General features: G+C 45.5%; 4 protein-coding genes across 6 annotated transcripts in view; all 4 read left to right on the top strand.

Moving 5' to 3' along the window:
- Positions 1–10519: 10519 nt before the first annotated feature.
- On the top strand, positions 10520–32129 carry NIPAL3 (NIPA like domain containing 3). The gene is made up of 11 exons (XM_056847034.1): positions 10520–10618; positions 14923–14991; positions 15082–15253; positions 17531–17590; positions 18625–18770; positions 20273–20369; positions 23490–23625; positions 25301–25389; positions 26948–27011; positions 29903–29997; positions 31930–32129. The coding sequence occupies exons 1-11, from the start codon at positions 10520–10522 to the stop codon at positions 32127–32129; spliced, it is 1227 nt and encodes a 408-aa protein (XP_056703012.1).
- An 11328-nt stretch (positions 32130–43457) lies between these two features.
- RCAN3 (RCAN family member 3) lies at positions 43458–67284 on the top strand. 2 transcript variants are annotated; one of them, XM_056846889.1, is made up of 5 exons: positions 43458–43500; positions 54311–54563; positions 63455–63628; positions 65143–65314; positions 67069–67284. In XM_056846889.1, exons 2-5 carry the CDS (start codon positions 54369–54371, stop codon positions 67275–67277), a joined length of 750 nt encoding a protein of 249 aa, XP_056702867.1. In that variant the 5' UTR covers positions 43458–43500; positions 54311–54368; the 3' UTR covers positions 67278–67284. The 2 variants fall into 2 exon arrangements, with proteins under 2 accessions (XP_056702867.1, XP_056702868.1); XM_056846890.1 differs by having other exon boundaries at positions 43488–43504.
- A 31560-nt stretch (positions 67285–98844) lies between these two features.
- NCMAP (non-compact myelin associated protein) lies at positions 98845–101679 on the top strand. Its single transcript, XM_056847561.1, has 3 exons — positions 98845–98932; positions 100195–100279; positions 101512–101679. Exons 1-3 carry the CDS (start codon positions 98848–98850, stop codon positions 101657–101659), a joined length of 318 nt encoding a protein of 105 aa, XP_056703539.1. The 5' UTR covers positions 98845–98847; the 3' UTR covers positions 101660–101679.
- Positions 101680–107638: 5959 nt separating this feature from the next.
- The window catches only part of SRRM1 (serine and arginine repetitive matrix 1), a 29428-nt gene continuing 24066 nt past the window's right edge, over positions 107639–113000 (top strand). For both annotated transcript variants that reach the window (XM_056845762.1, XM_056845761.1), the window contains exons 1-2: positions 107639–107711; positions 112823–112912. In XM_056845762.1, coding sequence (XP_056701740.1) covers positions 107691–107711; positions 112823–112912 — 111 coding nt within the window. In that variant the 5' untranslated portion in view covers positions 107639–107690. The remainder of the gene's footprint in view (positions 107712–112822; positions 112913–113000) is intronic.

The following is a 113000-nucleotide window of genomic DNA, read 5'->3' as shown; positions in this document are numbered from 1 at the left end:
CTACTGATATCCCGGTTCACCACATCATGGAAGGTAGCAATAAAATGATTACTCGAGGAGGGTATGAATTTTGATTTAGGTTTGAATTTATTCACCATTTCTTCACTTGCACTATTGCCAAATTTCTCTTTCAATTTCAGGAGTCGAATGAATCTAAAAACATCAATTTTTGTTTGTAATGAAGAATATAGAGGGGTGGGTACAAAGCCCAAACCCCTTTGTAACACCTGATTCTCCTGGACTGTAAGTGTATAATGAGAGAGATTAACCACTATCTCATTGTTCTTTCCCCTCTGCGTCTCCGAAAAGGGCGGGAGGTACCCCGTCCCCTTACATATCTGGAACGTAAATTATAGTCCCTATCGGAGGCGCGACTAGACAGGCTAGATGATTCACTATCATAGTCCCATGCTCTATTCCTATTAGTGGTTCTAGCATTGGTGGTGACCGGTTGCCCCGAATACCATGGGTAAACAACATCTTGACTATAATCATTAGAGTCCCTTTCATATTTCTTAGTCTTATATAATTTGATGTTATCTTGGTATGCTTTAAGTTCTGACTCGAGTTGTTTCATTTTATTATCAAAAGTAGAAGAAGAAAAGGAAGGTTTAAGTTCATCCTTTAACTTATCTATGTCCCCCTTAATGGTATCAACTTCATGATTAGCTTGTTCTATGATCAAAGTCATCAAATCATAAGCGCACTTATTCAAAATGGCAACCCATCTGTCCTTAAACAACACATTTTCCTTAAACAAGGTCGGAGCTTTTTGGAGGCGTAAGCCTCTAGGTATCATCCTGTTCTTTACATATTGTGCTAATGAAGAGGCATGCATCGCATATTTGATTTGTTTCTTAGACATGTTGGTTAACTTAGTAAAATCTGGAGCCGGTTCTGTATCAGACAAAGTAAATGGTAAGGCAAGGTCAAGAATTTTGTCTCGCTCCTCCGTAGAGAATGCAAATGATTCCTTCCATTTAGCCATGCTAACAGAGATTATTGTAGCAAACAAACGTTAGCGTGCTGTATAGTTACTTGAGCAAACCCAAACCAGCAACGTGTTGCAAAAACAATGAATAATTCAAAATTAAATACTTGTAATAGTGTTATTCAAACTATCATATACACTATATACAGTGAACTTGGTTTACAAACTGAACTGTATATACCAAAGAACACAAAATTAAACTACAGAACATAGGTGCAATGTCCATTTTTTGCAGTCCTTTTAGCTGTATAGAACGTCTTGTCATTCAAGAGGTAAGAAGGTCAGTTCTTCATTTAAACAGAAGCCCGGTTGTCTTTCTGTTTCGGTAGTGGCCGCTGAGGAAGGCTTTTTTGTTAAGCCGAAACAGAAAGACAACCGGGCTTCTGTTTAAATGAAGAACTGACCTTCTTACCTCTTGAATGACAAGACGTTCTATACAGCTAAAAGGACTGCAAAAAATGGACATTGCACCTATGTTCTGTAGTTTAATTTTGTGTTCTTTGGTATATACAGTTCAGTTTGTAAACCAAGTTCACTGTATATAGTGTATATGATAGTTTGAATAACACTATTACAAGTATTTAATTTTGAATTATTCATTGTTTTTGCAACACGTTGCTGGTTTGGGTTTGCTCAAGTAACTATACAGCACGCTAACGTTTGTTTGCTACAGTACCTGGAGGTTGGCAACCCTAGGCCAGTCACTTCCCCTTTCAGCCTGATCTATCTCACAAGATTGTTGTGAGGATACAAATGGGGAAGGGAAAACAACGTAGCTGCTCTGAACTCTCTGGAGAAAGAGCAGTATAAAAATGTGCTAGGAAGGTAGAAATATCTTAACATGGCCTAAGTCTGCAGTACTCTCTCTTTCAAAGGGAACCAAGTTAGGAAGCAGGCCCTGGAACCATTGCTCACTTGCTCATAACAGTGGGAACCATAACCGTATCATTTATTTTTTTAAGTTGCAGCCTGCATTTTGATTTCACTCCGGGAGCTCAGATCGCACTGGCAGGGAGGATCAATGCTGGCACAAGTATTTCGCTGCCTGAGGCAGAGCACCAAATGCCCTCCACACCCCCAATCTGTGCTGCTCACTGCTCCGCCCCCCCACGCATTTGGACACCATACGCATGCGCACTCTTACTGCCTCTACTTCTGCCTCCAGGAACAGCCACCTCTCCCTGCCTGCTGTCCCCCAGCCAGCTTTAAAAACAGTGTAGCTCTTCACATGAAGCTGCCATACTGAGTTAGATCAATTCTATTAGCAGCAGCTATCAGGGTCTTTCCTGTCCCTCCTACCTGACAGCACATACTTTGCTGCAGTTTTTAACAGCAGGGAGCCAGGAATGAAACACGGGACGTTCCAACTGCAAAGTGTTGGCTGGGCTACTGAGCTGGGGCCTCTTTCCAATCCAGCTGCCAGTGATGCAGTTAGGTAATTTTAGACCCTTAAACTTAACAGTTTGATGTCCACCCCATGTGTTTATAGATCACAATGGGTAGCCATGTTTGACTTTCTGTAGCAGTAGAAGTCCTTTTATGCATGGCTGTTTCCCTCGTGGTCACTCATAGGGTTGCCAACCTCCAGGTACTAGCTATTTCATCTGATCTCCAGCCGATAGAGATCAGTCCACCTGAAGAAAATGGCTGCTTTGGCAATTGGACTCTATGGCACTGAAGTCCCTCCCCTCCCCAAACCCCACCCTCCTCAGGCTCTGCCCCCAAAACCTCCCCCCGATTGCAAAGAGCGACCTAGAGTTATCAGGTCCCTCTCCGCCAGATGAAATAGCAGGAGCTCTCCAGCTAGTACCTGAGGTTTGCAACCCTACAGTCACACACACACACACCCATGACTTCAGGTCTTTGTGTGTTTTGTGTTTTGCCTGCGTTTTCAAATTTGAAATAAAATACTGCAAAATATGGGTCCTGCAAAATACGGGCAAAACGCAGGGAAATGCAGAGAGAGAGCAAGACGACCTGCGACGGTTGGAAACGGCATGCATAATCAAAACTAAGGCCCGAAGTCGTCAGAGGGGTGACCGCAAGGAAATCTGCCATGCATAAACGGCTGAAAAGAGCAAGAGCCCAGTAGCACCTTAAAGACTAACAAAATTTCTGGCAGGGCATGAGCTTTTGTGAGTCACAGCTCACTTCTCCAGATACCATGTGTTTATGTATTTATTTATGTATAACATATATATGCTGCCTCTTCAGAGAGCAGTTCTTCCAAAACAAAACATGATAAAATAATCCAGCTAATAAAAACCCAGAAGCATAACAGCAGCATAATAATCCAGAGTATAAAATGTTTGGCAGCATAAACCATCTTCATAACAGTCTTTAATGTGAAGCTACAGTCTACTGGGGAAGGTACTGGCAAACCACCCCGCAAACAAAGTCTACCTAGAAAACGTCGGGATGTGATGTCACCCCATGGGTCAGGAATGATCCGGTGCTTGCACAGGGGACCTTTACCTTTTTACAGTCTACTGTAGTAAAATCTTTTTTGGGGGGGGAGGGGGGACGTCCAGGACCTGCCCGTGATAATCAGGAATTGGAACCATTCTACATCAGCCACTGGGACCCTCCCTCAGTAGTCAGTCTTTCTCCCTCCTCTACCACCTGAGTCACCTTTAGATCCCCAAAACATCATTTCTGATCATGTTCCAGGTCACAGGTGGTCCCATAATGGGTAGAGTTGCCAACCTCCAGGTACTAGCTGGAGATCTCCTGCTGTTACAACTGTTCTCCAGCTGATCGAGATCAGTTCCCCTGGAGAAAATGGTTGCTCTGGCAATTGGACTTTATCGCAGCGGTTCCCAAACTTTTTGAGTCATGGAGCACTTTTCAGGAGAGAAATTCGTCATGGAGCACTAATTTTCACCTAGCATCTATATACTAAACAGAACGTATTTCTCTTTCCAATCTCTTTGCGGAGCACTAGGTGATGTTTCGCGGACCACCAAGTGCTCCGTGGAGCACAATTTGGGAACTGCTGCTCTATTGCACTGAAGTTCCTCCCTTTTCCTAACCCTGCCCTCCTCAGGCTCCCCCCTAAAAACCTCCCGCCGGTGGCAAAGAGGGACCTGAAAACCCTAATGATGGGAAACTGTTCATTTCAGTGGTTCGCAAGTGCTTCTAAGACAGTTGGTATTTCCTGCAACTCTTGGGATTTTGTTCACAATCGAGATCTGTTTTCGGCCGTTGCCAGGCAAAAAACTTTTTTGGGAGTGGGGGGAATGCTGCCTGGCAGTATGCAAACTGACTCAATGGGGAGCTGCAAGTCTAACCGGTCTTTTTAGTTCATAGACCTCCCTCAAAACTTCAGGGTCAGTTCCCAAAGCTTCTTTCTGTGGTTTGCTTCTGGAGCTAGACCTCATTGCGAAGGCTTGGGGTGGCAACGCAGTATCTACGTGGGCTGGCTTATTTTTGGAAGCACGGTATCCAGCTACTTTGCGCTCCCTCTTACCTGGCTTTCAGGGGCTGCCTTCGAAGAGAATCCTGAGCAACATTGCATGCTGTTGCCTAGGCAACTAGGGACAAGAGCATCCTCCAATCATTTTGCTCCTCAGGTCTGATAGCTTAGAAGTAGCCCAATCACAAGGAGGCTTTCTGAAGCAGCCTTTTCTTCCAGAGGCCGGCTGGAAATGGAACTTGACGGCATCCCAGCAAATTCAGCTGCGTGCTCCTTGGCAAAAAGGCCCCCTCTGGGTTAAGCATCTTTTTTTAAAGGTGACTTTCAGGACGGGATTAGCAAACTTTACCATGAAACAAAAAACATTCTTTTCTCATCGGTATCCGCAAAACTCTCCTCCAACAACACATTTCAAAGGAATCTACTTTTCTTCATGGTCCAACTTTCACACCCGCACATAGTAATAGGGAAAGTGCCGTCAAGTCACAGATGTTGGCAAGCTCATACGGTTTTCAAGGAAAGAGAATGAGCAGAGGTGGTTTGCCATTGCCTGCCTCTGCATAGCAACCTTGGACTTCCTTGGTGGTCTCCCATCCAAGTACTAACCTGGGCTGACTCTGCTTAGTTACCACAAGCAGGCTAGCCATAGGCCATCCAAGCCAGGGCAGGCCCCATGATTACCCTGCAGGAAAGTAATACACAAATAAAGATGAATTTCAATTTGTGGCCCTCTCAGTTACAATGTGTGCGCGTGTGTGATTATTTTGCAAAAGATTATCATTATTGAGTACAATATTTTGTATAAAAAGAGTATCTATCTATCTATCTACCTACTACCTACCTACCTACCTACCTATCTTTTGCTTTTAAAGATATGGGGTACCAAAAAAAGGGGGGAATCCACCCTACCCAACGATACTCCAAAAGGAAAAATAAATGTTATTACATTCTTTCTTCGACAATATTTATTACAATATTTATTACATTTATTACAATATTTATTACATTCTGTTTGCATTCTTAGCTTATACCAGTATGCTTTTACTTTAAAAAAAACAGTATCGATTTGTTAGAAGCGGATCTCTTCCTGTTCGTACCCTTCAGCACCCTTGCACGGGTCTGCCAAGCTTTGCCACCAACCAGTAGTTTATATTGTCTTTCGCCAGGGCGACCAATCGCCTTTGCGAGCCACTTTCCCGGGGCGTGACTGGCAGCTTCCAGGTCAAATCGGAGCGCTTGTTTTGGACGCGCAAACCCGAGATCTGGGTTGGACCCGATCTTCACCCGAGGAAGGCGTTCAAAGGGATTTTTTTTTCCCCCTCCCGTGGTGCATAAATTTTATTTTACTTCCTGGCTGGAAAAAGCGGCGGCATCCTTCAGTGGGGAAGAGAAAAAGCAGGTGAGCGTTTGGGTTACATAGCAAGAAATGAGCATGCTTTCGCGTCTGAGCTGATTTCCGGGTTTGCAGTTTTTGCTTTGATCTTGAAGGTATGTTTTTGTCGTTCTGTAGTTGAGACGCTACAGTTTGGGGGAGGGCGTGCCTTTTTATTTCTTTGCATGTAAATTGAAGCTGTTGATTAAACGGGGGGGGGGGTGTTAAATGTGGACTTAAACGTAGCCAGAAAGTAAGAACTTTTGTTGTTGTTGTTGCAAAGCTTCTGTCCCCAATTCGTCCTTTTTTTAAAATTGGAATTTACATACCCAGGATAATTCGCAGTGGGTAGCCGTGTTAGTCTGTCTGCAGTAGTAGAAAAGGGCAAGAGTCCAGTAGCACCTTAAAGACTAACAAGAATATTTTCTGGTAGGGTATGAGCTTTCGTGAGCTGTGGCTTAAAGACTAACAAAAGACTAACCTTAAAGACTAACAAAAATATTTTCTGGTAGGGTATGAGCTTTCGTGAGCTTTGGCTTAAAGACTAACGAAAGACTAACCTTAAAGACTAACAAAAATATTTTCTGGTAGGTATGAGCTTTCGTGAGCTGTGGCCCAGGATGTTCATGTCAGGGTGCAGCCCAGAGAGGTAGCCCCGGCTCCGCTCTCGGCAGGCTTATGTTGAAATGAAATGTCGTGGATCTTTAAAGTGCCGCAAGATTCTTGTTTGTTTTTGCTGCTGCAGACTTAACTCAGCTACCCTTCTTTGGAATTATGAACGAATTTAGGCTGGCAGAATTCTCGGGTGCTGGAAGTGAGCCTAGAAGCTAGAATGACTAAACTGAGGCTATCATCTTTTGGTCACATTATGAGAAGGCAAGAGTCACTGGAAAAGACAGTCATGCTAGGAAAAGTTGAGGGCAGCAGGAAAAGAGGAAGACCCAACAAGAGATGGATCGGCTCAATAAAGGAAGCCACAGCCCTCAATTTGCGAGATCTGAGCAAGGCTGTCAAAGATAGGACATTTTGGAGAACTTTCATTCATAGGGTCGCCATGAGTCGGAAGCGACTTGACGGCACTTAACACACACACACAAGTGCTTTTCCGGTAGACCAGGAAGGGTACCAGAAATGAAGCTACCTGTTCAGTACTGCAGAGAAAAATCCTATGAAATAATGTGGTATAGTGGTTAAAGTGTTGGTCTAGGATCTGGGAAACCCAGGTTTGAACCCCCACTCTGCCATGGAAGCTTGCTGGGTGACCTTGGGCCAGTCACACGCTCTTAGCCTATCTCAGAGGGTTGTTAGGATAAAAGAAACAAAGGAGGGGAGAATGATGGGTGCCAGTTGATGAGGAATGTGGAGTATAAATATGTAAATAAAAAGCCCTGACCTTGATAGCCCAGGCTAGCCTGATCTCATCAGATATTGGAAGTTTCCTGCCCTCCTCTAAGTGGCAGCCTTTCAAATACATACCTTTCAAATACTTAAAAGAGCGCTATCATGTCCCCCCTCAACCTCCTCTTCTCCAGACTGAACATTCCCAACTCCCTCAGCCTTTCCTCGCAGGGCTTGGTCTCCCAGCCCCTGATCATCCCCGTTGCTCTCCTCTGCTCCTGCTCCATTCTGTCCACATCCTTTTTGAAGTGAGGGCTCCAGAACTGCACACAATACTCCAGGTGCGGCCTAACCAATGCAGTGTACAGCGGAACTATGGCATCTTGCAATTTGGATGTTATGCCTCTGTTGATACACCCCATGTCCGCATTAGCCTTTTTTGCTGCTGCATCACACTGACTGCTCATATTTAGCTTACAGTCCACCCGTACCCCAAGATCTTGTTCACACACACTGCTACCCAGAAGTGTATCCACCATCCAGTATGCTTGCTTCTCATTTTTGTCAGGCCGATGTAGAACTCTGCACTTATTCTTGTTGAGCTGCAGCTTGTTCACATCTGCCCACTTTTCCAGTGTGTTCAGATCTCGTTGAATTCTATCTCTATTTTCCGGAGTGTTCTCTACTTCTAATTTGGTGTCATCTGCAAATTTAATGAGTAGTCCCTCCGGCCCCTCATCCAGATCAGTTTATAAAAAATATTGAAAAGAGACTACAAAGAGAAAGGTGTGTGTGTGATTTTATCTTTATGAATTGAACACGTGAAGCTGCCTTATACTGAATCAGATGCTTGGTCCATCAGTGTCAGTACTGTCTACTCAGACCGGCAGCGGCTCTCCAGGGTCTTAGGCAGAGGCCTTTCACATCACCTACTTGCCTAGTCCATAAAAGCAGCTTAGAGAAGGGGACACTCTCTCTCTCTCTCTCTCACACACACACACACACACACACACATCCCCTTCCCACACATACCCCTTGCTATAGATAGAGATGAGTGAGCAGGATCAAAGCTTGAAATAATGATAGTTATTTAGCAAATTCCACCTCTCAAGGGGGCACATAACTAAAAATAATAAAACCAAACCAATAAAAACAAGTCAGTAAAAACAAATCACACCAATAAAAGCAAACCAAGCTGATAAAAGCAAGCCAGGGAACAAAAAATTTCTCAGTAAGCAAAAGGCTAGTGATTTCCTTTTAAAAAAATCTGCAAAGGTACCATGAATACCTGCTGAGTTCCCTGCAGCTCTTCGCCCCTAATGGTCCCCGCACTGATGGAAATACAAAAAAGTTGACACCCCCACCCTTTGCCTCTCTCCAGTTCAGAACTCTACCATGCCTCTGAAGTCTACTGCAGATCTGTTTTTAAAACCCTTGAGCCAAGGTCACGTCATATAACCTGCAAAAATGTCACTCTCACTGGGGTCATCATGTGGGGATCTCATCTCAGCACAATGGTCCTTCCAGGCCCTTTATAAACCCCACAAGTCTACAAAGCAGGTACAGCTAGGAGGTTCGCTCCTTGCATTACCAATCAGGCCAGATCAAAGCATCGTTGTTTTCTCTTTCTGTTAATAGCTACTCTTTCATTAAAGATAAAGGTAATCCCTTGTGCAAGCACCAGGTCATTACTGACCCATGGGGTGACATCACATCCCGTTCACACAGCCCTGCCCTCCAAGGCACTGCGCATGGGAAGATTACAACAGAGATTCAGATTGTTGAGGAGCATCAAGATGATCTCCTTGAAGCCGAGATTCCATCTGCTGGTATACCCCCCCCCCCCGAAGAGCCTTGTGCTCTACTGACAACAATTTGCTGGTGGTCCCCGGCCACAAGAGTGTGCAGCTGTCCTCGACTAGAACCAGGGCCTTCTCGGGCCTGGCTCCGTCCTGGTGGAATGCTCTGCCCAGTAATACCAGGGCCCTGCGGGACCTGAAAGAGTTCTGCAGGGCCTGTAAGGCAGAGCTTTTCCACCAGGCCTACGATTGAGGACATATCAGTGCTGGCTTCCCTCCTCCTTCCCCCTCTTCTGAGGTTATTGGAGGGGGGGAGCCATCAGGTACGCCTCGTTCGGCAGTCTTGCTAATATGGCACTGGGCACTGCTATATGGCGACCATCTTTAAACCTTTAATATTTGGGAACCGTACTGTAGTTTTAACTGTTTTTTAAAAAAAATATTATTATACTTGTGTTTTAATGTTGTGACCCGCCCTGAGCCAGCTTTGGCCGGGGAGGGCGGGTAAGAAATGTGAAAAATAAATAAATAAATCTAGGCAAAAGGGTGTTGGATCTGAGAAGTTATAAACGCTTCTCTCTGAGAGGGAGAAAGACACCGTACTTGGACGTTAATTACACTTGCAAATATCATCCACTTGCAGATCTCTCAATTGTAGGCAGAGTGCTTGAGCAGGCAGGGATGGGTCAGACTCAGGCAATTTGAGATTATGCCGATTACCTGGTTTATAACCTGGATTTGGTACAGAAGCCACCATGGCTCTCTGGCTTGATGACCAGGAGAGGGAAAGGGGTGGAGTGCAACCTTGTGAACTCTCATGAACCTTTCACCATGCCAGGGATTGAACCTGGGACCTTCTGCATGCCAAGTAGGTACTCTGCCACTCAGCCACGGCCCCAGTCTTTTCTCCCAGCTTACCCTGTTCCACCTCCTTCTTCCTGACCTGTCTGAGTTGCAACCAGTTTTTGGGCCCTGACTCACAGTTTGAGAACCATTGGCCTAGTGAAATTTGGCTCGTCCTCCAACCAGTCACATAACATCAGCTCTTGGTCACTTCATTCAGATGGACTCTGGTCTGGAGAGCCGGGTATGATTCCCCACTCCTCCACATGAGCGGCAGAGGCTAATCTGGTGAACTGTGTTGGTTTCCCCACTCCTACACATGAAGCCAGCTGGGTGATCTTGGGCTAGTCACAGCTCTCTTAGAGCTCTCTCAGCCCCCCCACCCTCACAGGGTGTCTGTTGTAGGGATGGGAAGGTGATTGTAAGCCGGTTTGAATCTTCCTTAAGTGGTAGAGAAAGTCGGCATAGAAAAACCAACTCTTCTTCATCATCATTATCAGGAAAACAAAAATACCGGGACATCAGCGCTTCTTTCGTGGATGAACTCCTCATGTTTTTATGTTCTGTGTTTGTAGGATGGGGGAATAGGAGAATGACAATGGACACTCAGTCCTGCTGAGCGGTGTTTCTGTAGCTCAGACGGCACAATGGAGAGGTGGACCACGGTGGGCCCCCTTCCCCCCCAGCCTCCTTTTTAAAGCATCACAGCCGTTAACCGAGCAGGCCGGCAAGGTCAAGAGGGAATGTGCGAATGAGTCAGGATGGAAAGAATGAACGGCCCCAGTCTGCAGCTGCGGCACCTTCCGCTTGCGACGACTGCCGGACCCCGGCCGGCCCACGAGGATTCCTTCTCATATAAGGTAAGATTATTTCTCACCCGAAGCTTTTAGCCCGAGTGATACAGGAGGGGGGATTAAATAGTGGAGATTTTTCTCTTTAGGAGTCTGATGGTCCATTATCACACCGGGTGCCTGTTTGTGCAGCTTCCTCACAGCCCTAGTTGGGTCCCTAATTCTGACAGTTGCACCGTCAGGGAAAAGAATTGCTCCAAGGAGACTTGAGCACACATGAAGCTGCCTTATAAGAAGTCATGCCTCATTGGTCTATCAAAGTCATTGTTGTCTATTCAAGGGGTCCCCATCATGGTGCCTGTGGGCACTGTGGCACCCGCTGACACCTTTTCTGGTGACCGCCAAGTGTTTTTAGGAAGTGGCCAGGGACAGGTAGGGCTTTTGCCCAACAAGGCTTCTGATTGTCGAAGGCTTTCACGGTCAGAGTTCATCGGTTCTTGTAGGTTATCCGGGCTGTGTGACCGTGGTCTTGGTATTTTCTTTCCTGACATTTCGCCAGCAGCTGTGGCAGGCATCTTCAGAGGAGTAACACTGAAGATGCCTGCCACAGCTGCTGGCGAAACGTCAGGAAAGAAAATACCAAGACCACGGTCACACAGCCCAGATAACCTACAAGAACCGAAGGCTTCTGATTGATTATTGGAGATTTAACGTTAGCTATGCACTGTACTATGCTACTTTTTTTTACCTGGGTTGGCGCGACCAGATGCGCGTTGCAAGTTCGTACATGGCACTTAATCCCCAGGGGTGCGCGGACCCAGTTTGGGTCGGAACGGCGATGCATGAGAAGAAGGGGCTGTCTCTTCCCCTGACAATGCTGTTTTCCCAATTTGAAATGGCTTTGGGGGAACAGTTTGGCTTATTCAAGGCTCCACGTGTACTAAAGGGGTACACCAAATAGCATCACCCCAGGGCCATTTCAGGTTGGGAAAACAGCACTGGGCAGGGGAAGATGTGTGTCCTTGCGAGCAGTGATCCCAACCCAAATTGAGCCTGTGCATTCCTTGGAATTGAGTTCCCAGCATGTAACACCAGCAACACGTGTGATCATGTGATCCACGGGAGATGCTGGGAAAACGCAGCGCGTGTTTAGGACCTGAGTCACAGCCAACAAGGTCATGCCCACAGGCTTACAAACGAACTAAAACATACCTAATTGTCATCCTGTTCTTTCTCTGAGCAGCTCCAGAGGGCATATGTGGCTCTCCCCTTCCCTGCTTCATCCTCACAACAACCTTGTGAGGCAGGTTAGGCTGAGAGGGAGAGTGTGGCTGGCCCAAAGTCAACTCCTAATCATCCAGGTTGCGGGCCTGACCAGAGGTGACCTTTCTCCATGTGTACCCTCAGAGGCAACTCATCTGTCTGTCTCTCACCATAGAGGTGGTTGGTCATTCTGCAGAGAAGGAAACTGATTTCTAAAAAAATTCTTACCTTCCTGAGGAGAAAATCAGAAAAGTGATTCTGCTGCTTGGAAAGAGGTGTGAGGGAACTTTGACAATCCAGCTGGGGAGAGATAGGGCTGCAGAGAAGAGAGAAAAAGGCTGTATTTGTGCTGTTTCCCTCAAAGATGCTTCATAGCAAGGGGGAGGGCAGGAAAGGGAAGGGGATGAAGGGAGGGTGGTGGTGGCAGCAGACAGGGCAGAAAGCCACCACCACTGTTTCCCCCACTTCCTTGTTCCTCAATAGCCTCTTATCCCCTCACAGTGGTATTTTAAAACTCTCCCTTCTTCCTTTTCCCCCCAAGCCTCAGAATGACCCCACCATTTCTTCTCTGCCAAGGTAATTTTTTTTTCTGGGAGGAGCGACAGCCTCCATGCTGATGGGGGTAGCCAGGTGGACACAGCTCTTCAGAGTTACTTGTATGCGTACGTGTGGGAAATGTCACATCTGGTTAGGCCTGGAGTGGGAATTTGAGCACAGGACTCTCCATTCCAAGTCTGAAACTCTGCCTTTAGCACTGCACTGGTTTTCACACTGGACACAAATGAAGTCAAAAGGAAATGGCAGGGGGAAAAAAGAACTTTAGACTTGGTTTCAAAAAGTCCCATGTCTTTTAGGGAAAAAAGCCCTAGGTAAATTTCAAACTAAGAGTTAGACAGATGCTTGAGGCCATTTTAATTTGTTGTGGATAGTTTTGTGTTTAAATACTGCATCCTTTTATTGGGCTGTGATTCAAACATTGATGCTCTTCTGGTGCCCTTTAAATGAGCACAGGTGTGTCACCTTGACCTGCTTAGTTAAGGTTTAGCTAAAACCTGCAGAACCTGCTAGGTCCCATATTCTTGGAGTCGGAGGAGCACGTGCTGGAACGTCCTTGCCTCCCTTCTCTGGCCTAGTTGATTCTTCCTTGAGCTTTGGACAGGATTGGTTTGAGGACCCTCTTCTACCGTCCTGCTACCCTGTGTTCATGGTTTGAGGGCAGGGCTTTCTACAGGGAGGCATCTCAGAGAAAGGGCAAAGATGGGAGAGGGCCGGTGTCTCAGCTTGATATCTGTAGTGTGGGGATGGTAACCCTGTCCTAGGTTGTAGGGTTATTGAGAGCCAGCATAGTGCCGTGGTTAAGAGGGGTGGTTTGGAGCGGTGGACTCTAATCTAGAGAACCAGGTTTGATTCCCCACTCCTCCACATGAGCGGCGGACGCTGATCTGGTGAACCGGGTTGGTTTTCCCAGTGCTACCCATGAAGCCAGCTGGGCCAGTTCTCTCCTAACTCTCCCAGCCCCACCTCCCTCACAGGGTGTCGGTTGTGGGGAGGGGAAGGGAAGGTGATTGTAATCCGGTTTGAGTCAAGTTGGCATTATAAAAACCAACTCTTCCTCTTTCTCCTCTTCTTCCTGTTCCTCTTCTTTTTCTTCTTCCTCTTCTTTTTCTTCTTCCCTCTTCTTCCTCTTCCTCTTCCTCTTCTTCCTCGATAATGTATGAGAAGCTCATCATACACATACAAGTGCAGCAGTCTGCATCTTTTGCCTTGATTAAGTACCAAGCCATACTTCGTGGTTGCCACTAACCCCTGTTTCCCCCACCCCCAATCCGTTGACATGTTTTGAGATTTTGAGAAGCTGTGACTCTGGCCATTTCTTGAAAAGTTCTGCACAAACAGAAATCGTCCTCCCTCCCCCGCCCATGTCCCAACTAGACAAGATGGCAGGTGGGCTCTGACTGAATCATCTGCTTCAGAATGACCAAAACTAACATCATCTTGGGGTGCAGTATTTGTATTGGGGTCTCAGCAGTGGGGGAACAGGAATTGTTAATTGTTCCACTGTGCTGTTTTCACAATTGAACACATGAAGCTGCCTTATTCTGAATCAGACCCTTGGTCCAGCCACGTCAGTATTGCCTACTCTGACCGGCAGCGACTCTCCAGGGTCTCAGGCAGAGGTCTTTCACATCACCTCCTTGCTTAGTCCCTTTCAACTGGAGATGCCGGGGATTGAACCTGGGACCTTCTGCATGCCAAGCAGAGGCTCTACCACTGAGCCACGGCCCCTCCCCTGGATAAAGGCTGCAGTACGGGAAGGGCTGCAGTCCTTATCCAATGGAGATCCCCACTGCAGCACTATAGTACTGAATCCATTGTGTCTATGAATCCCTTGGTCCATCCACGTCAGTATTGTCTACTCTGACCGGCAGCGGCTCTCCAGGGTCTCAGGCAGAGGTCTTTCACATCACCTACTTGCCTAGTCCCTTTAACTGGAGATGCCGGGGACAACCTGGGACCTTCTGCATGCCAAGCAGAGGCTCTACCACAGAGCCATGGCCCTTCCCCTCAAACAGCACTGGGCAGGGAAAGAAGTCTGTTCTCGCGAGCAGTGGTCCCAACCCAAACTGAGCCTGTGCATTCTCCCCCCCCCTTCTCTTCTTACCTCTTCCCCCTTCCTCTACTATATGCCTCTCTTGAAGAGACCCAACAGATGACCTGTTTGTTTGTTTGTTTTTCCTCTTGGGAGGAAGGGGGAATGATTTCCATAGGGAAAACATCACAGACAGGGAGAGTTATGTTCCTCCTCCTTTACATGCATGCTACGGGCCAAATTGGGGGAAGGAAAGGACAACAGCTGTGGCCATTGGCTGTTTCTGAAAAATCGGAGATCTGGTCATCTTGTTGAGTTGGCCCTCGGGAGAAGGGAACTTTGTACCATCCACTGGTGGGAAAGGATGTTACCTGTGGGGGATGGAGGAGAGGCTGCATTAACCAAATTTATGGATCCTTGAATTCCAAGTATTACATGCATAATGCCAAATATATTTACCCCATAGACACCTGGAAGGGAAAACTGATAGCTGTGTATTTTTTTTTTTTTTTGCTTGCAGGAAAACTTGATTGGTGCACTGCTAGCTATCTTTGGGCATCTCCTCATCAGCATCGCGCTTAACCTCCAGGTGAGCATGAGAAGGATGAAGAACTGGTTCTGTGACCAGCCTTGTCGTGACTGGTGGCTTGACCGTCTTGTTGTTATCTTCCTTTCCTAGAAGTATGGCCACATCCGGCTGGCAGGTAGTAAAGACCACCAAGTCTACTTCAAGACCAAGACATGGTGGTGCGGGCTGTTTCTCCTCTTTCTTGGAGAGCTGGGGGTCTTCTCTGCCTACGCCTTTGCGCCTCTTTCCCTGATTGTGCCGCTCGGTGTCGTGTCAGTTATAGGTAAGACACTCTGTACTGCTTTATTTTATTGATTAGAGCTGTCTTGCAGGGGGAAATGGGGAAGTGGGAGGCCGGCAGTAACAGCTTCTTAGCAGAAAAACTAGTGAAATGCCCAGCAGTGAGTGTGGGTATCAGGGAAGGTATTGGTACAGAGCCCTGACCTGGATGGCCCAGGCTAGCCTGATCTCGTCAGATCTCAGAAGCTAAGCAGGGTCAGCCTTGGTTAGTATTTGGACGGGAGACCACCAAGGAAGTCCAGGGTTGCTATACAGAGGAAGGCACTAGCAAACCACCTCTGTTAGTCTCTTGCCATGAAAACCCAAAAAAACGGGGTCGCCATAAGTCGGCTGCGACTTGACGGCACTTTACATACACACACACACACATACACACACACACACACACACATTGGTACAGAGCTGTGCAGAAACTCCATGGATTATCTCTATCAGTAAGCACAGGGCTGCCGAGGACTCAAAACAGATGATAGGAGGAATGTACATCTCTGGCTGAGTCCATAAAATGTTAGTTGCAGGCTTTTGTGGCCTCAGTTTGCCTTTGAGCCATGCAGAGAGAAGTTTAACCCTTCAACCTCCACTGGGTTTTGGTGTTCAAAACTGGCTCATTTAAAGGGTGGGGGTGGGGAGCCATGTGCTTAAAAATATATTCTTCCTCTTTAAAATGCAGGAAACCCAGTTACGAGTAGTGAAACTGAGTAGAGGTTGAAAGGTTAATCCCACTCTCCTTTCCCTCCATGCACCCCAGGCAAACTGAGGCTGCAGAGCCTGCTGCTGTGTGTGTTGTTTTTAATGCAAGGTATGATCTTAATTTCATCTGTATGAACTCTCTCTGTCAGAGGTGTCTCCCCTCCCACTACAACACCATTGCCAAGTGCTTTACTCTTCCCTGTAAGATGTGAATGGCAACTATTCCCTTATATAGGAGGGAAAAAAAGGTGCCTTCAAGGATACTAGTAAGGTGGGGGCTAAGTTGGCTCCTTCTGTGACCCTCTAAGAAAAGCAGGTTGGAGAGCCCATCTTCAGAGTTAAATAAAGCCGTCTTTTAAGGTGCCACTGGACTCTTGACAAAAATAATTCCAGGTGGAATAATCTGCAAAGTTACTTTCTAGGTTCTGCTTCTTGGTTCTGCTGGAGTCTGAGAGCAGGAGCTGGCTTTTAGAGAGAGGGAGAGATTCTGATAGTGTTTACTGGGATGAAGTATCTCTGCAGTTTCTGCCCACCCCTACACCACCAGTGTGGTGTGGTGGTTTAGAGCGGTGGTTTGGAGCGGTGGACTCTGATCTGGAGAACTGGGTTTGATTCCCCACTCCTCCACATGAGTGGCGGACTCTAATCCGGTGAACAGTGTTGGTTTCCCCATTCCTACACATGAAGCCAGCCGGGTGACCTTGGGCTAGTCACAGCTTTCTTAGAACACTCTCAGCCCCACCTACCTCACAGGGTGTCTGTGGTGGGGAGGGGAAGGGAAGGTGATTGTAAGCCGGTTTGATTCTTCCTTAAGTGGTAAAGAAAGTTAGCATATAAAAACCCACTCTTATTCTTCTTCTTTGAAAGGAAAAGCTCTCCTCTCCTGATTTTGATATATCCCAGGCGAGTGGTAGCTTTCCATAGAGAGAAAGCATGAGATAGTGGTCAGAGTGTCAAATTAGGATGTGGGAGACCCAGGTTCAAATCACCACTTCGCTGTGGAAACTTGCTGGGTGATCTTGGGCCAGTCACGCACACTCAGCCTGCCTTACCTCACAGGGTTGATAAAATGGAGGAGAGGGGAACGATGTAAGGCACTTCAGGTTCTCATTGGTGAGAAATAAAGTAAATAAATAACTTCAGGCAGCTCATTCTGATATTTTCCACATACACCTCACCCCAATTTGCTGCTTCTAGAGCAGGTTCATCTTTTATTTCAAGATGGCGCCAACCTAAAAGAAACTAGTAGCAGAAACTAGTAGAAACTGGGGTGTTCTTCTGGATATCTCAAGCCATCTCCAAATCTGGCCAAGGAGACAGTTGGGGGCAGCTTCCCCAGAGGTAGAGGGTGCAGCACTGGCAGCCTAAGGAGAGAACAGAACAGGGTGGAGTTTGGGAGGCAAAAGCTGGCGCCCCTTGCCCCCTCCCCAAGCCCCTGCCTACAACATGTTGGAAGTGAGGTGGGGAAATTGAAATATTGATGGAGGGGGAGAAACTGGTGCCCCCAGCCCCGATTTCCTTTGGTGACACCCATCTAACAAATCTTAACTTTGTCTTTTTATCCCCTTAGCAAGTGCAATTATAGGAATCATATTCATTAAGGAAAAGTGGAAGCCCAAAGAGTTCTTGAGTAAGTTCCAGATGCATAATTTTATGTTATTGTTGCTGTTTGTTTCTGTGTAAAAAAGGGAAAGGTGGTCCCCTGTGCAAGCACCAGGTCATTCCTGACCCATGGGGTGACGTCACATCCCGATGTTTACTAGGCAGACTATGTTTATGGGGTGGTTTGCCATGGCCTTCCCCAGTCATCTTCCCTTTACCCCCAGCAAGCTGGGTGCTCATCATGATTTATTTATTTGCTTTGTTTTTCTTTGCTTCCTTCATTACCAATCAAACAGAATTGTTTGCTACCATTTCACTCCAGAAATTCCCACTCTCCTTACAAATGGCTGCTTTCCCCAGATTTGTTAGGAATGACCTTGTGAGATCAGGAGTATTTTGTTCTTCTGGACAGGCAAAGACCATAAACATTACTAGCCCTCGAAAAGGATTAGTGTACCTGCCTTTGTGTAATAGTTTCTGGTGCCTTTGGCGGCCTGAAAGAGGGAGGGGGGTTAAGGAGAAAATGTCCCTCCCATTTCCAAAAGCTTCCTTGCCTGGTCGCCTAGAGGCGATCCTTGATCGTCCCAGGGGAACAGGCAAGTGGCAGTTCACAGCCTGGCTTAAAACAGTGTCAGGCAGTTGACAGGCAATGCGTTCATGGAACCTTCCCCCATTGGCCCACCTCGCCTAGAAAAGAAACTTATTGCCCAAGATGCACTCCTGGCACCGAGTTGCCACTGGGAAGGCAGATTGACAGCAATTTACCATAAGAACATAAGAAAGGCTATGATGGATCAGACCAAGGTCTATCAAGTCCAGCAGTCTGTTCACACAGTGGCCAACCAGGTGCCTCTACGAAGCCCACAAACAAAACAACTGTGGCAGCATTATCCTGCCTGTATTCCAAAGCACCTAATATAATAGGCTTGTTCCTCTGATCCTGGAGGGAATAGGTATGCATCATGACTAGTATCCTTGCCTTGCTTTGTAATCATTCTTGTGTGGTTTGTACCTCCTGATTAACCCACTAACACAGCCTTTCCTGTCCTCCTCCTGTCCAAGGACGCTACGTTCTGTCCTTCATAGGCTGTGGCTTGGCCGTTGTCGGGACGTACCTGCTGATAACCTTTGGGCCGAACAGTCATGAGACCATGACGGGAGAGAACATCACAAAGCATTTAGTCAGCTGGCCGTTTCTCTTGTACACGGTAAGGGACACCCCCCTCCTCCTGTTGAAATACGGTAGGGCATCTCTGATAAAATCTTTTTTTAGGGTAGCTCGATGGTTAGGATGTACTTTATGCTCAGAGTACTTTATGCTCAGAGTCCTCTCTGATGGCGGCTTAAGAACATAAGAAAAACCATGCTGGATCAGACCAAGGCCCATCAAGTCCAGCAGTCTGTTCACACAGTGGCCAACCAGGTGCCTCTAGGAAGCCCACAAGCAAGACGACTGCTGCAGCACCATCCTGCCTGTGTTCCAAAGCACCTAGTATAATAAGGATGCTCCTCTGATCCTGGAGAGAATAGGTCTGCATCATGACTAGTAGCCATTTTGACTAGTAGCCATGAATAGCCCTTTCCGCCTTGAACATGTCCACTCCCCTCTTAAAGCCTCCCAAGTTGGCAGCCATCACCACATCCTGGGGCAGGGAGTTCCACCATTTAACTATTTAACTAAGGAGGATGAAAGTGTCACACTCCACAAGGAGAACAATGTGCCTAGTTGGAGAGGGAAGGAGCCAAAAGACGTGGTGCCCAGGACCACTCAAAATCTGGAGCTGACCTTAGTTGCCCACTGCAGAGGATAATTGGCAGTGGTGGATCAGTAGTCTTTCTGAGAAGCCTCTGATCTTTTCACTAAGGAACTCCTGATAAACATCTTTAAAATCCCCAGTATTCTCTGTCACACAATATGAAAACCACTGCCCTATATTATATGATTAAGCTTACCCCTTTCTCGAGCTTGGCATCATCTTAAGGAAGGCCAGGCCCAAGAGGTTTTACTGTACCTTGCACAATCTGTACTTCCAAGATCTCTTGCAGTGTTGCTGAGACTCAACATTTTGCTTCAACTCTTGAATTTCATGCTGCTTAATAGATGCTTTTGAAACATTGCTACCCTTCTGGTTCCTTGCATGATAGGCTGGCCCTAATCTTTGGGCACCTTTGCTTTGATGCACAATGTAAGAGAACAATCTATTCATGAGTCAGGAAGGCAAAGGGAAGGGGACAATCCCATGTTTCTAACCATGGAGGGGCAACCTTCAAGCACCCTTATCAGTTCTGGATTGGTGGTGTGAACCACAGATGCCAACCCTGGGGACAAGAAGGTCATAGGCAAATCATTTGCTTTCATGCACTTACCAAAACTGTCTCTTTCCAGGCCCTGTTGGAAAGGGGCGTCCAATTAGATGAATTTCTTGATCCAATCTAGCTGGGTGACTCTTGTGTTCTTAGTACAGGGAATGGGTACCCCTGGGAAAGAGGTGAATTCCTGCTGGTGGTGGTGATATTAATGTTGGGAGTTTAAAGTCTTGTTCCTTTAGTTATGGGTATAAATACTAGAACATTTTTGTAATGTTGTAAGTTTTCAGGGGGGAAATTCCAATGCTGACGTTCTGGAAACCAAACATGGTCACCTGCAAAACGAAGACTGTTTTAACTTAGTTATAGCCCTGCCTTATTTCTGCTCTCATCTCTTTCTTAGCTGGTGGAGATAATCACCTTCTGCCTACTGCTGTATTTCTACAAGGAGAGGAAAGCAAACTATATAGTTGTGATTCTTCTGTTGGTAGCACTCCTAGGTAAGTTTCACATGTGCGTTTATTTTGCTGTGGCTGCCACCAAGGTTTTCTAACCTTGGCGTGCAACAGAAGGCATGTTTGCATGTTTAGGTCAAACTGTGATCCCCAACATGGCACCCATGTACTCCATGGTGCACACCAATGTGTTTTCTAGTGCCTACATGCTTCTTGTCAATAGCAAACATCAGAACACGATGGGTAGCCGTGTTAGTCTGTCACTAGCAGTAGAAAAGAGCAAGAGTCCAGTAGCATCTTAAAGACTAACAAAATTTCTGGCAGGGTATGAGCTTTCGTGAGCCACAGCACACTTCTTCAGATATGTGGCAGCCATTTTACAGTGGTGCCAGCTACCTGCTCCCAAAATTCCAAGTTTGGGGATTCCCTGAGCTACAAGATCAGGGCCAAACTAGATGTGGCCCGCGGTCGCATGCCTGTTTCCCCTTATTGGATGTTTGTTTTTAAAGAAATAAATAAATAAAAGCTTTGGGAGACTGGAGTTAGATGGGAGAAAGGCAAGGGAGGGAGGGACTGGTTATTTTTTTTGTTCGAAATCCCCTTCTCAGCTTCTGTTTTCCCCCTGGATACTCGTATCTTTCTCCCTGCGGGAGAAAAGTGCCTGAGGAGAATTTTGAAGGGAAAGGATGAAGCACCCTGTTTAAATGTGAAGCTCCCCAGAACTTCCTTTGTTTCTGTTTAAAAAAAAAATAAGGGGAAAGAGATGCAAGTGACTTTGTGCAAAAGTTGGTAATGCCAATTCAGTGCTGCCTGGTTTGGCTTGCGATGGGACGGCCTGCTACAAAGGACTGCTGCCAAAGGGTGCAATATATGGAACCCATGGGACGGCTGGCAATGCTGGCTCCAAACCTGAAGCCTCTGCCTTATCTTTTGCAACAGGAAATCTTGTTCTTATGCCCCCTTTCCTATGATTTATTTATATAGCTTCGTCAATGTTCAGGGTTGTTTTGCAGAAAATTGTAAGAGAGGCTGTGATCTCAGTTCTGCCCCCCAGAGTACACATGGAACACATCAAGCTGCCCTCTACTGAATCAGACCTTTGGTCCATCAAAGTCAGCATTAGCTGTTCAGACCAGCAGCGGCTCTCCAGAGTCTCAGGCAGGGGTCTTTCACATCACCTGCTTGCCTTGTCCCTTTAACTGGGAGGTGCCGGGGATTGAACCTGGGACCCTCTGCATGCCAAGCAGAGGCTCTACCACTGAGCCACGCCCGTTCCCAGTGAGAGCTGATGGAATGTTGGGGGAAGGTTGACAATTAGGATAGTTAGAACAGAGACAGTTTGTTAGAGGAAGATGGGCTTGAGTCTGTGAATGAAAGCGCATGAGTTAAAAGCTGGCTGTAAAAAAGATAGTTTGTAACTGAGAGGATTGGAAGAATGAAGAGAGTTAGGGATAAAAGGTTTAAGCATTGAGAAATATGTCTATGTACCTGTAGCACGCTGGGGAACCAGTGTGGTGTAGCCGTTAAGAGCAGTGGTTTGCAGCGGTGGACTCTGAACTGGAGATCCAAGTTTGATTCCCCACTCCTCCTCATGAGTGGCGGACGCTAATCTGGTGAACTGGATTTGTTTCCCCTCTCCTACACATGAAGCCAGCTGGGTGACCTTGGGCTAGTCACAGCTCCATTAGAGCTCTCTCAGCCTCACCTACCTCACAGGTTGTCTGTTGTAGGAAGGGGAAGGGAAGGTGACTGTAAGCCGGTTTGATTCTTCCTTAAGTGGTACAGCGAGTCGGCATGTACAAACCAACTCTTCTTCTTCTAGCATTCCATGTTGCTTAAAAGTTTTGAAGAAAAGTGAACTCCTAACTTCCATTCATCCCTGCTGACTGAGAATGAATTGTCTCAGGGGAAGAAAGTATACAGACAAACCAATTAGGCCTCAGCCTAGATATATATTTATATAAATGGTGGCACTGTGAATGGGAAGCAGTGTTTAGTTCCCTAACTCAACAGCTATGGGAAATATCTGGGTGAGGGCAGTTGAAAAGGGCCTGGACTGTCCTTTCCACCAGTGTCTTTGGGAAAGATAGTGGGGACCCAGTGTGAAAAATGTCAGGGCTCTTGTGGTATGGTTAAGAGTGGTGGACTCTAATCTGGAGAACCAGGTTTGATTTCCCCACTCCTCCACATGAGCGGCAGACTCTAATCTGGTGAACTGGGTTGGTTTCCTGCTCCTACACATGAAGCCAGCTGGGTGACCTTGGGCTAGTCACAGTTCTCTTAGAGCTCTCTCAGCCTCACCTACCTCACAAGGTGTCTCTTGTGGGGAGAGAAGGGAAGGAGATTGTAAGCCATTTTGATTCTCTTTAAAAGATAGAGAAGGTCGTTATATAAAAACCAACTCTTCTAAAACGAAATAGGGACAAGACAGGTAGTGAACCTATGACTGCCTAACCTACTTGCACCTCTGAGTCTGAGAGAGGTTGTGTTGGGTGGTAGGGCTGGGAGGTCACAGAGGCATTCCAAGGAGCTTCATACTTAAACTGTCAATGGGAGAGCCATCTGCTTCTCATGCAGAAGGTAAAGGATTAGGTAGCAGGTGATGTGAAAGACCTGAGACCATAGAGAGCTTCTGCCTATCAAAAGTAGCAAAGGCTGACTTTGATAGACCAGCTGTGTCTGACTCAGTAGAAGGCAGCTGAGAAGAAACCATGGGCCATATATAGAGTCTCTGCTGTGCACATAGAAGCTCCCAGGTTCAATCTTCAATTTGAAAGGCTCTAATAACTAGTGAGGTGAAGGATTTTCACTTGACATCCCGGACAGCCTAAACAAGAAGAGGTTAGATGGCCATATGTCAGCAATGCTGATTCTATGACCTTAGGCAGATCATGAGAGGGAGGGCATCTTGGCCATCCTTTGGGCATGGAATATGGGTCACTGGGGTGTGTGGGGGGGAGGGAGTTGTGAATTGCCTGCATTGTGCAGGGGGTTGGACTAGATGACCCTGGTAGTCCCTTCCAACTCTATGATTCTATGAAACTGTTCAGGACAGACCTTTAGACCAAGGGCCTGGCTCAAAGTAAGGCAGCTTTGTGTGTTTTTGGGACATCCATTTTGTTTTGTTCTCTAGCACCAGGAGTTTTTGTTTTCAATGTTTTCCAGGGTCCATGACAGCCATTACAGTGAAGGCGGTCGCAGGCATGATTGTGGTCTCCATCCAAGGGAACCTGCAGCTGGGTTATCCTATTTTCTACATCATGGTGGTTTGCATGGTGGCGACAGCCGCCTCCCAGGCGACGTGAGTGGTTTGCAACTTCCTCCCCTCTCTTCATTAAAAAACAACAACGTGGTAGCCTACAATTGGACGGCAATGTAAATATAGTTAAAATGAATTATACATGAAAACAAACGAAACTAAAATCAGCCCTTGGAGAAAAAGAGGAGGTGATTGTGTTGTTGTTGCTGGCTCTGGCTGAAGGGGACCTTGTTTCAGGAGCTATTAAATTGTTTCCTGCTTCAAGGCGTTTTAGGCTTTTTTGAGTGACAACTGCTTCTGCTGACAGTCCAGTGCTGGAGCACAGAAGGATTTACCTGCTGGCTCAGGGTGCAAAGTCCATCTAGTTTGGTGTTCTGGCTCCACTGTTGCCTCACAGCTTGAGGTGACTCACGATGGTTAAAAAAAAGAAAAGATGAAAAGGAGTAATTCATGCCAATAAAAACAAGGACAGTCCAGCCCTTTTAAAAGCACATAAAACAAAAACAGAGCTGTCTAAAATAATATTTATAAAACATTTATCAGGCTAGAAGTAGTCCATAAAACAGCTCAGCAAGATGGAACCCCTTAGATAAGAGCCAAAGGCAAAGGTCCCCTGTGCCAGCACCGGGTCATTCCTGACCCATGGGGTGACGTCACATCCCGACATTTACTAGGCAGACTTTCTTTACGGGGTGGTTTGCCAGTGCCTTTCCCAGTCATCTTCCCTTTACCCCCAGCAAGCTGGGTACTCAAGATAAGAGCCTACTTAAAGAGAAATGCTTTGGCCTGGCACCTAAAAGAAGTAAGGGTTCTGCAGGGGCCCACTTTGGCCAGTGGGATGGTTTAGTATGAGCTCAAGTCAGAGGCAGATTTTGGATGCTCTTGAAGGAATTAGATGGATCCTGTCTGTAGGGTAGAATCCACTGAGAAGTTGTCTTGCTCAGGCCCCTCTGAAGTGAATGGGAACTGGGCAAGGGCCTCTCTGCTGATGGGAAAGCACTAGGGTTGCCAATCACCAGGTACTAGCTGGAGATCTCCTGCTATTACAACTGACCTTCAGCCGATAGAGATCACTTCACCTGGAGAAAATGGCTGCTTTGGCAATTGGACTCTATGGCATTGAAGTCCCTCCCCTCTCTAAACCCCGCCCTCCTCAGGCTTTGCCCCACAAACCTCCCACCAGTGGCAAAGACGGACCTGGCAACCCTAGAAAGCACCCACTGCATGGCCTATCTAGTGGGTGAAACTAATTTTAGTAAGATGGAGTCAAAATGCCCTCTTACTTCAAGAGACGTTCTTCTTTCTCTGATGTCACAAATGAAAAGTCAGGGCCCTGCAACTAAGTGACCCAGCCATAAATGTGCGGGGAGCAGACAGGGCAGGATGTGGGGGGAGCAAAATCCCCCTCCTGTGTGAGTCTTTGCACAGCTGTGGCTCAGTGGTAGAGGATCTGGTTTGCATACAGAAGGTTCAGTCCCAGCCCTTCAGCTAAAAGAACCAAGTAGCAGGTGATGTGAAACACCTCTGCCTGAGAATCTGTTTAGATGCTGCCAGTCTGAGTAGGCAAAACTAACCTTAAGAGATCAATGATGAAATTCAGGACAGGGCAGTTTCATGCCTTCAAATTTGCCAGTAAATGTTGTTATTAACTGATATGTCCCAACAGTTAACTTGTATTGTTGTCTGATTATTTTTCTGTTTTGTTTTTTGACTGTAGGTTTTTAACCCAAGCTTCACAGTTATATGACGCATCCCAGATTGCCAGCATAGGTTACATTTTGTCCACCACGATAGCAATTACTGCAGGTAATATCAATCAGATATATCTAATAAATCTGAAAACTCATTTAAAGAAGCGGAATAAGACAAAATCTTTTATAAGTGTCGAAATCTCAAACAATTACCTTGTGGTATCTTGGCAGCCATTTTGGGTTGCCCAGGCAACTTAAAATGTTTGCCAAGATCTCATGAAAGTATCTCACAAGATTTCAGTCATCATTTATTCCCTTTTGAAAAGGACAAGGAGCATTGGGTAGTCAGGACTGGAAGATGGGGGAGACATGATAGAGGTCTATAAAATTATGCATGGTTTGGAGAGAGTGGTCAGGGAGAAGCTTTTCTCCCTCTCTCATAGTACTAGAACGTGGAGTCATCTGCTGAAGCTAGAGGGAGAGAGATTCAAAACTGATAAAAGGAAGTATTTCTTCACACAACACATAGTTAAACTGTGGAACTCCTTGTCCAAGGATATGGTGATGGCTGCCAACTTGGAAGGCTTTAAGAGGGGAGTTCATGGAGGAGAGGGCTATTCATGGCTACTAGTAAAAATGGATGCTAGTCCTTATGCATGCCTATTCTCTCCAGGATCAGGGGAGCATGCCTATTGTATTAGGTGCTGTGGAACACAGGCAGGGTAATGATGCTGCAGTCATCTTGTTTGTGGGCTTCCTAGAAGCACCGGGTTGGCCACTGTGACTGCTGGACTTGATGGGCCTTGGTCTGATCCAGCATGGCTTTTCTTATGTTCTTATGAGGGGGGAACTGTGAGGGGAGGAAGCAGAGCCAGAACGTGGGGAGGAATGGAAAATGGACCAAAAGGAGGAGGGCAGGATGGGGAGAATGAGATTCCCTTCCTCTGTAAGAAAATGATTAACAGAGGAGTTCACCAGAGTGTGGAGTAGTGGCTAGAGTGTTGGAAGTAGGATCTGGGAGAACCAGATTCCAATCCCCACCATGCTACGGAAGCTTGCTGTGTGAGCTAGGGCCAGTTGCTCCCGCGCAGTCTAACCTACCTCACAAGGCTGTTGGTTGTGAAGCTAAAATGGAGAAGGAGAGAACAGATGTGTAAATCCCTGTGGGTCCCCACTTGGAAAAAAAACAGGGAATAATTAAATTGAAAATGTGGGGACAACTGCTACGTAGAAGCCCCGTTGCACTGAACCGGCAGGCAGAACAGCAACAGGGAAATTGCATGAGCCCACCCTTTCATGCACAGCGAGAAGGGAATTGGAGGGGGAGGGGCCATAGTCACCATCTCCAAGACGAACGCCATTCATGCACCAATCAAGACTGAAATCTTCATTCTCTCGTAGTACTGCTATCAATTTCCATGTACCAGGAAAACCATTCAGTGCGCAAATTCCAGGTGGTTTACATTGACAAATGCCCTTCATTAATACATGCACAGCATTAAAGCATAGAGCTTTGTAATGCTGATGATCATTCAGACAATCAGGCACTTTAGTGCTTTGATAACATGTTCTCTTTCATGCATTTTTTTGCAACATCAGACAGAAAGCCATAAGAGTGAACTTATGCCTATTAAATGTTCTGTTTCATCTTTTTTTTCCTCCCTCTGGGTTAGGTGCAATCTTTTACTTGGACTTCACTGGGGAGGATGTCCTAAATATATGTTTGTTTGCCTTGGGGTAAGTTTACAGTATTGGGCCAGTGGCTTTGGAACTGTTCATCCCCACAGAAGATCCCAGGTATCCAAATTCATAGCAGATGAAAGTCTTTGCAGCTTTTTTAATGTAAAAACTTTATAACCCACACTGTTAACACATGAGCTCTTTGCCTTCCTACCGTAATCCGTAGAACACACAAACACACACACACAAACCAACTGTAAACACCAGCAGTTATCAATCCTACCTTCCCAGAAACTGATCAAAAGGACTGTGAGCGATAAAATCATCCATTGAATCTGCAGCCATCAGTAAAATCATGAATTGGTTGTAGTTGGTCTCTTAGGAAAAAAACGTGGTGGTTCCATGTTTTTAAATGCCAGAATCTAGTATTTTAGTTCATAGTACGTTCTCTGTTAGGCCTCTGTTCACCAACTTTTTTTTCTTTCTAAAGAAAAACAACAACATGTTTTTGAATATCACTTTAATTGTTAAATTATTAACAGCTTGGGGTCCTATGAGGAAAGCAGATGACACCCTCACCCTCCCTTGAGAAAATCTACCCCTCCAGGCTTCTGTAAGGACTCGATGCCTTGATTTCTCTTCACCTTCTGTTACCTTTACACTTAAAGGGCGCATTCACGCATGCCGAATAATGCACTTTCAATCCACCGTAAATGCACTTTAACGATCATTTGCAAGTAGATTTTGCCGTTTCACACGGTAAAATCCAGCTGCAAAGTGGATTGAAAGTGCATTGAAGGTGCATTATTCAGCACTTGTGAAAGTGCCCAAAGTCACTTGGCCTTCTGTCTCGTCTGGAGCATTTTAAGCCCTTGGTAACCTGTTCCCCCCCCCCCAGCTTTAGTTAATTAACAAGATCCATACTTGCCTGCATAATTGGGAAGTCTCCCCAATAGATCGGGATCCCCACATTGTCTAGAGAAGGGGGGTAATTTGTATATAGTGGTTTCTCTCTGTGTATATGCTAGTTTGAAGATGGGTTTGAATTCCTGCTCAGCCGTGAAAGCTGGATGGGTGATCTTGGGCCAGTCATTCTCTCTCAGCCTAAGCTACCTCACAGGGTTGTTGCGAGGATAAAATAGAGGAGAGGAGAACAATATAAGCCACTTTGGGTCCCTGTTGGGGAGAAAAGCAGGGTTTGAATAAAAATAGGGGAGCAAAAAAACTTGATACTTGAAACAGAATTCAGTGGCTCTATTTTTAAATTTTTAAAAAGCAAGTGTCTGGCCTTTACAATTGCAAAGGTAGTCTTGAAAGCATGTGGGGAATGACCAGGGATATCTCTGGTGCCAGAAGGGGAGCTCAGGAGGCTTTCCTGTGGTCACAGATGGAAGATGCTTCCACTAGAACAGTGTTTCTCAACCTTTTTTGTTCCATTCCCCCCTTTTACCATTATCAGAATATAATTCCCCCCTTCCCAAGATAGTCTAACTCAAAAAAACAAACTACAGTTATATAGATTGCAGATAATCTACAGGACATCACACTTTGCTAAATAGTGGTCCCAGTTCTCCCCCGAAACCCTAAAATTCTCCCCCAGGGGGGAATTACCCCCTTGTTGAGAACCCATGCACTAGAAAAACTTGCTCTTGAAGTGAAGCAAAGTTCTTTCATGACATCCACAAAACAATATCCTCCAATTCTTCCCCTTTCATGGTGAGCCCCAATATTTCCCAGTCCTTTGCTCTGATCTTTCTGGAAAGGGTGGAAGCAGAGCAGTTTTGCCCCCATTGCGGGTTGGAAGATGCAGATTTTAAAACCTCCCCACACGTAACCCCTTGTGCCTGCCGTTTCCCTCACCAGCACCACTAGCAGGCTTTCTCCTGCCTTTTCTATAGGTAGTAGGTATATCACTGCAGTATCCTAAGAGCATGGCAATATGGTGGTAGTGGAACATTCTGCCAAATCATGGCCTGCTTATGGCAACCCTTAGGGTTTTCAAGGCAAGAGACTAACAGAGGTGTTTTGCCATTATCTGCCTCTGCATAGCGACCCTGGACTTCCCTGGTGGTCTGCCATCCAAGCACTAACCAGGTCTGACCCTAGGGTTGCCAGGTCCCCCCTCTCCTCCGGCGGGAGGTTTTTTGGGCAGAGCTGGGGCAGGGATCAAGTGTGCGCTGCTGCGCCAACATGATCCTGTCACTTCCGGTTTACACCCGGAAGCGCCACATCACAACAGGCCTTTTGCCGCTCAAATCCTGGATCGCACTGGAGGGACCGTGTGCACACGGCAATCCCCGCTTCCGAGTCGGGCAATGGATTGGCGGCCGATTGCCCACCAGTCCAAGCGACCTGGCCACCCTGGCTGACTCTCCTTAGCTTCTGAGATCCGATGAGGTAAGATCCGGGTCAGGGACAACAAGGTACCCACGACCAATTTTTTTTAAAAGGCCAAAAGCACTTTGGAAGTGGGAGAGGGGTGTGGCCATAGAGAGATATCACGAAGGATGCCTCTGCATTCACAGCAGCAGCGAATATGCAATGGCGAATTGTCCCTGTGTGGAAGCCATCAGAGGCTTCAGTACTTGGCATGACCTTTTGCCTCCGTATGCTTAGTGGAAGCAGAATAATTGTGTGAAATAAGCAAGTTTCAGTCTGTCTTATGCAGGTTGCAGAATCCCCTTGCGGAATTTTTATTTCTCCCCCTCCCCCTTCATCACAGAGAACAGGCAGCTGTTATAAAGTGGAATGTTGCTCTGTCTTAACCACATTGTGAAAGAAAACTTACAGTTTTGTGTATGGACATGGACAAGTTGAAAGGAAAGAAACATGAGAACCAGCAACTTCCTCCATGACGTAAAGCTGAGCTTGTATTATGACTCTCCCTCTGTGTTCACTTTGCTGAACTATTTTTGCCACCACCCTCTATTTCTCTCTCTTTTTTTCAGGTGTCTCATTGCATTTTTAGGGGTCTTCTTAATCACTAGAAACAAGAGGAAATCTATCCTTTTTGAACCGTACATCTCTATGGATGCCATGCCAGGTAATGCTTAAAGATCCATCCTATTGTGGGCATATTAAAACTGGCAAGATACTATAAATGTTGGTCATCCCTTCCCTTCCCCAGGTATCCTTAATTCTCTGCTAGTAAAAGGTCCATCAAAGGTAATGAGCTGGTAAAGGGAAAAGGTCATTGCCATAGGTGGAACCAGGAATGGGGCTAGGCTTGGAGGGGTTCCCAATTCTGCCTAGACAAATGCTGGGAGATTCTGAGTGTGGTATCTAGAGATGGTAGAGTTTGGGGGAGGGTGTGGTATCACTTCTGGGGTGATGCTTTAGGAATTAGTCTTTACCATAGAGATACAGGGTATGTGACCATTTTTTTTCTCCTGCTCCTCAGTTTCTCTTCCCAATCTTGATGCCTGTATGTTGGGGGTGGGGACAGAAACATGTAACTTCTTTTTCTCCCCAACTCTGGATCTGTTTTTAGAAGGAACAGGTTATTTTGTACTGTGGACCTTCCCAGGTGAATGGGTGGGAGAAGGTCGGGAAGGAAGGAGTCATGGTATTCAGCAGTCTATATAGCAGTGGTTCCCAAACTTTTCAGGCCACTGCCCCCTTGGTTCCACAAACCCAACCCCAGCGCCCCCTACCCTATTGAACAACACAGTTGAAGGGCCCCATCTCTAGCACCCCCTGCTGCCCCCTTGTCTCTCAGTGCCCCCCCAGGTAATCCCACTGCCCCCCAGGGGGTGGTACTGCCCACTTTGGGAACCACTGCGTAGCCTGAACTTTTGGGTCTGATAAAAAAATGTAAATAACTGTGTAAATAACTCTAGTGAACACAACAGGATCTACGTTTATGTATTAAATATAAAATCAGGACACTCGGCTTCAGAAGGAACTGGTCTTTAATCGTTGCTTCCTGTTTCCGGGTTGTCCTGGGAACTGTGGTTCTGTGAAGAGAGCTAATTCCTTAACCCTTCACCACCATACAGTTCCAAGGATTCTTTTTAGGGAGACATTTTTTGTTAAAACTGTATAAAGCCAACATGCGGTTGAGGGGAAGCTAGAGCCCAAATGGTACAACGCTTAGTCATTTCCCTGCTAAGTTGTATGACTATGGAACCGAAACTGAATTCTGACAAGGAGGTGACGTTGGATGGGAAAGCAGAAGTTCTGCATAATATTGACTTGCTGACTCTAGAGGAGGATCAGATGTCATTAGCTAATCCAATGCGGCGTCAGGGTGGAGCGTTTTTTAGTTAACGTTGTGGACAGGAAAATAGGATGGAGAAGTTGCGAAAGAGTGCCTTCTTTCATATTTGATCTTGTTTGTAAATGTCTCTCAGCCTTTCAGAAAGCATGTAAAAGCTGTGTTGTTTGAGAAATCCTTTTGTGGAAAGTTTGAATTTTGACCATTCTCTGAATGCAGTATTTTTCAAGTAATCTCTGCTGACCAGTGGAATATATGAAAGATAACTCTTAATGTACCATATGAAAAGAAGTCCAGTAGCGTCTTAAAGACTAACAAAATTTCTGGCAAGGTATGAGCTTTCGTGAGCAACCGCTCACTTCTTCAGATACAGCTAGAATGACATTCTAGCTGTATCTGAAGAAGTGAGCAGTGGCTCACGAAAGCTCAGACCCTGCCAGAAATTTAGTTAGTCTTTAAGGTGCTACTGGACTCCTTTTCTACTCCTAGTGACAGACTTAACACGGCTACCCATCATGACCTTGTACCATATGAGTTTGTTTTATGGGTTGCAAGCTGCCCTGAGTGATGTGAACGGTCAGAGTAGAGGGTTTTTTTTTGCTGTTGAAACACAAGTAGTGGAACTGTGGGCTACTGGAATTTGTAGATACTGAAAAGGTATTTCTTCCCAGCGGAGGAGACCCTCGCCTATGGCAAATCAGTGGTTTCTCCCCCCGCCCTTGCTACTCATTAGTGGCTTTGTTCTTTCCCCATTTTCAGGCATGCAAAACTTGCATGACAACGGAACAGCAGTTCAACCTGACCTCAAAGCTTCCTTTTCTTATGGTGCCCTGGAGAGCAACGGCGCCATCTCCGAAATCTATTCTCCCGCTACGTTACCAATCGTTCAAGAAGAGCATGGTTCCAGAGGAGCACCTGTCCCTCCTTACCGGATCACGGAGCACAACAAAGGAGAGTGAATGCTCTCAAAAGGACTGGTGTAAACCTGCAGTGTGTGTGTGTATTTAATTTATCTCTTTCTTTTTTGCTCTACTGGAAAAACAAAAATCAGCTGAACTGTGGTTTCATTACGTTTAACTTAATTAAGTTTAACTTTCAAGAATGAGTTGTGTTAATTAAGGTTTCCCTGTTGTTGCAGACTCAAGCATTACTCTCTAAGCTACGCTATAGTCCTCCTTTGGAGGATGTGAGCTGCTAAATGAAACAAAAGGCAATATGGTGACTAATATTGATGGTCAAACTATGGGCAGAAATGCTGAGTTTGGGCTGTATGTTACCTTGAACATACTCACACTGTGTAAACTAATATTTCGTGTTTGTGTATCCCTCCCCATTGGGCACAGACTCTTTAATGTGAAAGAGATCTTCACGTGTGAATTCTTGTGTAACAGTCCAGCTTATGTGATCCACCATATAGAAAACCTGTCGGGCAGAGAGGCTTGAAGATGTGAAATCGGAAGGTTTTTTTGCAAAGTTTCCCCTTCAGCACTGATCTAGTCTCCTACCATTTCTATTGCAGTGAAAGTCAACCAAATAGTTTGCATAACTCCTAAAACTACACACACCCCAACGTGGACTGGGAGTTCAGTAGATCCTACCTCCTGAAGTGAATGGAAGAACCATGGTTATAAGACAGACTTGTGAAGAGAGGGTCCAACACTTTTAAAGGCACATACTGGGTCAGTTAGCTATTAGAAAACCCAGATATTTAAAATCCACACAAATTTTTAACAGTATTTGTAATTGTTTAATATTTGCATCTAAACCATCTGTGCTTTCCGTATTGGCTACACTACAATACCCCTAATATTAAGATTTTTCCCTAGATTGCTAACTGATTTCCACTAGGGTGTGTGTGTGTGTGTGTGTGTGAGAGAGAGAGAGAGAGAGATACCGGGGTGAGGGGGGAACAGACATGTGTACATGGACCACTTCTTCTAATTAATTTGCAGTAAGTCTTGGAGGATTCACTCACCTAGAAGTACATTGCTGTAGAACAGGTATGCCCTGCAGAGGTCCTTAGGTATTATTCCACCTGCCTTCTTCTTTGGGTAGGCTGTTCCTCTGTTTTATCACATGAGGACATTGCCTCCCAAATGCTTCCCCCCCCCCCGCTATAGCTATATATACCTGCAGTAAATAGGTGTCACTGACTCCCCTTTGGTCTATTACCTTTCCTAATGCCTGAGATCTGCTGAAATCGGTATTCTTGCCGTGGGAATTCATCCAGGGGATAAACTGAAGCTGCTTCTAAGTATACATATTTAAGATTGCTCTGAATGTCTTGGGCATGGGCATTGAACACTCCTCTACATTCCCAAAACTTTAGGAGCACTGGTTGTTTTTACTATTGTCTTTTATATAGGTGGTCTGCTTGGAAGCAAAACTGGTTGTTGCTTATTGTGTGTGTGTGCGTGTGTAAACCTCTGCACAGTTGCTTTAACTACTGAAGGGATGGGTGGGTCGGATTTTTATACATTTTATGCATTTGCAACAACACGTTATGTCCTTTTTAGCAAGGTGACATCATTATTAGACTAATACTGCAGGGTCATGAGTGTTACTAGGCACATGGTGAACTCTGACCTAGCACCATTGACCTGGGGAACCCCACCCTACCCCGAAATTTCATTTAGCTCATTTCTGAACTATGCAAAATGAGCTCTTTAAAGAGTAATATAGCCAAGGAGCTGAGAGCGCGTGGGGAGGAACAGGCCTTTGAATCTCCTTGTTGCTATTATTAATTCAGGAAGCTGTCTTTCTGTCAGTATGAATGTGCTGAAGGCCTCGGCTGTTTATAACCACAAAACGGCATGTGTTTTAAACTGCCTCATCCAACCGCGGAATATTGTGTCTCAGTGATTCATCTGTGTCTTTGTTTTGGGCTGAAGTCCCAAGCGGCCGTTTGCGCTAATGGATTGCACTTTTGCGTTATTTATTTTTGACGGTTTCTTACGTGGTATTTATAAAACGGGAACAATTCAGTTGCGTGTCGTTTGCACTTTTTGTTTGTTTGAGCTGTGGGTGGAAAGAGGGTTTGCAATTGCAGGGTTTCCCCCCACCCACCCACCCCGCAATGTTTGTGTGGTGTTCAGCTGTCTGGCCTTTGTAATCTTCCACTCCCCCTATTATGGGCCTTTCAGGCATACACCCTGCCATTTCAGAATGGGAAGAAGCAAAATAATGTCTGGCAGTCGTGTTGTTGGTTTCTACTACGGAAGGGCCCTGTGGGAAGAGCAACATGTCTCTAGATGATTTTTAAAAGCCCCCTAAAACTTCCTCACAATGATGGCTAAAGTTTGAAAATAACTTTGTGGCAAGATCCTTTTTTTAAAAACAGATAATGAGAGTAAAAAAATAATTTTTTGGAGCCCTGAGAGCTGAAGGGAACTTTCTAAAGTTGCTGCATTAACATTTCTTTTTAAAGTTTGTTGAATTCCTTTTCCAATTTGTAGCAGATACAAACACTGTTTTCCACAGTGCAAAGAGACACCTCGTGCTTTTTGCCAAGAAGGCTTTATTACCTGTTTGTGGCCGATTCCAGGGCATTTCATCGTTTCCAGGATTGCCTTAGCATGTATTCATGTGTATGCAGCAAACACCTTTATTCAGGAAGCCAACATACAAGTTGTCCCCTGCCCTTTGCCACCAACACTCAGTGGGGAGGGGTGCACACAGCAGAAGGTGTGGGCCTTCAGGATTCTTGGGGAAAGATGACATTGGTTGCTTCTGCAATGACTTTTAACTGCATGGTCCCCCACAAACTGCAGCCGTTTGGTTTGGTTTGGTTTGGTTTTGGTTTTGCTTCCGCACGTCATCGTCACATCATCATCCACTTTCCAGGTTTTTCTCAAACCCGTTTTGGTACGATCTTTTCCAGAAAGATCATACTCAGAGTATGCTTGGTTACTGGGTGGGTAGGGTGGTGCAAGCTTCCACGCCCAGCACCATTTGGCCCTCGCTTGCTACAAGTGGGCTCTTTACACTTTCTTCTTTTTCTTTAAGTTAGTACTAGATATATTGCTCTAGTGTTATTTTTAAGCTGGCAGAAACCACTATGGCAGGAATGTGTGTGTGGGTGTGGAGAATATCCCTGTGTGGAGCCTATGCTGAGAGCACAATGGGGAATCTCCCCCATGTGGAAGCAACCGTTCTAGGAAGGGTGTGGGATCCTAGGACTCCGAGATGATCCAAATGAACAGCCCTGTAGTTCTTACAGCGCATTCCTGAGTTGCTGGTGTGCAGGGACGGCGGGGAAGAGGCGCAGCCGCGCGCCTCCTAACCAGTTCCCCACACACCGCCAGGACAAAAAAAGCCTTTTAAAGGCTTTTTTGGTTTCGGTGGGGCTAAGCACCATTGAAAACAGTGAGGTTGCGCCTGCTAAAAAGCAGGCGCAGCAACACCATCCTGGCTGCCAGCGTCCGGGGCCGAAAGGGCATAGGGAGCTGCCTAACACCCTCCGGAACGCCTCCCAGGATGCTGGCGTGGGGAAGGCCCCACCGGCATCCCAGGGTGGTGAGGCCGACCGGCATCCGTCCCTCCACGCTGGTGTTGGGGCCACTAACGCCAGCGTAATTGGCCTGGGTGCTGGTGCGGGAGACCCGGGCGCCTGCGCGGCCCCTTCCTGGCCTCCTAAGGGCTTTCGCCCTGGAGGCTCAGGAATGCGCTGTTAAAATATGCCTAGCCTACAAAAGCTTGCATCATTGTACCGGTAAGTCAGTTATCCTTTCCCCACCCACCCACTTATTTTTTGCTTGTTTTTTGCAACAGAGGCAACACTGGAATTTGTAGTACCTAGACGCCATAGCTGTTCTGAGCATCTTTTTGGTGTGGTAAGCATGGCAGGGATGGATGCTGTTTCCCTCACCTTGGCTTTTGCTCGGTCCAAACATTTTTCTTCCCTGACCCCATAGTATGTAAAAGGTAAGGGGGACAGGGAAGACAGGCTGCCAGGTCTCTCCTTGGGGACAGCTCAAAGAGGCCATAGTAGACATGAACTAGGAGATCCATGAGCAGAATTGCTCATGGATTTCTATCTGATCAAAATAGCTGTGAGGGTTGGGTTTCTTCACTATTCTACTCCTGTACTGGTTTTCTGATTTAATCACCCCTGGGTCAGGGAAACGTATAATATTTCTGAGCATCTGTGAAGAATAGTGGCACTTCTCTGTCCACCTTATTTAATCTGTAGCATGTGCCTACCTAGAAGTAGCTTGGAACAGGAAAAAGAAGCAAGGCCCTTTTGATCAGGGCAGGAACACGTCTGATCTCTGGATGGTTCGAAAACTGTCTTTAAGTCTCGTCTAGGAACAGGGCTGACAATGTCAATTTTATTTGCAGGATCATGGCCTCATTGAATAACTCCCACTGTTAGTTAGTTTGGATGCTGGTTGACTGTACTGTCTGAAAGCTTTCATGTTAGTGTGTGTTAATAAACTGAGTTTTATGGTACACCCAACAAAGGTCGATGGTGTCCTTGTTCTTTGAAACTCTCACTCATAAAGCTTGGATATAAATGGAAAGAAATTAAATGATAAAGGCAAGTAAAAGGTCAAGGCAGCCCCCTGTGCAAGCGTCAGGTCATTCCTGACCCATGGGGTCATGTCACATTCTGACATTTACTAGGCAGACTATGTTTACGGGGTGGTTTGCCAATGCCTTCCCCAGTCATCTACACTTTACCCCCAGCAATCTGGGTACTCATTTTACTGACCTTGGAAGGATGGAAGGCTGAGTCGACCTTGAGCTGGCTACCTGAAACTGACTTCTGTCAAGATTGAACTCAGTCCATGAGCAGAGCTTGGACTGCAGTACTGCAGCTTACCACTCTGCGCCATGGGGCTCCTTAAAGGCAAGTAGGGCTGGAGAACTTAGTTGAAATTAAGTGATGACTTGTGCCAGGTAGCACATGGGAAGGCATCTTGAGAGGTGTGTGGCATGCAGAACTGTGACACTGGTCATCAGATTTTGTAGCAAAGAAATGGCAGATTGGAAAGAACCTTAATGTTTCCTTCACCTGCCTATTAGTCATGGCAATGGCCCTATCAGGCTTTTTTTTTTTTTTTTGCTCCTGCCTACTCCAAAAATCTGAGAGCAGAAATAAGCCCTGCTGGGGAGGGGAGGTAGGTATGACACGGGTGGGATTTGCAAGGATAGCAGGCATGAAAAGAGCTAAGCACTATCTTATCTTGCCAATACACCTCAAAATGAATGTGGGGGGCAGCATGTGTAATATTGGCCAAGGCATGTTTGGAATGCACAGTTGTTGAAGCAATGTATCAGTTCACTCATAAAGGGAATGGAAAAGACAATTCCACTATGAAACAAAAGAAAAGGCCTGCATAAGCCAATAGGAAATGGAAGTGGATCCAAAGGCTTGAAATGTGCATGATACGATATCTTCATTTGAGTGTACGCTTTTTATTGTGCAGTCCCAAGAAGAATTGCAGTCTTCTAAAGCCGTTGACTTCAATGGGCTCAGAAGGGTGTAACTCAGGTAAGGAATTCTAACAAGACTTACAACTAATATGTCTGTGAAATGCGTTTGATTGTAGGCTTGGCATGCTGCAGCAAAACTTGGCTAAGCATTTGCCAGCGTAAACACTGGCCATATGGATTTTATTCCAGATATGTAAACAGAAGCTGACCTGGAGGGGAAAAAATTAATTTGTTTTATATTTGGGTACTAAATACCCGGGGAAGGGAGCACTAGAAGCCATCTGCTGTCATACTAAGGGGGCACATAGTCAATGGTAACAGAAAGATGATATAGAACTTTTTGCACATTTGAACTAGTCCATATGTATGTTTTAGGCAATGCTACTGACTGAAAAAGAGCATGTAATTTGAAAGCTGCTTATGTTAAATGGCTTCCTGGGTTTTTAACTAGGTGCCGTTTTCACCATTTGTAATAACTATTGACTTACACCACTTTCCTGCATATATTATATGATTTTATGCATCTGCCTCCAAGCTGAAAACAAGAACCTTTCAGGAGAGCTAGATTCGAGCCCAGTAGCACCTTAGAGACCAACAAGATTTGAGGCGTGTAAGCTTTCAAGAGTCAGAGCTCCCTTCATCAGAAACCCTTTCGGTAGTCTTTAAATTGGGACTATTTAGAGCTGCTTTAAGTTCAAAAAGGCCACATGAATACATGAACACGTGAAGCTGCCTTCTACTGAATCAGGCCCTTGGCCTATCATTGTCTACTCAGACCGGCAGTGGCTCTCCAGGGTCTCAGGCAAGGGGTCTTTCACATCACCTTCTTGCCTAGTTCCTTTAACTGGAGATGTCGGGGATTGAACTTGGGACCTTCTGCATGCCAAGCAGATGCTCTACCACTGAGCCACAGCCCCTTCCCTTGTGGGTCTGCTGCCTGGGGGGGGGGTCTGCTTCCCTAGAGGGTTACTGGTGACCCAGATGCCATAATCTATCCTCCAAAACTACCATTTTGTCCTGGGGAACTGATCACTGTAGTCTGGAGATCAGTTATAATTCTGGGAGAACTCCAGGCCCCACCTGGAGGTTGGCAACCCTATATCAGTAGATTATGCCTACTACTGGAGTTTATAAGCACAGCTTGCTGTGGATTTAAATCTGTTGTGACCATGCACGCACTGTAAGGAGAGTAGCATGCTCTAGAATACCTGTCTCCAGTTATTCATCCAGCCTTGCCTACCTCACAGGGGGTCTGTTGTGGGGTGGGGAAGGGAAGGTGATTGTAAGCTGGTTTGATTCTTCCTTAAGTGGTAGAGCAGGGTGCGGAACCTTTTTTCCACCAAGGGCCATTTGGATATTTATAACATCATTCGCGGGCCATACAAAATTATCAACTTAAAAATTAGCCGACCAAGCAGGCAGCAGCCCCAGTTGACCGCCCCCCAGCATGGGCAAGCAGGCAGGCATCCAACCAGTGGTGCACTTGCCCACCTGGTGGCACAGGATGGTCTGTTGCACCAGCTGGGTGTAGCCGTCTAGCTGCACGCCGGAGTTGCTCCTGCTCTGCATGGTTGGTGCCGGATTCTACAGCTGGCTCCTGCTACCTCCCTGCCCCCTTTAACCCCTCCATTGTTGCCACTTCTGCCCCCAGCCCTCTTGTAGTACAGAAGGAATACATTTCTCCATGGCCTGGGTGGGAAAGAGTTAACACAGTTTCTTGGGTGGTCCTAGCAGCTCCATAGCTAACAACTCTTCTGCAAGGGGGAAAGAAGGTTCCTTTTCTTGGCAAAACAAACTCACATCCGCCTTGAACAGAGGCTATTCCTGTCCGCGGGAGGGGGCAGATCGCCAGTCTTAGATCCTTCTGAGCTAGAGATCTGCCAGGACCCACGAAGGGCCAGACCAAATGAGTTCGCGGGCCTTAAACAGCCCCTGGGCCTGACGTTCCCCACCCCTGTGGTAGAGAAAGTCGGCATATAAAAACCAACTCTTCTTCTCTGTCAGCTGGGCCATAGCTGGAGTTTTAGAAGGTACCTCGTAGAGTGGCCCTGACCTGGATGGCCCAGGCTAGTCTGATCTCGTCAGATCTCAGAAGGATTGAAGTGTCCCCAATAAAGGTCTTTTACCTGTGGCATTATAAACTGCCCCTGTGTACATAAACAGGTGCAGGAATCCTCCTTTTAGTCGTGACACCCGTGTAGATAAACGCGTGTCAAGAATCGCCCCCCCCCTTCTCTTTTCATCTTCCTTTCCATTCACTTAGTCTGCATAAAGCATGCACACATTCCTCTAACTGCAACGAGTAGCAGCTGCCGGCATTTCCTCTGCTCCACTTTTGTTAGCTTGTTATCTAAAAGGGACTCCGATGTTCCCGGCGAGGGGACTCTCTGTTCGGACCTAACGCATGCGCAATTAGAGAATCGCTCGCTGCCAAAGTTGCTGATTTCAATAGCCAAGAATGACACCATGGGAAAATTAGAAATGTATCTTTATTGAAGACAATTGTTAGAAGTGTATAAAAGTTGATCAATGCTGAACTGCAGTGTGATTCTTCCTCTTGGTTTTGGCTGGAGAAACTTGATCCCAGCTTGTACTGTTAAACTGGTACCATTAAACAGCATAAGCTGTAAAAGTAATTCCTGATCTCCAGTGCGTTATCCTTGATCAGATCTTCCTGGGGTAACATTTTAGGCACAACAGGATCAACCCTGGTTAGTATTTGGATGGTAGACCACCAAGGAATACCAGGGTTGCTGTGCAGAGGAAGGCACTGGCAAACCACCTCAGTCTCTTGCCGTGAAAACCCCAAAAGGGGTCGCCATAAGTTGGCTGCGACTTGAAGGCACTTTACACACACACACACACACACACACACACACACACGTAGGGTGCTGGGTTGAGGAGGTACAAAAGATGGCAGATGGTGGTGAACAGGATATCAGCAAAGGTCTCAGTGCAGTATATCCCCCACAACAAGTAGAGGGCAATGAGGCACTGCAGAGGACTGGGCAAGAGGTTGGCCTGCTGAAGGAGCATCAAGACAGACCCCATGCACGTACAAACCTATTTCTGATTTCCCACGGCTTGTTGAAAAGCTCCGGTGTACTCTCTAACACTTCCACCACCACCCCTTCTTTCAACTAATCTGCTAATCTGGTGTAATCCACCTTGAGTCTCAGTGAGAAAGGTGGACTATAAATAACGTAAGTACATGGAATAAAAACACTTTTTAAAAACTGAGTGTGTGCTAGAGGGGACATTTTGAGGGGTACAGGAGCCACCTTCGTATGTGGAGAGGTGTTCCCTTAACTTTCTCTGCACTGAGGAGAAAGGTGAATTGTCCCTGGGAAAACTAAAAAATAAACCCCCATGCAGAGTTTTGAGAATACAGATCGGGGAAATGTGTGTGTGTGTTAAGTACTGTCAAGTCGCTTCCAACTCATGGCAACCCAATGAATCGATGTCCTCCAAAACGTCCTATCTTTAACAGCCTTGCTCAGGTCTTGCAAATTGAGGGCTGTGGCTTCCTTTACAGAGTCAATCCATCTCTTGTTGAGTCTTCCTCTTTTCCTGCTGCCCTCCACTTTTCCTAGCTTGATTGTCTTTTCCAAAGACTTGTCTTGTGCACATACTCAGGTCTAAATAGAGAAAGCGCTTTTTCCCCCCTAGTGACTCTTGCCTTCTCATAATGTGACCAAAATACAACAGCCTCAGTTTAGTCATTCTAGCGTCTAGGGTCAGTTCAGGCTTGATTTGATCTATAACCCCACCGATTTGTTTTTTTTTTTTTTTGCCAGTCCACGGTATCCATAACACTCTCCTCCAACACATTTCAAAGGAATCCACTTTCTTCCTTGAAGATAATTCACAGTGGGTAGCCGTGTTAGTCTGTCTGCAGTAGTAGAAAAAAGCAGGAGTCCAGTAGCACCTTAAAGACTAACAAAAATATTTTCTGGCAGGGTATGAGCTTTGAGTATCTGAAGAAGTGAGCTGTGGCTCACGAAAGCTCATACCCTGCCAGAAAATATTCTTGTCAGTCTTTAAGGTGCTACTGGACCCTTGCCCTTTTCTACTAAAGTGAGCTGAAGAAGTGAGCTGTGGCTCACGAAAGCTCATACCCTGCCAGAAAATATTTTTGTTAGTCTTTAAGGTGCTACTGGACTCTTGCCCTTTTCTAGTAAAGTGAGCTGAAGAAGTGAGCTGTGGCTCACGAAAGCTCATACCCTGCCAGAAAATATTTTTGTTAGTCTTTAAGGTGCTACTGGACTCTTGCCCTTTTCTACTAAAGTGAGCTGAAGAAGTGAGCTGTGGCTCATGAAAGCTCACACCCTGCCAGAAAATATTTTTGTTAGTTTTAAGGTGCTACTGGACTCTGGCTCTTTTCTACTAAAGTGAGCTGAAGAAGTGAGCTGTGGCTCACGAAAGCTCATACCCTGCCAGAAAATATTTTTGTTAGTCTTTAAGGTGCTACTGGACTCTTGCCCTTTTCTACTAAAGTGAGCTGAAGAAGTGAGCTGTGGCTCATGAAAGCTCACACCCTGCCAGAAAATATTTTTGTTAGTTTTAAGGTGCTACTGGACTCTGGCTCTTTTCTACTAAAGTGAGCTGAAGAAGTGAGCTGTGGCTCATGAAAGCTCACACCCTGCCAGAAAATATTTTTGTTAGTTTTAAGGTGCTACTGGACTCTGGCTCTTTTCTACTACTTTCTACCTGTCCACTTTCTTCATTGTCCAGCTTTCACACCCCTACATAGTAATAGGGAATACAACGGCATGGATTAACTTGATTTTGGCGGCCAGTGGCACATCCCTACACTTCATCATCTTTTCTAGCTCCTTCATGTGCATCTAGAGAGCAGCAAATCCAAGGCAAAACCTCCCATGCATCAATGGCAGGGATTTCAGAGGACGCCTCTCATTCAAGCAAAACTGCCCACTCTCATTCAACCCTCTTCAAAAGGAACCCAGAATACGCCAGAGAAAGGGGGGGGGGAAGGAGGCCGCCTTCCCCACCACGTGACCGAGCCCACCAATCGCCAGCGCGCCTCGCTATAAACACCCCGGAGAGGACTGCTTTAGTAAATCAAAAAGACAATGAAGAATATGTAAGAGAATGGGAGGCGTGGATAACATATTGCGAAAACGAATTAAATATGGGAAATGTTAAATGCTATGGCTTAATCCAATTCAATTGATTAATGTGGAAAGGATGAAGTATTTAATAATTAAAGTATATAGAATGATAATATGTAATTTACAGAAATGATACAATGAATTATAATGAATTAGAAAACAAATACAGAGGGGATTATATAGCTATTAATTTGATAGAGGAGGGGGGAAGTCAGAAAAAGTTAATACTGATCAGGCTGATTAGTCTGAAATTGTTTTGTTTTATGTAACTCTGCCGGTGACAATATTGAAACTGTATGTGACTTAATAAGAAAATAAAATTAAAAAAAAACCAAACACCCCGGAGAGGGGAGGCGCCCTTCCCACCCTCTTGTCCCCACCTCCTCCATCCGGGTCACTCCTTCCTAGCGGCGCCGAGGGAAGAAGCCGAAGAATGAGATGTACACAGAGGGGGGGGGGGCAGGCACGCGCATGCGCACGCGAGCCTTTTCCGAGGAAACGCGCGCACGGGTTGCGGGGGGGGGCGGGGCGTCGTCGAAACCGTCGCTCCGTCAAGCGGCGGAAGGGGGGAGGGGTTTCTTGAGGCGTGTCGCTCCGCAGGCTCCTTGGGAGGCGGCCTCAGCATCGTCGTCCGTAGCGGTCCCCCCCCCCCGGCGCTCTGGTAGGCTCCGGTCCCACCCCCCTCCCCTTAATTCTGCATCGACGAGATCAGTTTGGGAGGGGAACGGAAGACGGCTCTGGTTGGGAGGAGAAGGACGCGGTGAGTGAGCGAAGGGCCCGTTTCGTTGTCCTCCCCTCCCCCCCCCCCCCGGTTTGTGCCACCCCCTTGTCCTTTCCTGCCCTCGGACTCCCCTTTCGTTCCATCGCAGTCCCCCCCCAATTTCCTCCCCCCTCCGTTTCCTTTATCTTTTATAAGCTTTCCTTCCTTGCCCCCCCTTTCACCTCCCTCTCTATTCTTAACCTGTTGCCTTCTTTTTACCCCCCCACCTTTGACTAAAATATGTCCCCCCCCTCTTCTCCCCCCCCCAATTGATTGACCGTGTTACTATGGCACAAGACTGTTACAGCCGCTTCTCGTCTACTGTCACTTAAAGGTCTTTCGGAGACGGCAGCAGAGATGTTGGGAAGGTTTTTCAGTTCGTTCGCATCCGCTGCTGTGCAAATGGAACCTCCATGGGCAGGGGCAGTGTATCTCTGAAGGCTGGGTGCTGGGGATGTTTTGTTTATTTGTAAAGGTAAAGGTCCCCTGTGCAAGCACCGGGTCATTCCTGACCCATGGGGAGACGTCACATCCCGACGTTTTCTAGGCAGACTTTGCTTGCAGGGTGGTTTGCCAGTGCCTTCCCCACTCATCTTCCCTTTACCCCCAGCAAGCTGGGGACTCATTTGACCGACCTCAGAAGGATGGAAGGCTGAGTCGACGTTGAGCCGGCTACCTGAAACCGACTTCCGTTGGGATCCAACTCAGGTCGTGAGCAGAGCTTTTGACTGCAGTACTGCAGCTTAACACTCTGCGCCACGGGGCTCCTTGTTTATTTGTACCCCATATTTATTTATACCCACTGGGGACTCAGCCTTCCATCCTTCCGAGGTGAGTAAAACAAGTACCCAGCTTGCTGGGGGTAAAGGGAAGATGACTGGGGAAGGTGCTGGCAAACCACCCCTAAACAGAGTCTGCCTAGCAAACGTCGGGATGTGATATCACCCCATGGGTCAGGAATGACCCGGTGCTTGCACGGGGGACTAGCTTTACTTTTTAATGGGGACCCAAAGCTGCCGATGTCAGTTTTTCCATTCCCTGTTTTATCCTTGCAATAACCCTGTTTGATGAATTGGGCTGAGAGAGACTAGCCCAAGATCACTCAGCGACCTGTCATGACAGGCGGGGATTAGAACCTGGGTCTCCCAGGTTCTTCTCCAGCATTGTAATTGCGAGACCACATTGGCTTTCCATACCAGTGGGAGGTAGATCATTAGCCCATATATGAAGGACAAAGGATGGCCATCTGCTTTCATGCTCTGCTTAGGAGTTTCTCAGAGGGGTGGGACTGCGGCTGGCCTCTTTCCGCGCAGAAGGACCAAGGGTTAATTTCTGGCATTAGCAGTTAAAAGGGTCAGGTAGCAGGTGATGTGAAAGGCCTCTGCCTGGGACCCTGGAGCGCTGCTGCCAGCCAGAGCAGCCCATACTTGACATTGATGGAAAAATAGCCAGGCTCAGTCTAAGGCAGCTTCATATGTGCAAGGCCATCTGGTTGGCTGCTGTTGCCAATAAGCAATTGTCTTATATTGAGTGTATCTAGCTCAGCCTTATTTAGAAGAGGAGTTGGTTTTTATATGCCGACTTTCTCTGCCACTTAAGGGAAAATCAAACCGGCTTACAATCACCTTCCCCTCCCCACCACAGACACCCTGTGAGGTAGGTGGGACTGAGAGAGCTCTAAGAGAGCTGTGACTAGCCCAAGGTCACCCAAGGCTTCATGTGTAGGAGTGAGGAATCAAACCCTGTTCTCCAGATCAGACTCCACTGCTCTTAACCACTATACCAAGCTGGCTCTGTTTGGCAGCAACAGTTGAGGGACCCAGGATGGTGTAGCGGTTAGAGTGTTGGACTAGATTTTGGAAGACCCAGGTTCAAATCCCCGCTCTGTTGTGGCAGCTTGCTGGCTGACCTTGAGTCAAACGCTTTCAGCCTAACCTACCTCACAGGGTTGTTGTGAGGCTAAAATGGAGGAGAGTAGAAAGATGTAAGCCACTTTGGGTCTCTGTTGGGGAGAAAGGTGGAATATAAACTAAGTAATTAAATAAATACACTCTCCAGGATCAAAAACAAGGATAGTTTTCCCCACTACCTTCTACATTCTGGGGATTGCTTGTGAGACTTACTGCATATAAAGCGACTGTTCTACCATTGAGCCACTGACTGTCCCTCTCTTTCAAAAATGATATCTATCCATCTGTCTGTCTTGTGTGCAGATATTTTTATTAACCCTTTATCCTCTTCCTTTTCAAGAATCCGTTGTCCCACCCTTCCAGCTTCTCTTCTTGCTCTCTCCCTGGAAGAGACACTCTATCTTCAACTCGCCCTTTTGTAGATCCTTCCTTTTGTATCATTTCCCAATATTGCTGTTATCTGTGTGAATCTCTTCCCCACACACACACCATATCAAATCCCATTATTGTTCCATTGAGCCATTGCAAGGCAGCTTGTTCCCCCTCCCTCCAATTAGGGTTAGTTAGTTTCCCCTACAGTTCCAGGACCTCTTATTACCTTCCCTGGATTCTCCTCCTTCCCCCATCCCTGCAAGGGTTTATTGCCTTCACCCATTCTCCTTTTACTGGCCTTGCAATGCTCTGCTGCTTACTTTTTGATTCTTAAAATAACGTGTTGGCAATCCCTCCCACTTCTCTGTCTCCAAGACTTACTTCTGCTTCCTTCCATGCCTTTCCCCCAGTTTATCCTCTATGTTGTGTGCATCTCCTATGCTTTTTTCCTCGGCCCTTAAATCAGCTTACTTACCTGTTTGCATGCCTCACCTTTTCTCTGTAGCATTCTTATTCCCTTACATTTATATCCTTCTTATTACTTCTTTCTAAACTGGTTATTTGCTGATCCAGTCTTTTCTTCATATTATTCACCTGATTTTCAGAAGACTCTAATTTCTTCCAAATGGACCCCCCCCCCATGTGTATATGTCATTCTTGGGCCTATGATTTACTGCTGCTAACTCCTCACCTAAGTTGCTTTTTGATTTAATTCCTCTAAGGATCTATTGTCCTTTCTTCCCCCGTATAGGATGAGAAAACATACTCATACAAAGAGGATGGCGAGGGGATAAGGGGATAGGACTTCTTGCATTGGGGAAGAAGGGAGGAATAATTGTCCCCTCAGGCTGCATATATAATTACTTCATTGATTTGGGGAGTAGGGGGAGGATTCTCACCTTGCCCAAGTATGTCATGCACATATAAATACTATCAGAGGAGGGTGCCGATTTGTTTTCTGTTGCCTCAGAAGGTCGGACCTGAACGAACTGGTTGATTAAATCAAAAGAGTTTCCGTCTAGACATTAGGAAGAATTTTCTAACAGAGTGGTTCCTCAGTGGAACAGGCTTCCTCTGGAGGTGGTAAGCTCTCCTTCCCTGGAGGTTTTTAAGCAGAGGCTAGATGGCCATCTGTCAGCAATGCTGATTTTATGACCATAGGCAGATCATGAGAGGGAGGGCATCTTGGCCATCTTCTGGGAAATGGAGGAGAGGTCACTGGGGGTATGGGGGGGAGGTAGTTGTGAATTTCCTGCATTGTGCAGGGGGTTGGACTAGATGACCTTGGTGGTCCCTTCCGACTCTGTGATTCTATGAGAGTGATAACAGGCATTTACAAAGCTGCTGTTTCATCCCAGGTGTCTTCCTTCAGGATGTAGTGCTTACCTTAGAGTGGAAAATGGAATACAATGTTTAACAAGCTATCTATCTGTATTTATGTATCAAAGTATCTGTGATTGCAATTGAGTAAATTTCCACCAGTGCCATAGCAATTAACTTTGGAGATCTCTGTCATACGTCAGTTTACAAATCTGGCCTCCTACAATCATGAATGTTCGGGATTTGAGACAAATTCCGGTAGATTAAATTTGCAAACCTCTTCTGTTAGTAATTGTTTGCATTTCCTCCGCATGCCCCTCATTTATTTCCTCCTTGAGTTCTCATGTCTTTGGGGTCAAATAGCTTTTACCCCTAGTAAAGCAAACAAGGACCTCTACTGTAGGAAGGTATTTGACATTGCCAAACGTACTGTCATGATTCATTTGACAGTAATAGATTCTATTCAATTAATCTTCCACAGCAGCTTATTTTGTGTCCTCCGTCAAATTGTTAAAAAAAATACACTACTTCAAGCACTCAGTATTAGACTGTGCATGATTTGGGTATTTAAGCTTAATCTCTGTTTTCTGATATTTTAGTTGATCCTAATAAAAAGGTATTACAGTACTGTGTTGGGATGTTTTTTCCCCATGGGTCTTCACAGCTACCTACAATGATGGTTCTTTTTCCATATGATTTAAAACGTAGCCTGTACACTTTTGCCTCAGACATTCTGAAGGGGTTGTTGCTTATTTGGGTAACTATTGATTTTAAAAGATAGTTAAACAAGCAAATCAAGCCCTGCTGTATAAGCCAATAACTGCAGGAGCCTGTTTTTTAGGTTACCAGGGAGCATACTAAAGATAATTTCGGGAACATTGTGTTTTTGAAATATGTGTTCACTCACACTGCCTCTGTGTGTGTGTGTGTGCGTGTGTATAAAGTGCTGTCCAGTTGAAGTCGACTTATGGCAACCCAGTGGGGTTTTCAAGGAAAGAGACTATCGGAGGTGGTTTGCCATTGTCTATTTCTGCATCATGACCCTGGTATTTCCTGGTGGTCTCCCATCGAATTACTGACCTGGGCTGATGCTGCTTAGCTTCTGAGATCTGAGGAGATCAGGCTAGCCTGGGCCATCCAGGTCAGGGTTCACACTGGCTGTACCCATGCATATAGTCTTAACAGTCCATACTGATTTCTTTAAAATTAACTAGCTACTGAAGAACTTGTAACCATTGGGAAAGGCACTCTTTTTCTTTTGTGGTTTTGAGCCCCAAATCATCTAAGTTCAAGCAATTTCATTTCAAAAAAAATTTATGTGTATAATTTATCCATTGAGGCAATTTCCCCACTATTTTGTAATCTGTCTTGAATGTTAGGCACTTCTTTCAGTTTCCAGTTCCTTGCTGCAAAATTGTTATGGGCAATCACGTAAATTCATCATCAAATGTCAGTCTCATGACCCAGTTGACCCAGTCTATTTTCTTATAACCTGACAAAGTGACTAAGGGATTATGAGCCAGTTTGTATCTTGTTATGGGTATAGTGGTTTCTCTTGAAAAAACATGCAGTTGTGAATCTACTGTTCTGGTTTGTAGATGGAAAAAATTGAAACAGAGGTCATTTGAGGTTCCCTACGTCATTTCAGTTCACCAGTCTACAAAGCTGGGAGCCAGTGTTCTGTGCTAAAACTGTTGAGGTAGAGCCTCCTTTTTGTGGGATAGCACAAAATATTTTACTGCATCTTATATTTCTTAGAAGGTCAGCATTTTCCATCTGTTAAGAGATTTGTTCCCCTAGGAATCTTGCGGGGCGGTCATTGATTGTAAAGCAGGAAAGACTGGTAAAGAAAACGACTCTGTCCTTTAATCATAGTGCTGATCCTCTAAGCAAATCAGTTTCTCTGGGTGTTCCCCCTTCTGCATTGTGCTCCCTTCCCTACTGTAAATTTTTTTTTTTTTTTAAAGGCAAAGCTATATTTAGGGACTCATTTAAATTGAGAATTTTAGAACAATCAGATCCCCTCCCTTTCTTTATTCATCTGAAATAACATGTTGCTAATCAGGCTATTCTGATTAATGGTCAAGGGAGAAGAATGCTTTTGTGCAAACTTCTTGTTTCTGATCTACAGTAATTGTAAATTCCTTCTTGCTTTGCCACTCCTTTTGCTTGCTGAAATTCTTGGGACTCTATTAAACCATGAAGTCTGTAGTCTCGTTTTGGGTTCATCTTAACAAATTGAGTATTCAGACCTTAATGGCTTGAGGAACAGCAATCTTCTATTTTCATTTTTGAACCATTTTAATCTATGTTTATGCATAGGATTGGGTTGTCCTGATCCTTTCTCTCCCCAACACCATGTACTGACAACAAACATACTCTTCTGCGTTCTTGCATATTTAAATGTATACCTTGCTTTTCCTACATGCAGTTTACATGCAAGGTTTACATCAACACAATTCAGTGGGATATAAAGTTGCCCTGGGCTCATGCTGGTTCTAGCAGGAGGCCTCTCACAGGGCCACATAGGCTGGGACAACCAGCATTGTGCAGGGGGTTGAACTAGATGACCCTGGTGGTCCCTTCCAACTCTATGATTCTATGAAAGGACTTTAGGTCCCACCAAACTAACGTACCTTTGGGAAAACCCATTCTTAAGTTGCATGCAAAAGGGGGAGAGACAGGTGCTCAGCCACAGGTCTTGTTCATTTGTCTCAGGGCCTCTAAGCACAAGCCAAGCTGTACTCTCTAATGGGCAGGGCAGAAGGAACTGCACCAGATTAAAAAGAGAAGATCAGGAAAAAGTGTGTGTGTGTGGGGGGGGAAGCCATGTTTGTGTTGAAAGGGGTTAACAAGGTTGCGGGTGTCATGTGTCAACAGCTGTGTATGCTTGTATGCACACATGCATGTACGTATGAGAGATGGGAAAATATCTTTAGCTTTAAGTACCGCACTTGAGAGCCAGCATGGTGTAGTGGTTAAGAGTGGTGGTTTGGAGCAGTCGACTCTGATCTGGAGAACTGGGTTTGATTCCCCACTCCTCCACATGAGTGGCGGAGGCTAATCTGTGAACTTGATTTGTTTCCCAACTCCTACACATGAAGCCAGCTGGGTGACCTCAGGCTAGTCACAGCTCTCTTAGAGCTCTCTCAGCCCCACCTACCTCACAGGGTGTCTGCTGTGGGGAAGGGAAGGTGATTATAAGCTGGTTTGATTCTTCCTTCAGTGGCAGAGAAAGTCGGCATATAGAAACCAACTCTTCTTCTTCCTGTGCTGAAGTGAGGAACTGAACAAAATTATTAACTTGTGTATGTGTTCTCTGGGATAGTTATCTTTAGGCTTAATTTTGAAGCCATAGGGAACATATGCTGGCTGCTGTAACTTGTGAGGATTTAGCTATCTATTGACTGTGCATGCTGTAAAAGAAGATAAATATATTTATGTATGACACTGATTCCTTGGAAATCTGAATTTGCAGAATGTTACTGAAAGTTATTTAACAGGGCTTCTGTAAATGTCTTTTATTGTGCAGATAATACCCAACTCCATTGTAAAGGATTTTCTTTACTGAACAGGCAAATCACGTGTTACAGCAGTGAATATTATCATCTTCTGGCAGCTTCAAATCTTTTAGTTTAGTATTAAAACTTTTGTATATCCATATTCACATTTTAAGGGCCAAATAGTGTTTAAATAGCAAGTGAATGAAAATTTTATTGGATATAGCCATTGGCCATCACAATTTGCTAAAACAAATACAAATACAATAGATTAGCAAGTACGGTAAAATATTAAATAATGAGATATACTAAAACATTTCAATTTAAAAGAAAAATAGCTGCTTATTCCGATACCCTGTTAGACCTTATTTTCTTTGCTGCAAGAGCAAACAAAGAGACTCTATATGATGCTTATGCATCAACATCTGATAACAGAAATATAATTTTCTCTACATCCAAAAGTGTATTAATACCGGATAATATTTCTGCCAAGAATTTAGCCCTGGGGCTTGTATACAATGGGCAAAATAGGATGTAATGAGTCAAGTCCTCCAGAGTTGAGGATCCACAAATACAAACACGTTGATCCCTTGGTGTTAGAGAGTAACGCCCCGCCAACATAGCTGTTGGCATAGATTGGAAGCGTAATGAAAATAGCAAGTGTATTAATAAAAGAAATGGGTTTATTTGAGATATTTTGTGCTACCTCGCTATTGAAGTGCACAAGATCCTTCATAAAATAAAAGCAATCTCACATCCTGAAAAGGATGGGCTTCCATCAAGCCCTAAAATATGACGACAAATTCCACAATTAATAATAAATATACAAGAGTAGCTGAAGCAGCCATAATTAATGTAGTCCAATGGCAGGCAACAAAAGGGGGAGAACAGACCAAACAGCAGTCAATAAAACCAGCTTGGTCTAGGGCCAGAAATGGATTATGACAGTGCCAAAGGCAGGAAGAGGGGGAAATAATTCCGAAGTCAAGGGGCAACTACTGAAAAGGCTCTGTTGTCCATCCCAGGCCACTCAGCTCAGAAGGTGGGGGTAGGGGAGAAAATGACATGAAGAAGAGCTTGAGATGAAGAGTGCAGTGTTGAGGCAGGTTGTGTCGTCCTTTAACTACCCAGGTTCTAGGCCTTGTAGGGCTTTTATAGGCTAAAACTAGCACCTTGGATTGGGACTGATAGTGAACAGTTAGTCAATGAAGATCTTTCAATACAGAAATAATGTGCAGCTTGTAGTCCACACCAGATAGCAGTCCTGCTGCTGCGTTCTGGGCTATTTGAAGGTTCCATAGCTTTGGCAGACCTACGTAGATCATATTACAGTAATAAGCCTCTTGATGTCAAGAGCAGGGATCAAAGCATAGTTAACTTGTGGAACTCCCTGTCCCAGGATGTGGTGATGGCTGCCAGCTTGGAAGGCTTTAAGAGGGAAGTGGGCATGTTCATGGCTACTAGTAAAAATGGATACTAGTCATGATGTATACCTATTCTCTCCAGGATCAGCGGAGCAGGCCTATTCTATTAGATGTGGAACACAGGCAGGACAATGCTGCTGCAGTCGTCTTGTTTGTGGGCTTCCTAGAGGCACCTGGTTGGTCACTGTGTGAACAGACTGCTGGACTTGATGGGCCTTGGTCTGTTCAGCATGGCCTTTCTTATGTTCTTATTGTGGCTAGGTCACAGTTATCATGGCTCCTGATAGCCAGGAGATGCCATCTTGAATCTCACTAGGACATCTGTAGTTCTTGCACATGATCTTATACTTTTATGCCCTCCAGTACCTGAGCTCTGCAGTGTGTTGAGTTCTCAGATTGTCTTCTACCTGCCAGTCAAACAGTATGGTCATCTGCTTGCCATCTCATATGGATATTTTGCCTGGTTCTGGACTGTGTATTCAGCTCTGTACGTTTACTTACAGAATGGCATGGTGTTTAGACTGGTGGCCCGGGACCTGGCGGGCTAAACCTTGGGGCAATTGCTCTGTCAGCTTAACCTACCTTACAGAGTTCTTAAGAAAAATGGAAAAGGGACACCCATATACTTTGCCCTGAGCTTCTTAGAGGAAGGTTGGATAAAAATGTGCTACACAGACACACACCATTTACGCACAGGAGGTTTTGCCTTGGATTTGTCGCTCTCTAGATGCACATTTTTCCCCATCCGAATTCTCAAAACTCTGCATAGGAAGCTTATTTTTGAGTTCTGAGAAGTCAGATGGGAAAAATGTGCATCAAAAGAGTGGCAAATCCAAGGCAAAACCTCCCGTGCATAAATGGCCACAGTAAGCCTTTCTTGACCTGGATGGCCCAGGCTAGCCTGATCTCGTCAGATCTCAGAAGCTAAGCAGGGTCAGCCCTGGTTAGTATTTGGATGGGAGACCACCAAGGAAGTCCAGGGTTGCTGTGCAGAGGAAGGCACTGGCAAACCACCTCTGTTCGTCTCTTGCCATGAAAACCCCAAAAGGGGTCACCATAAGTCGGCTGCGACTTGAAGGCACTTTACACACACACACACAAGCCCTTCTATTCAGTATAACTTCAGCCTTGGCCCTTGGTGAGTGAATATTGCTTATTTAGCATGTGTACAGAGAGAGAGAGAGCCAGGCCCAAAGGTAGCAGATACAATTCTCCATTGCAAAGAGTTTGTGGGCTGTGTGCCAGTCACTTTGGATTATTCTTCCCCCAGATTGTATAAAGGCTTTATTTAGTTGTAAATGATTATTTAACTGCTATATCAACCACTTGAATGCTTTGGTCATCAGGAAATACACGCATTTCGAAATGCAGAAGTTTATTTAAAATCAGTGATTGAAATTGCTCCTTTTCAGATAAAATTATTATACTTTAAAACAGCCCACCGTGCAGAAAAGGGAAGTGTTCTTCTTTCTTATGCCTTTTTATGAGCCTGTGATCAAGACATAATTGATGTCAGATTTTCTGCCTTGACAAGGTATGTCAGAATGGTCCTTGTTCTGCTCTTAGGCCACATCTGAGATTTTGTCTATGAATACTCCTGGAAAATAATGGCATGTCAAAATCCCCCATCCTAAAAGCAGCAAGCAGCCATGAATACCAGTTAGGTGTTTACATGCTTTACCTCCACCTCTGACCCTTGTGAAATTCTTTCCTCCTTGCCATGGTCTTAGAGAAGAATATTTTCTGCTGTTATATTTAATGTGTATTGTTTCTCCTTGTTACTTGTTTCTGAATCTAGGTGTATCACTCCTGTGCTCCTAGATTTGTTCTCTGTCTCCTCTATATGAGCTCTTCTATCCATTGTGGTTGAGGAGGCTGTTGTGAGTGCTAACATTAGCAGGGGCAAAGTTCAGTCCTTACAGTAGTGGGTTAGGTTCTGTAATGCTCCCTTCCTGTTGCTCCTTTCATTTTTGGAGAGTTTCCAAACGAGATCACTGCATAAGTGTTTTAAACAGAATTTATTTATTTCCCCAGTTCATAAGCCACATTCTGGCTCTTAACAATAAAATATTGATTGACTTATGATGATTAACATTCATAGCTGAACAGGTGATTTCTCACATTTGATATCTTGAACTAAGAATGTCCCTGTAGTGCTGGTGAAAGGCAATTCACACAGGTGTTTATTTCTTGCTCACAATGAATAATCTTTAAAAACAGATGTTATGAGAAAATTTTGGTAAATCAACTTCTCAACATACTTTTTTCTTTCCTTCTCTTCTAGAAAAGGTGTTGTCACAAACCTTGGAATACAGAGAAAGGAAAGTTGATTTGACTGGGCAATGATCAGAGAGACAATGAAGGCCTGGAGTGACAGTCAGTTGGACCTTTACAACAGTGACCTAGAAGAAGAGGAAGAGATGATTTTTGGAGAAAATGAAGACGACTTGGAAGAGATGATGGACTTAAGCGACCTGCCTACCTCACTCTTTGCTTGTAGTGTTCATGAAGCAGTATTTGAAGTTCAAGAAGAAAAGGTAAGGAGATATGCAAGGAAATAAAGGGGATATGTTGATTGATAAATGTAGCTGTGAAAATCAAGAATGTTACTGTGGCTTAAAGTGTTGAACGACCTTGTTTGCAATATAAAACAAAAGTTCACTGGTATCTTAAAGACTAACCATGTTGATTTCAATATGAGCTTTCATGAGTCAGAGCTCATTCCAGTTTTGGGTGCTCACTGGCCTTTTGTTTTATTTTGCTATAGCAGACTAACACAGCTGTGTGTTTGTGTGTGTGTGTGTATATATAAGAAAGGCCCTGCTGGATCAGACCAAGGCCCATCAAGTCCAGCAGTCTGTTCACACAGTGACCAATCAGGTGCCTCTAGGAAGCCACAAACAAGACGAGTGGGTGTGTGTGTGAAATACTGTCAAGTCGCTTCCTACTCATGGCGACCCTATGAATCAAAGTCCTCCAAAATGTCCTATCTTTGACAGCCTTGCTCAGATCTTGCAAACTGAGGGCCGTGGCTTCCTTTATTGAGTCAATCCATCTCTTGTTGGGTCTTCCTCTTTTCCTGCAATTCTTTGCAATGCCTAACAGTGATACCCTGTTGAGTCAATGTTAGTCCCAATACCGATGTAAAGATGGCTAGGCTCGAACTCCACACAGTACTCGGATTTAAACATCTCTGTTCATTGAGAATGTCCTTCTCTGGCTCACTGTAGGTGCTTAAAGCTTGCAGTTTGGGTAGCAAATGCTGAAGCTTCACATAAACAACTAGTCTTTCCCTCCGGTGAGAGAAAGTGGTGAAGTCGAGAGCGTCTGGCAAGTAAAATTGTATTCTGTCCCCCGTCTTGTTTCCCATGTTCTTTTCATTCCAGCAGAGGACATAAAGTACCACTATTACTTCTCATTGTCATGACAATCACATCAAGCGAGGTAGATCATGCGTAGGTAGGCATGTTTCCATGACAGCTATATGTGAGGCTGGATGTGTTTTCTAAAGGAACTTGGATTCCATTTTTTATAATATATATTTGCTGGCAAAACATGTATTTTATCTTCTGCTTGTATCAAGTGCTGTGTGAAACATGAGCCTTTTAGTAAGCATTGTGTGATTCCCCCGCTCCTTCACTTGCCTCCCACAATCGGTAATTCATGTTGCTTTGAATTCCACCAATGTGGTGGGCACTGCTGATAATGCCCGATAATCCTTTAACCAAACAGGAAGTCCCCAAAATATATTGGACTAAAAACAGATACCATTCAGAGATTGTTCAAAGACTGAAATATAATCTAGAATGATACAATTCAAAAATATTATTCAAGTGATTCTTTTACAGTTACTATTAGATGAGTTAGCATGACATTTGAGTATTAAATTCGTACCAGTCTTTCACATTTCTGCAATATGTCAGGTGGTGTTCAGCCATTTTTTAACTGGGTATGCTATTAAACTTTTAGTGTTTGGGTAAAATAGCTGCTACTGATGAATTCACGAATGACAGATTTCTCCTTCTGTCTTTATGTAACTATACCTGTAGTTCTGCAGTTTGATTTCATGTAGAACTGCCTCTAATGATTTCAAATATCACATTTAAAACAATACAAGGAACAGTTCTGTGCCTCACCACCCCATATAAGAAGAGAAGCATGATCAATGAGGGGAAAATAAAGAGAGTTTACAGTGGTAGGGAAGAGATCTTACTTTGGGTGTTGAAGGTTTTCAGTTGTTAGGTATTGGGGTAGAAGTTAAAAGGGGGATTTATTGTGCTTCCTATTTAGATGAGAAAGCATGAACAGAGAGCAGGGATTTCTCTGGAGTGTGAGATGCAAGACCAAAAGAGGTGGTCTTTGACATTGCTGTAGTGGATTGGATGCGTATGATTCAGTGGAATTATGTTTTGCTTCCACATGGAGGTTTTGCTCCAATTATGGTATTCAAACTGAAGCAAGGGATTTTTTGGGGGGTGGGGTCCTTTTGAACACATGAAACTGCCTTGTATTAAATCAGACTCTTGGTCCATCAAAGTCAGTATTGTCTACTCGGTAACAGCTCTCCCGGGTCTCAGGCAGGGGTCTTTCACATCACCTCCTTGCCTAGTCCCTTTAACTGGAGATGCCGGGGATTGAACTTGGTACCTTCTGCATGCCAAGCAGATGCTCTACCACTGAGCCACAGCCCATCCATTGTTCAGGTATTCCCTTGCTTCCTTCTGTTCTTTTTCAAAGCTTGGCTTGATAGGATCTTTTGGGGAAAGATCACAGAATGTGTCTGCATGCCACATTTTTGCAGGTCCGTGGGGAAACTGCTGTCTGGACGCTCCATTGCTGCTGCAAATGAGAGCTCCATGGAGAATTGTCACTGTGTGGCAGTAATCTCAGTTGGGATCAGGGGAAAAGGCTTTTAGGACTGATTAGATCAGACTTGGAGTTCTGTCTGGTCTTCCCCATCCCTTTAAATTTGTATTAATAGCATCTCCACCCCTCCACACAGACACAATGGATTCAGTACTATAGCGCTGCAGTGGGGATCTCCATTGGATAAGGACCGCAGCCCTTCCCGTACTGCAGTCTTTATCCAGGGGAGGGGCCGTGGCTCAGTGGTAGAGCATCTGCTTGGCATGCAGAAGGTCCCAGGTTCAATCCCTGGCATCTCCAGTTGAAAGGGACTAAGCAAGGAGGTGATGTGAAAGACCCCTGCCTGAGACCTTGGAGAGCTGCCGCCAGTCTGAGTAGACAACACTGACTTTGATTCAGTATAAGGCAGCTTCATGTGTTCAGTTTGTGTTCTTTCTAATACACCTTTTGATACTAAAAATTTTGAGGGCTGCAATACCAGACATCCGGAGTCTTGCCTTCAAACCAAGAGGTTTGGGAAAGGGGGAGTATATGGGTTGAGTGCTGTAACCCTTGCTTTCCTACATTTTGTATATGTGTTGGTTGTGTAGGATAAAAATCCCATCAAGCAAATCTGTTTTCCCAGTATCGAATCTAGGTTGCACCTCCACCACCTGTGAAAAGTATGCTCGTAAATCTACATTTCCCGCTTCCTTTAAGCAAACATGAATTAAAATTCTAAACAAAATATTCCATCTGTGTGTAGGTCTGTCTTGCCAGCTCCACTCTTGCATTCTTTTAAAGTAGCCATTCTTTTAAGCCTGAAGTTTATGAGTTGTATAGCTGAGGTATGTTGGCCTGATCCAGTATGAAAATACTTCTTCTTATTTGACCTTCCTTCTGCAGGGAGCTCATTTTGCTTTCTAGTCAAGTCCTGTGTAGATGTTTCTGGCTCACCGCATGAAAAGACAGTGGCAGGAAATCATCTTGGGATGTTTCACTGTAAAATACCTGGTCTGATTATTTTGGTTTTATTTCCTCTAATCCTTATTATCTCATTTCAGTTAATTGCCTAATGTGTTATCTGATAAGCCTGACTTATTCATTCGGCTGCTTGCAAGTGCTGGTATCCTGGTGTTCTGGAAAACATGGTGACTTAACAGAATCATCATGCCTCTCCTAAGCAAGGTCACCTCAAGTTAATTTGACCAGCGACAGTGTAATACTGTGTGCAGCTTTCTTTTCCTCTAGTTGCAAGCATTTCTCTCAAATTGCAATTCCTAGTTCTTTTACCCTGACCTTGGTGGGGGGGCTGCTTTTGTGTTAGAGTACTAAGGCATAAAAGGGGTTAATAGAAAGAGAATATGCTTTATTTTTGGCAGCAAGTAGCCCCAGGCATCCACCAGTTAGAGCTCACTTGCCTCAGCGGTTGCAGCAAGGGCATGTATGATAGGTGTGGGGTTGTTTTTTTTAGATTCCAGGAAAAGAACACTAAAAAAAAAATTAGAGGAGACAGTAGGAGAAAGTCAAACTGCCATTTTATCCCTGTCCTTTTAGTTGTTTGTTTGCAACTCGGCGTAGTGTGTTCTTTTCGGTTTTTTGTTTCGTCCCTGTTGCAAAACCTGCATAGTGAATGCGCCATGCAGGGCTGGCAGCATGCTGCTGCGAATCAGATATGCATATAATTTTTAAAGCAGCTTACTTAATAGCCTTTGGCTAGATGAGGGGGGATTATGTAATGACACTCCCATTGCTACTGGAAGGTGGAAAGGAAATGACACAAGTAAATTTGGGGAGGGCAAACACTCTTTCAACACTTTCCTTTAAAAGGTTCGCTTTCCAGTGAAGATAAATTAGCCAGATCCCTGTATTTACAGTGCATTTTTCCATTGAGGTGTGTTGCAGACGCTGGAGGTGGCACTTCACTAAACAGGCAGTTTTGCTTAAGTCTTGCATAATTGAACACATGACGCTGCCTTATACTGAATCAGACCCTCGGTCCATCAAAGTCAGTATTTTCTACTCAGACCAGCAGCGGCTCTCCAGGATTTCAGGCATAGGCCTCTCACATCACCTCCTTGCCTAGTCCCTTTAACTGGAGATGCCGGGGATTGAACCTGGCATCTTCTGCATGCCAAGGAGATGCTCTACCACTGTTGCTTGTTCTAAAAGCAATTAGAAGAACCAAATGATTTCCCTAGGTCACAAAACTACGCATGCCAGTAACTTTCTGGACTGAATTAAATTTCATTGGCTTTAAGGGGGCTTTCTCGTGGTAAGAGTTATCTGTTTTGTTTTAGTTAGTCAATCAGTCATGCTTATTGTGCATGGCCATAGGCCTTTACAATCAAGACAATATTGCAACAACTTAAAAATATATATAAAACCATTAACAGTCGTAAGATTAAAACACACCAGTTTGGCTCCTTTCCTCATTCGATGGCTTTCTTTGCCCTTATATTCCTTGCCGCAAGGCCATAAAGTACCATTTTCTGGGAAACAAAAGGGTCAGTATTGGAAAGCAAGAAAATTAGTTTATCGGCATCAGATAATAAGTGGAAAGTGGAAAGAATATTTGCCAGGAACTTATTCCGAGGCTCGATATAGAGAGGGCAGGCCAGGATATAACGGGGTTGATCTTCCACTGAGCTACTGCATATACAAATACGTGGAGCCCAGGGTTTTTTCAAAAAACGACCGGCAAGAAGCTCTGTGTTTTGTTTTTGTTATTTTGTGCTTTCCCCTGTATCCTGTTTTGACGACTGTCCAAATGCATATTGGGTCATTTGTAATATAGCAGTGACTTCTTCTACGCTGGAATATCACCAAATCTCAAAGATTAAAGGAGGCTTGATGAGGCTGGATTATGCCTTCCTGGAATAAGCTCCAGCCACCTAATAATACAGCCGCTTAAGCATGTCGCGAAGGGAAGGCTCAGTATGAACATAGTAGTTCATGGCTCAGGGAGGGGCTGTGGCTCAGTTTGCAGAGCATCTGCTTGGTGTGCAAAAGTTCCCAGGTTCAGCCTCTGGTATCTCCAGTTAAAGGGAGTAGGCAAGGAGGTGATGTGAAAGACCCCTGCCTGAGTCCCTGGAGAGCCGCTGTCGGTCTGAGTAGACAATACTGACTTTGATGGACCAAGGGTCTGATTCAGTAGGAGGCAGCTTCACGTATTCAACTCACCAGTATTCCATGTCTCCAAAGTAAGGAGCTAAAGTTTGCCTCAGAGGAAGAGGATGCATGGCTGTAATTATTTTTGCTCTTCTTGAGCAGGGTCATAGCGATCCTGAGGCTCCAGGCAAAACTTGAGGATGGAACCTCGGAGACTGGGGGCAGGGCAGGGTGCATCCCCTCTGCTGTACAGCTGCCTGCTGAGTGAAGTGACTCCAGATGTGGACTTGTGGGTGGCAGCTTCAGGGCAGCAGTTGTCAATCAGCTGTCGGGGTGTGGGTGGGAATCCCAGTGCTCTACAGTTGAACGTGCTGCTTGAGTCTCACATGAAGCTGCCCTACACTGAATCAGACCCTTGGTCCATCAAAGTCAGTATTGTCCACTTAGACCGGCAGCGGCTCTCCAGGGTCTCAGGCAGAGGCCTTTCACATCACCTACTTGCCTAGCCCCTTTAACTGGAGATATTGGGATTGAACCTAGGACCTTCTGCATGCCAAGCAGATGCTCTACCACTCAGCTATGGCCCCTCAGTGTCAGGTAGCATGATCAGCTGTAGGGGAGTATGGGGCCTGGAGTTGCCATGGGTTCAGCAGGGCCGCTGGCAGGAGGGCAGTCAGGGGCCCCTCGGCATGGGACCTGTTGCAGCTGCCCTATACTGGAGGTCAAGCTGAATGTTACATGTGGTATATTTTACATGGGAGTTCTGGGATTGGATCAGAAATGCCTACCTCTGCAGATCGTGGCCTGTTAGTGGAAGCTGTTAGTGGAAAATTGTGGAACAGAGAGTGTCTACATTCAGGCAAGGATTGTGTGGCCTATAAATTCCTGACTTTTACAAGGCTTGGAAGCAAGTGGCTGTGACTCCTTCCACCACTGTATAGAATCATAGAGTTGGAAGAAATCACCAGGGTCATCTATTCCAACCCCCTGCACAATGCAGAAAACTCACAACTACCTTCCCCACACACCCCCAGTGACCCCTACTCCATGCCCAGAAGATGGCCAAGATGCCCTCCCTCCCATGAACTTCCCAAGGTAATAGAATAAGTATTGCTGACTGGTGGCCATCTAATCTCTTCTTAAAAACCTGCAGGGAAGGAGCACTTACCACCTCCTGAGGAAGCCTGTTCCACTGAGGAACTGCTCCAACTGTTAGAAATTTCTTACTAATGTCAAGACGGAAACTCTTTTGATTTAATTTCAACCCGTTGGTTCTGGTCCGACTGTAGGAGGATCCTAGATTACAACCAAAAGTTAAGATGCTGCTTACAGACAAGCTTTCGTGACTTCACGGAATATTTGTCTGGTCAGCATCCCAGCTCTGTCGGGATGCATATCGAGCACGATGGTGGCATCTGCCTTACAGAAAAACAGGAAGGCAGGGGCATAGGAGAAGCAGCACACTGAGATTTGGCAGAACAGCTTGCTGATCAAATGAGGTAATATGACTCTGAATGCAGATTTTCCCCTCACACCTTAGACGCCTGGTTTCAGATCCCTTCTGAGCCGTGTCGTCTGTGGATTAACGTGGAAGTAGGGATGTAAATTTCTTGTAATACAGCAGCTCTTAGAACTACTTTTAAAAATAGCATCTAAACAGTGACAGTAGGTAATTCTTTAGCCCACAGTTTCCCAAACTTTTTGAATCATGGAGGACATTTCAGGAGAGAAATTAGTCACGGAGCACTAATTTTCACCTAGTACCTATATACTAAACCGAATGATAGTAGTATTTTTCTTTCCAATCTCTTCATGGAGCACTAGGAGATGTTTCGGGAAGCACCAAGTGCTCCTTGGAGCACAGTTTGGGAACCTCTGCTTGAGCCTAAAATATTGGTAGCTGCCAGTAGAGGGCACTTGCTGTACATTTCCCTTGAAAGTGAACAAGTTGAAACTGAACCTAGACAAGATGGAAGAGAAGCTGGTTAGGTAGGGAGAGTTCTTGAAGGACATTGTGTCTCCCACTTTGTTTTGATGGGGTTCAGCTGACTCTGTTAGGAGCCTAGGGGGTTATACTTGGTCCAGCATTGTGGCTGAAAGAAGCACATCAATGCAGCAGCAAAAAAAAAATGCTTTCTTCCAGAAGATGGCCCCTCATCGTTCTTCACGTGCTTGATTTGGCCACCTGGATCTACCCCACAGAAACATCAAGACTGGACTACAGTAGGTAAAGGTGTGAGCACTGGGTCATTCCTGACCCATGGGGTGACGTCACATCCTGACGTTTACTAGGCAGACTATGTTTAGGGGGTGGTTTTCCAGTGCCTTCCCCAGTCATCTTCTCTTTATCCCTAGCAAGCTGGGGACTCGTTTTACTGACCTCGGAAGGATGGAAGGCTGAGTCAACCTTGAGCCAGCTACCTGAATCCGACTTCCGTCGGGATCGAACTCACATCGTGAGCAGAGCTTTTGACTGTGGTACTGCAGCTTACCACTCTGCGCCACGGGGCTCCTTACTACTACAGTAGTACACTCTAAATAGGTCTCCCCGCGAAGTCCACTCAGAATCTCCAGTTGTTGCAGAAAGCCACAGCTCTATCCAAGCCCCATCGTATAGTTTATTGGATCTCCCAGCCTGTTGAGCGCATTGACTTACCCTGTGTTAGCCACCTGGAGACTTACAGTGCATTCCTGAGAGGAATGCCTGTGTCAGTCTTTAGGGGCAACACGGCTGTGCTGCCTCCAAAGGAGGTTTCAGCCCGCCAAAACCTCCTCACAGTGAGAAAAATCCATGCAACCTTTCATAGGGTTGCACAGGAGTTACGCCACCTGAAAGGTGGCATATCTCGCCCCAAAAAAGAGGGGGTGCTCCCGGCCCAAAAGACCTTTGCAGGCTGCCTAACGGTGGCTCCTCCCCCACCCTGGCACCAGAACGCCCCCCGGGATGCCGGAACACCCCAGGAACACCTCCCGGGACACCAGCACGGGCTTTGACAGCGTTGGGACGCAGCTGGAAAGCCCCGTTGGCGTCCTGGGGTGGTGCTGCCATGGCAGTGCCTGGTGTCCGGGGCTTCCCACTGGCATTCGGGCCGCTAATGCCGGCGTAAGTAGCCCGGATGCCGGTGCTGGGACTTCAGACACCGGTGCAGCACCTTCCTGGCCTCCTGACTTTTGCCCTTAGAGCTCAGGAATGCGCTGTTAGTGAGAAAGGCAGACTATAAAGACTGTAAAAAATAATAATAATGATAATAATACCCGGCGTGCCCCACTTATGTATATCTGCATAGACTTCAAGAATAAATGAGTGTTCACATTTATTCGAGGCTGTTGCCTTTGTCTCTTTCTGCTGATGCTCAGTACAATTGCCGGGTAGGGGCTCTACGAAAAGACAGTGTGAGCACCGATAGCCAGGAGTAGTGAGATTTGAAAAAGCTTAACAGGGGAAAAAAAGTGCTCTCTCTTTTACCCTTAGGAAAGATTCGAAGCGCTTTTCTCCGTCTACGATGATCACGTTACATTCCAGCTTTTTAAAAGCTTTAGAAGAGTAAGGATAAACTTTAGCAATCCGGAAGCGGCAGCGAGGGCACGGATAGAACTGCACGAGACTGACATCGGTGGGAAAAAGCTGAAGCTGTATTTTGCTCAGGTACGTTGACCTCTTCCTTTCTCCCCTTGATACGATCCTGGAGCCGGCAGGCCGTGTTAGAATATTTGCCCATCTTTCTTCCTGCTTATGAATTCTGCCAATATTTTATATTCATATAAATATTGGCAGTACTTACATAATGGACCCTGTGAATTACTTAATGCTTGGTGTTTTTTTTAAGCTATGGAAAGAAAAGGTGCTAATCTGTCAACGTTTCTTTTGCTAATTGAAAAAAAAATCTGTAAAAGAAATTAAAATATCTTTTCCTTCAGTAGCAATGCTGACCTGCAATGGCAAACTCTGCCTGTCTGGCAGTTTTCTGAGGACCAGAGAGACTTTTCTTACAGGTTGCGTGAATCCCGCTTTCGTTAAATTGCAAAAATGAATGTAGGATTGCTACACATAGCTTGTGAATCCTTTAGAACAACCCACCCTAGGACAGTTGGGGATAGAAAACTTTCCTGGTAGAAGGCTGCGTATACAGAGCCTACATGTTCTTTGTAGAAGTCTTATGATAGTGTAACACAATAAATGTAGTTGAAGTTGTGTATATTTCATGGTTTTTTTTAAGTGGCCAAATAATCAAAACTGCACCAAAGAGAGATTAACCGTGACAGACATACATTATGCAAATGTGTTTAATTTCTTAAGTTTGCCTAATTCTGCATTTTTTAAAAACTTATTTGGAATAATTTTAGTCTAGTTTTGTTAGCTGTAGGTTTTTGTTCCTCCTGATGGAAGGGCACTGAGGTCATATTCCTCTGTCATTGAATTCAGTCTTCTCCCAAAGAGTCTCTGCTTTCCGATCTTTGTACGCTTTACCACATTCTGTGCTTTTTCTCCTCTCCTGTAAATTATGGCCCTAGGTCATGTGAAACTGTCTCTCATTTGTCCCTCAAGGTGATATGGGGGTTATTGTGGACCAGGATTAGGGAAATTTGAATTTGAACTGTAGTGTGCCACAAAGTTTATTGTGTGACCTTGGGGTAATTGCTGTCTCTCAGGCTGACCTACTTCACGAGGGGTTTTTTGTGAGAATAAAACGGGGAGGGGGAAGCATGTATGCTACACTGAGCTTCTTGGAGGAAGGGCAGAATGAACATTTATTGAATAAAAATAAATTGTTGCTTAGCCATTGCCCCAAGACTACTTGCTGAATTATATATCCACACCTGTAAAATGAAAATAAATGACCACAAGTGACTCCATAGGGTTTCTGGAAGAGTGAACCCGGATATGAATTGAAAACTGTTCTGCACTCAAAATAGTTTTTGGTCAGGGGTTCAGGGCCAAGTACATCATCATTGTTTAACTATAAGAAGTGAAGGGGAAGTAGCTGTGCATATCCACTTGCCTTTTCCAGTCACTGAAACTAGTGTTGGAGCAGGGCAGGATGAGATGCTAGATTAACAAAACTTCACTAAGGGGGAATATTTTTCTTGCGGCTCAGAAGAGAGATCTGAAAAGTATAGTCGTGCATTATCGCTACAGCTGTGTTTGCTTCTTTTTTTCAGGCCCAGATGCCCAGCGAAGCGGGAGACAAATCTTACCTCTTGCCCCCGCAGCCTGACAAGCAGTTTCTGATTTCACCGCCTGCCTCTCCACCTGTAGGATGGAAACAGAGTGAAGACGCCACACCTATGATAAACTATGACTTGCTCTGCGCTGTTTCAAAATTGGGCCCTGGTATGGAATGTTTTCCAGCTTTCTCTCTCAGTTTGTTTAGCAGAAGTGATCGAGCAGGGCTTGTCAGTACCACAGGCAGGCAGCCAAGAGAATAAGTAAGAGTTGTTCCTGGGTAGGGAAACGTCACGGGTTCTCTTCTGTCTCCCTCCCCACCGTCACATCAGGGTGGGCAGGATTTGCTTTCCAAACTGTGATAAAGGCTATATGTAGAATGGATAACAAGAAAGCTCATGTTTTTCAAATTGGAATAGATTATACAGATTTGTACTTGGGCTTGCACGAATGGAAGAGATTTCCTCCTATCCCAAAACTTGCAAGTTTCTATGCGTGTGTGTGTCTGTGAAACTCAAGATTGGAGGGGTATGTAGTATATGTGTTCGTGTGTGTGTGGGGGGACACTTAGGGCGAAAACGCATGGTCGCTTTAGCCTCCTTTATTCCCTGTTTCAGCAGGATCGAAAGCACCTTCAGTGAAACGCATGCGTTTGATCCTGGCTGAAACAGGGAATAAAGGAAGCTAAAGCGACCATGCGTTTTCGCCCTTACTTTCGCAAAGAAACTCTGAGGGCAGTGTGGTAGCAGTCTGGAAGGTAGCTGCCTACAAATAATGTTTCACTTTCTCCCAATCCTGCCGCCTCTGATTCCTCATTCCTCCCACCTGCTGTGTACCCCAGTGAACATGTCCTCACATTTTCTTTTGCAAACTTAATTGGCTAGAAACACTTTTGCCAGTTCCCCACTGGCCATCTGATTCTCCCCAGGAAGCCATATTGTGATCCAGATGGCATCATACTACCGACTACTTGGGTTACGCTCGCAGCATACTTCTGAAACGTCTATTCTGGAAATTACTGCATGTAATGATGGCAGATTCCTGAGCGTAGCACTACTGGATTCTTTAGGACAGTGGTTCCCAACCTTTTTGAGTCATGGAGCACTTTTCAGGAGAGAAATTTGTCATATGGAGCAGTAATTTTCACCTAGCGCCTATAGGGCCAATATGATGGGCGACAGACAGCAAACTTTGAGTTTGGCACAATGAATGCTGACTAGCCCTTTATAGTCACTGCTTCACAGCACACTGCAGGAGCTAAATAATTTCTACTCCATACTTACCTACACACAGTTCATGGCCGCAAAAATTCTCCATTTTGTGATCTTGTCACGTTTATTTTGTTTATTTTTCTTTCCAGTCTCTTCATGGAGCGCTAGGAGATGTTTCGCGGAGCACCAAGAGCTCCGTGGAGCAGTTTGGGAACCGCTGCTTTAGGAGATATCTTTTGTTAAACTTACAATAGGGTTCATCCAGGGGTATGTAGACATCTTGGGTATATTTAGGGTGCATCTTGCTGTGAGAGGTAACTAGCCAGTAGTACGGATTCCTTAAGTATAGCTGGTGTTAAGATTGAAATTACTTTGGGATGGAGAGACTCTGCCACTCTTGTTGGAAAACGTCCTTTCTAGGACTTGCATATATTCTGAGGTACTCTGAACTTTCTTTGGTATATTTTGGACAATGCTGCTGCAGTTGTCTTGTTTGGAGGCTTCCTAGAGGCACCTGGTTGGCCACTGTGTGAACAGACTGCTGGACTTGATGGGCCTTGGTCTGATCCGGCATGGCCTTTCTTACGTCCTTATCATTTTCAAAAAACACATCAGAACAAATAACCACTATTTAAGAAAACCATTATGCTTTTGATATTATGCTGTTCACTCTGCTGGTGTTGTAACGTTGTGACTTTTTTCTGCCTCCAGGGGAGAAGTACGAGCTTCACGCAGGAACAGAGTCCACCCCGAGCGTGGTCGTCCACGTGTGCGAAAGCGAAACGGAAGAAGAGGACGAAATTAAAAACCCCAAACAGAAGATTGTGCAGACGAAGCGCCCCGACCCGCCACCCACGTTGCTGAGCGAAACAAAAACTTTTGAATGTCCACTGGAGGTAGGGGGTGGGATGCACTTTTGATCTGAGGTGATCTAGCGGTAACGATGGATGGAGGGATCAAATTTGTGTCACTGCGGGATGTTTAGCAGCCACAGACGTGTTGTCGTCTCGCATCAAAAAGACTTTAGATGCCAACGTCCTGAAGAGCACTTTAAGGTTTTAACTCCTAAGATGTAGCAAATCCTTTGGGGTTTTGAGTCCTAGCACACTAGACTAGGAGGATGCCATTTTGGAATGCGCATGTGTGTTGCCATTTTCTTGGTGTGTAAAAAGGCCGAAAGGAACTCAGATGCTGCCATCTTTGTACTGGTTGCCACATGGTTTTGTACGCAGGTCTCTCGTGTATATTTTTGTGTGCATTATCCAGTTATAACACGATGTTCGAAGTAATATATTGATGAAGCATTATGTACAATGTACATTGTTATCAAGTAGAGAAATCTCAAAATGGTTTGGGGTGGTAGAAGCACATTTCCAAACAGGTCTGTTCCGTGCTTTTATTTTTCCTTAAAAATGCCATAGTTTTGTGTGTGTGTGTGTTGAATTTCAAAGTACTTTTGTGAATTAATGTGAGGCGATGGACACAAGTGAGACTAACAAGCCTGTCTTTGTTGCTCACTGGGAAAAACTGAAATGCAAGCAGGGAACCTGCAGATTATAGGCCAACTCCCTCTTTTGTGTTTGGTTCCGAACGTTCCTTAGGACATGGCTTTTCCAAACGGAGTATATTTGTTTTTTGTACGCCAGCAGCAGGAACCAAGGCAGTGTCACGGGGCCTCCCTGTCTTTACAGCTTCTGGCACCCTCTTGTAGCACAATGTCACCACCTGCCTCTCACTTGCCTGCACAGCCGCAGTGTGCCGGAGTAATTAGTATGGCCACAACCCCACACAGGGCTGGAAAAATATTTCAGATGCATTTGAATGTATTAATGCTTCTTGCAAGAGCGTAAAGACTTTCTCCAGATCTAATCAGCTTAAGTTGCAGGGGAATCGTTTTTGACAAGCAGGAGACCAACAAGGACTTCTGAGAGGGGGGGCAGTGCATAGTCCCCTTTTTGCTGGTGGATAGAGGTCCAAGAACAACACTAGTGGTTGCTAAGTATCTCTCCACCATATTTTCTTTAAAGAAATAAAGGCTTCCCATTTACTGCTCAAGACCTTTGGGTCATGGAAGCTTGAAAAGGAAAAGGGGGGCAGTGCATTTTCCCCTCCCCCAATATTTCTTCTTTCCCTTCCCCTGGCTATCCTCATATTTTCACGTTTCCCTGCTTCCAATCTTGCCTTCTCACCTACCAGCCAACCTACCCTTTATCGGCTACCCATCTTCAGTTATGTTTATTGTTTGTTTATTTATTTGTACCCCACCTTTCTCCACCTTGGGGGCCCAAGGCGGCTTACATCATTCTCCGCGTCTCCATTTTATCCTCACGGCAACCCTGTGAGGTGAGTTAGTCTGAGAACGTGTAACTGGGCCAAGGTCGCCCTGCCAGCTTCCATGGCAGAGTGGCGATTTGAACCTGGGTCTCCCAAGCTCCTTGTCTGAAACCACAACACCACAGTGGCTCTTGTGGGGTGGCTGCTGTTGAACAGTAGCATGCTGCCAGTCCTAGGTAAGTCGTGCAAGATATGTGGTAGCAAGTCATCCAATGGTTGCTGCTGGTCTTCCCTTAAAGGCGAAATAGCCCTGGAAAGGGCCCTGCTTCCGCCCTTACCTTTTAGTGACAGGAAGCAAGGCTTGAAGGCTGCCAGTGCTATTGTGGTTGTCTAGCAATGGCCACTGAGGGTATTTGTTTCTTTAAAGCTACAGGAGCTCTTTCTTTTGTTGGGGGGCTAGCTCCTCAATGTATTTTTTAAAATTTCAGATTGTTCTGCAAACCGGGGTGTCTTCCAAGTTTGTAAAAAAGTCTGACTCATCTGGAGATTGGAGCCATGAGCAGATTTAGGTATCCACAGATTTGGCCACGTTGAGAATTAGATATATTGATGATGATGATGGAATATTAGGCCGAACTTCCTACCAGTAAGAGCAGTTCAAGAAGGGAAGTAGATGAGCTCTCCCTCTTTGGAGGCTGGCCAAAGCCATGTGTCAAAAAGGTTTTTGCTTTCTGCTTTCAGCGCGGAGTTGGGCTAGATGGCCTGTAAGAGCCCTTCCAGCTCTTGGACAGTACCCCTCTGTGTCCTGTTGGTGTTCTGATTTGCTAAGCTATTGCAGGGGGCCTCCTTCCTCACTCCTCCTTGCGACAACTGGACCATCTTGGAATTCTCAGTTTGCTCCTGCTTGCCTTGCAGTAAGCTCTGGCCAGCAGCAATCTCAAACGTGCCTCTGCTCAGCTTGCCACCTTGTTGCTTGGTCCATTCTTTCCAGCCCATGTCCTCTGTACCTCTTCCTTCCAGAGAGAAAGCGTTTGTCCCAAGGCAGTTTTTTCTATTGCTAGTACAAGAAAGTGTCGACGCCCCAGCTGCCTAGATTTTATACGAGCTAAAGCCAGTAGACTCTGAACAAAGCCTTTCCTTTCCAACCTCGTTCAACAAAATAGCACCTTAAGATTCCAGTTTATGACATTTTTGTAATGCATCCATTCCAACAGCTATTATTTTGCTGTTACAGGATTGGGGGGGCAACATCAGTTGAAGTGCTGGAATATTTTCACAGGTTATTCACAATAACTTTTCACTGTCCCCTGAAGAGAACTATACCATGGGAGAAAGAGATGCCCCCTTCTGACATCTTTCCTCCTTGGCATGTTCTTTGGCCTATGAAGAGAATTCAGCAGAGGCGGGAAATCCTCTCCCCACCCCCCACCGCCACCTCTGCATTTTGCAGACACTTAGCAGCAAGAAATTCTTTGCTTCCAAGGGGCTTCAAAAGCCAACACAACGTGAAATGCTGACCCCTTCCTCTTTGAGGGGGCCATGGCTCAGTGATAGAGCCTCTGCTTTGCATGCAGAAGGTCCCAGGTTCAATCCCCGGCATCTCCAGTTAAAGGGACTAAGCAAGTAGGTGATGTGAAAGACCTCTGCCTGAGACCCTGGAGAGCCGCTGCCGGTCTGAGTAGACAATACTGACTTTGATGGACCAAGGGTCTGATTCAGTGTAGGGCAGCTTCATGTGTTCATGTGTATCTTGTACATCTGGCAAAGAATAGTGTGTTAACCCACAGATAAGGGGCTACTGAGGACAGCCAGACATGTGTTTGTATACAAACTTCAAGCTTTTCTTCTTTGCTTGAAACCAGGATTTAAGAGTGCACCCATTTGTCAGAATACAGTTATTTGAGTGTTGGATCTAGACCAAGTCAATGTTTCAAATCCCCATAAGGCAGAGAATCTGACTGGGTGGCCCTGGGCCAGTTACACTCTTTTTGGCTAACCTGGCTTGTTATGTGGACGAAATGTAATAATACCCTTGTGTGTGGTGTCTTTGAGCTTCTTGGATCCAAATGTAATACATTTATAATGGGAGGGACTAAACACAATTTATTCTAGCAAAGCAACAATCTTCCTCCTGTTGGTTCTTTACAACAGTTAGTATTATAATAAAAAGCTTTTTGGGAGGGATGGAAATGTTTCTCGGAAATGTGACGAAGTTGTATCTTGTACTCTGTTGATATGTTAACAGAAATCCTACAGTTCCACCCTAAATGCTTTTTTCTGTTTTTTTTTTAATTGGAGGACAGTAGAAGTATTCTAAATAAAAACTTAGAGCCCCTACCCCCATTTTATAGCAGAGCATAATCAGACTATTGAATCCATAGCTACCTTTTTCCCCTCTTGATAAAGTAAGTGGGGAGAAGCCATCAAGAAAGGAATTCCTGAATATGAATCATGACCAAAGCCTCAAAATGAGACTTAAATATGCCCCCCCCCCAATATCTCAACTAGGTAGCTAACATTCTCTATAGGTGTCCCAGTGGTCACCTGCCTTGTGATATCTGATCAGGATTGCAGGCAGTGGAGAGACCATCTTATTAATGTCAAAAATTAATTTCTGAAGTACTTGCCAAACTTCTGGGCCACCTGTCTCCCCCTATAGCAATAGAAAAAGCATCCCTCGTGCCAAATCTGTTTGCGTGAAAGGTGCTGCCTCAGTTTCCGGTGGTGGAGAGAGGAAGGAGGGAATAGCAGCTGTGCCAAAGGGGTTGGCCATCACTATTCTTTATAGAACAGGGTCTGGGTTACTGGATTTCCCCCCCCCCCAAAAAAAAGTACTGTCTAAGAGTGGCCCTTCGAGACTAGGTGACCCTCACGAGGACAGAAAGAGAGCTTTATCAATGTTGTAAATAAATCGAATAAACAATGTATGGCCGGGTCAGAACCATAGAGCTTTGAGAGTATTGTGGCATTAGAATGAAACTAGTCAAGGCACAACGATGCATGTAATGGATTGGTTTTACAACTGACAGTCGACATTGTTTTTAAAGAGGACTAATAAAAAAAGCTTTCCCATTTCTGTGCCTTGTTTTCTTTCTCTGAAATAGTAGTGAAGGCAGCTCTATGTGACACGGTTTCAGAATTGCAAGAGAACTCCGTGGTGGGTTGTGCTCAGCAGGAATTAGCTTGTGAGAAGGTGCCATTTAGATTTTTTTTTGTCTCCAGAGTGGGCCTGCTGACCTGTGGGATGTAGCAGGAATGGGCTGGGTTTTGGTTGGGATGAATGCAGGAGCGCTCCTGGCTTCAAAAGATTCTTCCATTCCTATCACCTATAAGGGAGGGAGCAAACCTTATACACACTGAGTTTTTTGGGGAGTGGGGGTGGGTGGGAGGGAAGAATTGCACTGGTCTGCAGGCAATTCACGTTCAAACTTTATACTTCTGTTATAAAGTTGGCTGTATAAACCTGTTTCTAGATTCTCAATAATAATACTATTAATAATAAAAACTGTATTAGCAATGTAAAATTCCCAGGATCCTTGTGGTGTGTGTTTCTCCCTATGAATGCCAATTGCTATCATACAAGGCTTTCTGACCTCCTCCACTTCCATGGAGCTTGTTCTCATTCTTCTTCCTCTTACTTTTTCAAAGCTGTCTCCGTAGAAAAGCCCTGAAGTGTTATATGGGCACTGCTTAATTCCTCCTCACCCCACCTCCCCACCCCACCCCGCCAGCAAGCAGGCGACACGACCTATATATCTTTCGAGCACTGAGGTAAATTTTCCCTCTTGGCACAGATTGGAAAATGACTTTATCTAGTGACACTGGGGTGGGGGTGGGGTTGTATTTACTTGGACAATTAAACGCTTGGAAAGGAGGGGAGGGCGGGAGAATCCAGTGTCCAAAAGCTTTTCAACGTGAACAATCGACGTAGCAAAAAACAAACAAACCCACCTCCGTTAGGAAATAGGAGATCCCCCCTGGATATCTACAGGCTGTAAACTACTCCATCTGTGGACTTTTATTGCCGTTCCAGTGTTCTTGGTTTGTATGTCGAACGGCACTATCTGTCTCCTGTTTATGGAGCAAAGCCGGTTTTCTGGCTTGCGGTTTATATAGCTTGGGACTTCTGGTTCTTGCGGAGTAAAGGAAAAGGAGGCGGCGGGGAAGGAGAGAGCAAAGAAACAGCCCAAAAGCATTGTGGCCAAGGGAATGCCCTAAAGTGGAAATGTACTGTAGCCATCTTCACCAATTTTCTTTATTTGAACAGGAACCTGGAGAAGCAGCGGAGCGGTCAAATTCTCCTTGCCACTTTGCAGATAAAGCCAGCTTACCCAGTGGTTTAGGAGCCCCGTGGCGCAGAGTGTTAAGCTGCAGTACTGCAGTCCAAGCTTTGCTCACGACCTGAGTTCGATCCCGATGGGAGTCAGTTTCAGGTAGCCGGCTCCAGGTTGACTCAGCCTTCCATCCTTCCAAGGTTGGTAAAATGAGTACCCAGCTTGCTGGGGGTAAAGGGAAGACGACTGGGGAAGGCACTGGCAAACCACCCCGTAAACAAAGTCTGCCTAGGAAACGTTGGGATGTGACATCACCCCATGGGTCAGGAATGACCTGGTGCTTGCACAGGGGACCTTTACCTTTTTACCCAGTGGTTACATGCCAACTGTGGTACATTACCGCTTGATAAATGGCAACCTGTATACACTCTTCATACTATCTTTTGGGCTCTTTCTTTGCTCCTTGCAACAAATCTCTTGAGAAAGGGACATGAGGACAGAGCGCTGGATTTGGATAATTCAAGAAGGGGGGGGGCTTTCAGCCTGGGGAGAAATGTATGCAGAATGCATCTGCACATGTGTTTCCTCTTGTTGAATAGGGACATTTTTACTGGTTTTTTCTGTTAACTGCTGTGCCGTTTGGGTTGAGAATTCATGGGCTGGGTCATCATATAAAATAAATTTTTAAAATTGCTTATGCAAATTAAATGGAAAGGTATGCTACATCATTTTCCTGTGTGTCTTTTTTAAAACCAACATTAAGGCAGATAGAAGATTACTTATTACCACTGCATTAAATTCCATTATGCGAAACATACTGTGTGACATTTTTGTTAAAAGTGAAACGCAGCAATAATTTTTCACAAGACAGATGCACTGCTTCTTATTCCCTCCCCCCCTCAAAAAAAACCCCTCATGATTCTTTCTACTTTTCAGCTCTATTTGCCTTGTAAAATAAAGTCAGAGGCATGGGAAGAAGAAGAGTTGGTTTTTATATGCCGACTTTCTCTACCACTTAAGGAAGAATCAAACCAGCTTCCAATCACCTTTCCCTTCCCCTCCCCATAAGAGACACCCTGTGAGGTAGATGGGGCTGAGAGAGCTGTGACTAGCCCAAGGTCACCCAGCTGGTTTCATGTGTAGGAGTGGGGAAACAAATCCAGTTCCCCAGATTAGCCTCCGCCACTCATGTGGAGGAGTGGTGAATCAAACCCAGTTCTCAAGATCAGAGTCCACCACTCCAAACCACTACACCACGCTGGTGTGCTTTAGGCCCAGAGTGGATGTGATTTTGTGGCAGGCAGGTTGTTGTGAATCCGCTCAAAATTCATTAGGGCAAGGTGCTGCACACACACCCCATCCCAAAACTGCCTATTCTGAGCTGTTTTCTATGTTAACTTCCTATAGGGAAGAAAAATCAGCAGTCAGATGTGGGTGGAGGGGAGAGAACAACAACCCCTTGGCATTCTGCCCTAGTGTGCACTAACTCACCACTCCTACTTTGTTGCTAGTTTGCCACTGGACGCAGAAGTATTTTGCTGTTTTTAAGTACCCAGTATCTGAAAGGAAGGCTAGGGTTCCCCCCACCCACCCACCCATATGTGCTGTCAAGAACAAAAGGGAGCTGTCTCATTCGGCGTACAAATTAACAGCTACATACTGTAATTACAACCCCCTCCTCCCCAACCCCCCCCCCCCCACTTCTTTATATATCCTTTTTTAGGGGGGTTGACTTGCCTTCAGAGTCAACCTCCTTCTGCTTCAGTCAATTCCATCCATAGATGAGCGTGATGACAAATGTTCTTGTGCGTCTCCCTGCCACAGCTAAGTGTGTGGTTTGCTTTTGCAAACATTTGTGTTTCATACTGCGGTGTTGTCCTTGCAGGATGCAAATATTAAACCACAGCGCATATATTCTGTTTGAGGTATAATCCCCCAGGCACACCGCCTCTCAAAATCCTTTGGTTAATGATTCTTCTCTAATCCTGTTCTTAGTTTAATGGGCTGGTCTGGCTTCCCACTTCTACAAGCGACTGCATGTTCTATAGTGTTGTTTTTCTTATTACAAAATAAATGACGGGCAGAGAGGATGCTTCAACAGTCACTGTTCAATGATACTGCTAGCTGCTTTGAGCAGATTTCTGGAGAAGCAACTGCGAAACATAAATGAAAAATTCAGTACTTTTCTATAGAATTGTTATTTCATTTACTGCCCAGTTCTAAACAGTTACACCCTTCTATGGCCACTGAACTGAATCGGTTCAGAAGGGTATTAACTCTGCTTAGGATGACACTGTGACCTTTCTCTGACTTAAGCAGACAGCCCATTCCTGAGAGCTGCTGCAGCCGGGGATGGCGTGGCACCGCTACAGCACCTCCAAGGAGGTTTCATGGCCCCCGTGAAGTAAAAATGGGGGGGGGGTATTTCTAAAAACCCAGAAATGGGGGGGGGGAAGTCCCACAGAAAACAGCGATGCTTTAGGGGGCGTTCCCAGGCTAAAAGTGGTTAGGAAGCAGCCTAATGGCAGCTCTGTCCCCCGGAACACCAACATGAGGACTTGCGCTGGGAGGCCACCGCTGGGAGGCCATGCCATTGTCCAAGGGCTGTGCTGCCGCTGCCCCTACACTGGTGTCCGTGCCAGTTTGCATGGCGCAAGTGACACAGACGCCGGCACGGGAGAAACCTCAGGAATGGGCTGTTGGTCTATCAAGGTCAGTGTTGTCTACTCTGACTGGCAGCAGCTCTTCAGGTTCCCCAGCAGAGAGATCTTTGCCATCACTTTCTATCTGATCTTCTGAAGTAGAGATGCTGGGAGTTGAACCTGGGACCTTCTGTGTGCACAACAGGTGTTCTACCACTTAGCCACCGTCCCTCCCCTAATTAGAGACCTACTTTCCAATACAGATGCAGATTCTTGGGCTGAACCGAAACTCTGGTTCCAGATACTTCACCGCTCTGTTTTTAGCACATGGGTGACAGCAGAGGTGGCAAGAAGACACACCCATTTCATTGCGCAACAGTGAAGTACGAGCATTTGCCTTAGCAACCCTATGGCTCCAAAGACATAGCTAGAAATGAGGAAGTGAATTTTATATCTTGCAGAAGGTCTGATTTATGTGCCTTGCATTATCCACAAAGAAAGGTTCTAATTGGACAAAATATAGCCGATGCCATGTAGCTGTGAACTGTGCCCTCAGTCAAACCCCACCCTTTGCCTGTTCAGACCCTGCCTCTACTATTGTGCTTAATTGGGGAGGGTTGCTGGGGTTTTCATCTATGGAAACAGCACCTGCTGATTCATTTATTGGAAATTGTTTATTGAAAACTCATATTCCTATTCCTACTAGTGCTTTAAAGGTAAAGGTCCCCTGTGCAAGCACCGGGTCATTCCTGACCCATGGGGTGACATCACATCCCGACATTTACTAAGCAGACTTTGTTTACGGGGTGGTTTCCCATTGCCTTCCCCAGTCGTCCACACTTTACCCCCAGCAAGCTGGGTACTCATTTTACCGACCTCAGAAGGATGGAAGGCTGAGTCAACCTTGAGCCAGCTATCTGAAACGGACTCCTGTTGGGATCGAACTCAGGTTGTGAGCAGAGCTTTTGACTACAGTACTGCATGGCAAAAGACCCAAAGCATTTCCAAACCCAAAGTGTACCAACCACAGGGGTAGGGGGGTGGCATGAACAGTTATCCCAGTCTAAAGCCCCTGATTTCAACGAGCTTAGACTGGGACAACTCTGTTTAGGATTGGCACCGTCAGATGTACCAGAGTCTACCTGTTGTTTTGGGTTATCCTGCAGGTGCAAGAGGGCCTGCCTTTCCTCAGCATGTTTTGCTAGGGCGAGGTAGTCTCTGCTGATGCAACTGTTCTTCCCACAGGTTGAAAACATCTTACCCACCCCCCACTTGAATATTCTGTTGTTGGTGGTGATGATGATAGGGTTCCATCCCTCGTCAGTTCCAATGACCCCTGAGAACCATCGCTGTACGGCAAAGGGAGGACAGAAGGCCTCCATCACATCATCATCATCATCATCATAGACCTTTAATGGCATAACAGCCTCCATCACATGCTAGTTTGGGTGGGAAAATGATGGCTTGCATTGGAGGGGAGGGGAGCACTCTGAACTTTCTAGAGAGAACTAGAAAGCTTTGGAATCAGTCCCCACAGCAGGGGAATCAATCCCCACACCTGGAGAAAAATGGCCGCTTTGGCAATTGGACTCTATGGCATCAAAGACCCTCCCCTCCCTAAACCCCACCCTCATCAGGCTCCGCCCCGAAAATCTCCCGCCGTTGGTGAAGAGGGACCTGGCAACCCTGGTTGTAATAGCAGATCTCCAGCTATTACCTGGAGATTATACTATAAACAAGAGGTGTACTGAAATAAGGTAATGGAAATCCCTATACAGGAAAATTATTTTTCAGTACACAACCACTAATCACTCTAAATATTCTTTTTCAAACTTCATACATTACACTTCATAGATATCAACGTATGATGAATTATTACAGTAAGACATACCATACTGAATGCATCCATCAGTTCTATGAACTTTGGTTTATGGACACTAACATGTCATGGTCCATCTTATGATTTCAGTATGGTCTGTCTTATTGTAATAATTCATCCTACGTTGATATGTATGAAGTGTCATACAGTTTGGAAAAGAATATGTAGAGTGATTAGTGGTCGTGTACTGAAAAATACTCAATAATAAAAATAAAAAAGTATTACACTTCATACATATCAATGTTGGATGAATTATCACAGTAAGACAGACCATACTGAATGCATCCATCAGTTCTATGAACTTTGGTTTATGGACACTAACATGTTATGGTCCATCTTGTGCATTCAGTATGGTCTGTCTTACTGTAATAATTCATCCTACATCGATATGTATGAAGTGTCATACAGTTTGAAAAAGAATATGTAGAGTGATTAGTGGTTGTGTACTGAAAAATACTCAATAATAAAAATAAATAAAAAAATATTACACTTCATACATATTAATGTAGAATGAATTATTACAGTAAGACAGACCATACTGATTGCATAAGATGGACCATAACATGTTAGTGTCCATAAACCAAAGTTCATATAACTGATGGATGCATTCAGTATGGTCTGTCTTACTGTAATAATTTATCCTACGTTGGTATGTATGAAGGGTCATACAGTTTGAAAAAGAATATGTAGAGTGATTAGTGGTTGTGTACTGAAAAATATTCAATAATAAAAATAAATAAAAAAGTATTACACTTCATACATATCAACGTATGATGAATTATTACAGTAAGACAGACTATACTGAATGCATAAGATGGACCATAACATGTTAGTGTCCATAAACCAAAGTTCATAGAACTGATGGATGCATTCAGTATGGTCTGTCTTCATGTAATAATTCATCCTACATTAATATGTATGAAGTGTAATACTTTTTTATTTATTTTATTATTGAGTATTTTTCAGTACACAACCACTAATCACTCTACATATTCTTTTTCAAACTGTATGACACTTCATACATATCGACGTAGGATGAATTATTACAGTAAGACATACCATACTGAAAGCATAAGATGGACCATGACATGTTAGTGTCCATAAACCAAAGTTCATAGAACTGATGGATGCATTCAGTATGGTCTGTCTTACTGTAATAATTCATCCTACGTTGATATGTATGAAGTGTCATACAGTTTGAAAAAGAATATGTAGAGTGATTAGTGGTTGTGTACTGAAAAATATTCAATAATAAAAATAAATAAAAAAGTATTACACTTCATACATATCGACGTAGGATGAATTATTACAGTAAGACAGACCATACTGAATGCATAAGATGGACCATAACATGTTAGTGTCCATAAACCAAAGTTCATAGAACTGATGGATGCATTCAGTATGGTCTGTCTTCATGTAATAATTCATCCTACATTAATATGTATGAAGTGTAATACTTTTTTATTTATTTTTATTATTGAGTATTTTTCAGTACACAACCACTAATCACTCTACATATTCTTTTTCAAACTGTATGACACTTCATACATATCGACGTAGGATGAATTATTACAGTAAGACAGACCATACTGAATGCATAAGATGGACCATAACATGTTAGTGTCCATAAACCAAAGTTCATAGAACTGATGGATGCATTCAGTATGGTCTGTCTTACTGTAATAATTCATCCTACGTTGATATGTATGAAGTGTCATACAGTTTGAAAAAGAATATTTAGAGTGATTAGTGGTTGTGTACTGGAAAATATTCAATAAAAATAAATAAAAAAGTATTACACTTCATACATATCAACGTAGGACGAATTATTACAGTAAGACAGACCATACTGAATGCATAAGATGGACCATAACATGTTAGTGTCCATAAACCAAAGTTCATAGAACTGATGGATGCATTCAGTATGGTCTGTCTTACTGCGATAATTCATCCGACATTGATATGTATGAAGTGTAATACTTTTTTATTTATTTTTATTATTGAGTATTTTTCAGTACACGACCACTAATCACTCTACATATTCTTTTTCAAACTGTATGACACTTCATACATATCGACGTAGGATGAATTATTACAGTAAGACGTACCATACTGAATGCATAAGATGGACCATAACATGTTAGTGTCCATAAACCAAAGTTCATAGAACTGATGGATGCATTCAGTATGGTCTGTCTTACTGCGATAATTCATCCGACATTGATATGTATGAAGTGTAATACTTTTTTATTTATTTTTATTATTGAGTATTTTTCAGTACACGACCACTAATCACTCTACATATTCTTTTCCAAACTGTATGACATTTCATACATATCAACGTAGGATGAATTATTACAGTAAGACAGACCATACTGAAAGCATAAGATGGACCATGACATGTTAGTGTCCATAAACCAAAGTTCATAGAACTGATGGATGCATTCAGTATGGTCTGTCTTACTGCGATAATTCATCCAACATTGATATGTATGAAGTGTAATACTTATTTATTTATTTTTATTATTGAGTATTTTTCAGTACACGACCACTAATCACTCTACATATTCTTTTCCAAACTGTATGACACTTCATACATATCAACGTAGGATGAATTATTACAGTAAGACAGACCATACTGAAAGCATAAGATGGACCATGACATGTTAGTGTCCATAAACCAAAGTTCATAGAACTGATGGATGCATTCAGTATGGTCTGTCTTACTGTAATAATTTATCCTACTTATGCATCTTATGCATTCAGTATGGTCTGTCTTACTGTGATAATTCATCCAACATTGATATGTATGAAGTGTAATACTTTTTTATTTATTTTTATTATTGAGTATTTTTCAGTACACGACCACTAATCACTCTACATATTCTTTTTCAAACTGTATGACACTTCATACATATCGACGTAGGATGAATTATTACAGTAAGACAGACCATACTGAATGCACAAGATGGACCATAACATGTTAGTGTCCATAAACCAAAGTTCATAGAACTGATGGATGCATTCAGTATGGTCTGTCTTACTGTGATAATTCATCCGACATTGATATGTATGAAGTGTCATACAGTTTGAAAAAGAATATGTAGAGTGATTAGTGGCCGTGTACTGAAAAATAATTGTCCTGCATAGGGATTTCCATTCCCTGGAGGCTGGCCACCCTAGCGGAACGCCACCCTGCAAAGCGTCCAAGGGAGAGGGACCGCCCCCCCCGGCTCCACGCCCCCTGCCGGCCGGGACACCTGCGCGGCGGAGGCCGAGGGAGCGGCAGGCGGCGGGCGGCGCGCTCCTGGGCGAAGGAGGAAGCGGAGGGGAGGGCGTGGAGGAGCAGCAGCAGCAGCAGCAGCAGCAGGAGGCGCGCCCGTCGGAGAGCCCCAGCAGGTGGGTGTCCGGGGGAGGGGGGGGGGAGTCCCGGCGTCCTGGCCCCGATCCCGCCCGGGGGGAGCCGAGCGCGGCCGAGGCTGCTCGGAGAAGCCCCCTCCGACTTCCCTGGGCGCTGTCCTGCCCGGGCCAGCCGGCCGCGTGGGACCCGCAGCCCGGGGCGAGCCTCTGCGCGCGGCGGGGCTTCCTCCCAGGTCAGGGGCGCGGCGTCCCGTGGAGCGCGGCGGGGGGCTGAGCTCCCAAGAACACGGGCCAGGCGGGGGCCGCTGATGCCCGGGAGTGTTGGCAGCTCTCTAGATGCACGTTCCCCCCCCACCCCCTCCAAGTTCTCAAAACTCTGCATGGGGGCTTATGGTTGAGTTTTGAGCTTGAGCATTCAGATGGAGGGAGGTGTGCATCTAGAGAGCTGCAAATCCAAGGCGAAACCTCCCGTGCTCTTTCGCCCAAAAGACTCCCCGCCGGTTTACTCAGAAGCCAACTCCACCCGGTTCCTCGGAAGTTACTCCCAACGAAACCAGGCGCCTGTCCCCTAGGGCGACCCAGGCCATTCATGCACGGGAGGTTTCGCCTTGGATTTGCAGCTCTCTGGATGCACATTTCCCCCCCCCCCCATCCAAGTTCTCAAAACTCTGCATGGGGGCTTATTGTTGAGATTTGAGTTTGAGCATTCAGATGGGGGGAAATGCACATCTGTGTGTGTATGAAGTGCCTTCAAGTCGCAGCCGACTTATGGCGACCCCTTTTTGGGGTTTTCGTCGCAGCCGACTTATGGCAACCCCTTTTTGGGGTTTTCGTGGCAAGAGACGAACAGAGGTGGTTTGCCAGTGCCTTCCTCTGCACAGCAACCCTGGACTTCCTTGGGGGTCTCCCATCCAAATACTAACCAGGGCCGACCCTGCTTAGCTTCTGAGATCTGACGAGATCAGGCTAGCCTGGGCCATCCAGGTCAGGGCAATGTGCAGCTAGAGAGCTGCAAATCCAAGGCGAAACCTCCCCTGCATGAATGGCCTGGGTGGCCCTAGGGGCAGGCACCTGGTTTCATTGGGAGTAACTTCAGAGGAACCGGGTGGAGTTGACTTCTGAGTAAAACAGTGGGGAGTCTTTTGGGCGAAAGCGCACGGGAGGTTCTCCTTGGATTTGCCGCTCTCTAAATGCGCGTTTCCCCCAGCCAAATTCTCAAAACTAAACGATAACCCCCCATGCAGAGTTTTGAGAATTTGCATGGGGAAAATGGGCATTTAGAGAGCGGCAAATCCAAGACAAAACCTCCCGTCCGATTTCACCCTCTCCGCTCTCACCTGGGAGCAGTGGCGGACTGGGTCTAAAAATATTGTTTGCCAGGAGATAAAGAGGGCCCACCCACAACTATAATGCTATCATTTAATTTTTATAAGAAATACAATTTTCAAAAAAAAAATACATAAGTGGAAAAAAGGTACAATTAAAATGTTTGCGAAATAAATCTATATTTTTAGTAATTACAGTGTACATATATTGTACACATTACTGGCAGGATACAGTAGATACTAAATGTAAATACAGATTGTTATAATTGAATTTTTTTAAATTTTAAATAAATACTTTTAAATAAATCTCTTATATTTTCAAGCTACTAAAAGGTCATTAACATTTTTAACATATTGTCTAATGTTTAAGGACCCCCCCCCCCACTTCATCAGGGGCCCACAGGGCCCCCTTGCCATCGGGCAAGCTGACACCCTGGCCAGTCCGCCATTGCCTGGGAGTAAACTTCCCTCGTGGGAGTTTCAGCTCAGATGTGTGTGGGCGCTTACTCCTAGGCAAGCGTGCGCACCAGTTACACAAGAGGAGGCCCCCTAGAACTCAAAAGGACCTTACTGCAAGGAAAGCGTGCATCGTCATAAGAGACTTCCCTGGGCTAAGGTAGATCCCACCTGTCTGCCTGGACTGGTGCTAGAAGTTATAATTCGCGTAACCCTTGCTGATGTTGGCCAAAACTGTAATGCCTTTGTTTAAATCCTTTGGTGCATGACTCAGAGAAAGAAATGGTCTGGAAGCTCCCAATCCCGCAGAGAAGAGAGGTTATTGCTGGGGATGCTCTGCACGTTCTTGGAGGCAGCCTCTCCATTATTACTGCCTCCTCCTGAGTTTCAGGGTCGACTCAAAGGCTATTTCTGCATGGGAGGTTTTGCCTTGGATTTGCTGCTCTCTAGATGTGTATTTTCCCCCATCCAAATTCTCAAAACTCTGCATTTTTCAGTTTTGAGAATTTGGATGGGGAAAATGTGCAGCCAGAGAGCGGCAAAACCTCCCGTGCATAAGTGGCCAAAGTTTCCTGGGAAACCTCTGGAAATTGACGGGTGAGCGAGAAAAGGGAAAACGTCGCCTTTCTGCTTTATTTCCGTGTCAGGAAAAGCTTCGCTGAATGAAGCAGTCTGTGCCCAACCGTTGGTGCCTCTGGGGGCAGCAGCAGTCCTGGACTTTCTGCTTGAGGGCCTCTTCGGGTGTGTTTAACTGCCGTTGAAAGCACAAGAGCCCACTCTGTAAGAAGGAGAACAATTTGCCACGAAGTGCCAGGATATGTTACCAACTTTGCATGTTGTTATGAGAGGACTCGTGGCTCAGTGGCAGAGCACCTGCTTTGCATGCAGGAGGTCCCTGGTTCAATCCCTAGTATCTCCCCTTAGAAGGATCAGGAAGGAGGCGATGTGAATATGTCTCTGCCTGAGATCTTGGAGAGCTGCTGCCAGGCAGAGTACATGAAACCGACCTTGATAAAGCCCTGGGCTTCCTGTGATACAGCAGGTTCCTGTGTCTGTGCAGAGTTTTGGGATGTTATTTTATAAAGACTGCTTTCTTGGACGATGAAGGTACAAGGGAAGTGCATCTTAGGTTATTTGGAAACAAGGAGCTCTGTGGGTCCTTGGAGCCCATGAGACAGAAAGGAGAGGTGTGTGGCCTGGCTTGCTTCTTGGAGATACCTGGACTATTTTCTTGGTGGGTGTACCAGTGTGGTGTAGTGGTTTGGAGCAGTGGACTCTGGAGTACAGGGTTTGATTCCCTACTCCTCCACATGAGCGGCGGAGGCTAATCTGGTGAACTGGATTTGTTTCCCCACTCCTACACATGATGCCACCCTGACCTGGATGGTCCAGGCTAGCCTGATCTCGTCAGATCTCAGAAGCTAAGCAGGGCCGGCCCTGGTTAGTATTTGGATGGGAGACCACCAAGGAATACCAGGGTTGCTGTGCAGAGGAAGGCACTGGCAAACCACCTCTGTTAGTCTCTTGCCATGAAAACCCCCAAAAAGGGGTCGCCATAAGTCGGCTGCGACTTGAAGGCACTTTACACACACACACATGATGCCAGCTGGGTGACCTTGGGCTAGTCACACACTCTCAGCCCCACCTACCTCACAGGGTGTCTGTTGTGGGGAGGAGAAGGGAAGGGGATTGTTAGTCGGTTTGATTCTTCCTTAACTGGTAGAGAAAGTCAGCATATAAAAACCAACTTTTCTCTTCCCCCTCCTACTCATGTGTGGGCATCCACTGTTTTCTAGATTGTGTGACTTGATTTAGGGAGTGAGGTTGAACTGCCAATAGATCTGATTTGGGGAGCACGTGTGGATTGCTTGATGCTTTCCAGCTCTGAAGTGCTGTGAGGCTAAACAGGGTCAGCCCTGGTTAGTGCTTGCATGGGAGACCACCAAGGAAAACCAGGGTTGCTATGCAGAGGAAGGCACTGGCAAACCACCTCTGTTACCCTCTTGCCTTAAAAAACCCTACAGGGTTGCCATAAGTCGGCTTGACAACGCTTTCCACACACAGTGTTGTGAGGAAGAAGGATAGGTTGGCCCTGAGGCATTCTGAGGAAACATCCATCAGTATCTGTTGACATCTCTATGGATTTCTGGCAAACATCATCTGAACTGAGATTGTGTCTGGCAAACATAAGGGAGTATTAGAAAAGAGCAAGCGTCCAGTAGCACCTTAAAAGCTAACAAAATTTCTGGCAGGGTGTGAGCTTTTGTGAGTCACAACTCACTTCTTCTAAGCTCACACCCTGCCAGAAATCTGGTTAGTCTTTAAGGTGCTACTGGACGCTTGCTCTTTTCTACTGCTGCAGACAGACTAACGCGGCTGGCTACCCATCGTGATCTGTCTCCATAAGGGAGTAGGACAGCTCTCCCCTCCCTCTTGCATTACTTATTCGAGTTAACATATTTCCCCAGAGCACAATTTGTGGGGTGGCCCATTTTTGCTGTCATTACAGGGCGACTGTCATGTTCTGACATTCACACTTCAGTTATGCTCCTTGCCAAATAACTAATGCCAGAATCTTGTATTCACTTTAATACAAAGGGGCACCATTTACATTTCCTGCTTCTGGTGCCAGAAGCTTTGCCAATATGAAATCCAGGATGGGCAAAAGGACATCTTTCATTCACACAAAATGTACTATCCCTTTGATAGCAGTTTTAAGTTGCAGCAATTAGGTGGCGATCCCAAGTTAGCTGCTCTGTCTGCTCATTTCTGTGTTTCAGATAGGGTTGCCAACCTCCAGGTACTGTAAATAATAGTAAGGGGCTCTCAATGATTAAACAAAGTCACAAAGTATTCAAATTCACATATAACAATTTACTGTGTCAACATTATCACACTAAGACAGCAAAGTGCAAAGTGAATAAATCTAAGTGTTACTAACATGCAATATACAAGAACATACAAAACAATATAACAATGGTTTGAAAACCAAAATTTGTTTGAGTCATCAGACTTTCATTTTTTTATAAATTCTTAATTATCTGAATGTATAGAATCAGCTATTTGTAATTTGCTCTTTTTTTTCTCACAATATAGCAAAGTAGTTTTCTTGTGCCATTAAACAAGGATGCGATGTAGCCAACTTTATAACTCTTGGCACCCTTGTTTAATCCGGCCAACATAGAAGCACGGCGATACCTTGGAATAGTTCGTTGATAAATAATGTGTATATTGATGTGGCTGTGGCTCAGTGGTAGAGCATCTGCTTGGCATGCAGAAGGTCCCAGGTTCAATCCCCGGCGTCTCCAGTTAAAGGGACTAGGCAAGTAGGTGATGTGAAAGACCCCTGCTTGAGACTCTGGAGAGCCGCTGTCGGTCTGAGTAGGCAATACTGACTTTGATGGACCGAGGGTAAGGCAGCTTCATGTGTTTGATACAACTTGTTGCTCAGCAATGCTCTATATTTGTAAATATTAAAAATGGAAACAAAAGGTAAGCTTGCTCATTGTTAACTGATTTTTGGCTCTTGTGTTTTACGTTGGGAAAGAAGAAAGTATCGTGGAACGGCTTTGCGGGTGGGTCCTGAAAACTGCAGTAAGTTTAAAAGTGGGTTCCACTAAACCAGGGCATATTTTAGTTGTAAACTTCCATTAGTTTTATTATGTAGAAGTTTAAGCACTCATGTTTTCCCTCCAAGGAATCCTGGGAGCTGTAGTTTAGTGGAGGTGCTGAAAATCTCTAACAGGTTTCTAGCCTTGATCATATTTCCCAAGAGGCCTTAGGAATGACTGGCAAAGCTACCCCGCTGAAAAAGAAACTTTGTTTAGATGTTTGTACCTCACTTTTCTCACCAACAGAACCCAAAGCTGCTTACAAGATCATTCTGCACTTGTGCAATTCACTTGGCCAACTCTGACACCTTAAGCCTTGTATGCAAACTCCCTAAGGTTTGTGTCGATTAAGACTTGATGTCAAGTCTCTCGCGTAGGACCAGGCTGGGCACAGGGTCCCAAACTGTAGCTGGTGCCGGCAGGTGCTTGATGTCCCGCCGTCCATTGCTTTTCCTTTTCAACAAAATTAGATTTAAAATGATGCACTGCGTGGCTCAGGAGAAGTCTTGATATAACGAGGTGACATCCAGAAACACTTCAGCTAGCTGGTGTTGCATAGTGGCTGAATCTGGAGTCCAATGCTCATGCATCTGGGAGTACGTTTGTAAAAAAAAAGAAAAAAAAAAGGTAAAAGTCCCCTGTGCAAGCACCGGGTTGTTCCTGACCCATGGGATGACGTCACATCCCAACGTTTCTAGGCAGACTTTGTTTGCGGGGTGGTTTTCCAGTGCCTTCCCCAGTCATCTTCCCTTTACCCCCAGCAAGCTGGGTCCTCATTTGACCGACCTCGGAAGAATGGAAGGCTGAGTCGACCTTGAGCCGGCAACCGACTCCCGTCGGGATCGAACTCAGGTTGTGGGCAGAGCTTTTGACTGCAGTACTGCAGCTTACCACTCTGTGCCACGGGGCTCTTAAGTTTGTAGGCCTTCTAAATAAGCATGCATTTTGGTGGGGGCAGAGGTGTGAATCAAATTATATCAGTGGAGATCATGAAGGGGGATTAATAACAATGACATTTAGCATTTGTATCACCCTTTGAGAGAGTTTTGAAGTGCTTTGCTTACAGTCTTTCAATAACTTTTACAGTAGCCTAGTAAGTCGGTTGCCAGGTTCCTCTTTCACCACTGGCGGGAGGTTTTGGGCGCGGAGCCTGAGGAGGGCGGGGTTTGGAGAGGGGAGGGACTTCAATGCCTAGAGTCCAATTGTAATAAAGGCAGTATAATACATAGGATGAATGGTGCAATAGAACTGGATCACGCACATTAAAGAGCATTAAATTGAAACAATATAATACATCCAGGAAACAGTGCAGTGTAAAGGGAGACGAAAGCTATCTCCAAATTTCACAGGTAATTACAGTTATTTGCATGTGTATTTCCTTTGTGCAAATGCCCTCCTGAATAGCTCTGTTTTACACATTCAGCGAATTGGTAAATGTGGGGAGTGAAGTTGAAAAATGGTGGCTGGCCCAAAGGAACGAGGCACAATTTGAATTTGATGTTAAGTGCCTTTCAGCCTTATTTGGTGGGATCAGGTTTTTAACTCCATTGCTGACAACAGGGCTTGCTCATACATTCTGCAAGCCAAACATTCTCCTGGAACGTTCTGCTGGGCAAGAAATTCAGTTCGCAGTTATGCTTCTGTGAGGGAAGAGCAAATTGTCATTTGGCTGGGATTAAAATCTCACAACAGGACAGCATGGGTTGAGAGGAGATCCTTGGGAGGGATAATCGAAGACTAGGGTTGCTTCTTCACTTCCGTTTTGTTTATTTTTTTCAGCCGACAAGGTTGTGTCTGAGCTTTTTTTTTTTAAGATACACATGACTGTTGCTGATAAGCAACAAAAATGAACACAAATTTATAAACTGGTCTCTGGCATTTGTTTATCAGCACCTTTCTTTTTCCTTATCTTGTGTAGATTGTTAAAACCGCAACAGGTTCCTTCGAAAGCTTTTTCCTGAAAGGGTTTTTAGTCCCAGCGACTTTAAGAAATACGGTGGGAGAGATAAACATGGTGTTTGCTGTATTGTGTCCCCCCCCAACACTTCACCTTTTGATTTTAAGTACTGTGATGTTTCTTCAAGCCCCCCCCATTACTACCTTTTCTTTCATTCGTTTTCTCCTCTGCATCTCTCCTAGGGTTGCCAGGACCCTCTTTTCCACCAACGGGAGATTTTGGGGGCAGAGCCTGAGGAGGGCAGGGTTTGGGGAGGGGAGGGACTTCAGTGCCATAGAGTCCAATTGCCAAAGCGGCCGTTTTCTCCAGGGGAACCGATCTCTGTCGGCTGGAGATCAGTTGTCATAGCAGGAGATCTCCAGCTAGTACCTGGAGGCTGGCAACCCTTATCTTTCCTGACACCTCATGCTTCACCTAACCCTCCTTCAAGCCCGTCTTTCCCAGTCTGTTTGGATTGTCCCCTTCCTTTGGCTTTCTGGCCTCTGAGTTTCCTGTCCCTCTGCTAGCTTCCTCCTGTGTTTTAACACCAGAGGCCTCTGGCCTTGTCAAACCCAAAACCCTCCCTGGTGAGTCATGTTACCCAAAGTTATGACTAGGGTTGCCATGTCCCTCTTTGCTAACGGTGGGATATTTTTGGGGGCGGATCCTGAGGAGGGTGGGGTTTGGGAGGGGAGGGACTTCAATGCCATAGAGTCCCATTGCCAAAGCAGCCCTTTCCTCCAGGTGAACTGATCTCTATCGGCTGGAGATCAGTTGTAATAGCAGGAGATCTCCAGCCACCACCTGGGGGTTGGCAACCCTAGTTAGGACTTCATCCATGAGGAGGGAGGCTCCAGGTGGCAAATGTGTGGGATGTAGGGTTGCCAACCTCTAGGTGGTATTCAAGGAAAAAAAGGAAAGAACTCGTGCTGAATTCAGAGTTGAATAAAAAACAAACAGCACTAATGGCTAATCAAATGACCTGCTTATTAAGTCAACTTGTTAATTGACTATTTCAGAATTACATGACTTGTCTGTTCGAGGTATCTCGCTAGTTACAACGTTATGTTTATTTGGTTATACTTATAGGATTCAATAACAACAGAGACAGTACATGTCATTATATGTTACATCTATCTTTTTTCATAGAATAATTTTGAAATAATCAATTAACAAATTGACTTGATAAGCAGGTCACTTGATTAGCCATGAGTGCTGTTTGTTTTTTATTTAACCTCTAGGTGGTGGCTGGAGATTTTCCGCTAATACATCTGATCTCCAGACAATAGAGATCAGTTCACTTGGAGAAAATGGCCTCTTTGGAAGGTGGACTCTATGGCATTATACCCCATGGAAGTCCCTTCCCTTCCCTCCCCAAACCCTTCCCTCCACAGGCTCCACCCCCTTAAATCTCCAGGTATTTCCCGACCTGGAGCTGGCAACCCTAGTGTGATGTGTTGAAGGAGCATATGGTCGGAGGGGTGGTAGCAGTGGTGGTGGGGGGTCCCTACCCATATGGTTTGAAGGCCAGTGTCTGAGGATCTCTGACCAGTTTTTAGGCATACTTTGTGTGAAGTCTTGAGCCCAGCCCGCCTGACAACTTTCCCTTCCCCCAGAGAAGCTGGACAGTAAATCCTTTTGTTTTCTGAGCCATTGTATACTCTGAATCATTGCACCAGCTTAGCCAAGTGGAAGGTTCACTGCCTCAAGTACACAGATGTTACTACACAGAGATGTCTTTAACCCAGAGGTGTGGCCTCAGATGGGACGAGGAGGTGCTTAAGGAGGAAGGGTGGCACTATGAGACCCAACCTAACAATATTAGTGAAAGTTTCCCTCTACTTAACTCCCCTGGCTTTGCCTAGGTAATAATAACCCTTGTTATGCATGGTGTGGAGAGAGTGGACAGGGAGAAGCTTTTTTCCCTCTCTCATAATACCAGAACTTAGGATCATCTGCTGGAGGGTGAGAGATACGAAACAGATAAAAGGAAGAATTTCTTCACCCAGCACATAGTTAAATTGTGGAACTCCCTGCCCCAGGATGTGGTGATGGCTGCCAACTTGGAAGGCTTTAAGAGGGGAGTGGACATGTTCATGGAGGAGAGGGGTATTCATGGCTACTAGTAAAGATGGATACTAGTCAGGATGCATACCTATTCTCTCCAGGATCAGGGGAGTATGCCTAATATATTAGGTGCTTTGGAACACAGGCAGGATGGTGCTGCTGCAGTCGTCTTGCTTGTGGGCTTCTTAGAGGCACCTGGTTGGCCACTGTGTGAACAGACTGCTGGACTTGATGGGCCTTAGTCTGATCCAGCATGGTTTTTCTTATGTTCTTAAACCTTGTTGCTTGTGTCTTTATTTTATCTATGATTATCGATTAATGGGTAGAGAGCCAGCGTTGTGAAGCAGTTAGAGGACTAATACTGGGGATAGGGTTGCCACCCTAAATGCCCACTGCCAGGAGGAAAAATGTCCTGCCGCCTCAACAGAGGTTTAATGAGATGTTGTTTACCAAGTGATATTATTGACCTCTGCAATGAAAAGCTTCAGCTGCCCATTCCCCACACATTTAGCTTGCATTAATGGGGCAGGACATATTCCCCCCCAGGCCTGTTGGCATCTCTAATAGAGCAGGCCCAAGTAGGGTTGCCAGGTCCCTCTTCGCCACCGGCGGGAGGTTTTTGAGGCAGAGCCTGAGGAGGGCGGGCTTTGGGGAGGGAAGGGACTTCAGTGCCATAGAGTCCAATTGACAAAGCCATTTTCTCCAGGTGAACCGATCTCTGTCGGCTGGAGATCAGTTGAAATAGCAGGAGATCTTCTGCTACTACCTGGAGGTTGGCGACCCTAGGCCCAGGTTCAAAATCCAGCCTCCTATGACACTTCCTGGGTTACCACAGGCTGGTTGTCCTCCCCCAGACTAACCTATTTCAAGAGAATAAAACGGAGGAGAGGAAGAGTCATCTACGCTGTCGCGAGCTCCTTAGAGGAAGGGCAGCGGTAAAGGTACACCAAATAAACAAATGTGCACAGGTGGTTGTACGAGAGTGGTATGTGGACAGTATGTATGAACAGCATATTTGCGGGTTCAGAGTGGTGCTTAGAATATGCCTCTAAGTCTAGCCTGATAATGGTCTCCTTTGCCTAGTTGCCAAACGAGAATCTTGTATTTCTGTGGCAGAGGAATGCAACCCACATTTGGCATTGATGTGCACTCAGGCTGGCAGCCATTCCACCTTTTGGGGCAGGAAAGAAATGTGATACGGGTGTGAAACGGCCTGCTTTTTGGCAACTAAACCCCCGGGGGCTATTGTATCCACCCAGCAGCATTTCTTTTAATTGAGGAAGTACTATAGAAAGTGATTTTTAGGAAGCGACTTTGTCTTTGGGAGGGGGGGGGAGTGCCAGTTGATCTGTAAAAAAAATTCCTTTTGTTTTTAAAAAAGGAGGTTTCCGAACAACTTCTTTCATCTCTGAGGCAGCGTGGAGTCCACTGTTCTGATTTCCTCAATTTCGACAGGGTGCAAAATATTTTCATGCTCTGCTTCTGAGGCTGAAATGACATCGTCCATCAAATGGGAGGCTGCTGTAGAAAACTAGCAGCCCTCCTCCCCCCAGCATCTAGGGAAACTTACCTGTGTCCTGATATAATTTGCAAGCTCTGCCCCCTCGTCAGCCGCCAAGCATGGCAGGTGAGGAAATGTGCACGTTAACAGCACAGTATCTTCCCATGCAGAATTGGGGAGGGGCTGTGGCTCAGAGGTAGAGCATCTGCTTAGTATGCAGAAAGTCCCAGGTTCAATCCTCGGCATCTCCAGTTAAAGGGACCAGGCAAGTAGGTGGTGTGAAAGACCCCTGCCTGAGACCCTGGAGAGCCGCTGCCAGTCTGAGTAGACAATACTGACTTTGGACCTCGGGCCTGATTCGGTATAAGGCAGCTTCATGTGTTCATGTGTCACTATTCCTGACCTCCCTGGGTGGTAATTCGGAAACCATTCTCACATAACAGCCGCCTGTGGTTGTCTTTTGCTTTCGTTCCCTTTGTGAAGGTTGGTAGGGTTGTCAACCAGCCAGTATGTTTACCAAAGTGGTCACTCGTATTTGAGCCTGACAAGCTGGTAAATTATAGATCCTGCCCATGCTGTGCTCCTTGGAAGAAGAACAAGAGGAAAATGTGATGGGGAGGAGCTGTGGCTAAGTGGAAGAGCCTCCGCTTGGCATGCAGACGGTCCCAAGTTCAATCCCCAGCATCCCCAGTTAAAAGGACCAGGCAGCAAGTGATGGGAAAGACCCCTGCCTGAATAGTTGTGGCCTGTCTGAGTAGACAATACTGACTTTGATGAACCAATGGTCTGATTCAATATAAGGCTGCTTCGTGTGTGTTTTCCTCTCCCACAAACGTCTTCAACCTCTGTTGCCGTGGTGTCCCCGAGCACAGCTCTCTTGATCCTAGAGAAGGTAAAAGCAAAGGAGTGTGCTTGAGGACCTCAAAGAAGCTGGAGGCAGAGAGGTTCGGCCGGTCTGCTGCTGCTGTTCCAATCTGGCGCCTTCATCCCATTGAACTGAATGGGAGCCACTGAGTACACGGCCTCCTCCTCCTGCACGCCAAAGCTTCACATTTTCATTTGCAAAAGGGGCTGCCTTTTAAACTCTGCAGCACCCTGCCCTGGATTCGGTTCCTGGTTCGCCAAAGAGGCGGCACCCAGGAACTGCCTTAAAGCATCAGTTCTTGTTGGTTATCCGGGCTGTGTGACCGTGGTCTTGGTATTTTCTTTCCTGACGTTTCGCCAGCAGCTGTGGCAGGCATCTTCAGAGGATTAACACTGAAGGACAGTGTTAATCCTCTGAACATGCCAGCTACAGCTGCTGGCGAAACGTCAGGAAAGAAAATACCAAGACCACGGTCACACAGCCCGGATAACCTACAAGAATTGATGAACTCTGACCGATAAAGCCTTTGACAATATTTTGCCTTAAAGCAGTTTGGCATAAAATAGAAAGTAGTACCTATAATATATGTGTATATAATCACAGACAGCAATAATTTTATACAGTCTCTGGGCTTCTAATATAAATCCAATTTTTACTAGTATACATTGTTCAAGAGTACTGTTGATTGTCATATTTTAACAATTTTCCATGTTCAGCATAGTTTGTAAATGTACATACATAGTACTTCTTTAAGTAAATTATACAACTTTTTTGTTTTCTTGAAATTCCTCTACAAGTTGAAATGTTATCAGGTAGTTAACTCATCAGGTAAAGTTCAGAAGACTTACGGAATAAAGTACTATATCACAAAGGTACAACAAGAAACATATTCTATGTTTGAAATGTCTCTATATAAATTGAAATCTTGGTCACCAAAGTCATCAGGTAGTTAATTCTTCAGGTAAAGTTCAGAAGACAAGTTCCCCGGGTTGTACTTGTTTCGTTGGCTTACTTCCATTAGTAAATAACCATCTGTTCCTAATAAAAATAATTTTTTTAAAGTAATTTTAATCTAGAAGTATTTTTTAAAGAAATTTTTATAGATGGAAAGGTGCAAAAGTATACAGTGAGTTGGACTGATGGGTTCTGTGAGCGTGATCTTAGGTGCACTTTCCATAGATTCGAACTAAGGGAATGCCTGTCTCCCCCTCCCAAGCGCGCACGCACCCACCCGGCCTGTGGCTGCTCTCCACACACTCGGATGCTTGTTTTGGCAATTAGCTGTGGTGCTCTGATATGTACTTCGCGTGTGTTTTAAGCTTTTCTCGGCCCTCTTCTCTTTTGCCAGCCAGGAAACCCTGCCTCAGTTGGCAAGCCTGCGAAAAGGGAGGAGTCAGCTCGGCCCTCTCATCAAAGAAGCGGCTCTTTATCGCTTCCTCGTGAGCACCTGGCGGGACCGGAGGGCACCTGGCTGTTGGGCGCGGAGAAGTCAGAAGCAGCCGTGTGCCGATTTTCCCACCCCGCTTCCCCATAAAGATGTAAGTCTGAGAGTCGGGTTCCTATCCCAGGAAAGACAAGCAGGTGCTGTGCGGATTGAGACAGGAAGGGAGAAAAGCCTCTTTATGTAAGGCATGAATAAAAAGAAGGTGGGAGAGTGTTCACTGGAACTGATTCTTCTTCTTTTTTTTGTAAATGCTGGCCAGTGGCCATTTTTTCAGCTTAGCCACCTGAACAGCAAAATCAGTTTCAAGGGCTGGTTGTGCCTTTTATGCATGCTGTATGTCAGGGGTGGGGAACCTTTTTTCCACCAAGGGCCATTTAGATATTCATAACATCATTCGCGGGCCATACAAAATTATCAACTTAAAAATTGGTCGACCAAACCCCAAGCAGGCTGCTGCCCCAGAGGACACCCCCCGCCGTGCGGGCAAGTAGGCAGGCATCCAACCAGTGGCATCTTGGGCGGTCCTAGCAGCTCCATAGCTAACGACTCTTCTGCAAGGGGGAAAAAAGGTTCCTTTTCTCGGCAAAACAAACTCACATCTGCCTTGAATAGAGGCTATTCCTGTCCTGGCAGGAGTGGATCACCAGTCTTAGATCCTTCTGAGCTAGAGATCTGCCAAGACCCACGAAGGACCAGACCAAATGATTTCGCGGGCCTTGAACGGCCCCCGGGCCTGACGTTCCCCACCCCTGCTGTATGCCAATGTGCTGCAATGGTTAGAGGGTTGGACTAGGATCTGGGAAACCCAGGTTTGAATCCCCACTGGGCCATGGACATTTTCTGGGTGACTTTGAGCCGGTCACACACTCTCAGCTTAACCTACCTCATAGGGTTGTCGTGAGGATACAATGGAGGAGAGGAGAATATTGTAGGCCCCTTTGGGTCCCCATTGGGGAGAAAGGTGGAGTATTTAAGTGAATAAAATAAACTGCTGTAAACAGCTGCCCTGAGGCAAGTGGACCCTGCCCCCAACTAGGGTCGCCAACCTCCAGGTACTAGCTGGAGATCTCCTGCTATTAGAACTGATTTCCAGCCGATAGAGATCAGTTCCCCTGGAGAAAATGGCTGCTTTGGCAATTGGACTCTATGGTGTTGCAGTCCCTCCCATCCCCAAACCCCGCCCTCCTCAGGTTTTGCCCCAAAAACCTCCCACCGGAGGCAAAGAGGGACCTGGCAACCCTACCCCCAACTATACCAACAACTGTTTGTGCCATGAATGTGGTTGCCAACTCTAGATGGGTCTGGGAGATCTTCTGGCACTCATCTCTAGACTACAGAGATCAGTTCTCCAGGAGGAAATGGCTGTATTGGAGGATGGACTCTATGGTATTATGCCCTGCTGAGGTCCCTCCCTTCCCCAAAACACTGGCTTCCCCAGGCTTGACCCCCCCCCCCAAAATCTCCAAGAACGTCTCAACACAGAGTTGGCCACCCTAGCCATGACTGATAGGAGTGATGCCAAGAATCTGAGACCTAATTGAAACGTGAAACTGGCAAGGGGAAAGAACTCGGCACGCACCCCCAGGGCCTTGTTTAAAGTAGGCCGCGCTGCTGCTTTGCACGGGTTCAGCGGGGTGTTGTGCAAATGGCAAGTCCCCCCCCCCCCCGGTGAGTTTGAAATGCCTGCATTATTGTATTAAATTCCAATGACAATAATACAGTAGGAGGTTGATAGTTTAAAGCAGTTGTTTATTGGATCCAATATACATACTGGGTGAAAACTGCCCCAAAGGCGCAGGACAATTCACACCCACATCAAAGGATTGCAAGCATGAATATAGACTTCAATAATGGGTGGTTACAGAGGCGTAATACACACGTAAGACCCAACTGCCCAATACTTGGGACCCCCACATTAGCATAACCTATAACAGAATTGAAGGCGTTGTAGAGAAAGTGGTGATCTAATGCTCTCTAATGAGCAGAGAAGACCCACCAGTGTCAGGTGCTTCTGTGTTTGATCCTAAGTTTCTGCAGTTCTTATCTTGGACTCTGCCAGCTGCCAAAGCTAACTAAGGGAGTTTTCCTAGCTGGCCCCTATGTGTGGGGAGCCAGCTTATGAAAGCATACTGGGGCCTTCTATGGATTCTCTAATTAGCTTCTAACTAGCAAAGCTGGGCCTCTTATACTCAAGGCCTTTAACATATATGTGCTTGGTGTAACTTTAATCATAGATGCCAACACTTATACACTGAGTATGGCATATTCATAAGTGCAGATTATACTTTATTGATTATAAAGAATATATTTCAAATCAAAGAATACATTTCCCATAGCATATAATGACTTCAGGCATTTCAAGTTCTCTACTTAGGAGGCAGGCAGCAACTAGATCCTGATCTCAGGGGAGGTCTTAGCCAATGGGAAACAGGGGCAGTTGCCCCGAGTCCCATGCTGTGTGGGGCTCTGATTGCCCATGGCCCTACCCACTGCCAACGTAAGGGGGGAGAAGAAAACTAGCAAGCTCCCACTGCTGACCCCTTCCTTCTGCCTCACACAGGGAAGGGGCTACCCTTGCTCGGTTTTGGCTGGGAGGGCAGTGATTCTGAGACCCCATCCTGGACTCATACCCAGGGCCTAGGGTTAGGGTTGTCAACCTCCAGGTACTGAAGAAAAAAATCAGTACAACTCACTGTATTCAACAATTCATTAACAACGTGCTAACAAAAAAATAACCACAATAAAGTGCAAAATTACACACAAATTATACACAAGTATAGTTATTTACAGAGTAGTTATCACAAGCATAATAGCAATCTCCAATTAACCAGGCAACAGTCTATATCCAAGGCAAAAGAAGAATTTTTCAAATTCAACTGTGGACCAGGCAACCCTACCTCCTCCCCCCACAGCATCTGAAGCCCCGAGATCAGAATCAGAGGAGGATGCCTAACATATTAGGTGCTTTGGAACACAGGCAGGATGGTGCTGCTGCAGTCGTCTTGTTTGTGGGCTTCCTAGAGGCACCTGGTTGGCCACTGTGTGAACAGACTGCTGGACTTGATGGGCCTTGGTATGATCCAGCATGGCTTTTCTTATGTTCATATGAGATACGCTGTCTTTGACGATGGAGGCTCTTTCTGGCTAGTCTTCAGCGCACGCTTTGAAATAACATTTGCCCACCCTTTTTCTGCTGACGACTCTTTTCCATCCTTTGGAAAGGGGAACGCGCTCCCCTCGACGGGGCTCCTTGTGTTGATTTTCTCGTGAAGTGGGAACGAGATGTGCAGCCACGGCCTTGTTAGGACCAGAGCTGGGTGATGGCGCCGTGATGACAGAAACGGCTTTAAGAAGAAATGGGTCTTTAAAAACAAGGCATAGTGCTGACAGGTTGAATCCTGTGAACCACAAACTTGCTAGAAAAATAATGAACAGAAGGTAGGGTGGGAGGAGCAGGAAGGGATTTTGGTTTTTTTTCTTTCTTTCAAGGGAGTGGGGGGGGAGAAGGACGCCTGACCACAGCCGTTGATCATATTACAAAAGTAACTTAGCTTTGGCTACACAAAGAAGCCATTGACTTGGGGGAGAATAACCTAGTATGGATTCTGAGGCCGAATTATTATTTTTTTCTCCTTGTTTTTGGCCGAGACCACTTTGGCACAAAACAGCCCTGTAATTCAGAATATTGAAAACTTTGGGTGCAAAAGCCGGGGGGAAGCCAACATTCCTGAGGGCAGCCAGCCGCTGTCTGAATTTCCCGTGTTAGGGTTTTATTTAAAACTCCGATTATAGAACGACTGGACCAGATTAAAAGCAATTGGGCCCTTAGAACTTACCCAAGCAGTGTCCCTCCTGGCCCCCAACCCACCCTAGAAAAAATCCAGGTGCCTGATGTGTTTGCTCTTGGCCTCTGAAAAATTAGCCTCCTAGCTCATTAGTAGGGTTTCCAACCTCCAGGTTACTGTGCAAGAAAATTATCAGCAGCACCGGCTTTCCAATAAAGGTTACAAAACAATAGTATATACAATGATAATGTAATATAAATGACAAAAGTGCAAAGTCAAACATACAATGCTACGCCTGTTCACATCACAGGGTTAGTAATGTGGTCTGTTCAGTCCATAATAAGATTCCACAATGTCCGTTGTAGTATCTGTGCTGTTATTAACAGTTCACATTGCCGACGCCAGGTCACATGAGAATATGAGAACCCCTCAATGCACATTTGTCATTTATATTACATTATAATTGCATACAATTTATATAAAATATAAAGTTTTATTCAAGACCTCAGTCTAAGAACAGAGAGAGACAGACAGACAGACAGACACAAACTGCAGCGATGTTACCCCGACCACCAAGGCTGCAATTGCAGAATCATTCTGCAAAGGCTAAAACTTGGTGGAGATGCACTTCGAAATGCAGTTCACTTCATGAACCCAAAAGAGTTCTGTGTAACTGGAAAGTTTGCCTAGTCCTCCGTCAACAGGCATTGGCCCAACATATGATCTTGCTGTATCTTGTTTGGGTGTGGCCAGAAGTGCAAACCGAAGGGCAAAAGCCACAGGGCTCTTGGTCATTGACCCTTATCCCATGTTGTGCTTTGGACAAGCTGGCCCATCAGTTCCAGGACCTGTCCAAGATACAGCTAGTTAGTTATTGTTATTTAAAATGTCTTTTCCCCCATAGTATTTTGATTGTATATTTTGTACAGTTGTATGCTGCTTTGGATCCCTTCGGGGAGAAAAGCAGAGAATAAATATTCTACGCAAGGAGGTTCCCCCCCCCAAATAACCACTGTCCTTTTAGGTCGTTTTAAAATACTTGTTCCTTTGCTCCATCTAGTTGGGATCAAGATGACGACACCAACCCCGGTGGCTGACGACTTCCGGTCTTCGGCAAATGGGACCACAAAGTCTCAAGAACACTTTCTTTATCAAAGTAAGAGAAACCCAGGGCTGCCGTTTGGGCCTCCATGAAGCAACCCTGGACTGCCTTGGAGGTCTCCCATCCAAGTACTCAGCAGGGCCAACCATGCTTAGCTTCCGAGATGTGATGAGAGCGGGCTAACCTGGGCCATCCAGGTCAGGGCAGTTGTGTGCTCTACCTGTCTTCAACATTTTCAAAGTACACACAGGTTCGACAAGGTTGGAGACCCCTGCTCTGATCTTCTGTTGTTGGATTGTTGTTGCTATAGGCTGCCTTGAATATTATTTATAAATAGAAAGGCATGGAGGGCATAAAGCTTATGGAATAAATTTAAATACAATTCCATGTTCTTTTTTCCAACTAATGGGGATTGGCCACATTCCTTCACTGCTGTGCTTGTGAGCTTGACAAGCTATACCCTTGCCCCTTAGGGCCAGCTTCCCACAAGCTCTGATGGTTAACAGAGGAAAAGTGTCTTCAGGGAATAACATATCAAAGGGACTAGTGGGGTTTCACTGCTTTTCTAAAGGTGGAAAGGACTGGCCAAAGATGTAAACCTCTAGAAAGAATAAGGGTGGACCAGCTTGAGAAGCAATGTCAGGGTTCGACTTTGGGCTGTGATTCTTTTTCCCCCCCAACAGTGTCCAAATCGAAGATTTAGAAGGAAGGGTGCTTGTTTTTCTTCCAAATGCAAGAGTCCTTGGCAGGGATCCAGAGACCTGCATCTCTAGCTTTGCGAGCCAAAGCAGGTGTTGGGTTTGTGTTTCTCAAGCCATGGCCCCTTGTGCCACAGGGCAAGCTGTTTTTGAACCTGGGGGTGGGGGTGGCATATTTCAAAAGTCGTTTTGGTGCAGAAATAGGGGACGGGGTTATTGTTCAAAGAATTAAAGTCCAAAATTCTGATCGGGGACGCCCAAGGTCATAGGTGTGCTTAGGGTTGCCAGGTCCCTTTTCGCCATTGACGGGAAGTTTCTGAGTCGGAGCATGAGGAGGGCGGGGTTTGGGAAGGGGATGGACTTCAGTGTCATAAAGTCCAATTGCCAAAGCAGCCATTATCTCCAGGTGAACTGATCTCTGTCGGCTGGAGATCAGTTGTAATAGCAGGAGATCTCCAGCTAGTACCTGGAGGTTGGCAGCCCTAGGTGTGCCTCAGGTAACTTGCTGATCTCTGGCTCTTGAGAGTAACTTCTTATTAACCTGTGGAGGATTGAACCATGGTTGCTTGCACGCCACCATTCTCAGTTTTCCTGGTTTTCTTCCTTCCCTTGCGTTAGGTTCTGGAGCGATTGTGGCGGCCATTGTCGTCGGGGTGATAGTGGTATTCACGGTGGTTCTTCTCCTGCTGAAAATGTACAATAGGTAAGTCCGGCGAGCTGTTTTGCCTTCGGGATCTAGTTCTGTTGAACAAACAGCAGATTGTGTACGATGCTGGTGGGAGTTCCCACATGATTTGCTGAAAAATAATTTTAGCATGGGATGGCTTGCTTGTGCCAACCTCTGCATTTTTCCTTTTTGCGAGGTCCTCCCACAGGTTCTATTTTCTGGGACAAACTATGCATGAAGGGAGTCAATGAATAGGAAGCGGGGTGGAGCTCTAGAGTCCAAGCGCATGATCAGCTGCCTTGGGATGTATATGCACCCCATTGTTATGTTCAGCTGTTATGTTCAGCGTGGTGTAGTGGTTAAGAGCGGCAGACTGTCATCTGGAGAACCGGGTTTGATTCCCCACTCCTGCACATGAAGCCTGCTGGGTCACCTTGGGCCAGTCACAGTTCTCTCAGAAATCTCTCAGCCCCACCTACCTTACAAGGTGCCTGTTGTGGGGGGGAGGGAAGGTGATTGTAAGCCGCTTTGAGACTCGTTAAAGTAGAGAAAAGTGGGGTATAAAACCCAATTATTCTCTTCTGCTCTTAGTGGGAGTGTGACTGCTTCCCACACCCGTTTGGTCACTCATTATGGGCAGGGCCACTAATACAGTGATTTCCCTGTCCCCTGGGAGAGGCAGTGTTGGTGTGAGAAGTCATCATTTCATTCATTCCTCCCCTGTGATCCTACCATTTTGATGTTACTGGAGTGGTGTGGAAGCAAAGCCCTCTTGCTGGACTATACCACTTCAAGTGGGGTTAGGGCTATAGTGGGAAGCCTCCTGCCAGCAGCCCTAGTTGCCTACCGATGTCGGATATGACGCTATGTCATTTCCTGGGAAAACCCAGAAGTGAGGCAGGGTAGCTCTAGGAATTTCTGGAAATTTTATGGTTTTACCATAGTTTCTAGCAATTCCTAGAGAGACCCTATGTCACTTCTGGGTTTTCCCTGGAAGCGATGTAGAAATGCAGCTGATGTTGCACCAATATTCCCACTGGTTGCCAGGCTTGGCCTGGTAATCTTGGTGGGGTACTGAGTGTCCTGAAATGGTACCGTTCAGCAAGGGATGGTATATTGTGGTGCTGCTGGAGACCAGAGGATCCGGCAGGTCTCTTCCTCATCCAGGGAAATAGTGTGGGGACAACGGAATTGGACATGAATGTTTCACTTGCCGTTCAAGCTCGGCGAGCCTTGCCATAAGGTAATGTTTGCTGTGCTCTTTTTAGACACATGAGGACGCAGCGGGAGCTGGAACCGAAGAATGCGAAATCCTCAATCCCTTCCATTTCAGGACAGAACAGTAATAGCACAGGACGCCCTACAACAGTGACATTCGTCCCTGTGGACATCCACATGCAGAACAGGAGACCGTGAGGCATTCTGAGGTCGGCCGAGAACGATGAATAAGAGGGAAATTTGGCCCTGCGGGCTCTAGAAAGATCTGGAATCATCAACGCAGGAGGAACGTCACTGTGGTTGGCACTACGCTCCTTTCTTTTTCTTTTAAAGGGAAGAGATTGTGCACCTCAGAACTGCTGAGAGAATACCACAGTGTGGCACCTGGTCATAAAAACAGTGTTTTCCTGTCGACAGCTGCTGTTACAAAAGGGCAGCTAACACAGTTACCCCTAGTGTTGGGTCCAGGCATACTATTCCGAAGGTTTTTTCCTACTTCTGCTTTGGTTCCGTTCACGCAGTCCCTCAAAATGGTGAACGGGGGTTGTCCCCTGCTGGTTGGGAACTCTGAGGAGACAAAGGGCAGGAGGTCTCCATCCGCCAACATTTGCAACAGCTCATTGGTGGCAATTTTTATTGGACAAAACCCATAGGAGAAAAGGACCAAGGAAAGATGAACATGTAGTGCAATTGGTGGTACAAAAATACACGTCAAAAATACACGTCCTAATAGTTGATCAGGAGCCCCGTGGCGCAGAGTGTTAAGCTGCAGTACTGCAGTCCCAAGCTCTGCTCACGACCTGAGTTCGATCCCGACAGAAGTCGGTTTCAGGTAGCCGGCTCAAGGTTGACTCAGCCTTCCATCCTTCCGAGGTCAGTAAAATGAGTACCCAGCTTGCTGGGGGTAAAGGGAAGATGACAGGGGAAGGCACTGGCAAACCACCCCGTAAAACAAAGTCTGCCTAGTAAACGTCGGGATGTGACGTCACCCCATGGGTCAGGAATGACCCGGTGCTTGCACAGGGGACCTTTACCTTTAATAGTTGATCAATACGAACACGAAACATTAAAACATCATAAAGAGACTCCAAATAATTTTGTTAACTTCCTCAGGTATAGGTATCAATGCATGAACACTCAGTGATGTGGGAGGTATTTTTGTACCGCCCACTGCAACATGGGATATAAGCTCCAGGTATTCTCTTGGGGAGGGAGATTAGTTGTAGTTTTATTGTACTTTGTATGCTTTTCTTAAAAAAATAAATAAAAAAATCGTAAGCTCCCTTGAGCAACAAGAAAAAGGTGAAGTATAAATATTAAAATAAATAACATGCTCATATTGTCCTTAGTTGTTCTCTTCTGGGGTTTTGTGCTGGTGTATTGAGAACCTGTTCCCCTTATTTTTCTTAGCCAGTTTGTTATTCCCTGCTCTCAGAATAGGGTTGCTAAGCCACAGCCAGCAACCCCTGGGCGGAATTGGGGCCAGGGCCTGGTGCACCAGCGCATTTATACATAGAGGACACTCTGGTATTTCACAAAACCTCTATGGTTTTACCATAGTTTTTGCAACCTGCTAAAGCATCCCCTATGTCATTTCTGGTTTTAAACAGAAGTGATGTAGGGGCACTGATGTGATGCTGGTGAGCACCCACCCCCTTCCTCCCGTAGGTACTCAAAGTGCTGGCGGGCAACGAAAGCAAATGTCATCTTCCCCACCCTTCCCTCATTCTTCCCAGCAGCCACAGCAAAGCAGATGGGCTCTAAAGGAGAGTGAATCTGGCAACCTTGTTGAGCATAAGTAGATCTGAGGAGTGTCTGGCATCTTGAGTTACATCATGGAAGAGCAGCGGGATATAAACCACCTCCACAAGTAACCACTTTTGCCTGCTCAGGGGAGATCAGCAACCTCAAGAGCAAATGAAGAGCTCTTGCTTACAGTGGGTTGCCCACAGCTGCTAGAGAGATCAGGGCATGGAACCGACCACTCCTGCCCCTCCCTTTAACAAGAGGTGAGGTGATGATCCTAAATCTGTCCTCAGTACCTCTCCTCCACCCTGAGGGCCAATTGAAACATTGAGCGGAATCCAAGTGTTGTGTCGTTTTCTGACTTCTACCTTTAGCTGATGTTTCAAGCTTGGGCGTGGAATCCTTGTCCCTGACATGCTGGTCTTCTGTATGCAGGGAGTATATTTCTTTTTGTATATGGAGTCCTGGAGTTGTAAGGCTATCTTATCCAACACCCTGCTCAATGCAGGAAATCCACAGCAGTTAAATTCTTGAAAACAGATAAAAGGAAGTAGTGGGTTCATAGGCAGGGTTGCCAACTGCCAGGTAGTAGCAGGCGATCTCCTGCTAATTCAACTGATCTCCAGCCGATAGAGATCAGATCACCTGGAGAAAAATGGCCGCTTTGGCCATTGAACTCTGTAGCATGGAAGCCCCTCCCCAAACCCTGCCCTCCTCAGGCTCCGCCCCAAAAATCTCCCACCAGTGACGAAGAGGGACCTGGCAACCCTATTCATAGGGTGGAGCTCGGTGGGGTCAAGGGCCTGAGCTCGAGGAGGTAAAAAAAATTGGAATTCTAAGGCAGAACTCACAGAAAATGCTAATTCATCTAAGGTGCAAAGCCTCCTTCTCCAGCTAAAGGGACAGCCATAGACAGCTGTTGTTTACAGAAAATGCTTTTAAGGCACAGAAGAGCCTCAGCTGAAAATGAAACTTAAAATTAGCTGCCAGCCTAATGCTGCAAAGGCCTTAAAAGTGCACCACAGTGAATTCCTTTGCCTTGAAAGGCACTAAATAGTTAAAACCCCCCCCCCATTCTTTCCATCATAAGACAAAGACCTAATCCAGTAAGAGACCAACAATGGTGGATGGACACGCAGGTTACTGCAATGGAGAACTGGCCGGTTGGCCACCCTAATAGGGCCAGAAGATCAGAGGTGGTACGGCCCAGCATGTGGTTAAGTATGCTTTTGTCATGTTCCTTTCATTGTGGCTCGAGTCTGCACACGGCTGAATTTTGACATGTTCTCTTGCTCCATTGTACCTCTTCAGTTGGTAGACTGCGCATGGGATCTCAGCATGGAAGCAACCGTATTTATTTATTTGGGCCTGGTTCTTGCATCTTTGTTTTAGTAAAGAGGGTTGGGTCACGGAAATCATATAGGTGCAGGGTAGCAAACAGCAGCAGGGACTGCGTGTGGCCTTATGGACATTCTGTATACTGCTGCTTTTCTATAATTTAGAATTGTTTTTTAAAACAACCCTGTCCATAAATATACATCATAAGATTTGGGACTGTCATTAATAGCATGCTACATCTTACTCATGAACTCTAGCCACGACAAGAAAAACAATACGTTTCCATAGGCATTCCTGCATTCTACATTTTTAATGTTAAGGACAGCATTGCTGCTTTTTAGTATATGCAACTATCCAGCTCCCTCTAGCGTTGATTTAAAAGTCTGCCTATCAACATTGCTGAGCAATGCTAAAATAAGTTTTAAAAAAACCATACCTTGATTTGTTCAATGCCCACTGACCATAAGTATTTGCCAGATCCAAATTTGAGTTTCTTTCAGCCCATTCCTGGGGGGCCGGCATGACCCCGCGTCGGTGTAAGTGCCCGTTTAACCTGGAATGACGGCCACTTAAGCCATCCCGGGTGGCCCACATGCCGGTGCCTGGGCGCCCCAGAAAAGTGCGGGCCTCCGCCACCGTGCCAGGACCTAAATCCCAGAAGCAGCAGGTTGTGCCGGGGAAGGGAGTGTTCCTGGGGCATCCCAAGGGGTGGAGCTGACATTGGTCAGCTTCCTAGCTCCTTTCGCCCTGGGAACGTCCCCTTGAGTTGCCGCGTCCCCTTGAGTTGCCGCGCAGCCTCACTGTCTGCAATGGGGCATTTCCCCCTTTTATTCTTTTTATTATTATTTTTAAGCTTTTTTCCCCTCCACAGCGGCCAGGAAGCTTCTGAGAAGGTGGCGTGGCTGTGCTGCTCCCGGCTGCCGCGGATCTATCCCCTCTCTCAGGAATGGGCTGCTTGTATCCTCTTGGCATGCAGGACTGAGGAAAGTGGAATTTCTTGACACTCCCTCTCCTACCAAACCTACAGAACTTACACTTCCTTTAAATCTGGGTATTCTGACTTTTCACAGTTATATAAAGAAAATAAATATTACACTGTAAAGATGAAAAAACAAAATTCTAAATTATTATACAAAACAGTTGCCCTGTATAGATAGATATAGCTGTCAAGTCACAGCTGACGTATGGCGACCCCATAGGGTTTTCAAGGCAAGAGACATTGGGAAGTGGTTTGCCATTGCCCTCCTCTGTGTCACGATCCTGGCATTCCTTGGAGGTCTCCCATCCAAATGCTAGCCAGGGTAAGGGCTGAGAGTGTGTGACTGGCCCAAGGTCACCCAGCAAGCCTCCATAGTGCAAGTGGGTTTCCCAGGTCCCAGTATGACAACCACTACACCATGCTGGCTCTCATACTTCTATAAAAAGGTAAAGGTCCCCTGTGCAAGCACTGGGTCATTCCTGACCATGGGTGACGTCACATTCCAATGTTTACTAGGCAGACTTTGTCCATGGGGTGGTTTGCCAGTGCCTTCCCCAGTCATCTTCCCTTTACCCCCAGCAAGTTGGGTACTCATTTTACCGACCTCAGAAGGATGGAAGGCTGAGTCAACCTTGAGCAGGCTACCTGAAACTGACTTCCGTCGGGATCGAACTCAGGTCATGAGCAGAGCTTGGGCTGCAGTACTGCAGCTGACCACTCTGCGCCACAGGGCTCCTTCTATACACAATGAAATTTCTTGTTTAATAAAAAAAAATCTACTGTCAGTAAAACAGTCTTTTGTTGCAATGAGTACTTGTGAAGCTGAGTACAGCGCAATAAGCGAGACTATAATACAACTGGAATGGTTCATATACTTGTTGAAAGAACTGAATGTATTTGTACCTGTACCCGTAAAAATATATACTGATAATGCAGCAGCAATGCAACTGAGAAATGAGCAATGTTTTAAAAGCAAAAGCAAACATGTCAGGATTAGATATGAGAATGTAGCTGATGCTATAAACAGAAATCCAAGTATATATTGAAAAATGTACCAGTGAAGAAAACGTGGCTGATCTGTTTACTAAGATAGTGGAAAGTAACAAGATTCAAACACTTGGTCAAATTATTATAAACAACTTGAGAAGGAGTGTCAGAGATACAAGTTGCTCATAATGACTTTGACAGAGACAGCTGCTCATTCACAAGCTTCGCCCACGACGCCCGTTCCCCTTTACCGTCTCTCCCTATGCGCGCATTCCCCTGCCACTCTTGTGCGTCATGGCGCAAACACAAAAGACCCGCCGCTCTAATGGAAATCATTCTATGATTATATTAAAACCAAAAAATGACAATAAAACTTTATAATACTCAGCAGATTCACATTTGGGATTGAACACAACTCAATAAGAAGTTAATGTATTATGATACCCTATAAGGGGGCAATACTAGATATATTATTGCTGTATAATATCTATCTATCTCTTTTTTTATTCCCTTGCCCTTCTTTCCTTCTGTATCCCATTTATTATTAAAAACCAATAAAAATATTTATATTAAAAAAAAAAAGATCCGCTGCTCTTTTCTCCTCCATGAACGCATGTGAACACATGACACTGCCTTATACTGAATCAGACTATCAAGGTCCATCAAAGTCAGTATCGTCTATTCAGACCGGCAGCGGCTCTCCAGGGTCTCAGGCAGAGGCCTTTCCCATCACCTACCTGCCTGGTCCCTTTAACTGGAGATGCCGGGGATTGAACCTGGGACCTTCTGAATGCCAAGTAGATGCTCTACCACTGAACCACAGTCCCTCTTCCTGAGCCCTAAGCGTGCCCGGCTTTTGTCTCACAGCCTCGTCTTGATTGGCCGACAGTCTTTTTTTCCCCTTTGCTTCTCCCCGCCCCGGCAATGGATTCTACGTGCCCATGACGCGAGCTCGCCATTGGTCGGCTCTTTTAGCGGTTCCCACCTCCTCCCCCCCTTCAATCCAAGCGTCACCTATTCCGCTTCCTCTCTCGCGCGGCGACGCCAAACGCCGGAGCGGCGCGAGGAGGGACGTTGCCGGCGCACGCGCAAACCCGCCCTGCTCCTCTCGCTCCCAGCCGCGCGGTGCATGCCGGGATACGGAGCCGCGCTCGCTGTGGCCAGGCAGGAGGAGTCAAGATGGACGCGGGGTTCTTCCGCGTAAGTGCCGCTTTGGTGAGGGAGGGAAGAGCGGCGGAAGACGCGAAGGGGAGGAAGGGTGGCTGAGCGAGGGGCTCCGCGCCGTCTCCTGCCCCGGCTCGCCTCAGTCTGGCCGGTTCTTCCCCCTTCTCTCCTTTTTCCTTCCCCTCGGCCCACCGTGTGAGGAGCGGAGAAAATGGCGGCTCTTTTCCAGCGCGCGGCAGAAACCGAAAGGGGGGGGGAGGAGGAATCTCTCACCCTTTTTTAAAAATTATTATTCCCCTTATTTCTTTCGCCATCCTGTTTCTTGTTTGTTCTTTCTCGTTTTCTGGTAATTCTCTGGCCTCCTTAAACTGCAGCTGAAGAGAAAAGCTGGAGGAGGAGAATTGGCCTCTTCCCCCAGTGGGACATTTTCCGACCCCCCCCCCCCACATATTGGCATATTGATGTCTGCTGGAGACTAAAACATAAGCGCAGTGACTCTTTAGAACAGGGGTGGGAAACCTTTTTTCTGCCAAGGGCCATTTGGATATTTAGAACATCGTTCGCGGGCCATACAAAATTATCAACTTAAAAATTAGCCTGCTATATTTAGTCAAACATTTAGCCAAGAGGCACGACCGGAGACGGCTCTGAGCGTCTGCCACGTAGAGCGACTCGCTTTTGAGCTCTGCTGTCCACAGCTGGGCCCAAGAGATTCAGGCAGGGCAGCATCCTTCTGAGCTAGAGATCTGCCAGGACCCATGATGGGCCAGACCAAATGATTTTGCGGGCCTTATACGGCCCCCGGGCCTGACGTTCCCCATCCCTGCTTTAGAAACTAACAGTTTATTACTGCATTAATTCGTTTCACTGTTTTGTTTTTAATGTAAAGGCTTTGGGCCTAGTGAATTTACACCAAAATGCATCTGACGAAGTAAGGGCTGACTCACGAAAACTGCTGCTGGAATAAATCTTGTTAGTCTTTAAGGTGCTGCTGCGTTCTGTTTTAATTCTGCTACAGACGCACATTGCGTGCTATCTGGAATGAACACATTTGCTAGGTTTCTCCCCCCCCCCATGGGCTGGGTGCCCCCATTCCTTGTCCACCTATAACCAGAAAGAAAAAAATGAGAAGGAAGAAACCTGGCTGGAGAAATCCAAAACCAAAGATCATGCAGTGTCTTTTGATAAGACCAACCAAAATAATACAATACAGTGTGCAAGCTTTGGAGTTCTCCACCTTGCAAACTATGTTGCATTTTTGGTATGGACCAACACAGCTACCTACTTGATTTTACTTGTGCATCTAGGAAATCTTACAAAGTTCAACTAGCAGACTCTGTAGTAAGTGGTGTAAGGTTGCAATGTATCAACTGTTGTTGGACGGAGGCCTGCTTCTTCAGCTAGCTGGTGCGTGCATGTATGTATATGGGGCGGTTGCTTGATGCATGGGTCAAAAGGTCATGAAAAGCAAGCAGGGTAAAAGGTTTATATAAAAGGCTCTGATGTTGGCAAGAACAGTGACTGTTTACAAGAATGGAAAACTGATGAAAATGCAGGCTTCCTTATTTTGTGGAATAAGTTCTCTGGTATTAGATCTACAGGGGGAAATTGTTTTTTTTTTTAAAGATCAATGCAAAAGTAAGGGTGTGCATATGTGTAAAAAGAGGGAGTAGACAAAAATGCACAAATAAGCAGATGAACTTATTGTGTTTGGAGGGACTGGGGAAGGCTTGCATAATTTTTTAGCTATAGTATTTATACTCAACCTCCCCAGTGTGTGTGTGTGGGGATGTGGACCAGCCTACTTTGTTCTCCTCTTCTGCATTTTATTGTCACAGCAGCCCCATGAGGTAAGTGGGTTAGGTTGACAGTGTGGCTGGCCCAGGCTTACCCATCCAGCAAACTTTCATGGCAGAGTTGGGATTCATACCTTGTTTCTCAGATCCTAGTCAGATATTCTGACCACTGCTCTGGTTTATGCCTAAGTCAGTGGCCTGTGAATTTTCTACTTTAAGTGAGCTCTCTTCATAGTAGCTTCCCTGCAACACAAACCTAGAATGTATATATACAGTACTCCCCCCTATGACTGAACATTGCAGAAGTCAATAGCAAATTTTCTCTTTCTGGAAGGACTTCTGAGAAACCTACAGATTCTTTGGAACATGTTTCCAATAGGTTGTGGGTGGCCAGCCTCATGCACAGGTAGCATGACTTTATCGGCACAATCCTATACTCCAGTGAAATGAATGGGCTTATACTGGAGTGACTCTCCTTAGGATTGCACTGTATGACATAACATCAAGCTGGTGCTGCAAAATGAGCATTCCCTTGTCTTTGTGTTGTAGTGTGCATTACAGCAGCACTAGTGATTTGTGGCATACTTGCTAAATTTAGCCATTGCTGCTCTTAGGTATAGTTTCTAGAGAGTTATGTGCAATAACCCAATTGTTTTATGATATTTTTGCAAGTTTTAAGAGCATGTTGGCACTAGGATTTGTGTTCCAATCAATAGTCTAGTTAAATATTATTAACTGACTGGTCGGTTGACCATGGTTAAATATTCTGTGAAGTCAGGGGTACCCTTCAGTATGAGGCAGCCTACCCTTTCATTGCATTGTGGAGTCATATGATACCAATGTCAGGATTGACAGCCCTTAGATCCCTAGCCCTGCAGGATTTAGAGCACCTACAGCCACACTGTACATTTTTTACTTCCTCAGTTTAAGCCACACAGCCTAGCTTCTGCTGGCCATTTGTTTATCTACTGGCAACTCAGAACAAAGACACAGGTTTCAGGAGGAAGCATGAATTAAATACACATTAGTAGTCATTAGTGTTGTGTAGATCTAGTAGAGCCAATAAGGCAGAATCACACTGTTCTGCTCCATGCAGCATCCCCCCCCCCCCATAATAGGATTGTGGAGGTTGATCTTGTTTTTGTATGGTACATTCTCAGACTATACTTGTGTGTGTCAGTCTCCCAGACAGACCAGAGTAGAACCTCAGCATTCTCCCCCACCCACATTTGAAAGGCTATCTGAAATGTTACTGTAGTCCATTTGCCATCCTTAGGAAGCAAGCTTCCTGCTTGGCGGGGAACACCAAATTTTGCAGGCTCTGGACTAGTGATGGAGGTTGTTGTAGGAGTTCTTGTGATTCAAATAATTTTTTAAACTGTTTTAATCAATTAATGCTACTTAGAACTTGACAACAGTTGTTCCCTTCACTGCCCAATTGTCTAAATAGCCACGAGGCCATTGTACAAGTATTTTGAGATCTGCTTCCTTACTTTCGCCCAGCAGAATGATTTCTAATTTTGCTAGCAGCAGATAGTTTGCGTGAAATGTGACAAATGTTTTAACATGATGAGACTGGCATTGAAATACATTTTATAATTTCAGTTGTGATGATCAATACAATGTGTATTTTGTACTGAAAATGTATTGAATTGTACAGTGTATATTTTGTACTGAAAATGTACTGAATTGTATGCTTTAACTTTAGAAGCTACTGTGGAAGCAAAAAAAAATGTCTAGAGGCAGGATGCAAATTTTGCTGCCCTTGGTGATGCTGTGACTTGTTGGCATTATAACCCAATACAGACTGTCAACAGGCTTTTGTGGCATTGCAGATTTGCTGCATGGCACCCAGATGGACACTGGGGTTAGTGACTTTGCCAAAGCAGCATCCTAATGGCATTTTGCCAGTCTTGCCTATAAAGCCAAATGGCAAAAGTTGTAATTTTGAGTTATTTATCTGCAGTGAGTTTTAAAGACAAAGTATAAGATACTAAAGCTTGTGTTTAATTTTAGTTCCTCCAGTGTGTAGATTTGGTTAGGGCTTGATCACTAATTATTTTTATATTCCTGAATTGCATTCTCAGTAGAAAAATGCAGAATAAATGGCTTTTGAGTAAATGTTTCAATTGTTTAAAAGATACAAGTACTTCAGCCTTTTTATTTGAAGTGTGATAAAATAAAATCATAAGAAGAGTCATGCTGGATAAGACAAAGGGCCCATCACATTCAGCATTCTGTTCTCACAGAAATGTTTCTTGAAAACAGCGTGGTGTAGTGGTTAAGAGCGGCGAGACTCTAATCCTGAGGACGGGGTTCGATTCCCCACTCCGCCACATGAAGCCTGCTGGGTGACCTTGGGCCAGCCACAATTCTCTCAAAACTCTCTGAACCTGTGCATAGGCAGGCAATGGCAAACCACTTTCAAACAACTCTTGCCTTGAAAACCCTACGGGGACACCATAAGTCATCTGCAACTTGACGGCGATTTGATTACATATCCCTTTTGGTTTGGAGCAAGAACAACTAAAATGTTACCAACCATAATAATGGTGTATGTATAACCTGGATGTCTTTAAGAATGCCCAAACATGTAGTAGACCCGCTGTCAATGTGTCCAATGGTAATGGGATTTGTCTTAATAGAGTGCTTTCAAGTCTGAGCAGATTCACATATCTCAACTTAAACTTTTTTACAAAACAGCAGCAGTGCCCTCCCGCACCTTTCTGGTGCCAAGTGTTGCTTTTTTCTTCTTATAGGTGCCTGGTAGCTCACTGTCCAATGTGGTATGAAGTCTACCATTTTTCTTTAAAAGCCACTATTGCCGTACTTTCAAAGTGGTGTTGGAAGAAACAAAGTTTGTTTCAGTGATTTGCTTAACTGAAGATAGGGAGATTACTTCAAGGCTGTGCACCATTAAAAGTAACTTGTTTTCACTGTTTAGATTTTATTTTACTTTTCAAGTAAAACTTTTCAAATGTGGATGCCCTGTTGTGTTTATGAGAATGAACAGAAAACACGAGCTAACATAGTACAAACTACCAGCATCGTACTAATTGTTCTCAATATTGCTAGATGCGCCTTTATGCTTTCACGTGAAAAGCTGTGGTTACTCTATAACTGAGGTGTGGGTGGGGCATTCTGAAATTTGATTTTCGTGAGCAGGACAGGAAGCCTTACAGACAAGAGACCCTTTCAACAAAGCTGAATAACAGTGCAATTTGTTAAGAGGTGTATGTAGAGGCAATTCCTTCATTAAAGTCCAAGCAGAAAAAGAGTGTTGAGAAGAAAGCCTGGGGTGATGGCTCATTAAGTACGGCTTATGTAATTAAGCTCTTGTTGTTCCTGCAGGGAACAAGCGCAGAGCAGGACAACCGCTTCAGCAACAAACAGAAGAAGCTCCTGAAGCAACTGAAATTTGCAGAATGCCTAGAAAAGAAAGTAAGTTCAGTGCAGACTTTGCAGCTGCATATTCAAACAACTTGTTTTTTTTGCAGTGCTGCCCCCTTTTGTAAATTGCAGTGAACAC

This window comes from Euleptes europaea, chromosome 3 (genome assembly GCF_029931775.1).
Source record: "Euleptes europaea isolate rEulEur1 chromosome 3, rEulEur1.hap1, whole genome shotgun sequence".
NCBI lineage: Eukaryota > Metazoa > Chordata > Lepidosauria > Squamata > Sphaerodactylidae > Euleptes > Euleptes europaea.
The sequence above is the reverse complement of the archived record's forward strand: the minus strand, read 5'-3'. Positions and strand labels throughout refer to the sequence as shown.

Excerpts from the sequence above, each read along its gene's own strand:
- NIPAL3 (XM_056847034.1), top strand. The coding sequence starts at position 10,520 with ATGGAAAGAATGAACGGCCCCAGTCTGCAGCTGCGGCACCTTCCGCTT. Across the intron at positions 27,012-29,902 it reads ATATGTTTGTTTGCCTTGGG|GTGTCTCATTGCATTTTTAG; the intron begins GTAAGTTTACAG and ends TCTTTTTTTCAG. Across the intron at positions 29,998-31,929 it reads CTCTATGGATGCCATGCCAG|GCATGCAAAACTTGCATGAC; the intron begins GTAATGCTTAAA and ends CCCCATTTTCAG.
- RCAN3 (XM_056846889.1), top strand. The coding sequence starts at position 54,369 with ATGATCAGAGAGACAATGAAGGCCTGGAGTGACAGTCAGTTGGACCTT. Across the intron at positions 54,564-63,454 it reads TTGAAGTTCAAGAAGAAAAG|GAAAGATTCGAAGCGCTTTT; the intron begins GTAAGGAGATAT and ends TTTTACCCTTAG. Across the intron at positions 65,315-67,068 it reads TGTTTCAAAATTGGGCCCTG|GGGAGAAGTACGAGCTTCAC; the intron begins GTATGGAATGTT and ends TTCTGCCTCCAG.
- NCMAP (XM_056847561.1), top strand. The coding sequence starts at position 98,848 with ATGACGACACCAACCCCGGTGGCTGACGACTTCCGGTCTTCGGCAAAT. Across the intron at positions 98,933-100,194 it reads AGAACACTTTCTTTATCAAA|GTTCTGGAGCGATTGTGGCG; the intron begins GTAAGAGAAACC and ends CCCTTGCGTTAG. Across the intron at positions 100,280-101,511 it reads CTGCTGAAAATGTACAATAG|ACACATGAGGACGCAGCGGG; the intron begins GTAAGTCCGGCG and ends TGCTCTTTTTAG.